The sequence below is a fragment of the Lissotriton helveticus genome, chromosome 5_1 (genome assembly GCF_964261635.1).
Source record: "Lissotriton helveticus chromosome 5_1, aLisHel1.1, whole genome shotgun sequence".
Lineage (NCBI taxonomy): Eukaryota > Metazoa > Chordata > Amphibia > Caudata > Salamandridae > Lissotriton > Lissotriton helveticus.
This window is the reverse complement of record NC_136065.1, coordinates 1,488,971,929-1,489,116,107: the sequence shown is the minus strand read 5'-3', so window position 1 is coordinate 1,489,116,107 and position 144,179 is coordinate 1,488,971,929. Positions and strand designations below refer to the sequence as shown.

General features: G+C 44.3%; 1 protein-coding gene across 1 annotated transcript; it reads left to right on the top strand.

Annotated features, from left to right (window-relative positions):
• The first annotated feature begins 50,504 nt into the window (after positions 1-50,504).
• Positions 50,505-114,881, top strand: LOC144752675 (adenosine receptor A3-like). The gene is made up of 2 exons (XM_078640544.1): positions 50,505-50,854; positions 114,209-114,881. The coding sequence occupies exons 1-2, from the start codon at positions 50,505-50,507 to the stop codon at positions 114,879-114,881; spliced, it is 1,023 nt and encodes a 340-aa protein (XP_078496670.1).
• Positions 114,882-144,179: the final 29,298 nt, after the last annotated feature.

Genomic DNA, 144,179 nt, shown 5'->3' with positions numbered 1-144,179 from the left:
TGAGATGTCAGATGAATTGGCCAACTTAATGGCCTTTTCAGGTTTTGCCTGCACAGCACTTGCGCTGTGCTTGTGAAATTTCTTGCATTAAACATATCTTATAAGGGGGCTGTTATCGGTTCCCACTACCGAAGTACTGTGTTCATTCCTTTTTGTTACTTCTACTGCCTGCACGCCTTTACTGCACTTCTACCAAAGCTGTTTACACTGTTTAAGCCCCAGTCAATGTAAAGATAAGATCTCTTCCCACGGAAAAGGCAGACAGCTTCTAACAGTATGCTGGCATGTGTGCTTTTTATTACTGATGCTTTAGCCTTAGAACTTTTGTGGTATTTCCTATTTATGCCCCAGTGCCTTTCTGTGCACTTTGTAGGCATTATTGGATTGATTTTTTCAACCTAATCTATTTAGTCACTATGATCAAATCCTAAATGTTGTTATAACCATTGTGCATTAAAAATAAAGTTAATATACAAGAGCTGTGCTATATTTTACTACTAAACAGGCAGCCACAAGTGCAGTTACCTTGCAGACAACAGGTTCATGATTTGAATAGTGCAGCAGGTGCTGTAGAACCTGGCACAAAAGATGTCAGAGGTCCTTTGAACAAATAATAATAATATATATTTGATCATTAAAGTTGGCAGTCGCAATTGCAGTTAACTTGTATTTAAAATGGACTTGATTTGAATGGTGGAGCAGGTGTAGTGACACCAGGGTCAAAAGCTCTAGGGTCCCCACTAAGCCCAGGTTATTGCTAACATTTAAAACTAAACAAGCAGTCACAAGTGCAGTTACCTTGCAGATAACAGGGTCATGATTTCAATGGTGCAGCAGGTGCAGTGACACCAGGACCAAACGCTCTAGGCACCACACTAAATACCTACAAAGCCTATATTTTACTACTAAACAGATAGTCAGTCACAAGTGCAGTGACTTTACAGATAACTGCGTCATGATTTGAATGGTACAGCAGTTGCAGTGGCATCGGCCCAAAAGTTGTCATAGCTAATATTGCTATATTTTACAAGTAAATAGGCAGTTGTAAGTGTAATTAGCTAGCAAGCACTAGGGTCATCGCTTCAATAGTGCATCAGGTGCAGTGGCGCTGAAACAAAAAGCTCCAGGCACCCCACTAAACACCTGATATTACTATATTTCAGCCCTGGACAAGCAACCACAAGTGCAGTTACCTTGCAGACAACATGGTCATGATTTAAATGGTGCAGCAGTTGCAGTATCACCGGGTCCATAGTTGTCAGACCTCCTCTAAACACGTAATATTGCTATATTTGACTACTAAACAGGAAGTCACAATTGCAGTTACTTTGTATTTAAAAGGGACTTTATTTGAATGGTGCAGTAGGTGCAGTAGCACTGGGGCCAAAATTTCCAGGACCACATTAAACACAGATTATTGCTATATTTTACAACTAAACAGGCAGACAACTGGGTCATGATTTGAATGGTGCAACAGCTGCTGTGGCACCGGGCCTAAAATTTGTCATGACCTCCTCGAAACACCTAATATTGCTATATTTTGCTATTATACAGGCAGAAAAATTGCAGTTATCTTGCATTTAAAAGGGGCTTGATGTAAATAGTGCAGCAGATGCAGTGGCACTGAGGCCAAAAGTTTTAAGGACCCCACTAAATCCATAATATTGCTAAACTTTACTGCTAAACAGGCAGTCACAAGTGCAGTTATCTAGCAGGCACGACAGACATGATTTCAATGGTGCTGAAGGTGCAGTGGCACTGGAGCCAAAAGTTGTCAGAACTCCTCTAAATGCTAAATATTGCTATATTTAACTGCTAAATAGGTAGTCAAAAGTGTATTACTTTGCAGGCACTATATTCATAATTTCAATGGTGCAGCAGGCCCAGTGCCACCGGGGCCTAACGCTCTAGGAACCCTTCTAAACCTCAAATATTGCAATATTTTGCTACTAAACAGGCAGACAGAAGTGCAGTTACCTAACAGGCAATAGGGCAATTATTTGCATTGTGCAGCAGGTGCAGTTGCACTGGAGCCAAAAGTTGTCATAACTCCTCTAAATACCTAATATTGCAATTTTTTTCTACTAAGCAGGCAGTCAAAAATCAAGTTATCTTGCAGGCACTAGGGTCATCATTTGAATGGTGCAACAGGTGCAATGGCACCAGGCCCAACAGTTGTCAGAACTCCTCTAAACAATTATTATGGCTATTATATCAATTAATTCCATTATTCCCTCTTTCATTTCATTTTTCAAAATGTTGCCATTACTTACTCACACTATACCACTAGTTACAGCACAATATGTTGCCTTTTTTGTACATAAACAAGCCATAACACTTTAACAGACTTTCTGTAACTTATATTTTACCAACTACTCAGCAAGCTAGAACTTATAACAAAAACAGCTTATAATTATTAACAACATAAGTGTAACCTGATGCATTTACCAATGCTTGTTCTCTTTGTTAATCAAGACATGCAGGTTTAGTAGAATCCGAGTAATCGTGGGGGACAAATATGAATCCAGCTGGCAAAGCTTGCGCCTCCTTCGCTTCAGCTTTGTGGTGAATCAGCTCTTCTGCCTCTGCTTCCCCTCGTAAAATATTTTACTAGGGGACAATTTTTGAGCCGTTCATTATATTGTCTTAATAGGACTTCGGGGGTACTTTCACAGTTTGACACATTGAGGCCAACAATAAATTGGACCTTAACTTATCACAATTAAGACTTGCGCCCAGGCTGATTTCAATCACAGATATCCTCTAGCTAGAAAGTATTTTGTGCAGGGTGAGTCTGAAGTACTGGCAAACTTCCATTCTTTTTAAATTAGTTGAGCAAGGATGTGGCAATTCTTGGCTACTTGTCCTCGATTGGTTCACAACCTGAAGGAACAGTTGTAGGCTTGAGGTTGCAGGGATACATTGGACCTACCAGGAGCATTGAAAAATTAACCATGAATTTCGTCAAAGAGAGAAATTGGTAATGAAATCTTGTCAAATCTCTCAAGGCTGGGCCTCGTTGAAAAGGTATTTTTCGAAAAAAGGATGATAGTGGGATTCACTTTTACCCCTAGCCCCATAAATTGCACACTTTACATGTAAAATGTAGGTTGGTCATATTGACTACTGGTCAGTTTACTGTTAATTGGCATGGTGCGAACACTATACTTCATTACATGGTGTCACCCACATATATAATATCACTGGAAACAAAATGGGGGGATTAAATTTGTTCTAATGAATAAATTCGCTTTTGTTTTGTCTGTAGTTAATTATATATGATTCTAAATATGTGAGTACCTTTACGAAGAGCACACATTGAAAAAAATATTTTTACCAGCTGAGTTATAGTGTTGTATTTTGATGCAAAGTCCAATGCTGACACACTAAACTGAAAAGAATGTGTTTTTTGGATTCTACTCCCTCTTTGGAAACTAAAAAGTGGAGTTATTCTGTTTCTAAGAGATGGGCCACTTTCATGTGGCCAGTGCTTAAAGAAATAATAGGAGACAAACGTACTGTCTTGGAGTAGCTTCACCTTTTGAAGTTCCCGCTAGGCTCCCTATCAATGGACCCCGTTGCTGCAGACCTGCGCAATGTGTCATCCTTGCAGATAAGAAGTGTGATGGGATGACATGTCCGTACGATGATATATCCTCAGGGCCTTATTTAGACTTTGACCGACACATGCCTTCATATTTAGAGCGCCATTGGCACCACTGCACTCGAAGTAGGGCAGATGAGGCATGTGGCACTTTTTGGCACATGTCCCGCATCTGGCAAACATTAAATAGCATCCCAAGGTTGTCATTACGAGTTGTGACATCTCAAATAAATCTGGATGACATTCTGTATCTCGCACTTTAGTTTCTCTATGTTCTGCAAACTCCCAGCCTTTCATTTAGAGCGCGCAGACAACATACCTGTCAGTGATACCACAGTGGCATTGGCTGTGGGCAGCATCATACAGCCCGGTCCCTGCCGTTCCCTGCAGCAATATGTGGGAAGCAGACAATGCTGCCCCTGACTGACACATATCTGCTCTACACCCTTTTTGGCTGCCCATCAATAGTCAAATCAGGTTCAGCGCTTTCCGATCCAACGTGTTGGCGTCACAGACACGCACCTGCAATGGCGCCTCCTCACCTCATCAGAATCCACTGTTACACTGTTGTCTCCATAATTCACACAGGCACAGATTAGCTGCCAGTTTCTAAACTCAAGTGGCATTTGTCATCAGAAAATACGGTCTGCAGAATTTCCCAGCCAGCGTTAGCGCTATGACTGTGGTAATGTGAATTCCTTTCCATCGGATTACTTAATGGTAAACATCATTACAGACCACAACGACAATTTAAGTTTTAGTCACTTGAACTCAAAGCTGGATACTAAGGGTGATCTAGAGCTAAATCATGAAATACATTGCGTTTGCAGAAGGAGGGGGATGTCCTCCAAAAAGCACTGCAAATCTTCCCAAAATCCCGATGATCTTTGCTGTTATACGGACTCGAAAATACATTTTCCTTTCATTTAATTGTCTTTATTTCGACAAAAATAATCATAAAAGACATTTCAGAAAATATTAAATTAGAGTACTTGAGATAAAAGCACATAACAACACAGAACAATCATTAAAGTATAACTGAACACAGTAACTAATATAAGAATTTGTACCGTATAGCAGGAGCTCAAAGGTGTTAAAAGACACAGTAAAAACCATAAGAATACAATGGTAAAGTATATAGTAATAAAATGGTACAACACCACAATAATTTCATTGGCGGAACTACACTAACAAGTCATAACGTCTAAATAATTATGACTAGGCTTGAGATTCTCTTAGTATTTTAGATCGGTTAACCCAAGCCCAACTCAGGAATTTCGCCATTTCAATGACGGATGGTCCATTAGTAGATGTCTGCAAAATCCTTAACGCCTCCACGGCAGATCGAGTACCCAGGTTCTTACTCTAAAACACTGCAGGCAAGGAATCCTTAACTCCAGCAGCCACGGGCAAGTATTGAACAGTGTGACTCTGACATGAGACCTCTGATTAAAAAGGATGCCTTCACCACCGTACCAGAGGCCCCAAAGACCCAAAAACCAGGACCTTCTCATCAATGTGAACGGAAATGCTGCAGTTCTTTTAACACCTGCCTCAGAAAAGAAAATGTGCTTTTCTATGTGTATTGAAGGTCTAACCTAGCACATACTCAAGTCGTGCAATGAGTGTCCCAAAGTGGTAAAACACACATTGGTTTCTTCGCATTAAGAAAGCAATAAGTGTATATTAAAAAAAAATACATAAATGTGCTACAGACTCTTTTCCCTTTACCCTGGTTCTGCATTTCTCTGATCTCTGCTTGGAAATTCTGCCAACTGTAAAATTGTGCAAACTGAAAATACACAAATCCTAGACATCCAACAATGAGTATGTCGTCCTTTGCATTTTTGTGAAACTACACCAAAGTGTATTCAAATGGTGGACATGTAATGAGTCGTTTCCATATTACACAGCCTCTTCATCACAGTCGTTGGGCTCTCTATAAGGGGCAGTGTATCATTTATTTTGTTGGATGGGTTTTAGACTTTGCTGTCTCTAAACGTATCCTGTCAACGGGGACACAGGAGTTCACTGCTAAGAAACCATAACTGCCTGAGTCATAGCTGCGGGAAGCTTCTACCCCACAGTAAGAGACAGGTCACCAAGCTTGAAGTTCTGCCCAAATGCAGGACAGGCAGTGTTTAATTTGTGGAAGAATAAGCACCATGGCCAAAGTTTTGCTAGGAGCCCACGGCTGGTGTTATCACATGTCGAGGGGCCGAATTCCCAAGCAATGTAGTCTAGATTCCACCTTACGCATATTTAATTTACCCACAGACACTATCTGCCCATTTATCTCACTCTTTTAGGTTACTTTTCATCCCCGTTTGCTTTCTTTGTCTGGTTTCCAGTCGTTCTTTTCCTCCTTCTTTCCCTCTTTTGTGTTTTTGTTCTCTCTCTTACTTTAGCTCAAAGTCTGAAGCAGAAAAACAAGTCCCCCGACCCAAATATGAATGCCAGTGGGTCCCACTTGCAACTACTGGCTCAAATTAAGCACTGACACTTATGTAACTACCATGGACTCCATCAGGGAGAACATCCCCAGAAGCTGAAAGAAGCAGTAATCTTCAGCCGACTGGCAGGTCCACGTTAATATGCTGAACTCTTCATGCTACTTTAGCTCCTCTTTGTATACAAAAGTTACAGAATAGGCACACTGAGGGCATGCACCATCCAAATGCTAATCAAAATGGTGATGTTGGTGGCAGATGGGAACGGTATATTGAGGTGTGTCACAGACACACAAAGTAATATAGGTATTTACCTCAGCACAGTGTCCGCCCTTTAGTAGGACACAAGAAAGGTAAGGCGACGCGACACAGCCAGCCTCTGCTGAGTCTTCACTAATTCTCCCCATGCTCATGTGGAGCACTAGTTAGGAATAGGCAGAAGGATGAGAAATCGGTCTATTCAGACGGTTTTCTAGTCCCCCCAGAAAGTGAGGGATTATTTTGTATAATGCCTTCCCCCCGGAGCTTTATCACCCAACAGAGGAAATCAACAACTTTTTAAGCGGGGTGATTTTTATATTTTAAATGTTTTCAGACAAAATGTGTTTACCTGACTAACATTTCTTTATTTATTGAAAGATTTGAATAACGCTAGCTCGACCAGAGGGTATCATAGTGCTTTACAGTACAAGGGAAAAGAGATCATAGCATTAATGCAACGATGCAAGGGAATAAAAAACAATGCAACATCATAAATGTATAATAAAAGGTATTAGAGTACAACATTATCCATCAATGGCATTAATGAATGATTAGACGCTCGGTCAGGAGGCCATGTCAGTGCTCATATTGGTGCGGTGGACTCCTGGGAGCTGGTTGTAGTATTTGTTCGGCAATAGTGAATTGAGATTCCCTTTTAAGAAAGTATAGGAGGGATAACAATGGAAATTTCTGTAAAGTGAGTTCCAAATATCTCAACATTACCCAAGGAGAGAGTTGGAACTTCTCAGGGCCCGATTTATTCTTGCTCTTGATAGTTTGTTTTCCAAATATTTAGTGTTTGCAGCATGAAGGTTTTTGTGTGTGAGAAACAGGCTATCTTGAAGATGCATCTTCCTTCTAAGGGGAGCCTATTGAGACTATTGAGAGCAGGTGAGATGTATTCAAATCTTTTGGTACCTGTGAGGAGTCTGGCAGTTGCATTGAGAGTTATTCTTAGAGACACAAGGTGGCTTTTCGAGGTCCCAGTAAATGTAAATGTCGATGGTGTTGCTGTAGTCCAGTTTCAAAAGGACTAGTGATTGTTCTACAGTCTTTAGGTCTTCAGGCGGGATAAATTGTTTGATTTTACTGGGTTGTTATAAGGTATAGAGGACCCCTCTGAATGAGTTATTGTTGTGTTCTTTCATTGACATGTTTTTGTCTAGGATGATTTCCAGGAACTTCACAGAGTTGCAGAGTGTGAGAGAGCAGTTAAGAGCATCCATGATCTCAAGCCATTTTTGGATTGGTAAAACTTGCCATTTGGGGGGTAAGAACATAAACCCTGTTTTATTGGGGCTTAGTTTTAGGTACGTAGTGCTCAGCCAGGTTCGTGTCTCACATAGGGGCCGATTATGATGGCGGACGGACCTGAGTCCGTCCGCCACCATAGAGAAGGAGGGACCGTCCGCAGGGGCAGCGGCGGTCCCTCCGTGCAAATTAGGATGTGACCGCCACCCTGGCGGTCACATCCTGTATTTTTATCATTGCGGCGGGTGCTGCTTGAAGCAGCACCCGCCGCAATGTTAAAAAAGTAAGTTGTGCATTTGCATGAACAAAGCGGCAGGCACCTCGCAGTGCCTGCCGCTTTGTGCAGGCAAATGCAGGGGGGTACCATAGGTACCCCCCATGTGCACCCCCCCCGCCCCCCCCCTTCACCCCTGGGGGCCCGCAACGGGCCCCCAAACACAAATCCGTATGCCTTTACACGGCGGAAATGCCACCGTGTAAAGGCATCTTTCCGCAGACATCCTAATATGGCTGGCGGTGTCTGATAGACACCGCCAGCCATGTTAATGCTTTTCCGCCGCGGGCGGAATCCGCCAGCGGCGGAAAAGCGGCGGACAGATAGTAAGACCCACCAGCCATCCTAATATGGCGGTGGGTCTTTCAAGGCTCCGCAGCGGATTTCCCGCATCCTCCGGGCCGGCGGTGGCTTCCGCCGGCCCGGTGAATGCGGGAAATCCGCAATCGTAATAGGCCCCTATGTGTGGAATTCAGATGGCAAATGTCACTGTAGGAAGATATTTTGTAGTAAAGTAGTATGTAATCAGCATATAAATGATATTTGACAGCTGCTTCGTTCAAGATAATTGTGAGGGGCTCCATGAGGAGGTTATAAATGGCTGGAGGGAGGATGGACTGCTTGTGAAACTGGTCTTGGTTGTGAGAGACAGCTGTTGATTTTTATTTTTTGAGAGCACTGTTGTAGATAGGATGTAAACCATCTCAGGGGTATGTAACCGTTACAACGCAACTTTTACAACGGACTACTTTTACAACGCAACTTTTACAACGCAGGATCCATTACAACGAATACCATTACAACGCATTTTTTTACAACGCAAATACCTTTACAACACATACCATTACAACGTAAGTATAGGTAAGTATATAATTATAGTAAAATTTTTATAGGATTGTGTTTTTGGGTAAAGGGGTATTTTTAGGGTTCAGGGCTAGGTTTGGGTTTTTGGGTAAAGGGGTATTTTTAGGGTTCAGGGCTAGGTATGGGTTTTTGGGTAAAGGGGTATTTTTAGGGTTCAGGGCTAGGTTTGGGTTTTTGGGTAAAGGGGTATTTTTAGGGTTCAGGGCTAGGTATGGGTTTTTGGGTAAAGGGGTATTTTTAGGGCTCAGGGCTAGGTATGGGTTTTTGGGTAAAGGGGTATTTTTAGGGTTCAGGGCTAGGTTTGGGTTTTTGGGTAAAGGGGTATTTTTAGGGTTCAGGGCTAGGTTTGGGTTTTTGGGTAAAGGGGTATTTTTAGGGTTCCGGGCTAGGTATGGGTTTTTGGGTAAAGGGGTATTTTTAGGGTTCAGGGCTAGGTTTGGGTTTTTGGGTAAAGGGGTATTTTTAGGGTTCAGGGCTAGGTTTGGGTTTTTGGGTAAAGGGGTATTTTTAGGGTTCAGGGCTAGGTTTGGGTTTTAAAAATAATTAAATTAAATTAAATTAAAATTAAATAAAATTAAATTATATTAAATTTAATAACTTACATTTTTTAAAATATTATATACTTACCTATACTTACGTTGTAATGGTATGCGTTGTAAAGGTATTTGCGTTGTAAAAAAATGCGTTGTAATGGTATTCGTTGTAATGGATCCTGCGTTGTAAAAGTTGCGTTGTGAAGGTATGCGTGCTAAAAGTATGCGTGGTAACATCATACATCCATCTCAGGACCATGCCATTGATGCTGGTGCAAATCTTATGGGTCTTGGTTGTTGACTGTGTTGAATACCGCTGATAGATCAAAGAGGATTAAGAGGCAAGAGTCGCCTTCATTTAGAGATCTGAGACTGTTGGCAGATATATTGATCATAGCAGTTTTTGGGCTACAGACATTTCTGAATATTGAGTGGAAGTTGTCATGACGGTTGAATTTGTCGATGTGTTGGTTGAGTTGGATCAAGACACATTTTTCCAAAGCCTTAGCTAGAAAAGGAAGGTTGGTGACCGCTCTAAAGTTGTTAATGTCATTAGGATCTGCTTCAGGTTTTTTGAGAATCGGTGTGACTTGGCCCAGTTGAAGGGATTCAGAAACACAGCTCAACAGCAAAGAAGCATTGATGATTTTGGTCCAGAATGGCGAGATGATGTGGTTAAGGTTCTGTACTAGGGAGAAGAAGGGGAGGGGATCAGTGGTTTGGAACATGGGTTTCAAGTTTTTAGTTATCTTCTCGACTGCTTCTTCTGTCAACAGTTTAAACTCTGATTAACTGACATTGCTTTTAAGTATGTAAAGATCTTTCTTGACTTTGGTTATTTGTCACCTTCATGGGACCGATGTAGTGCTTGTCGAGGGAGTTGCATCATCAGAGCAGGAAAACAGAGGTGTCTGACTAAAGACATGGGTAGGAGATTGTTCAATTTTCATTATTTACTCAGAAAAGAAGTTTGCTGGTTCTTCAGGGGGTTCATTAGTGTCTATTGTTTCCTGATGGGAAGTGAGTTTAGTTTGTTGCTTCATCATGTTGTAGAGATCCCTCAGTCTATTTTTCATCCGGTCAAGTTGAGTACAAAAGAAGACAGCCTTTTCTATAAAGAAGTGTTTTTTATAGGTGAGGCATTTAGACCTAAGGAGAGCAAGGTGAATTGGTGTAGGATTCTGTTTCCATAGTCTTTCAGTCATTCTTAGTTATCTCTCTCTGTGTTTGGATCTGTATTGAGCTACGATCTAGACTAGGTCTTTCTACATCTCTTGAGTTTCAACAGGGCTGTTTGATCAAGCAGGTTTGTCGTAATTGAGTTACGGTGGTCAGTGAGGTCATCTACCTTATGTAGATGAGGATGTGAATGAAGTTGGATATTGATCTTGGTTTCCAGAGTCGATATGGGAATATGTTGGATGTTGTGTGTCCAGTGTGCATGTTTATTAGATGTGGCTTGGTAAAGGCTATGGTGTCATCTGTGTCCTTCCAGTGAAGATTGAAGTCACCTTAGCCTTAGGGGGTAGAGCTCCAGTAAGTTGCCAAAGTTTGTCATTCCACACATGCTGCACTGAAACAAAAACACCCTAATTGTCGAAGTCATTCAATATTCCTACTGAGGTGTCAGTGTAGCTCTATTCCAGCTCTTTCAAATACCTGGAAACTCTGTCTATTTTCAGGCTGGAAATGTTCTGTCTTGGATCGGAATAACCTGTTTATTGAGCGTAGCATTGGCATGTCTAATTTCCAAATTGACTTTGTAATGCAGGTTGTGCCACGTGCTAAAGTATTACTTCATTGAAAGGATGCCTGTCCCACGAGATTAACCTTTAGGCATATCCTGTCCCATGGATTTCTTGCTTTCTTCGTTCCGGCAACTGACTGTGATGCCAGGAAATGTGTTTCATTGTACCAGGTTTTTTCAATAACATTGGAGTTTATCATCCTCGGTGTACAGCAATAGGTTTAGGAAGCTGGTATTGGGGAGAGGGTTCTGTGATAAGGTGCCATCCTTAACATGATAATAATGTTCCCACTTACTTCACAATTTTTCCAACAGTGAATTTGGGTTGAAACACATTTTTGCTTTATTAACTGCTTGGAATACCTTGTTTCTACTAAAGGATCAAAACTCTTCCGGTTTCATTTAAGTGGTATGCAACATTGATCCCAGGGGGCAAGTTCCATGCCACCACAAGTAAATATTTTCCATTTCCATTCATCATAAAAAATATCTCATATTGATACACCAATTATGTGGCATAGATCTAGCCTACCTCCATCATTACTGGACTTCCCTGCTTTAAACTGCCCATGTATATTTTGCTTAAGTCACAAAACACAGGGGTCTGAATAGGCATTCAAAAACAATGCCTAGCCTTTCATTTCTTATGTTAATAAGATGGCCGTCACGTTTCGCACTCTGAGAAGTTTTAAAATGTTCTTTCCTTTTCTCCTCCTTGATGGAAACTTCTTGCAGTTCAGGAAATGGCATTTACTCAGCTTGGGGATGGCAATATCACTTTGCCTAGAATGTTCATGTTTATTTATAAAAATGCATAGTTAATTAAAACCATTACACTAACGATAAAAACAAGGAAGACATTTTTTAGAAGTCTTTAACAGTGGCAGCCCCTCCATTAGAGCGAAGGAGCACCGGCCCCTGCTGCCAACGCCCCAAAGATGAAAAATTTAATTGTAATAAATTAAATTTATTACATTTTATATTTCCCTTTACCCAGCCTGAGCGTTTTTTGGGGATGGGGCAACTGCTGCTGACTGGCAACAGGGGAATGGTGCTCACCGGCTGTCTTGTGATGGCCAGCCTGACATTCACACTTTAAACCACTCCACCTGTCTAAGACAGCTGGGTGGAGAGCCTGGACAGGGCCCCACTGCCTGCAGGAGCATCGAAGCAGCCCACTCTAGCCAGCAATTTTGTCCGTCAGAAGGAAACAGGCTATGAGGGACTGTCTACAATAGCGTAAACCCTTGCTATTAAACATTGGTTTGTATGAAGATGAATTTACACAGCCAAATTATGTGGAGCATAGTTATGAGACCCTGTCTGCATAGCTCACACTGCTCCCTTCCCTCTGTGAGGTTCCATGGTGGCTGGTATAGAACAGAAGGAAGACACCGTAGTCGATATTTCAGAAATCACCTTTTGATGTTAGGGTAAAACCCAGAGTCAAGGTATGGTTGGGTTTTTAGTGCAGAGTAGCTGGCTATTGTCATCCAGGTATGGCGTTGCTAGGAGTAAGGTTCTTTGTCAGTCATTAGTGATACTAGTAAGGTTGCTTTGTTCACTATAGTTTTAAGCTGCAAATAGCTGGCGGGGTGGCCCAGAGAGAATTTAAACCAAGAGCTGCCAAAGAGGATGGGAGGTAGACTCTAGCTGGGGAGTGGGTTCTTGGGAACATTTCCAGCCATAGATGGTAGTTTAGAGTGTGAGTGTTGGCGCTTTTTTAGTTTAAAGCAACATTTGATGAACACCCTTTGCATAGCCAAGGTTTGTTTTGTTAAACCAAATTCCAGCCTCAGCTGGTGAGGTGAAGTTTGTTGAGGTGGATCGAATAGGGACCTTAAGATCTTGGTTGTGATCCCACTAGAAGGAGTCCATCTCTTACCCTTAGTGCCTCACTGCTGTATGCTAGAGTAAGCACCAGTTTTGTGTTGAGGATGTATAGGAATGGCACAAGCGAAGGTTCGGCAATCTTTGCTTTGAGTCAATGTAATGCAAACATACTTTGTGCTGCTTGAAGGACCCATGCCTATCGAAAAGCAGTCTGAGATATTTGTATTCCGTAGTTGACTCGAGTTTTCCTGTTTCCAGATGCCATGATATGGAGTTGGTGGCATAATTCCCTATACCATGGTTTTCGTTATTTTCAGGTTTATTTCCATTGTGTTTTTCATTGAATATTCTTGCGTGGGAGTCAGAGTCTTTGGAGGCTGATCTTTTTTGTGGCTAATCAAAACCAGGTCATCAGCATACATCAAACATAGCAGATAAATATTTCCTATTTTTGATGCATGTGCATTGACCTTGTCTAAGATTGGTGGTAGATCTGACAAAAACAAACTGAAAGGAATAAGAGCAAACACACACCCCTGCCTTAGACCTTGGTTTGTTTGGATCTTTCTGGACAGGTGAGTGCCACTTCCCAGTTTTATCCTGACCCATGTGACCATGTGTAGGGTTATAAGAGCTTGTATCAGGCCCCAGGGATGTTCTAGCTATTTAGCTTCCGGCAGAGCTTTCCTCGATCCACACAGTCAGAGGCTGGTTTATAATCGACGAAACAGAGGAAAAGAGGCTGAGAGTTGTGCTTGCTCTGGTCCTGAAGCAAAGATGGTGCTAGTATACATGTTGCTGTGCCACTTCCTGTAGAGAAACCTGTTTGATTGATGGGAATAATTTGCTAGTCTGCAGCCCATGATGTTAGTTCTTCTACTAAGCACCCTGCAAAGCACTTGGACTCAACACAGAGGAGGACTATCTGCCAAAAGTTACCAGGATCCGAGCTGTGCCTCTTTTACAGATGGGGAGATAAGTAAGCCCTTCTATGAGTCTGGTGTGCGGTTGTCTATTAAATACTATTGAAGACCCGCTCCAAGCTCTCTATCCAAAACTCCTTGTTCTCTTTGAAGATCACTGCTAGGATGCCATTGGGGCTGTGTGCTCCTTCTCTGTGACCCTTTGCGATCTGTTTTATGATAGTTCTGCATGCAGCTTCAGAGGACCGTTCTTGTTATGTCAATTGCACTCTCTCTAGGTTTGAGATGAGTCCTGCTTGTTTCACTGGGTGGGCCTTCTGAAAGGCCTTTGATGCAATTAGATTTGGACGCCCCATGAGGTAATCCACTTTTGTTGTTACTCATTGTTGCAGAGCAGTTAAAGTAGTTTGACAGAAACTCAGACCAGCACTCTTCCAATATATTTGGTGTTGTGGCAGATTTCATAGGCCGGTTGACTTATTGAAGGTCTTCCCCAATCGCTTGTGCCTATTGAATTTGATGCAGTGTAGCATCCTGGCCAATAATTTATCTTCAGCCTCTCTCCTTAATCCCTAGCTGTATATCCTGTAAATTGCTTTTGCTTTTCCTATTTGAGCTTCAAGGGATTTATTCCTGGATGCATTTTGATATGTCTTTGGCACTTGATTTGCATTGCGTTTTAAGCCTTTGACTTTGCAGGAGGCTGGGGTCTTTGTGTTTCCTAACCTTTGACTAGGACCCGATACTGGCACGGCGTGTTGTTTGACATGCCTCTTCGTGAACTGAGCCCAGTTTGTTGAAACATTCTCTCCTTCAGTTGTGCTTTTCTAGTATGTTATTTTTGCACACTCTGGGAAGTTATGAGCAGACCAATAGACCATTTTATTTTTGTGTTGTTAACTGTGTACACTACAACGTGTTACAGCAGCTAGCGTGTGGTAGACAGGGTTAATAAGTAGGCTCAATACTTTTAGCAGATGATCACTTTCCCCCCTTGCTGCTATTTCAAAGCTGTTTACGGGGTGGAACAAGAAGGTATATAGTATATAGTATATAGTCAAATAGGGAGCTGCTAGTGCAGTCGTGGAAAGAAGCCGCTGGTGAGCAATTTATTCAAAAAGCCGCCATTCACTATTCTAAGATTAAAATGTTCACGTTGTTAACAAGTTCTGAGCTCCTTTTATCTGGTTGGTAGGATGGTAATTTGCTTTGGGTTGGGTTTGCCAAGTATGCATTGTGGACTGCCAGAATATCATACTCTGGAGGCGAGCCTAGAATGTTCATATTGAAATCCCTTGAGAGAATTGATTTAATTGAAATTGGTCCATTAAAAAACTCTATGATCTCAGTTTTTAGATGATCTATTACCTTTCATTCCACCTTAGTTGATGGTGGGATATATATATTCCCTATAGGTAGAGCAGTCTGTGATGCTTCCCTGGTGCAGGAGGTGCAGAGAATTTGCAGGCCCAGACATATCCTAGATTTTGGTTCGCACTCTCCTTTGAGAGAGGCCCTGATGCATATTGCAAGAACTCCTCTGTGGCCATCATAGCGCAATTCCTTTGTTGCTGGCTCTGAGAGCGTAAAATAGCCTGGAATTGGTGGTAGTTCCTCTGCCCAGGTTTTCTGCTGCAAGATCACCTGGAATGAATTTAGGTATGCCAGCAAATCTTGATTGTCCAGTTTGTCATCAGGCCATTGATGTTCCAGGGGCAGAGACGAAGATAGACTGTTTGACTCTGGCTGGTTTTGTCCACTGGTGCGATTCTTTGCTGTGGTCTTGATCTGGGCAGTGCCCCCAACATGCAACTCCAGCCATTAGGCTTGTTGAGTAATTTAGGTCCTTCGTTTTTTTCTGGTGATGTACTTAGAGTACCCCTTATGACTGAGTTTTCTTGGTTTGGCCCACTGGGGTATTTCAGTATTTGATTTCCTGTTCTGCTAGTAGATGGGGGTACGACGGCTCTTCCTTAGGTGCCATTTATATCTTAGGTGCCATTTATAAAGCGCGCTGACGCCGAAGCTTCCTGGCGCTGATAGACAGAGTGGGAGAGGAGGGAGCGCAGGAGGAGGGATCCTAGCTAAGGGGGGGGGGGGAAGGTGGGTTTTTAATAGTTTTCTGAAGTTGAGGAGGGAGGAGGAGGATTTGATTGAAAGAGGGAGGAGATTCCAGAGCCCAGGAGCTAGGTAGGAGAAGCGGCGACCGCCGAATTTCTTAGTTTTGTTTTTTGGGGTGACTAGCAAATCACGGTGAGCTGATCGGAGGTTGCGTGTTGGGCAGTGAGGACGGATAAGAGATTTGAGGAACGCAGGGCCAGGGCAATGAAGGGCTTTAAAGGTGAGACATGCCACCTTGAAGGCAGCCCTTTGGTCTATTGGGAGCCAATGGAGGCTGTGCAGCAAAGGCTTGGCTGATTGCCATCTGGGGGTATCATGGATCAAGCGGGCCGCTTGATTCTGGACAATTTGGAGGCGATGTAGCAGAAATTGTGGGAGACCGTGATAAATGGAATTAGAAAAGTCCAATCGGAGAGCACCAGTGAGATGACAGTTTGAGTAAGTGCCGCGGGGGGGAGAAGGTGACGGACTTTGCGGATCCTCCGGAGTTGGTACATGCAAGATGAGACTACCACTCCAATTTGGGCTTTGAGGCAGAGTTCGGCGTCGATGATTACACCCAAACTCTTTACTGTTTCTGCTGGGATAGGGGGAGAGCCAAGCTCCGGAGGCCAGAACTGCGGGCCCCAGTGGACGTGACTGAGTCCAGGGAGGAGGAGCTCAGTTTTACCGGGGTTCAACTTCAACTGGTTCTGGTTCATCCAGTGTTGGATATGAATCATGGCTGCGTGGAACGTATTGATGGCATGTGATGAATTGAGTGAAAAGATGATTTGCAAGTCGTCGGCGTAATTATAGACGATGATGTCCCATTTCAGAAGAGATTGAATCAGTGGCCGGAGGTATAAATTGAATAAGAGTGGGGAGAGGGAGGAGCCCTGAGGGACTCCGCAGGACGTGGGGGATTTTTTGGCAGTGTAAGGACCCAGGCGGACCGCCTGTGTTCTTCCAGTGAGGAAGGACCTGACCCACTCAAGAGCAGTGCCCTGGATGCCCGCCTGCTCGACACGGTGGAGAAGGATGTTGTGATCCACCGCGTCGAACGCGGCCGACAAGTCCAGGAGGACGAGGGCTTGGGGGAGCCCCGCGTCCGCATTGCTCCTGAGTGTGTCAAGGACTGCCAGAATGACGGCATCTGTAAAGGAGGTTAATTGAATCCCCTATCCTTTTAAAACCTGTGAAGCTCTCAGTTCTTTTTTAGTTACTTCTGCTAAGGTCCATGTGACCCTGGTTGTTTTATTGCTTTGTCCATGTCTAGCTATGGTGAACTTCACTGAAAATATGTACGTTGATTTTATTCCTCTTGTTTCTGTTATTTCTTGGAGAAGTCGCAGAATGTTGTCTCTGTTCAATACGTCACAGATTACTCTAGACTGATATTCTGGGTACATAAATGTGAACAAGCTTTCGCCAATATCCAGTGGCGGGGACTGGTGAAGGGTGGTCACTTCCTCTTTTTCTGGAATCCGAGCCCAGTCGCATCTGTACTCTGTTGAACTTGTGTTGATGCAGATGTCAGCACTGTTAGTAGTGTGTAAACGCTGAAGTGATCTTGCTGTTTAATCCAGGTAAAGGTGTCCAGGTGGTCACTTGTTTAAGCCGTCTCACCTTCTCCGTTTGTGCTTCTAGTTGATTTAGGGGTTTTAGAGGAATATGGTTCTGCCTTCCACCTGGAGGTCTGGTAATGTTGCCTTGTGTATTTCATTGGTTATCGCCTTTGTGTTACCAGACTTGGGCTGCCAGGCTACACTTGCTGCCCATGACCGTTTGCTGTGGGCTGCAGGGTCTGTATATTTCATTTTGACTGAGTGTTATATCGCTCTGGCCAGCTCCTTCGAAGTTGTTGGCATTTTGCTTTGTTTGGTGCCTTGAGGTAACAGGCCGAGGCCTAATCTTCTTCTAGTTGAAGGCTTTTACTCAGGTGGCTGCATACATTCTTTAACTCATTGTGGGCTAGTGACAAGCTCAGCTCGTCATGAGGGACGGTTGAGATGCCCTCATGACGAGCTAGGCTCGTCACAGTCGTTGGAACATTCGCACGCGGGGATAATTTCCCCGCTATGCTGAACGTTCGAAAATGGGTGTGGCTCTGACGGGTGTGGCTCTGACGAGCTCAATTCGTCATGAGGGCAGCTCCGCTTTGCCTCATGACGAGCTGAGCTCGTCACCAGCACAGCGGTGACGCGCAGGGCCCCCCTCCCTCCCGCACAGCGAGGGGAAAACACCCCGCAGCTAAGGGGTTAAGATTGAGTATATGATACAGACGTCTGCTGGCTTCAGATTCTTATTTCTCGCCTTTGGGCGATTCTTCCTTCGAGAGCTATAGAATTTTTCGAGGCCATCAGGAGCTGTGTTCCATTTTGGGCTTTCGCCTTCATCCCTTCCCTTGACTGATGGAGTTGTTGTTCCTGGCGAGAGTGGATCCAGGAACGTGTGCTTAGTGCACTCATCTGCTGAGGGTGCCCTGTGTTTTAGAGGTTACGGCATTCCAGGCAGCGGTGACTGTAATCGCTGCCTCCCTGGCAGAGGTTCCTGGGTCAATTTGGGGTGTTCTCAATGGTTAGCAGTTGGATGTTGTGTAAAGAGGGCCAGATGTCCTCTGTGTTAACTTTGCTTGAGGGGACATCTGGAGAGGAGGTCTTTGTTGTTCGGGTAGTTGCCAGTGAGCCATCCAGTAGGATGCCACCATTTCCTCCCACTCCTTAGGAGTCAAATAGGGGTGTCTCATGCAGCTGACTGCCCTGATGGTCAGGTGGGTGTTCAGAGTGTTTTTGGTCAGGAATATCCACGGTGTCTTGCAGATTGGGATGCTGTTGACAGTCATTATTATTTTTCTGTATTGCTGCCTCATGCGATGTATTGGCTCTGGTGAGCTGCACGGTACCTCAGATATAATTTCTTGAGGTCAACCTCTTTGCAGGGGATTCTGCCATTGTCTCGTTATCCCTTCCAGTGCTTGATTGTCAATAGCCAGATGATTGATTTAAGGAATCCATGTTGCTTATCACTGCAGCTTCACCTTCATTCCCCTGGGGAAAGTTGTTTGGAGGAGATAGTTTATCATTGAGGCATTCTTTAGGCCCCGGGAATTGTTATTAGGACTGTTATTGGGTCTGAGTCGAACGATCCTGAAGATTCCTTCCTCTGTATTACTAGGTCCCATTGCAGAAGCCCAAGTGTTGGCAATGAAGCTTCTCTCTCTTACGTTGCTCATTTTTGGAAACTGAGTAAGCTCTGTCTTTGCAGGGTCCAAACCATGTGGGGCAATTGGCTGAATTACTGTTGGTTCAAGTGGAGTAGGCAATCCTGGAATGTTGGCATATGTTGTGTAGATTGCAGGGGCTGGATCCTTGAGATAGAAACGTTTGATAACATTTTGGATTGGAGTTTATCGGTAGCGGAGAAGAGGAGCTGGCCTTCAGATAGCTTCTTAGATAGTGATTGTTGTGAGGCTTTTTTACTGATTACTGCTGGTGCTGGTAGTGCCTGTGCCTCTGGTGCTGGTCTGGAGGATGGTTGTCACTTTTGTCGGCCTCCAATGGGAGCTGGACCTCTAGTTCTCCCGGATTGCATTGCTTCTCTTGATGACATTGAGGTTAAGATCTTTGAATTGCCTTTTTTCAGTATTGTCTGCTTCCACTCGATGATTTGGGGCGTATTCATTGAGGAATTGATGTTCCCTTTTCACTTTACTCTTGTAAGAGTCCTCAACAAGGAGATGGGCTGGAGGAAGGGTGAAACAGTAGGACTTGTAGGTCAGGGCGAGCCTGTGTGAGAGCAGAGCAGTGTTGGATGTCAGTGGCCTCTCTGTGGCCAAGCGGGATGCTGTTCAAAGCGTTAATCTGTGTACTTCTTGTCTTCAGCAGACAGTCATAGTGGAGGGAAGAGCAGAGAAGTGGAAAAGATGAAGCAGGTTGTGGAGGCTTACCACAACGCAAGCAGCATCAGATCCTGTTCCGGCCACTTCAGCTCCTAGCGGGACGTGACCCTATGCTACACAGACTAGTTCACACCGGTGCACCCTGGCCCACAGCTGTGGCCTGCACTTCCCGTTCTACGCTACATCCTTCTTTCCACTGGTCAAAAATGGTCAAGGATGGACCGCCATACACTCTCTGATGAGTGGTTGAAGATGACTGTGTATATGGGCCTTCAATTTAAAGTAGGCGCAGTATGTGGCTTTGTGTGCCAAAGTGGCTTTGTGTGCCAGCATGTTGAAATATCATAAATTCCAAAACAATTGACCGGTGCCATAAAAGAGGCAATCGCAAAACAGTTTTAGCTGAATTTCCGATAGATGAATAATGATGACGATAAAGGTTTGTTGGTGCTAATAGACAGCCAAATGAAAGTGCTTAGTGCTGCTCATATAACCACTTTTCTAACTGTTTACAGAAAATTCTAAACGTAGGAAAGCTATTGGTATCAACAGGAAGAGAATTTCAGTATCTTTATTCATGTCTATAGGTGGTATTACGATGGCGCAATCAGACAGCAAAAAGACAGCAGAGTGCTGTACAGGGTCAAAGACAAGCATTAAGTCAATTATTGATAGAAGTAGGTAGTTTGTCGATGGTCAGTGCATTATGTAGTGGCCCTTAAAGAGCTAAATCTTCAACGGTTTCCTAAATTGGAGAAGCCTTGGGGCGGTCCTGATGGGTATTGGACTATTGTTCCAGATCCTGGCTGCTTCGGATAAAAAGGCGTCATGCACATTTTTAAACAAATTTTTTTTGCACATCTTAGTCTGTCTTCTTAGGGTGTCCTGGATGCGGGTTTGCGTCGGCCATGATGTTCCAGAGATGGTGATCGTTTCTGCAGGATAATCAAAGGTGCTGGTCATGACATTGTAAATGATGCAGCTGGTTATGAAATCATGTGGGCCAGCAAGGGGAACCCATTATGTATTTCCCAGTCAAGTAGGAAAAGAAGTAACTTTATTGCCTATATTGTTTGACCTTTGGGATAGTAAGATTATTGATGATACTGGATGAATGTTTGCCATAGCTGTAGGTAGAGGGTGTGTGTTTTTAACTGCACACTTTTGTAAAGCATAGAGATTTGAAAATGATTAATGCGCAATGAACCGGTTGGCCGCGGGGGTAATTCCCCCACTGTGCTGGAGGGCGGGGGGGGGGCGCACGGCGCCCCGGTGATCGTGACAAGCTCAGCTCGTCATGAGCCACAGTGGCCTTGTGCTCATGACGAGCTAAGCTCGTCATGGCCACACCCGTTTCTTCAGAACGTTCAGCACAGCAGGGGAATTAGCCCCATGTGCGAGCGTTCTGACCGTTATGACGAGCTCAGCTCGTCATGAGCGTCCAACGGGTTAAACAACCACTGTAGGATTGCGAGATGAGAAACAATAGGCGCATGGGAAGGAAGATCCAAGAGTTGGCATGGAGCCAAGTTTGGACAATTCTCAATAACTATTGAGGTGCTGCAGGATAATAAAGGGACCAAGAAGAAGATCTTCTTTGGCATTCTTAATAGTTGAGAGTAAACAGCAGCTACCTGGTTGATTTGATTACCGAAGGGCAACTTTTTTACATATCTTTTGGTGGAACTGTATGCAACAAAAACTGTTTTATACATTGAAGTGTCATATTAGGAAAAAATATGTACCACTGGAGTTTTATTATTTCCCGATGTCATCTGTTGTGTGTCCCCTATTTTGTTTTGGAGCTGGCCATATCCAGGTATCAGGGATTAACAGGACTTCAGTGCGTTCACACCAAGGAGATGGGCCAGACTCCTGCTTTACACTATAATTCATAACTTTGTTTACCCAGCTATTTCATTAAATGAGGACAAGACATTCAGATATCTGCCACCCACCTCCTTTTTAGTGTGCGTATCTGCCCTTCTGACTCACTTAGAAACTCTTCACTGACTTCCCATCAGCAAATGCATTATATTCACTGTGTGTTGCTCAATAGAGGCTACCTGGCATTCGACCTACCTACCTAGGATCATACTTTCTGGCTAGTGCTTGATCCTATGTCTTCAATTCATTCTTTCGTTGAAATACTGCATTCATTCAGGATTTCTGCAGCCATGTACTAATATATTTCAAAACGAAAAGATATTCTTTCGACAAGCATTTCTCTAACCCATGAGAAACAGCTTCTCACAACCGCCAAAAACAAAAACATCGGGGAGTAGGAAATTGTTAGGAGTGGGTGCAATATCGGGTTGCCTTTCAATTTGCCACTTCAGCTCACCCCCAGTCTATTATCCGTATGTAATAGCCAAATGAATCCCTTTGTCCCCAATAGCTAAACATCAATAAACCCACAAAAGACCCAAATCATAAATGAGCTTGTGCTCCTATGTATAAAGCCATGTTGTAGCTGCAAAGCCTGTGAGTCACAACATTCATTGTCTTTGACACCAAAAAAGAAAGCTGCATTGCAAAAAGGAGATACTAGAGTCAGATATGAATTTCTGACTTGCATAATGACCCATTGAACCTGATTGCGATTTGGTGAGAAGGAAGCTCATGAAAGGGCACCCCCCCCCCCCCCCTCGTCCTACTAAATGACAGTGATACGGATCAGTTCTTTACCACTGCAAATGCGGATGCAAAACTTTGATCTGATACCAGTTCCATAGAGGGGAGGTATTGCACTCTAAAAGTGGAAGCCATTGGCAGCTACATCCTTCTGAATGCCTGTTTTGGCATCATCGAGAGCTCTCAGTGGGTCGGGGTACTATTAATCTGCACCTTTTCTTCCCCATTACATTTTGTCAGGTCTGACCTGCTGTAATGTGTCCTGGGTGTGGACTGTAAAAAAGTGCACATTTCACGGGCTGAATAATCTCCATACCGCTTGTAAATTAAACCCGTGAGCAAACGTGTTGGCCCCAGAATAGTAGCGTTCTGTGTTTCTCATAATAGATCCCTTTGTAGCACATATCTGAAGACATTCTGAATATGTTTGACAGTCGCAGAGGAGGTGATTGCAGGTATGAGCAGGTGAATAAGACGAAAATGTGATATTAAATCTGATGAAAAATACTGTACAAGAAAAGTTATGTCGATGCCATTCAATGATACTGCACTTGGAAGGGGAAGTGGTGTAGCAGTTGATGTGGGAGCTTAAAACTATGCATTAAGCAGTCAAGTAAATGATTCATCTCTGGTCATGCAGTCCTCATTTGCTTTGCCAGGAGGAAAAGAACATTATAAGTGCAAGATGGACATCTCAGGTCAGAATATGATAAATATAAACAGAATATGGCCGCACATTTTTGATAGGGTTATTAAAATGCATGATCTAGAACGGAATCAAGTCATTAATTCTCAAAAACAACAATTTGAAGGGATCTTCCTATTTGACCGTTTCAAAGTACCCAGGAACGATCGTGGTAGGATTATTGGATAGCCACTGTCTTCAAGCTTTTTTATTTAATTTTCTTTTTAAATCCATACATTTTTCCAATTCAGTTAATAGGATAATGAAGTTACTCATTAGCGTTGTATTTGTTTTTAGGCTGATTAATCACATAGTACAGATTAAATTCTAGTTTAAGTGAAAACATTTTCTTACATCTTAATTGCACAGACTCTGATTTGTGGAGGATTATGTTGCTTAATATTGGAAACATCCAAAAGTTAAATAGATTTTAACACTAGGGCAAGGTTCAGAAACATTGGTGTGTATAAGGAAGGGAAGGGAGGTCATCATTGAAAAGGAAGCAAACTTCCACACAATGGTATATTTACATGTTCTACGGTTCCATTATTCCTATTTTCACATTGACACATTGAAATTTACTCCACAATTGGCTAGTAAGTGTAAACTGGGTGAAAAAGTTCCCTAAACATACTTTCTTTTGGGAGGCATGGGTAAGTAGGTTTATCCACAGGTAAAACAGTTTTTCATTTTTTCAATAAAAAAAAATAATTGCGAGCTGGTAATTCAGCAGAAGCACGTAGGGCCTCATTAAAAGTTCGGCTGGCTGTACTAAATTCCGCATGGGCAGCAGCTACATCCAATTTACTGCTCTGGTGGAATACAGCTGGCCATATCTGGAGCTCTACACTTTACTGGTAGACATTTCAATGCATTCAAAAGAGCAGCTGACATGAAAGATTCTCTAATGACATTGTATGTCTGCTGATTGTCCACCACATCTCATGGGGATGCTCAGCAAACCTTTTTGTTTGTTTTTCAAAAACAAATTTCCAAAGCAGGAGTTTGTTTTTGAAAAATAAAGCATTAATGACTCTGACACCGTGGGAGTTTTTGCCAAAGGTGTGGTAGACATCTTTTATTTAGTCTGTTTTGGAGCTCCAGTTTTTTCCTTGAGGTACCAAACAGGAAAAAAAGGTATGTTGAACATTGTGCTCTAAATAGGCTGGAAAGTCAGAGGTAGAAAGACTAATAGCCTGAATTATGTTGGGCCATCAGCCTAATGTTCCTGCTGATGGGGGCACCACTCATGGAAACATGACAGTCGGCCCGACAATTAATAGAATGGATTGAACATCAAATCGGGGGACAGAGTGCTCCACCATGGTTGTGGTGGAATACCCTGTCCACCAAACTCTAAACAAGCCCTCAAAGTCTTGTGGATTACTTGTCCTGTGGACAAAGTTCCACAACAACTATCCATTTTGTGTATGTTATCAAGTTCACTCCTGTGGATTTTGTGAGTTTTCATGAAGTTGTAAATCTACCAGCACACAGAAGAAGCTCAAAAATAGTGAAAAATTAGACCCGCTTGTAGTGTCCAAGAAAAAGGTTGATATGTTTCAGCCATTATAACCCTCAATAGAGGTTTTGCAGCCTTTTTCATGACCTCTAAAGCAGTGCTGCTCATCAATGTGCTCAATCAAAAGAAATGTGTGTAAAAAACATAAGCATGCAAAACCATCCAGTAATCCTAAGATTCATCATAGAGCGAAGGATTCACTGGCACTACCTGTAGTACAAATTATATATGAAGAAAACACATAAACATCCCAGCTAGCTCTACAGTGAGACGAAAAGTGGTAAACCAATGTGTTGGGACAAACAAAAGCCAAATCACCAAAACTCATCAACATTTATGTGCTCAACATCCCTTGTGTTCTATGGTGGCGGAGACATACTTAAAAACCAGGTGAAACAATAGAAGAATATATATAAAGGCTTACCCGCTATTGTTAGGGAATATACTTCACCTCACGCTGGCATGGAGCTCACGGGGCTCTCTGTCCTGTACCAAGATCATTAGGGAAGGGCAAAGTGAACAAAAGTATGTGTACATTTGTAGGAAGACAAAAAAAAATGCAAACAAAGCATTCCAAAATAAAAAGTCTGGTATATGCAGGTGTGACCTTGTGCTTTCTGGGTGTGCTACTATATAATGTACATGCAAAAGAAACAATTGATGGACAGAATGCTGGACAATGCAAACATTCACCCCCAGTCACAAGGATCTAGGTTTAATCCATCCTTCCTTTGCTCACTACACCACCCCAGTTTGGACCCAGCCATATGCAAATCAGTCTTGACCCTGTTCTTTGTGGGAACAGTCCAGCCCAAACTGCCAAGCCGGGTACTACCTGGACCAGAAACAAGCATCCTGTGACCGGTTTCCGGGTATCACCCTTCATCAGCCAGGCTAGCTTGAATCCAGTGGTGTAGTGAGCAGAGGACCTATGTCTGAGCATACCCTTCCCAATTAGGCCGACATATGCAAAAGAAACAATTGATGGATGGAACACTGGACAATGCAAACATTTACCCCCCAGTCACAAGGATCTGGGATTAATCCATCTTTCTTTTGCTCACCACACCACCCCAGTTTGGACCCAGCCATATGCAAATCAGTCTTAACCCTGTTCCTTGTGGGAACAGTCCAGCCCAAACTGCCAAGCCAGGTCCTCCATGGACCGGAAACAAGCATCCTGGAACCTGTTTCAGGGCATCACCCTTCATCAGCCAGGATAGCTTGAATCCAGTGGTGTAGTGAACACGGGACCCACGTCTGGGCATACCCTTCCACTTAGGGCGACATATGCAAAAGAAACAATTGATGGGCGGAATGCTGGATAATGCAAACATTCGCCCCCAGTCACAAGGATCTGGGTTTAATCCATCATTCTTTTGCTCACCACACCACCACAGTTTGGACCCAGCCATATGCAAATCAGCTTTGACCCTGTTCCTTGTGGGAACAGTCCAGCCTGAACTGCCAAGCCAGGTCCTACCTGGACCAGAAGCAAGCATCCTGGGACCAGTTTCAGGGTATCACCCTTCATCAGCCAAGCTAGCTTGAATCCAGTGTTATAGTGAGCAAGGGATCCACGTCTGGGCATACCCTTCCCACTGAGGGCAACATATGCAAAAGAAACAATTAGAGCAAAAGAATTATGGATTAAACCCAGATCCTTGTGACTAGGGGTGAATGAGTGCATTGTCCAGCATTCCGTCCATCAATTGTTTCTTTTCCACTGTGTAATGTAGAGGCACCCACCAGGATATTGTTGATGCATGTCTAATACTACTGCGATCAATGTCAGGCGAGTGCTGTCTGATATAGTAGTATACCATATAGTGTAATGGCAACCACCCAAGCCTTGTTAGATGATCTTTATCGCTATTGATATCATTGGGGTGAAAATGAGCTACAGTAAGGAGTTTAAATTCTACACAGTTTAGATAACGCATACTATTCGAGCCGTTCAGTGCATGGACCCAGGGGTCCATACCTAATTCAGATATATAGGAAAGTGAACAGTGTTAGACTATAGGGTCACTCGGTACACAGACGGCTGCACTTCAGATGTGTAGTCGATGTTAGCCACCTAATGGTCAGAGATGCTCCTAAGCTGAGATAATGGTTTAGGAAGCAACATTCACATGTCCTTGTGTTACTGGGTAGAACACTGCAACCCAAAGGTTCCATTGATTTTACAATAAGTTTTTAAGGGGATATGGTGTTAAATCGCACAGTATCACCATGAGTAAAACTAGCTGTGCTCTAATTGTTATATTTGGTCTCCCTCGTGTGCATATGCAGTTCACAGAGGAAATCGGAGTGTCTGTTACTACGGCATTGTCAGATGATAGGCACGTTGCAGGTTTTGCACAGGAAAGTATAGTGGGTAAGAGAGGGCGGGATTGTGTGATCTGGAAAAGGACTTGTATCTATAAGCTGAAAACCGCCAGATGTTCCTCCAGACCAAGAGAGAGGATACTGTGTGCATGAGCGGCTGGCATTTATATGCAGCCGGGAAGTAGTTTGAGAGACAACAGCCGTGTCCGAGAGAACCGTAATCATGTTTTCAATTAGACCGGTCATGTGACTCAGTAGAGCTGGGAAATGTAGTCTCATGCTCCCTGGTTAACACACTCACGTTTGTCAGCAGTTAATATTGAAATGATTCAACATATAAGTATGTTTCTAGAGTTCATTGTATCTAATTTAAGGAGACAGATAGCAGTAATAGTTAGATGAGGCGTGTTTTTCCTGTTACATTGAATGGAAAAAAGGCACTCATACCATGTTATATTCTTGTGATGAAATTTGAAGGTGTAAGCCTGTCCCACCCACCACAAGCATTTGTGAAGTCCACAATGTGTTAGAATCACAGGTTCTGCATGGAAACAGTTGCAAGGGAGACTACAGGGACTATGAGTAGGCACAATGGGTAATTTACATATTCATGTGCAGCTGGGACAGGTGAAAGCACTTCATATGTGTAGTCAATGTTAATCGCCTAGTGCGCAGAGATGCTCCTAAAATGAGGTAATGGTTTAGGAAGCCTCCATTCCCATGTCCCTGTGGTACTGGGTAGAACACTGCAGCCCAAAGTGTCCATTGATTTTACTGTATGTTTTTAAGGGGATATGATGTTAAATTGCACACTACCACCATGAGTAAAATTAGCTGTGCTCTAATTGTAACACAACAGCAGAGAGAGAGGTCAAGGCAACAGAACCCTGCACCAGTCAATATGGTATCATGGCTATGAAGATGAATTCAGGCATGGTGCAATGACCCAGAGACGTGACCCTCGTACGCCCCCAATAATGTTGAAAAGTTCTACCCCAAAGCAAATTTAGACAAAAATGGCTCTGCACTCAACTAAACAAATAAATACTTGTCAATGGATATTAATGGATATTAATGTTCACCAGGACGTGTTTCATTTGGGAGATAACACTTTGGGGCATATTCTCAAGGAGTTAAAGCCGAGTTAACTGCACTTTATTGCAGCCAAAGTGGCGATAAATTTATCGCCCAATTCACAGGCTGGTGCTAACAGCCGATACCACCAGTTTACCAGCCATAGCAGCTGCAAAAAGAATTACTACAGATGACCCCAGCAACTATCGCCAATGAGATGCAGAGTAGGCGTTCCTGTGCCAAAAGCTGTGACAACACCACTCCGCAACATTCTCAATGACCAGCCAGAACGGCAAAAAGAACACGAAACATGCGATAAGGCGCATTAGCACTAGGAAACTAACACCTGCTCTGAACTGATGCAAAGTAGGACGACAGTTTGCACCACAAAAGGGAGGCCAGCCCAGAGCCACACCTGAAGAACAACAGATGCCCCAGAGCCACTAAACATGCAGGCTGGACCCCCATGAGGGCCACAACACCCACTGCCACCACCTCAAGGACCCCCCCAAGCCCCGGACTTCCACCCCCCCCCCCCCGGACCTACACTGAGGCAGCGCAGACAAAGACAGCGACCCTCAGAAATGCACCAACCTCACAGATCCAACACCAGAGAATATCATTGCCCACTACATGCTCAAAGGGACAACCCTCCTCCGCATCCTGACCACCATTGTCCACAGGCTGATGGTATCAACACAGCAGACAACCAACATCCCACCTCAGACCAAGCAGCTGGCCGTGCTGCATGTGTCTGCCTCTGGTACCCTCTAACCAACAACCACCTGAGATGGAGGAGTGACACAGCCAGGCCAATCCAAGTCCCTCACAACAGTCATGGATGACACCATCAGCTTGATACCCCACCATCTACACTTCCCACATACTGCGCAGGAACAGCCAGAGACCAAGCAAGGCGTCTATACCACAGTTGGCTTCCCGCACGTGTCAGGGGGCAATTGACTGCACACATGAAGCGTAGCCGTCTGTGTATAGAGGGACCCTATTGTCTAACACTGTTCACTCTCCTATATATCTGAATTAGGTATGGACCCCTGGGTCCATGCACTGAGCGGCTGGAATTGAATGCATTATCTAAGCTGTGTACATTTTAAACTCCTTACTGAAGCTCATTTGCACCCCAATTATATCAATGGCAATAAAGATAATCTAACAAGGCTTGGGTGGTTGCCATTACACTATATGGTATACTACTATATCAGACAGCGCTCGCATGATATTGATCGCAGTCGTAGTAGACATACATCAAAAATATCCTGGTGGGTGCCTCTACATTACAGAGTAACACACCAACATAGCACAATGTCACACCTGCATATTCCTGTCTTTTTATTTTGGAATGCTTTGAGTTTGCATTTTGTTTTCTTCCTACAAACGTACACATACTTTTGTTCACTTTGCTCTCCCCCTACTGATTCTGGTACAGGACAGAGAGCCCCCTGAGACCCATGCCAGGATGAGGGGAGGTACATTCCCTTACAATAATGGGTAACCTTTATCCATATTCTTCTATTGTTTTGCCTGGCTTTTAAGTATGTCTCCAGCACCATAGAACACAAGGGGTGTTGAGCACATGAATGTTGTTGAGTTTTGGTCATTTGTCTTTTGTTTGTCCCAACACATTAGTTTACCACTTTTCCTTTCTCTGTAGAGCTAGCTAAGATGTTTAAGTATTTTCTTCATATATGTTTTGTACCACAGGTACCGCCACTGAATCCTTCACTCTATGATGATTCATAGGATCACCGAATGGTTTTGTATGCTTATGTTTTGTTAAACACATTTCTATTGATTGAGCACATTGAGCACCAGCACTGCTTTAGAGGTCCTGAAGAAGGCTGCAACACCTCTATGGTGGGTTATAAGGCTGAAACATATCAACCTTTCTTCGACACTAGAAGCAGGTCTAATTTTACCCCGCAGTGTCTTGGTTTTAACTCTGGTGCAGGGATGCATGTTTAAAGGATTTTGCATACCATGTAGCTAGTTGTAATCTTCAGTTTTCACAATGCTCTGCTGCCCCACTACACCAAGCTCATCATCTTGTATTTAGTATACTCATCCTCTAACAACAAAACATCCCTGAGCTCCTCCCTCTCAGTGAGGGGATCGTAACCCGTACTGTGACTAGGTATCACATTAAGAGCAGCTTCCCAATGATGTTCCTCTGATCTGCGCTCTGACCGCCCACCTCTCTCCAAACGTTTTTTGGTTAACTCCTGAAATGAACTAGAAGAACGGGTGTCAGTATCCTGATATCTGTCAGGTGGTCTAGTATTCTCACTTTTAGGCAGGTTATAGTGTTTCTCAGGGGCCTCCTGTGGAGGAGACCCACCCCGTGATTTAGTTCTGTTTTGTTTTGTTTATTGTCCCACTTCTTCTATGTAGAAGACTCGGGTGCTTGCTTAGAGTTATCCTTTTCAGAATTACTCTTTAGTTGTGGTTGACCAGGTCTGGCTCCCAAATTATCTCTACGTAGTGCAGCATAGGTGTAGGTAAATAACACTGTTGTTGTGCCAGAATCAAATCCCACAGACACTTGCATTTAGCCACTGTTGCTGCTTCCCCTTTAATGCTACTCAACATAAGATGCTCCGGAAGTTCCTGCTTCTGCTCACAGAAGAGCATAGGAAGATCACGGTCCAAGCCTTAATTGGCTCGAGATTGGACTATGCCAACGTCCTTTATCTGGGTCTTCCGGAATATCTTTTACAGCGGCTGCAGGTGGTGCAGAACTCTGCAGCACGCGCGATTTTTGGCCTTCACAGGCGGGCCAGAGTGTCCGGCCTTGTGCAGTCGCTCCATTGGCTGCCGATCCGTAAGCGGATTATTTTCAAGGCGCTGACCCTGGCCCATAAGGCGCTTTTTTGTACTGGAGCTAAATATTTGCAGCGCAGGCTTGTCATCTACCGCCCGGCCCGATCTCTGCGCTCGGAATCTTCATTTCTGGCGACGGTTCCTCGAGTAAAGAGGGCCCGTATCGGGGGGCGCTCCTTCAGACTGAGGGCATCACAGCTCTGGAACACTCTGCCTTTGGCCTTACGCGGCACCTCCAATCTTCTGTCTTTCAGGAGGGGCCTTAAAACCTGGCTTTTTACCCTTTAGTGTGCTTCTTGTTTGCTGTCTCTTTTCTGTTGTCTTGAAAGTTTTTTATGGTGTTATGTTTTTTCTCTGCGCTGCCAAATAAAGCGCCGGGACACTCCACTCGAGTAGCCGTGCGCTATAGAAATTAAATGTAACATAACATAACATAACATAATGGTGGATACTGTGGCAAAATTTCCCATCAGTTTGATCCCCAAATCCAGAGCACGTGCTGACTCATACTCATTTTGGATCCGATTCAGCAATTCTGGCAAAACAGCTAATGAAGGCGTCTCAAGTCTCCTGGTATATACTGCAGAAAAGACTGTACCCCAACTGATGGGGACAGCCATCCCCATTGGCAAGCAAATTGTTAATATTATATGTTTTTCCTGGGGTCCCATTTGGGGAAAATTACTTCAAGCTGACTTGTCTTTTGTGCAATACAGCATGGGATATCTTCCTGTCTGGTCGGAATGTTATATCACTATCAAAGGAGAGATAGAGGAGTAGGTAGCTAGTCCGTATCCCCGGGGTTTTATATGTGAGATCAAAAAGGACTAGCCTATTTGTGAATTTACATAGACTCAAGACTGTAAGACAGGGTACAAACCCTTTTATTTGTTCTTGAAGCCCTCACCCACCAACCTGGTTGGTGGCATGCTTCATCATCGGGCCCACCCAGTGACACCGAGTGTGTCCCGGGTGTGCTTCGACACCTGAATACAGTGGAGTAGGTATGTTTCTGAGTGTGCAGTGTAGTGACGTGAAGGTGAAAATTTAAAAGCTATACAGGGGTCCCAGTACCCGAGGATACATTATATTTTAATAACTGGCTCACTGTTAGCATTGAAAAGGCTGTAGGATGTTATAGGAGTGTTAATTAGGGTCTCCTACATCCAGGTGTGGTCTACATGTTTCAGCCAGGCCTTTATGATTAAAACTGGCTTTCCTCAGGACCAAAGTGTGTAGGTGCAAATTACTTAATTTTAAGTGATTGTGTAATTTTGAAAAATGTGTAGCACTCGCTAAGGTGCATTACATGTGTGAGGGGGATTCCCTCTTAGAGCATTACTGGACATACAGCAAGTATGACAAAACACACATACAGGGGAGAGTCTTAGTATGGTAACATATTCACAAAACAGTTTGATTGCCGATATCTATTGTGCTGTGTATACGATGAATAAGCGACAAATGGTGTAGCCATATTGGTGGTATGGCTAGGGTGAAAGTTATCATATATACATGAAGTTTTGTGGTGGGCTAAGCATCGTAAGCGCATCAACACAAACAAAACGGTGGTAAGTGCATGAAAGGAAGAATATCCTCACGTTGGCTTGTTGCCAAATTTGACCCATGGAGTAGTGCGGCAGAGGAGTGAACCCTGGGAAGATAAAGGGGCCTCAGGGGGTTAGGGACCTGTGGAAAGACAGCATACCCGGATCGTAGCTGAATCGCTCGGTTTACTCACGAAGCTTTCGGTCATTGTCTGTGTTGAACCTCTTGTTGTCTCTGCGGCCTCCGCAAGACTGTCCTGGGCCGTGTTTGTGCCTTAAATGCACTCTGCATCATGCATCATTAGGATCACCTGTGCGGGGAAGGACAGAGAAAACAGACTGTGCGAGGACACGGTGAGTCATGGCTATGCTGCGCATGTGCGTGAGAGTAGTGTATCCTGCTGTGAGCATGCCCATGTGTGAGAGAGGAGTGTATCCTGCTGTGAGCATGCCCATGGGCGGGAGAGTAGTGTATTCTGCTATGAGCATGAGCGGTACCGATTGTCGGCGCCAAGCTTGAATAATCTACAACCAATACCCACTTCGCTGAGGAATATTGCCCCTACCATCACGGATATCTCCGGTGAAAGGAAGGTGTGTAGTGGCCCCTGGGTATGCATGAGAAAACTACTCAGGCGATCCATTAAATAAGAACAACCCAACTTACCAATGTTGGCGGTGCCATGTTGTACGGCTTCCACCTTCTCAGTAGGAACTGTTCATTTGTTGGACAACATAAATCTTGGGATTGTGCCAGACTGATTCTATACACACCCTAAGGATATGTTGGCCTATAGACCTGCTAGCTTACAGTGCTACTATATGTACCCCTAAACCTATTAAAATAGCAAATGCTTTAGGCGTCACGACAACCTTGACTCACCCAGGATTCGTGGTAACAGATCTAGAACCTTTTCACTCAGTAACTTGTGCTCACTCAGAAAGGTACACAAGAAATACACAAAGGGGCACTTTCAATATTTACTGAACCATTGTGATTCCTGTATAACATGCGCTACAATGATTCATAAACAGAAGCAGATAAAATTGATTAGGGAGATAAGAATGGTGAAAGGAATACATTATTCCACCATGATGCTAAAACAGTTTATATAAGCTGGCATATAAGTACTGGGTATAGTGTACTCCTACTATATGTTCCCTAACCTAGTTGTCTAGGGTGAGTGTTCTACCAAGAATCCCCTACTAGATGATCTAAATCCCAATTACCTGAAGGCATGGTTTGTAGGTCCCCGTATAGGTCACAATGTGGTAGCAAGCCCCAGCTAGGCTTACTAGTGCAAGGGATTCGCCCTTCTATGCTCAGAGTCCTTAGACCAATAGTAAGAATTTGGCACAGAAACTGGAATAGAAAAGACAGAGTTTATTAAACCTCATGAGGTGGAACTACATTAACACAACACCCTTCGGTATAGTATGAGGTAGCACACTGACTAAAAGGAGCTGGGTCCTTTTATACCCACACAGGCGCTCAAATGAAGGCGGTACAAGTACAAGCTGCTGTTCTTAGACACATACAAGGTCATACAGAAAATGCACAGTTGACAAGTGGGAGGAGCTAACAGTTAGCTAGTTGGAGTAAACACATCCTGACAGTTACATGCTAGGGACAGCTGTATGCTCTTCTGAGCATGTGCAAAGTAGAGGAGACTAAACATATCTTGTCTCTGAGAAGATTTCAAGAGCAGTTGACAGGAAGTAGGACAGAGCTCATGGCGAGCTCATGGCATACAAAATGGCCGATAGAAAGACAAAATGGATTCCGTAAAACGGGCAATATAGGTCGAAACACTGGATGTCTTCTGCAAATGCTTAACTTAATGATTTGCTAAACTACCACAACAAGTTGGACAACAGAAATCTGCTGGGTTGAGACTCCCACACAGCAATGACCTGGCAATGACAGCAGAATGTTCCTCTAATTTGAGCATGGAAATGCGTTGGTATTTATAACCATATCATCCATTCTTCCGTGCTGAGGCTTCAGCTGAGCTGAAATTGTTTATTGTCTCTATGATAGCTCTGTCGAGTTATGGATGAATAATAAACAACAACATTTGCACAATTTGTGTTAAGGCCTTGTACTGAATGTTCAAGGTGTCATGATAGCATACTTGCTAAATGGAATTGTAAGCAATGTTGTTTCAGAGAAACTAATCCTGCACTGTCACACAAGCACATTTGTGTAAAATGTTATTGTACTAAACAAAGGCACCTTAAGAAACATATACATGGAAAATGGCAGGCTCTCTTCCCAGGCCTATCCCACCCATGTGAGAACTACCTACGCTCTTCTTGATCTGATCTGCTCATTACCAAAGACCAGTGCCAAAGTCCCTTCCTCCACAGCTTTGACTTCAATGCTATGGGCCTACAACTCCATGGCATTTAAGGTTCCGTCACCTATTCAACAGGAAAATATGTCAGCAGATCACTATTTTTTCAGTTTGAGAACCTACAAATACCACCACTCACTATAGCAATTTTCACAGACACAAATACTTCACCTCTCCTCACAAAGAAACCTGTGCCCCTACATATGAACCATAAGAATGCCTTCTAATAGCATAGTGATAAAGCCCATCCCTGAGCAGACATCATCCTTGCAATTAGCCAGGATTCATTACATACAGCGATCTCATAAGCACAAGCTAAAGACCCACAAACTCCTTTCCAAAACTATCTGCAATGTAGTCAGTCCCACAAAGACAATTACTGGCAATTGCTCAATTTTCATTCTCAATTTTTTTCTCCCTCTAAGTTACAAGATTATTTTCAAAGTCAGAAAGGCTAAATGAGTACTAGGTGCTAGACATATTCAACCATCTTAAATCTAGCTGCAACTCCAGCATGGCCAGTCCCAAGCCCGCTGCGAAAGGGAGAGGGTTATGTGTGGGGCTAGCTACCTCACCATGTAAAAAATCCCTAGCTACAGAAACATCAACCAACAGACAAAAAAACATCCCGGAACTGAGGAGAGGGGAGTCTCCTTCACAGAGAGCTATGAAGCCTTGTGGTGAAAGACAGGGTTCCCTGGATCCCACAAAGCCAATAGACCTGCTTTCGACTAAGACCATCACCATCAGGATATGAAATGTGAGGACCATGTACAAGACAAGCAAGACAGCTCAAGTGGCAGGGGAGAAATCAGTGAGACCAGATGGACACAGTATGGACAGAAAAGACTGGCTCCAGGAGGAGTGCTGCTGTATGCAGGTTATGAGGAGGGAAGCCACACATTATTAAGAAGTAGCACTGATGCTAACACCAGCAGCCAACCGAACTCTGATTGAATGGGAAGCCGACGGACCCAGAATCATCACAGTGACCTTCCACACAAAGAAAATGAGGTTCAACATGAAAAGTATCCTGTGCTTTGCACTCAGAAATTACTACAAAGAAGAGGAAAAAGAACAGTTTTACAACAGACTCCTGTCTATCTTGGAAAAATGCCTTGAGAGAGGCATCACTATACTCTTTAGGTACCCAAGATGTCAAAAATGCCAAGATTGGAAGCAACAACACTAGATACGAAGAAGTCATGGGCAACCATGGTCTTGGAGACATGACTGAGAATGGTGAAAGGCGAGCAGATCTCTGTATCCTGAACAGTCTCATGATAGGCAGTAGCTTATTCCCACACAACAGAATACACAAAGCAATGTAGGGGCCACGAGACCATTCAAGAGAGAATCAGATCAACCATGTCTGGATTGCCAAGAAGTAAAAAAGGTCCCTGCAGGATGTAAGAGTGATGAGAGGCGCAAATGCAGTGGCAGTCTATTACCTTGTCATGGCTTTTACTAAAGCTAAAGCTGAAGAAAGCATGGATGGAAGCAACAAACCAATGCCAGCGATACACAAGTCCCTCCTCAAAGATGCACAGAAACTGAATAAATACTCATTCACCCTCAGTAATACGTTTCAAGTCTTACAACAACTGAAGGATGACAGAGAGTCAGTAGAAAAGCCATTGGTAGAAAATCAAAGAAACAGTGGCATCAACCTGCCAGGAGGTACTGGGTCCCAAGAAACACCAGCATAATGGATATACCTCCACTGAGATTCTCTGCAAAATCCAAACGAGAAAGGAAAAGAAAGCTGCAGTGAACACTAACCCTGGGTGTAGTTCAAGTAGAAGCGCTAAGCGTAGCTACGCAAAGTACACTTCGCACTACGCACGCTGTGCGTAGCTTTGTGAACCGCGTAGTGCGGTAGGGAAAATGCTGTTCGAAATGATTGCACAGTGCCGGATGCTTGTCCGCACTGTGCAATCATTGCAAACGGCATCATGCACTGTGCAAGCGGTTGTTTTCTGCCGCTCAAGCAGATTTGTACTCGAGCGGCTGCTTTCTCAACGCGTACTGATAGTTCCTCATTGCGAGCGGTCACGAGCATACGCGACCACTCGTAATGAGAAACCTCACCTCCCCACGTTGAGAATCTCGCCTGGAGGTTTATTTTCCATGCTCGTGATCGGCAACTTGATGTTGTCGATCGCGAATGAGGAAAAAGTCTCACCGGGATGTTGATTTTGCTCCCTCGAGGTCGCCAACTTGACGTTGAGGACGGCGAGCAAGCACAAAATGCGCGTTTTTGCACTGTGCTATGTGCAATTCGTGTTGTGCGTAGTTGTGAGAACTACGCACACTCCGCGAGCGTAGCGTAGTGTTCGACCCATGTTTAGTCAACACCAGCCAAACAAGAGCAGAAAAAAGAAAAAGCTCAAGGTGAATACATCAAAACAAACAAGGAATCATAGAAGCTTAGGAGCAGACAAGCGAATATTCATCAATGGTCTTGCCACAGAAGCCCGGGAAGCAGCAAACCATGGAAACTTGAAAAAACTCTACAACTGTAACAAGGAAACTCTCTGACAGATGTAGAAAGTCAAAAAGACCTGTTAAAGACAAAACTGGGAAGGCAATCATGGGTAACGAAGGCCAAGAATGAGTATCGATGGAGCAAGTTGAAGAACTGCTGAACAAGCCATGCCTCTGTCTTCACAAGACATACAGCCAGCTGAGAAGTATTTGCCAATTAATTGCAGAAGACCAACCAAGGAAGCAATGCAGCAAGTCATTAAGCACCAGGGAAATGGGTAGGCAGCAGGACCTGACAACATTCCTGCAGAGGCACTGAAGATAGAAATTGAAACATCAGTAGACATGCTCTACCCCATGTTTAGAAGGATCTGGGAAGAGAAAAAGTTGCCATAAGACTGGAAGGTGGGATATCTGGATAAGATCTCCAAGAAAAGTGATTTGAGTAACTGTGCAAACTACAGATGGCTACCTCTTCTATCAATCCCATGCAAAGTGTTCAACAGAGTCATCTTGAACAGAATGAAGGAACAAGTTGTCACTCAGTTTATAGACCAGCAAGCTGCCTTCTGAAGAGATAGATCCTGCATGGGTCAGATTGCAACACTGTGCATTATCATTGAGCAGTCGATGGAATGGAACTCCTCCTCAATGTGAATTTCATTGAGTATAAGAAGGCATTTGACAGATTGAAGAGAGCTCACTCCTTAGTAGCTTGGAACACAGCAGTCAGGCTTATCTATAGAGGAAATGTGTAAAGCATTTGTGCAACACTCACAAACTAAGTAACATGATGCAAACATGACACAAATACTCCACACAGGTTTACAACAATAGAGAATAATGTATGAATAAAACAAGACCAAAGTGACAAAAATACTCCACACTGGTTTAGAAAGATAGAGACTAATGTTATGACTAAAACAAGACCAATATGGCAAAAATCTAACAAACATAACCATAGTTATGAATGTTTAAATAATCAATTGAAAGGTAGCGTTTAGAGTCAAATAGCCCTTGGGGGTTACTTGACGTTGCGATGGACCAGGGTGGATCCAATGTTCAAGCCGACTGCAATGGAGGGCAGGCCAGCTACAGGAACCACGCAGGGTCCACTAAAAAAGTACCTTGGATGGAACAAGCATCAACATTGAAGACTTTATGTGTCGGTTCAGATTCACACAGTCGGGTAGAAGCGTTGTCGTCAAGCCTCGAATTCGGATCCTGCATCAGAGCCAAACCCCCTATGATGCAGTTAAAGCGTTGTCATTGGACCTCGCAGTTTGGTCCCACATTGTCATCAAGCAGCACAGGAATTTCCTGAGCATCAGCACTGCTTTGGCTTAGAAGGGCACTGCCTTAGTTTCAATCAGCGCAAAGTCGTCACTGTGCCAATTGTGATGATTCTGGACTGCGGAAAACACCTTCCAAGGGCTCAGGACTGGATTGGAAACATTTGGTAGGGTAGGAATCATAGATGGCAGAGTTCAGGTGCTGTTGCAGAGTTGCAGGAAATCTTTGATGGCCCTGAGACTTCAGAACAGGGGGCAAGCCAGCAAGCCCTTGGAGTCACTCTGGTTTCAAGCGAGATGGGACACGTCCTTGACGTGTAGGGCAGAGATCAGTAGTCAGCAGGGCAGTTCCATGAAGCAGAGAGCAGTTCCTTCAGAGCAGCAGTCAGGCAGAGTGGCAATCCTTGTAGCACAGCAATCTTTACTCCTGGCAGAGTTCTTCACTGGTCCAGTAGTGTATTGTCTTGGGAGGGTCAGAACCCCAGTACGTATACCCAGTTGTGCCTTTCAAGAGAGATGACTTCCAAGCAGGCCCTTGAAGTGCACAGGTCCCCTTTCATTCCAGTCGTGCCTGCCAGGCTATCTGTGGGGGTTACTTTGCCCTTTGCTAGGACGCACAACATTACCTATTTAGGTCTAAGTTTCGACTCCCCCTCCCTCTTCCTTCCCTGGAAAAGCTATAAGAATGTAGATGAAGGCAGATTAGGTTTGTCACACCCACCCTTACAGTTTTTGTGACAGTCTAGAGGAAATGCACAAAGTTTAGCTGTCACCCACCCCAGACGTGCATTGGAGGCAGGCTGTAAGGCCCACAGAGCAGTAGAGCAGAGAAATGTCCACTTTCTAAAAAGTTTTTACTTATGCATGAGGGTCATTTTACTCAATAATCATGACCTCAAATTTGTTTTAGTAATGATTGAACACAAATGTTTTAAACGTTCACATTTGGTGTGATAAAAGAAAGGACAATCCACATTCAACTTGATGGATATACAGTGACAAATATTTGAAAAATATGTGTGAAATATGGAAAGATAAATCAAATATACATTGTGATACTGCAAAATTGCATCTTCACCAATCCAAGATTTTACAAGACCAGAGCATTACATTCACAGAGATTGCTCTTGATACTGGAACTTATAAAGGGTCCAGAGGTACCTTGCAGCATGAAATTTGAAGCCAATTCAAGGCCACCACAAATGTGGTACATGCAGTGTCTGCAATCTGACACTAGAAGGAGGTTCCTTCTCAGGTGGAAAGATAACCTGGACCCACAAGGAATTCTCAAACTGTAAAACCAAAAATGTGGCTTACGCTATAGTTTGCCCATGTCAAAAGATCTACATTGGCAAAGCTAAACATGAAGTGAGACAGCGAATCATCCAGCATAAATCAAGCACCAAAACGAACATTCAGCACCAATGGTCAACCATTTCAATCAAATGGAACACACGGAGAAAGATTTCCACAGGACTGTTTTAAGTGTTATCCAAATAGACCCCAGAGGTGGAGATATTGACACCAGGCTAATGTGTAAAGAAGCATACTTGATTATGAAATTTAATTTGGTATCAAGAGGTCTGAATTAGATGTCTGAAACAAACCGATTGTAGAAAAACCAAAGGAAATGATGGACAGAGCGTTGACAATACAAGCACTCACCCCCAGTCAACTGATCTGGGTTTAATCCATCACCATTCTTTAGCCCACTCTGCCACCCCAGTTCAGACATGGCCATATGCAAATCAGTCTGACCCTGTGCCTCATGGGAACAGTCCAGCCCGAACTGCCAAGCCATGCCTTCCCTGGACCGGAAACAAGCTACCGAGGACCGGTTTCTGGCATTTCAGCCGTCTTCAGCCTGGCTTGCTTGATTCCAGTGGCAAAGTGAGCAAGGTACTCACGTCTGAGCATACCCTGCCAACTTATGGCGAACAAAGAAAAAACAAAGGAAATGATGGACGGAGCATTGACAATACAAGCACTCACCCCCAGTCAACTGATCTGGGTTTAATCCATCACCATTCTTTAGCCCACTCTGTCACCCCAGTTCAGACATGGCCATATGCAAATCAGTCTGACCCTGTGCCTCATGGGAACAGTCCAGCCCGAACTGCCAAGCCATGCCTTCCCTGGACCGGAAACAAGCTACCGAGGACCGGTTTCTGGCATTTCAGCCGTCTTCAGCCCGGCTTGCTTGAATCCAGTGGCAAAGTGAGCAAGGGACAAACCGATTGTAGCCGATACAATTGTGTAACCCTGCGTACATACTTGGTCTCTTGTAGCTGTTTCAACAATGAAAGTGTTAAGTTTTTCCATTCTAAAAACAAGGTAGACACCATTTTGGCCTGTGATCCATTTCAGGTTTAACATTATCTTGTTTATAACCTTTTTTTTTAAATCACCCATCTCATTTTTGCGTTGAATAATCGTAAACAGCGTTGGATTGTTTAACAACCATCACCCTGAGGCTTTTCTTTAGTAAAAAAGAACCATGAAGTATGCACCATTACAAAAGTTCAGTGACAATACACTACATCACCCAGAATCCTCGAGCAGGACCGGTTGCTGTGGGACACACCCAATTTACAAAAGAAAGGTCAGAGGAACACAACTCCATTATCCATGTGGCAGGAGGACAATGTGATGCAGAGAGAGCCCTAACAAGCTTTTGTGTAAGTGAAAACAAAGATCTGTTGTATCATGTTGCAAAAGAATTAAACATTTTGCACTCCCAAGCAAACATGGAATCTTAACAGCTGCGATGATATGCTGTGTACCATAAGCGCAGACTGTAAATACCATAAGACTTGGTCTTTCACGCTTGTTTTCTGTGAATATGCACACTGAAAAAACAGTTTATTCACATGCGGAAAGCACATGTAATTTAATTACAATAGCAGCAAGAGTGACCTTGATTTAATGCAGCACGAATGTTTTGGCAGCAAGATGCTTCTCAAGTTTTTCTGACATACTAGCGTTAAATCCAACTTTACAAGTAAAGATGATTTATCATTACCGTTCCAATGATATGAAAAATGATGCAGCTACTCCTTCCTAATCAGGAATTAAAGCTTTAAAGTGTTTTAAGGAATTCCCAATGCTAGCCTTTGAGGGGAGTAGGCCTCACAGTAGTGAAAAACAAATGTGGCTCTTTGTCACTACCAGGACATGTAAAACTTAAAAGTACATGTCCTATTTTTTACTCGTAGAGCACCCTGCCCTTAGAGCTACCTAGGACCTACCATTGGGGTGACATATGTGTAATTAAGGGGGAGTATACGGATTGGAATTTGGTTTTAGATGGCAAATTGAAGTGGCAGTAAACTGCACACACAGGCCTTGCAATGTCAGGAATGAGACAGGTTTGAAAGGTTACTTGTGTGGGTGGCATAACCAGTGCTGCAGGCCCACTAGTAGCATTTAGATTACAGGCCCTTGGTATGTGGTACATCACTTTACAAGGGACTTATATGTAAACTAAATACGCCAATCAAGTGTACACCAAAGTCACCATGTTTTAGGGGAGAAACACATGCACTTTAGTACTGGTTAGCAGTGGCAAAGTGTCAAGAGTCCTAAGGCCAACAAAAGATACAGCACAAAAAGGAGGTAAGCAGTAAGGGTGGGCGGTGAACTCCATTCCGCCAGTGGAGTTTGCGGAGTTTTTGCTGCTCCGCACTCCATTTAGAGCACGAAGTTCTGAAAAAATCGGCGAACCACAGCGGAACGGAGTTCAATGGCGTGCTCAGCCACAGTGCCGCTCACTCCTATCCAAAATATTCTAGCTGCTGCTCCGGATGCCCTTCTCCTTGCTGCTCTTACTCCCTCTCCGCTGTTTACGCTGCGGGATCCCATCCCTTGGAATTTGGATACAGTGTTTGCAGAATCAGCCAGTCCCTACTGACGGAGAGTACCTGATCTCCATGCGTGGCTGGGGCTGCCTGTCGGCAGTGGTCTTTGTCCTTCAGTCTCACCACGCTGACTATGTTTTGCCATCCTGCCTATAACTTGCCCCCCGTCTGCTGCTCTCTCTGCCTGTTTCACCTTACTACCTGTTTCTCTACTCTATTCCTGTCTTTGAACTCAAAGCCTGTGTTGCACCTCAATGCCTCTGTCTAATCTTTCCTATTATCCTCAATGCATATTTCCCACCTTCCTGCCCATGTCTCTCTTCCATGCCTTTGTCTCACTTCCATGCCTGTGTCTCACGTGTTTATACGCATCTCATCTTACCTCTTATTCTACCCTAATAGTCTTGCCTCTCTATCCGTGTTTCACCCGGCTCTGCTATAATCCACATTTTGTAAAGCGCAAACAATCACCCGTAAGGGTCTCTAGGCGCTGGGGGCCGTCGGGAAGATTAAGCAAGAGACTGCACTGGTGGCTGTAATTGAGGAAGCAAGAAGGATTGTAGATCAGGGCAGCTGTGCGGCCATACTATTATTAGATCTCAGCGCGGCCTTTGACACCGTTAATCACTCCATCCTGATTCAAAGGTTGGGTGATGTGGGTGTCACTGGGACCGCGCTGAAATGGTTACAATCCTTCCTCTCCGATCGGACTTTTTCTGTATTTGAGGATGACATCTGTTCTCCACCTGTGCATCTTCACTGTGGCGTTCCCCAGGGGTCATCCCTCAGCCCAACATTATTTAATATCTATATGAGGCCTCTGGCTGAGGTGGTGTTACCCTGGGGAGTGCAACTAGTGACGTATGCTGATGATACACAGCTTATCATCACCCTTTCTGATCGGATGTCTTCCTATGATAAACTCTCCTCTTGTCTCAGTAAGGTTCGTGAGTGGATGGATGCCTCCTTTTTGAAACTCAATGGAACAAAGACGGAGATCATGATGTTGGGACATGATGCTCCATCAACGGTGGACGGATGGTGGCCTACTATCTTAGGACACCCCCCTACCCCCAAAAAGGAAATTAAGAGCTTAGGGGTCTGGCTGGACCCAGCTCTTAACTTTTTGGCACAAGCTCAGAAGGTAGCAGCAACCTGTTTCGCCTTGATGCGAGCCCTTAGGAAAATTATTGAATTACTCCCGTTCGAAGCAAGGCGGATATTAGTCCAGGCCCTGATTCTAACACGCCTGGACTATGCCAATGCAGTATACTTAGGCGCACCACTGGGGACACTCAGGGTCCTCCAGACGGTACAGAACTGTGCGGCCCGGATGCTTCTAAAGACACCGCGCCGAACTTCCGCTAAACCAGCACTCCAACAACTCCATTGGTTGCCAATACAACAAAGGGTGGAATTCAAGGCGATGACCATTGTTCATAAAGCCCTCCTCAAGACAGGTCCTGCTCTAATCCAACCTCTGTTCTGCCCTTACCAAACCAATAGGTCCTTGAGATCCAGTAGTAAGAATCTTCTGACAGTCTCACGAATAAGGAGAATCCGTATGGGCGGCAGACGTTTTTCTGTCCAATCAGCCAAGCTCTGGAATAATCTGCCGGACTCTATTCGGATGGAACAGAACCACACTAGGTTTAGAAAAATGTTAAAAACCTTCCTATTTCTGTAATCTCTCGGATGATGAATTGATGCACCGCAGCGCTGGGATGCCTCCGGGTAACCACGCGCTATAGAAATGAGTATTCATTCATTCATTCATTGCCCAGAGTCACAAGGTGCTGAGCTAATCTGCCGCCGGTGCCGGGGATCGAACCATGATCGACAGATTCCAGGAGTCAGTCGCCCGAGCCGCGGCGCCACACCTATCCTCACACTTCACTGACTTGACTCACCTTCCTGTCTCTGTCACACCTCCCTCTTTGCTTCTGACTTTACTACCTGACCACATCCCTGTCTGTTTCTTGTCTTACTGTTGATCTCGACTCCTCGTTGTGTGTCTCACATTCCTATCTGTCTTTAACCCCAATAGCAGACCTCACCACCTTTACATCACTGCCATTGTCCCATTTCACTTCCTGATCTCTATGCCTCTGTCTGTGTGGCACCTTCCAGACAGTGTCTCCACTTCAGGATGCCACTCAGCCTCATTAAGATATTTATAGGTACGGCTCGGTCCACACATGTATATGATAGCTCATTATATTTATTTGCACTCCATTATGCCCCACTAATAGTTTATGATGATTCAGTGCCTCTTGCATTCTTTGTGGCCTAAAGGGCTTGGAAATATAACCTAATTGCTATCATCAAAGCACAAGAAGTGGCTTTGATTTCATTTAATTATTATCCATCAATGCACAGAGAACATAACAGCCTTCTGAAAAGTCCGGTTTGCAAGCTCAGCAGCTGAGAGGCTGGGCCACAGAGTCCGACCCCCTCCTTCCCTCACTAACATTTTGCAGTGTGGAAGTTTCGAGCTTGTGGTGAGGGACTGTTGGAAAAGGCCCTTTGTGCGGGATTATCCCCAAACTTTTTGCTTCTTCCTCCTATTTTTTTCCTGACCTGTTGTTGTTGGCTATAGGACTCTGAGCACTTTACCTCTGCTGATCAGTGCTAAAGTGCATATGCTCCCTGTGTAAATTGATATTGTGATTGGTTCTTCCTGATTGGCATATTTGTTTTACCAATAGGTCCCTAGTAAAGTGCACTGAGTGTGCCAGGGCTGGTAATTCAAATGCTACTAGTGTGCTTGCAGCACTGATTATGCCACCCACATGAGTAGCCCTGAAAAGATGTCTCAGGTCTGCCACCTCGGTGCCTGCATTCAGTTTGTTAACTGCCATGTCGACTTGGCAAGTGCACCCACTTGCCAGGCCCAAACCTTCCCTTTTCTTACATATGGGGCACCTCTACGGCAGGCCCAAGGTACTCCCCTGGGCAGTGTGCAGTGTATGTGAAAGGTAGGACATGTACTGTTGCGTGTAACATGTCCTGATAGGGAAATCCAGCAATTTAGTTTTTCACTGTTGAAAGGCTATCTTCCCCCCACAGGACAGAATGGGGAGTGCTTTGTAACATTTTACAAGCATACCTTCCCGTAGCGATAAGATAGAAAAATGGAGTTTAGTATCCCTGAACTCAAGATTTAATAACACATCTTTCAGTAAAGATGGTTTTTAAATTGTGTGTCTGAAAATACCACTTTTTAGAAAGTGGCTATTTTCTTGTTCAACCATGCTGTGTGCCTCTGCCTGGTTGTGGATTGACTGCCTGTCTTTGGAGTGACAGGGACTGGGGGGGTGCAGTGGCTCCAGGAGTCTGCAAGAGTCAGCACTAGGCTGAATAGGCCTAATCTGCATTTGGAGTGGTCGAAAGAGTAGCACCTGTACCTGAATAGGGCCGTGCCTGCCTTCCATAATGCTGTCTCCGTCCCCCTGTGGTGTGTCTGGAGCCAAGGCTCACACTGTCAATGGATGTTGTTGTGCACTTGCAGAGTGCCCCCCAAAACTGGTTTGAACTGTGCTCAGAGCCCCTTGCACAAAGAGAACAAATACATTTTGGGGTATAAGTATCAGACCCAAAACCCCAGACTTTTAGATCAATCCTGGAATTCAAGAGGAATCTTTGCCAAGGAGAAGAGCTGGAGAAACTGAGGAGAAGTACTACCCTTGCTGTGGGTCGGGGGTTGGCCTGCAGTTGCTGGTTCTGCCAAGGAAAGAAAAAGGACTTTCCTGTGTGCTGTGTTCCCTGCCTGAAGGAGATCTCCAATGCCCTGAAGTGAGCTGGCCTCCTGTTCAGAAGTCTCAGGGACACAAAGACTTCACCCCCAGTTCCCATGAACTCTGCTTTTGTGTGTTCTGACCTGCCTAGAGGTGACTTTGCCAGTAGTTTTGGGCCTCTGGAGGTTATTGCTGCTGTTTGGGAGCTGAGAAGAAGCTTGAAGAACTACAGAAATAGACGCATCACTTTTCTTGCAGGTGTTTTCTCTATGGCGCTTAAAGAATTTCCACGCATCGCTGTGCTGCTGCGAAAACCGTTGCAGCGCCTGTCACCGCTGCAAGAATTGATGCATTGAGGGAACGTGGCTGAAGAGGACCAGCGCACCGACGCTCGACGCCACCACATTGCATGCTGACGCATCCCGGATTTCCACTCATCGTACCTATGCGGCACGCTTTCCTGATGCATCACCTGCGAACCGGAACCGGCACGAAGAATCGATGCCCCACTACCCATACAGACCGGATTCGACACAATTCATCATCTGCGTGTCGCAGAACTGTCGCATTGTCTCCCCAAGGTCTCAGTATTGTTGCATCTCTTTGTTTTCTAACTCTGCTGCTGTTTGGCTTTGGAACTTTGACGCATCTACAGGTACTTTGATGAATAGTCACGCATCCATAGTTTTCTATGGTACAAGTTCTTGAAAGCTTTTGAAAGTCATTTTTTAACTGTGTATGTTGGATTTGTGTCATTTTAGTCTTGTTGAGTTTAGATAAAGATACTTTATTTTTAGAAACTTGTGTGTTGTCCTTTTGTGGTGTTTTCACTGTGTTACTGTGAGTTTTGGTACAAATATTTTACACATTGCCTTTGGGATAAGCCTGTCTGCCTGTGCCAAGCTACCAAGGGGGTGAGCATGGGTTATCTAAAGTGTTTATCCCCCTTACCCAGACTAGATGCAAGGGTCCCTATTTGAACAAAGGTACCTACCTCTGCCAACTAGAGACCTCCATTTCTAACAGCGACCTTCCAGACTTTGGTGGTGAGAGAGAAGGAGAGCTCTCTCAGCTTTTCCAAACCCCACCACCTTCCGCAAAGCGTCCTCCCCCATCTAGCCTATGGTAGCTTGCTTCTAAGTTCCCACACCTGCCCAAGCCTCGCACCCTCCATGCTCCAGCCAGCAGCAGCGGGATCCCACCAGAGAGAGGACTGGATGGAGATGGAGAATGGGCTCTCACACAGAAGTCCTGGAGCTGAATGACAGGCACGCGGGGACTTGGAACTGCCAGAGGAGGAAGAGGTACAGGGATTTAAGGAGCGGGAGCTACCCAGGATTGGTGAGATGGATGAGATCCTGTGTGTGGTGTGACAGGAGCCTCTGCCAAGGCATGGTAAAGCATGATAATTATTATACAGCTGATCACATTCAAATGTATCTTTACTGTGTACAAAAACTGTCCCTTTGTCAATGAGAGGCGAGCTCCAGCACTACACACATACTTGTAGATGGATATTGGGGTGTTAAGCAATGCTCCGCCTGCCCTCAGACATTTTTGGACACTCCATGGAATTGCGCAGAATGAAAGTCCGCAAGCTCCGCCCCGGGTTAGTAAGCAGGCAAAAGGTTTGGGGGAAGACCACCCTAATGACAGGTCTAACACTAGTTCATGGAGGGCAACTCACAGAAGCTTTCGAAATAAGGATCGGAGTCCGCCAGGGTTGCTTGCTCTCGCTTTTTCTCTTCCTGCTGTCCCTACACTTGATCATGAAGACATCCACAGTAAGGAAAATAAATGAAATCCAGTGGTCACCTTGGATGCAGCTCAGACAACCTGGCCCGTCTCTCCCATACCCTTCTGCAGATGCAAGAGAAGACTGTCAAAGTGGCAGCCACATCAGCACAACTTGGCCTCAACATTCACAGGAGAAATACCTACGGGCATATTTACGAGGAAGAAGAGGAGCATGGCGTTAGCTTCCTTGGCCTAATGCTGCGCTCCACCACTTCTGAAACAAAGGTCTGCACCATATACAAGGATGCGGTGCAGCCCACCCGGTTCCCCTTGCACTGGTGTTAATTTAGCCGCCTAGCACCAATGAAGACACCCTTTCACCATAGTGCAAGGGTGCCTGCGATGCAGGGGAAGATTGTTTATATGCAGGAAGGTGTCCCTTCCTGCACATAAACAATATGAAATAGCATTTTGTAACTTCTATGTGTGCTGCTTATTGCAGCACACATAGAAGTTGCAAAACAATTTTTTACGATTGTTTATGTGCGCTGCCCCATATTTACGCCACGCTTGTAAATATGGAGCTGTGTCAAACTGAATGGGTGTTTTGATGGAACGCCCACCACAACACCCATTGTCTGCCCCTTTCACGCTAAGTATAGAGTGAAAGGGTGCTTTATGTACAAGCCAGCCTTTAGCCATGTTAAGTCGATTAATGCTGCCTTGTAAATAGGGCGAAACCCGTATTCTCACCACAACGTCTGACAAAGGGATGTTGTGGTGGCAATAGGGGCTTGTAAATATGCCCTCAAGAACCTGAAGATTACCATGGTCAGCACAACTGCAGTCACTCTTCCAGTGAGTGACTGCACCCGCCTGCAATGGGATCTCCAATTGCCCTATAAAGTACAGGCATGTTGCCACCTGCACAGTGAAACACAAAGTGTCAGTAAAGCAGCTGCTCTGTTTTTAACCTGCGTACGCTGCCCCCTGGGCGCATTTTCCTGGTTAGTGCTGGGGGAAACTTTTGAAAGGTGAGCCCCGCACTAACAAGAAAAATGCGCCCCATACATAATAAGGCCCCTGATGTTGAGGCCTTGAGGCTGACTGCAAGGACATGGGTGCATTTCCTGGTTAGTGCTGGGGGCACCTTTTGAAAGGTGAGCCCAGCACTAACAAGAAAAATGCGCCCCATACGTAATAGGGCCCCTGATGTCGAGGCCTTGAGGCTGACTGCAAGGACATGGGTTACACCTGGAGTCAGATTGAAAGAAAAGCCCAGGACAGAGATGGCTGGAGAGTCCTGGTTGATGGGCTATCCCCCAGGAGGGGTAGTAGGCTTAAATAAGTAAGTGAACCTAACTGCACAGAGCTACCTAATACAGCATAATCTGAATGTATGTACTTCGTCACCCTATGCGTATTCAATCCTAACATTTCATTATCAGCAGCAGTGGCCTTTCACGGCCCACTATATCATGTATTTGAATACTCATTGGCTAATTCCGGCCAACAACATGTTGATAGCAGGAAACATTAACGCCTGGGTTGATATGCTTAGTTCAATGGGGATTCCTGACTACACTCTGACTTTACTGAGACCATGTTGGCCCATGCCGTCAGGTAGTGAACAGCCCAAGGCACATAGCTTGGCATACACAGGGAGTAATATTTACTCAAACAGTAATACCTTTAACTTTTATGAGGAACCAAAGATCTGGTCCGCTTACTCCTTCTTTTTCTCTCTCATGTCTCATGTTGACGGAGCCCTGCACCAATCTGCAAAGTGCATTAAAAGGAATCACAGTGACTGCAGTTCTTGCTAATGCTTTAGAAATTTGTGCCAATTTGGCAGTCATTTCTAAATTCGGCGGGCGGCATTTGTGATAAAGCGATGGAGTAATTTACTCCGTCACCCTGTCAAAGAAATGGTCTGTCCACCGATATATAAATCAGCCCCTTTGTCACCTATGCATTTTTTATTATTTGAATGAAAAGATACATGCCTCTGTACTAATTGATTTGGGCAGAAAACAGATAAAATTAAAACAAGTAACATGCAACTAAAAAGTGTTTATACTGTTTTTAGTTTTGGCGTTTTGTTCATGCAACAATGTTATTCAGCTGGACCATCAAGAAATCCTGAAGGAGCTATGGCAAAAGTGTGAAGGCTAGAGGACAGAAAAGGCCATGAGGCACCAAAAAGGTAAACTCACGACTTTGGGAGGAGAGAGTAAAATAGAAATAAGAAAAATAGATATACTGAAAAAAACAATTTGATAGGGAGAGGCAAGGAGCCTCAGAGATGATCTTACCTCTAAAACACAATAAGCGCTCTGTGAGGAGACAAAAAGCTCATCAGAACCCTCAAATAATAGTAAAATAGGTATAATAAATATTTCAATATTTTGTACAGCTGTTTGTTAATTGTTGTATATCATTTTAAACTATGAATTTCACTGTATTTATCGCGTATCATTTATTAACAGTTTTCTAACGTAAGCGTGTGTTTATTTTGTCTTTACAGTAAACGCCATCTGAAGACCATAATTGGATTCCATATGTATTCGTTTAGCTTCGTTGTTCGTATTTATGGTTTTGTTGTCTCCTTCAAGACATTCTTTTATTTCTTAAGACTAAGTAGAGTATTTTAGTTATTTCAAAAATGGTCAATGACACAGTCTCTTTGACCAATCTGCAAGCAGTTTACATCATGATTGAATCGCTCATTGCAGTATTTGCTGTTATCGGAAATGTTCTGGTGATCTGGGCAGTAATGCTGACTCCCGGCTTTCAAAATACAACATTTTACTTCATTGTGTCCCTGTCCATAGCCGACGTGGCAGTGGGATTCCTGGTTACCCCTCTGGCCATCGTTGTTAGCCTTCAAGTGCGGATTCACTTCTACGGCTGTCTTTTCATGTGCTGCCTTTTAATTATATTCACACACGTGTCTATCCTTTCTCTTCTGGCTATAGCGATTGACAGGTATCTGAGGATAAAAATCCCCACAAGGTAAGATACAGGAGTTTTTTATAAGCTTCTATAGAATATAAATTGCAATTTGTCTCTTTTTGATTTGATCTCGTCAGTGCTAGCTGTGCATGAAGAGCACACTGCACAATTCCGAGTGCACAAGTGCTCCTGCTGATCATGTCTGATGGTAATGTTTGAAGTGTGTGAAAAATGTGAATTATTACTTCAATAAGATGTTGGACTAGTAAGTAAGTAAGTAAAGTTTATTAACAATTCAATTAGTTAAAATCATTTCATTAAAATATGCATAAATAATCACCCCCCCACACCCGACGCACCAAGGACTAAAGCACCTTGGTCCCACAGTTCATTTAGCTTCTAGATTCATTGTTCAATCAATCAGGGAATTATAAGCACGCTACTCACCCTTGAGGATTTCAAGGTGCTGGGGGTTACACCGCTCCGTTCATCCGAAGAGGTCTTGAGGGTCTTCCTGAAGGTGTTCAGGGAGGGGGCATGTCTGATGTCTGCCGGTAGCTTGTTCCAGGTCGTAACTGCAATGTGAGAGAACTATCTTCCGCCTGCTCTGGCTCTGTGCATGCATGGTGTTTCAGCCAGTGCGAAGTTGGACGATCGCAGGTTTCCTTTGAGTACGTGAAAGTTTATTCTGTCGTTGAGGTATTTAAGTCTGTTGTTGTGTAGGCATTTGTAGGCGTGGGTGAGGATTTTGTAGGTGACTCTCTTCTCCACAGAGAGCCAGAAGAGTCTCCGCAGGTGTTGGCTGATGTGCTCATGCTGGGGGATGCCGAGGACGAGTCTGGCCTCAGTGTTCTATATAGTTTGGAGTTTGCGGAGTAGGGACTTGTTGATACCGGCGTAGTGTGTTGCCATACTCCAGTCTGCTGGTGATGAGTGTGTGGGTGACTGTCTTCCTCGACTCGGGGGGATCCATTGAAGGCCTTGTGGAGGATGAGGATGGTGTTGAAGCAGCTGGAGATGACGGCATTTACCTGGCGGTTCATGGCGAGTGAAGAATCAAGTATAATGGCAAGTGTTTTAGCGTGGTCTGAGGGGGTGGGGGGTTCTTAGGGTGGTGGGCCACCAGGTGTTGAACCATGCTGAATAAGTGGTTCCAAGGACGAGGACTTCTATGTTCTCGGCGTTGAGTTTTAGGCAGCTGTTGGTCATCCAGACTGCGACTTCTTGCATTCCTCTCTGGAAGTTGAGTTTTATGGTGGTGGGGTCTTTGGTTAGGGAGAGGATGAGCTGGGTGTTGTCGCAGGGATTCCGTTCTCATACCGAACTGTGCATAGAGACTTGGAACCTCAGTGAATTAGGGTGTGCCAAAACTCACCTTAGTACCCAAAATCCCTTACCAGACTAGCTACAGTGTCTCATTGGTTATTACAAACTCCCAATGTTTAGACAAACCAGAACATGGACTTAGTACACCTCAGGTAACATGGAACACATGAACACTCTTTCATTATACAATCATTTCAATCCAGAACAAGGAGTAAATGAGGACGCGTGCACATTTGAAATGTTTATTTTCTAATGCAGTGTTCTCAAACGCAGTATCTTAGCTAATACAAGCAAACATATTATAAGAAACAAAGTAATCAGCATAGTTACTAGTCCATAGACTACAAAAGGTGAAAGCATGTTAAAATGCTAAAATGAATAGGGTTAAACAACACCTAATTCTCACCCTCCCTAGCTAGTATATTATATTATATCTAAGAAGGTCTCTTTGGGTTTTTAGCAGGGCGGGCCCATACCTCAGATCCTAGTGGTAAGGGATCATATCATCTTCCACCAGCTCTCTGCATGCGAAGCAGCATCAAGTGTGTGTGTATGCTCTGTGCAAAGCAATATAAAACGTGCCTAAAGCCAGAATTTGGCAGCAGCTGCATGTATGTTATGTCTAGGAAGGTGCGAAGATCAGACCTCACAACAACCACTGTGTCGAGTTATCCTTGAAGGCTTCAGCACTCACTGTACAGACACAGCTCACTAAGCAAAGCTGATATCAGAGTAACAACATATTATTCTCGTGTGAATCAAAACACTCCACTAGGCTCAAAGCTAAAACAACAGTTATGTGTCGTGTGCAGAAGCAGCAGAAAGGTAAAATGGCGTTTAAACTCCTAATAAGCTCATGCTAACTTAACACAGCATATAGGCAAAGCATATCTATATGACACCCTCCCATGATCCGAGCACTGATAAGGTAAGATAAGACAAGATGAGGGACTCATTTCTGAAATGCAGAGTTCAAGAACGATGATCAGTTCAAATTTGAGTAAGTGAGAAAAATATTTTCGTCTCCCAAAAAAACAAAATCTCAAAATCATGACAATTTATTGTTCACTTTAATGAAAGCCAATAGCTCCGGGACTTTAAAAGTTTTACATAATTTAAAAAAAAATTTAACGAAAATGTTCAATGTCAATAAAAGGCCTCGATTGGTCTCAGCCTAGGACTGAATATGCAAAATAAGCAGCAACAGCTTCCAAAAGGAAGTCACTGTTATCATCCAAAAACAATTCAGCCATCCAATTCAATAGCGGGAAAGAACATACGTGCTCTTCAATTACCGGAGCCTCTAGCACCATCAGAGGACAACTCGGTGTGTTCTCAATGAAGCTGTGTGCCAAGAAATCTTGCGCCGCTGCGAATATATTCCAACGACCCAGTACTCCATGCATCGCTGCCAAGGCCATAATCCCTTCGTCAGAACAAAGCAACTCATGAGCAACTAAGAGGCTCATGAGTTGATTAAAATCCATGTCAGGAGACACCATATTGCAGAGACACAAATCCAGGGCCTAGTCAAAATCGCAGCTCAGGCAATGAAAGACAGACTGGACACATGTGAAATAGGAAAATCAAAATGATAATCTATAAGCAGCACTTAAGGTGGTGAGCGGCAACGCACCATAGTATTGAAGCATCCTGTTGCGAAACAGTGCAAGCCGCGACAGCTCGTCTTGGAACACAGGATGTGCATCCATTTTTAATGAAACAAAACAGCACCAGAACGCCTGCAGCCAGCGCCAGTAAAATGGGAAATCCACCAAATAGGCTGGAAAAGATTGAATGGAAGAAAGCAGGAATGACTCTAAATATTTTTTTTAAGGAAGTAACAAGACCACTGCTAACTACTTTAAAAAAATGCACCAGCCCCGATGTGGAGGATGCGTTAAAGATTGTATGAATCAGTTCACTGAAATGCAATGGTAGGTCAGTATTTAATAAAGCTTGCACCTCTGTGCGGGTGTTTGCTACGTGAAGGACAAATGTTTCACAAGCAGATGTCAGGGCAACTTCTTTTTGTGACAATAGGGCTCTTATTCGACTCATCCCATTGAACTCTGCTTTCAAGGTCGGAATCCTCGGCCAGATGGAAGTTCCCATGCGTGGGTGGGTACAAAACATTTTTACAGCAAACCACACGTTCACTGACTGTAACGACATAAGCAATGCCTTTTATTAACCCACAGCAATCTTCATTATTTAAAAGTAAATAACTGCCATTTGCCAGTAATGTATATGTGGGGACGATAGCGGGCACGGGGGTACCTTTCAAAACACAGGCTAAATTAGGCTGTTCTTGATTGCAAGAGCCGTGTAATTGAATATGTCTACACATTAATGAGTGATCTGGTGTTTCGGTGCACTCTTGACCTTTCAGATAAACTTCCTTTCCCTCCCTAAGGCATCTGTATGTAAAAGGAAGCGACCAGGCTTCATGGAGGTAGGAACTACCAAGAGTCTCAATATTTCATACAATTCGTAAATTTGAAAACAGCAAATGGTAATGTTATTAACCCATGGATAAGCCACGTTGGAGCAGTGGCCTCTGCCACAAAGAATGGTACAGACTCCAATCGTTCAATGTGTAACATGGAAAAGGATGCATCTCTCATTGAAAGCAACCGCTGCTTGTCAGTCAAATTAAATGGGGCAAATAGAGATGAGACATTCATGTAATTCCAAGGCACTCTCCCCGACTTGAGTGTCTGCAGGGTCCACGCAAACTGCATAATAGAATGCAATTGATTTTGACCATGGTATAACACAGACACTTCATCTTGTACAATATCAACAACAGATGACAAAATATTATCCAATGTATAAATGCGGGAAGAAAGTGTGTTAATGCTATTATCCACTACTGCAAGCACCTTTTCTAAATTAGCTTGATCAATAGCCCTAAAGCGGGTAGCCGCCTCAATCTGTGATGTTTTCCAGATTTCATTATAAACCACATATATCCATCTTTTAGATCTACCTCTAGCCGGGCCTTTTATGAAATCATTCAAATCAACATCGTCATTCAGTTTAGATAAATGCAGTTTAACAGACGCCAAGGTAGAATGTTTTAGCCAATTCTGACATAATTTGCCCACGGAATAAGTGGTGACGGAATGGTCATTCCCAAAACGGGGATTGACCCTCACCTGTGTAAAGCCATCAGCTAAACCCAGAAAACGATGTTGGCACGAGTCTGCACTTCTGTGCCACAGCAGCCAACCTTTGGGATCCAAACTGGATATGTTAAAGGACGAATTTAGTAATAGAGTTTGCAACTCCCTAATCGAAAATTTTGTAGTATTACCCCAACCTGAATATTATTCTAAATCAGGGAAGGAAGGAGTATTTAATTTTTTAGAAGTAGCCAATCCAAATCATGTTGTCTGTGAAATGGTAGAATTCAAAAACAACATATGATTTGGGATGAGACATGCACGGTGGAAAACCTCAGTGCCTTGTACCTGCCAACTTTTAGAACCCCAAACTGATTTAAGGTCAACTGTTTCCTTCCATAACTCGTAGCCTCCAACAGCTAACTGGTGTAGCAAGGACAGCGAGTACAATAACTTAGTATCGGTAAGTCTAACCTTGGACGTTGACTTTTATGTCATTTTAAAATAAAATGAAGCGGGATTGGACTGATTAAAGTCAGTAAAATAAGTGTACTTTTTCAAAAAGGTACTCGAACTGCCTTGCAAAGGAGCAGGGCAATGTTCCCACTGTGTATAATTTACAGTACTCCTCCTGAAGTTAGTTTTATGTAAGTAGCAGTTACCAAAATGTTGGAAACAAAATAAATCACCATAATTAGCAGATTCTAAATATAAATCTTCAGCATCAAAGGCAGCATAATATTTCAAATCAGAAAACAACGCCTCTACGGCCTGAACATCCCAATCATCACAACCTATGTTTCGTTTAACTACATCCCCCATGTTGACTCTAAGTACATTAGGAACATTTATAACCTCAGTGGAGCCATGGATTTGAAGTTTAACAGCATCCCATACTATCCCATCCAGGACAGGCCAAGCAGTGATGTTAACAAAAGCCAAGTCTCTCTTCAATCTGTGTGCAGTATGCGATGAAGAATGGGGTGCCAATGTTCCATTTAGATGTCGAATGCATGTTCTCTCTTCGACATAGTGTCCATTGACGGATCGGAAAAAATAAAACACAAAACCATTTGACATAAAAAGGTGAATCGAAAAAAGCACCATCCAAATATATGTCCAAGGGGGAATCAAAAAATGTTTTTTAAATAAACTTGTATAGACTGCAATCCCTGAGGGCTTTCCTGATGTGTGTGAAACAGTGTCAAAAGAAAATCTGGATTCTGTGGCCAAACGAGTTAGTAAATCAGGCATCGATAAGTCAGTTGGGTAAGAGTAGTCAGTTTCATCAAGTTGAGTACCAGGCAATGTACTCAATAAAGGACTAGAAATTGTAGGCATCTCGATGGCCATCTCCGGCTCTGGACTAGAAGCAGTAACCATTACAGAATTTCCCACCATTGAAAGAAAAGAGACTGCCGGTGTCATACTTAGAAGAATCGGCCACTCTGTGTATCTTGACATTGTCAATGGAGATATACCTGTTTTCCTTACGACCTGGAAGTGGTGGTAAAATGACTGTTCTTGTGCCCTTCACACCAAGCACAGGAACTGGAGCACGGTAAGAGGGACCAAACTCTTTCTTGCAAGACTGTCTCTTGTCTTTTGTAGAGTCTGTAAAACATTGCAATGTTCATCTACGTCAAAGGAGGCAGCAACAGCCACCGAGTCTAGACCGACAAGGTCCGGTACATACATCTTGATACCAAAGAGCATTTCGTATGGGGTCCGCCCACCCAGAGACCTTCTAGGGAGATTATTAAGAGCACACTGCACGCCATTGAGATGGGCCAGCCAGTTCCTGCCAGTGCCTATAACTCGATCTGTCAATGATTGCTTTAAGTCACGGTTCATTAGTTCCACTACACTATTGCCCTCAGGCCTGTATGGAGATGAAAACTTGACTTGGACCCCCGACGAAGGGATGTATGATGTTACAATGCATACTTTTACAACGCATACCTTTACAAAGCATTTTTTACAACACAACATCCGTTACAACGCATTCCATTACAACGCATGCCATTACAACGAATATTTTTAAACTACCTTTACAACGCATTCCATTACAACGCACACTACCTTTACAACGCATACCATTACAACGCATAACATTACATTGCATGTTTGGTAAGTATTGGATAGTGTAGGGGTAAAAATTACTATTCTAACACCAGGGGCTGCAACAGTCGGGTAAGTGTTGGATAGTGTATGGGTAAAAATTACTATTCTAACTCCAGCGGGTGCAACAGTAGGGTAAGTGTTGGATAGTGTATGGGTATAAATTACTATTCTAACTCCAGGGGGTGCAACAGTAGGGTAAGTGTTGGATGGTAATGTTATGCGTTGTAATGGTATGCGTTGTAATGACTGCGTTGTAATGACATGCGTTGTAGTGGTATGCGTTGTAGTGTCATGCGTTGTAATGGTTGCGTTGTAAAGACATGGTTGTAATGGATGTTGCGTTGTAAAAGTTTCGTTGTAATGGTAGTGCGTTGTAAAAGTTGCGTTGTAAAGGTTGTTTCCCCCAACGAAGCCATGGCATCCTTATACGCCTTAGAGGCGAAAGCAGGACCCTGATCCGAATTGAAAGTACCACAGGCAAAAATCCCTACAAAGACACGCAAATCCCTTATGAGAGTCCGTGAATCAGCGCTGTGGTGAGGCCAGACCCATACAAAGCGTGTGCATGAATCAACTGCGACTAAGACGTACTTATATGCAGTATCAGAAGAAAAAGGACCGCAGTGATCTAAATAAACACAACCTAGTGGTTTATTAGAAATGAAAAACTGTGTTTGGGGCGGACGCGTAGCAGTTGAAGGCTTAATCTGCTGGCAAATGTCACATTGAAGGACATAATTGCGCGTCTGTTTGTACAGTCCCTGCCACCAAAAATGCTGTTGTAATTGAGACACAGTGGCCACAGTGGCAGAAACGCCCGCATGCGCAGACGCAACACCTGCATGTGCCACTGTGATCAATGTATTTCTGCTATCCGAGTTGGGAATCAATCTCTCCCCAACGTCAGGTATTTTCACATAAGGAACCTTATCGGGACTTAAGTGATATGAGTACTTCGAAGGGAACCCCTTAGGATATTTACCTCCCTTCTCAGTGGCAGCAACAGCTGCCAAGATATCATCATCAATCTTACTTTTGGACCGTGTAACTGCTGCAACTAAATATGTCGATACCGCTGATTTCGCTGCCTCATCAGCCAGCGAGTTGCCAACAGCGTGGACTCCTACGCGCTGATGACCGAGAGTATGAATTACAAACACGAGTGGCAACTGCTCTTCAAGCTCAGCCACTCGGACCCAGATCATTTTATGTTTTATTGTGCTACCCATGGAATCACGAAAATCATTCTGAATCCAAAAGAACAAGTTCTCATTGTAAGACTGGACACAGTAGTAAGAATCACTTACTATAAGAGTCGTCACACTAGGATCAGCGTACTCCAATGCAAGCATCAGAGCACGAAGCTCTGCCAATTGTGCGGTGCAGTCCCCTAGAGTCTGCATATGCACAACTCTGGACTTGAACTCATTGTTCACCATGGCACCTACCACAATGGCGCATGCGGAAACTTAGAAGTGTTTAGAACCATGCACAACCTGCGCTGAACCATCAGTGTATATGATGCAATGGAAATCCTCCAAAGGCCGCATAGCCAAAGGTGCAGGATGAACGAATTCATATTGCAAAAACTCCTGCAACCGTAAGGAGGCATCAAAAATAAATGTGACATCCGGAGACGTCAATGAAGCAGCCCATTGTATCCACCGAGGGTGCAAAGCTTTAGAATTTGGTACAATGATTACATAACTGCCTCCAAAGCAGGACACGGGGTAACAACCAACATGCGTTTTCCCTGTGACAGAGCACGTTCCTTAAGAATCGTCATCTGAACAGCTGTTAAAACTTTCTCCACAGTGGAAAATCGCATTTCAGCCGAAGTGTAAAAGTGTGACTTGTAGGCAATAGGTACTGTGTCTCCTTCGTTAAAATTAAGTTAAGTGAAACCCACCGCCCCGGGACGATTCTTATCACCAGGTTAGTGTGGTTATCACGAGTCAGTAAGTATTTAGAAGCGAGCAGATCAGCCTGCAAAGATTGCAGAATAGCTTAGTGTTCTGGCAGCCAGCAAGATTTGGTAAAAGTAGGTTGTATCAAAGCATACAAAGGCTTGACACGCTGGGCATATTCAGGAATGTAAGTCCTCCCGACATTCAAAAATCCCAGCAAAGACTGTAATTTTCTCAGAGTTGTCGGAGCGCGCAGCTGGGCGCATTTCTCCAAGAAGTGAGGAGCTAATCCTCTACCTTCATTGTTGAGCTCATAGCCCAGGAACAACACTCTGCAATGTGCGACTTTGCAAAGTTGAATTTGTAACCGAAGTCCGCAAAGCTACAAATTATGCGGTCTACTCAACACAGATGCTCCCAAAGTTCATCGTCTGTGAGATAAATGTCATCCACATACGAGCATGCATCAGGATCGATTCTCTCCAAGAGAGAGACTATGCGGGAAGCAAATACGCCTGGACTATTCTTATAGCCCATTGATAAACATCGAAATTGTTTTTGTATGCCGCCGCATGTAAAACTGTTCCATTGGGAACTTAGACCATCCAAATGGTGGGCATAAAAACCATTGGAAATGTCAAGCGTGGGTTTAGACCGCTTACACACAAGACTATCCACTAAGGGAGAGCCGTGAGTATTCTGTACTGCACAGGTACGGAAATGCGAGTTTAAATGCCGGTAATCCGATACCAAACGATATGATCTGTCAGGCTTGGTCACAGTAAAAAGAGGGTTATTCATCAGTGACACACATGTTTCAATCACTCCTTGATATTCCAATTGTTGAAGGATTTCCGCCACGGAAGCCTTAGCTTCACGTCTTATGGGATATTGAGGTTGAGGCTGTGGCTGTGACCGTAAAAGGTATTTCGTGTTGTGGGGAAAATGTATCCCAACCACAGTGTGTACGGTACAGAGCCTGCGCAAGGGTTCTAGCCCACTCTTCTGCAAAATTCAGTGCATGCTCCTTTGAGACCGTGTGCGCGAAACTAGGGAGGATTACCTCCTCCCCTCTTGGAGCACCGAGTACAAAAGGTGGGGGCCAGTCAGCCTCCGCTAACAAAATGTCATAGGTAGTTGTAAGATTTTCTCAAAATCCCCTTTTATGGTACGCTGTATGTCACCTTCAATGAACAGGACTATTTCATAAAGTCTCTCAGGGGGAGCAACTTGAGTGTCAGCTGTTTCCACAACAACATAACGGTCAGTCGCTGTCACCTTCAGTAGTGGACACAGGGACTCCCGCACAATGGTGATCTCCGTCGCGCTGTCCAGCAAGGTCAGAGCCCATGTCTGATTCCAAAGCTGCGTTCTCACTATCTGTGGCATATCTAGCTGATAAAGCGGCGACTTTCTTCTTTTGAAACTGGGGTCTCTTCGGTGTAGAATCGTCCTGCTTGCCTTTACCGTCTTTTGGGCGGGGCTAGTCGCGTCCCTGCTGGCCACCCCGACCCCTGCTGCCTCCTCCACCACTGGTCAAGGCCGATGAGTCCTGAAAAGAACGAGGAGAGCATTGGTCAGAAACCTGATATCGATCAGGTGATTTTATTGTCGCGCGGTCGCACAAGTCATAAACACGTTCTGTGAGCGCAGGCAAAGGAGTCGGAGGACGAGACTCCTGTCTCTGTTGTTGTTGTTTTCCCTGTTTTTGCTTTTTTGGGCAATTTTTTTTTTTGGTCTTGGGCTGTTCATCAGTTTCTGACTTCTGCCCTTGGGGGTTTTTCTTCTCTTTATTAGAAAAAGGCTTGAGACCCCTACTATTGCGGCCCACGGTTTTATAAGCCGCCACAATAATCCTTGCTAACTGCCGGGGTTTCTCAACTTCGGGAATCGCCTGCAAAGCATTGGCCACCTGAAAGTTCACCGCATCTCCCTTGACATTTGCAAGAATGAGATCGTAAACCACATCAAAGGAGCCACACAGGCGCATACCAAATTCAACAGCAGCCTCAGGTCCGTGCTCATCCTGAACATGCTTAAGGACCGTTGACAAAACAGTCATAGACGGAGTACCGTAACACCTCGCATAGACTGCCGCAAATCTTCTACCCCATGTCTCACAGTCACCAATTTCAATGGGTCAAGTCTTTCGGCATGCTAATTGTCAGAATCCTGTGTTTCTCACCAGGAGTCGTGTTAGGAAATACTGCTTCCAGCTGGTCAAACTTTTCAGCAAGCCAGAAACAAAATTTATCCCTATCCTGGGGGCGCTTGCCCATCACAGCGTTGACCATCACGGGACTGAGCTTCATGCCGCCCTGTCCAGCAGGAAGCGCCGCACCACCTGGGGCCCCGCCCGGGAGATTACGGGTTATGTACTGCACTAACGACCTAATCACGCTAATTGCGACTACATGAAGTCGTCTTAACTCAACCACGGTACATGCCCCGTGTTGAGGATGAGGTGTAAATCCAGCCAAAACAGGCCAATTTGTGCCGGGAATGGACAAAGGACCTAACCTCGGAGCAGTCAAAAGGTGGGGTAGGGTGCCATCAAACCATACACGGTGCTGCCAAGCATCAATAGGAACTTCCTGTGCCCTATATGGAGTATATTCCTGTGGCACAGCAGTGGGAGTGTATGTGTCGAACACAGTAGTATTTGCGTTCACAGCTGGGAAGGTCACCCACGAGTAAAAGATTTCGTAAGGGTAAGCCACCTCTGCACTCACCACCATTATCACGCCCATGCCATCCACGGGAACATTATAGGTCTGCAAATGATTGCGCACCGCAATGCGACTATGTTGCGGAATTTTCAGCGCGGCCATAGCGACACAGAAAGAAAGAGGTACAAAGTAAACTTTGTAGCACAACTGGGTAGTAATTCAAAGAAACCGTTTTATAGAAAGATTCAAGCTTGAAAAGACCTATGTAAATAAAGGTAGGTTTGTCCGACACCACCGTTAACCGGAAACAATAGTGAAGGGGTTAAGGACTGAATATTGCACTACTCAAGTGTCATGTAATAAGACCACCAACGATTGGGCGCCATGTCGCAGGGATTCCGTTCTCATACAGAACTGTGCATAGAGATTTGGAACCTCAGTGAATTAGGGTGTGCCAAAACTCACCTTAGTACCCAAAATCCCCTACCAGACTAGCTACAGTGTCTCATTGGTTATTACAAACTCCCAATGTTTGGACAAAGTAGAACATGGACTTAGTACACCTCAGGTAACGTGGAACACATGAACACTCTTTCGTTATACAATCATTTCAATCCAGAACAAGGAGTAAATGAGGACGCGTGCACATTTGAAATGTTTATTTTCTAATGCAGTGTTCTCAAACGCAGTATCTTAGCTAATACAAGCAAACATATTATAAGAAACAAAGTAATCAGCATATTTACTAGTCCATAGAATACAAAAGGTGAAAGCATGTTAAAATGCTAAAATGAATAGGGTTAAACAACACCTAATTCTCACCCTCCCTAGCTAGTATATTATATTATATCTAAGAAGGTCTCTTTGGGTTTTTAGCAGGGCGGGCCCATACCTGAGATCCTAGTGGTAAGGGATCACATCATCTTCCACTAGCTCTCTCCATGCGAAGCACTATCAAGTGTGTGTGTATGCTCTGTGCAAAGCAATATAAAACGCGCCTAAAGCCAGAATTTGGCAGCAGCTGCATGTATGTTATGTCTAGGAAGGTGCGAAGATCAGACCTCACAACAACCACTGTGTCGAGTTATCGTTGAAGGTTTCAGCACTCACTGTACAGACACAGCTCACTAAGCAAAGCTGATATCAGAGTAACAACATATTATTGTCGTGTGAATCAAAACACTCTACCAGGCTCAAAGCTAAATCAACAGTTATGTGTCGTGTGCAGAAGCAGCAGAAAGGTAAAATGGCGTTTAAACTCCTAATAAGCTCATGCTACCTTAACACGACATATAGGCAAAGCATATCTATATGACAGTGTCATCGGTGTAGGATATGATGTTGAGGCTGTTTGTCGGACGATGGCTGCGAGGGGGGCCATGTAGATGTTGAAGAGGGTCGGGCTTAGAGATGACCCCTGTGGCACTCCGCAGGTGATTTCCGTGTGGACGGAGAGGAAGGGCAGCAGGCTGATCCCTTGGCTTCTTCCAGTGAGGAACGAGCGGATCCAGTCTAGTGCAGTTCCTTGTATGTCAATGTGTAGTCTTGCGACTAGTGTGCGGTGAGACACAGTGTCGAAGGCTGCAGACAGATTGAGTTGGATGAGGGCTTTGGAGTGTCCTTCATCCAGGAGGGTGGGGATGTCATCCGTGGTGGAGAGTAGGGCAGTCTTGGTGATGTGGTTGCTGGGGAGTCCGGATTGGGAGGGGTTGGGGATGGCGTTGTCTTCAATGTTGACTGTTTTCTCTGCAACTTTTGCTGCGAAAGGGAGGAGCAAGATGGGTCGGTAGTTCTTGAGGTCGGTGGGGTCTGCCGTGGGCTTCGTGAGTAGAGCCCTGACTTCTGTACGTTTCCAGTCATCTGGGAAGGTGCCTGTTTTTTAGGTGGTGTTCATGATATGTTGTAGTTTGGGTGCAATGGCGGTGGTGGCTTTGTGGTAGATGTGATGGGGCAGGGGTCCGTGTGAGCCCCTGAGGGGATGCCTTTCATGATCGAGGTGTTGTATTCGGCCATGATCGGAGTTCAGGTGGAGATGGTGGGCTGGCTTGTGTGTCTTGGGGACGGGCCGACAGTGGCGTGTGATGGGTGGTTGGTGAAGTTGTCGTAGAGGTTTTTGATCTTGAGGTAGAAGAAGGTTCCAAGTTTGTTGTAGAGGTCTTGGGACGGGGTGATGTCTGTGGCTCCGCTGCGTGGGTTGGAGAATTCCTAAATGATGGTGAAGAGTTCCTTGGAGTTGGTGGAGTTTGTGAGGATGTTGTTGTTGCTGAATTCCTTTTGGTGGTTCTGATTTGGTTGTGGTAGTCCGTCAGAGCGTCCTTGTAGGTGGTGTAGTTTTCTGGTGTCTTGGCATTTCTCCAGTTCTTCTCCGAGCATCTGCAGGCGTGTCTGGCTTCTTGGAGAACGTTGGTGAACCAGGCCTCTTTCCTGGGGTGCTGTTTGTCGGTGTTCCATTGAGGGGGGAGTGTGTCTGCACAGTTTGTGATCGAGGTATGGAGTTCTCTGGCCAAGGCATTAGCATTGGATGCCGGGGTGTGTTTGTCTCGGGTGAGGGTGGAGTTCCTTCGTGGTGGGGGTTGGGCAGGTTTGGGTGCCTTGGGTTTGTCGACAGTGTCGTGCACTCAGTGGTGGTCGGTCCATGGGGGTTGCGTTGTGTGGCAGAAGTGGACGCTGTTTCCTGTTGCGAAGATGGTGTCGAGGGTGTCACCTGCCCTGTTTGTTGGGGTGGTGACGAGCTGGTTAAGTCTGATGTTGGTGAGGTTGTCCTGAAGGGTGGTGGAGTTGGGGTCATTAGGGTTGTCGAGGTGGAAGTTCAGGTCACCGATGAGAATGTAGTTCATTGAGGCTAAGGCGTGGGGTGCGATGCAGTCAGTGTTGGTGGTGGTGAGGAGGGCCATGGTGAAGAGGGCCCAGTGGCTGGGGGGGGTCTGTAGAAAAGGGTTTAATACAGCGTGGAGTTGGGGCTGCCATGAATCTGGAAGTGCAGGTGTTCAGCGGTGGGGAAGGTTTCGCTGGAGGTGATGAGGCAGAGGGAGTTCTTGTCGACAATGGCGAGGCAACCACCCGGGGGGATGGGGCGGTCCTTCCTCTGGATCTTGTATTCAGCCGAGGTGGCGGGGCTGGAGGAGGCATTGGTCTGGGTCTCCGTGAAGAAGTTGATGTCTGGCGAGAGGGAGTCGAGTAGGTTCCAGATCTCTACGGCGTGTTTGTGTACCGAGCGCGCACTGAGGAGTATGCATCTGAGGGCATCGCTGGTGTTGGTTTTGAAGGTGTAGGCGGTGGGGCTAGTGACGGTGAGGGTCTGGCGGCAGTGGAGGCAGGAGAACTGGCCTTGAGTCCTGTTGGGCATGGCCTGTTGGCAGGCTCTGGGTCTTCTGGGGTTGAGTACGTGGAGGTTGGTTGAGTTGTAGCAGCGGGTTGTCCGAGATGCAGGGTCCCCTGTCGCTGGTCGCAGTTGGGTCGCAGATGGGCTTGCCTTTGGGGCACCAGCTGCTTGAGGCCACGCAGCGGCCTCCATTAAGTAGGGGAGGGGGAAGGCGGGAAACGGAGATCGGGAGGTGGCAGGGGTCTAGCGGGCACCAAAAAAACCAAAGGGAGAACTATAGCAAAGCAAGCACTAGGACTGGAAGTAGGAATAAAATAGAATTAGAAATAAAAAGAAACAGGTAACAGAGCAGGGACAATCAGCAGGGCAAGCAGTGGGGCTGAAGTAAAGTAAAATAAAGCAGGACCGAATTCAGGCAGGCAGGTACAGAGAGCGGTCTTGAACCCTGCTCTTCTAGGTCTCCTGGGTCAGCGGCAGTGACCGCTTGGCGGTGCTGCATGGAGGGAGAGCGGTCCCCCAGGCCAGGAGGTCAGGGCATTCGCCTCTTGGCGAGGTTAATTTGTGCTTGCAGAAAAACGAGTGTATAGATATTTTATATTATGTATCATTTTCCTAAAAGGTCACAAAAAAAAATTTTTAAAACCCTGATTTGATCAAATATTAAAGACTGAAATAAACGTATTTATGATTACAATTAGCAGTACTGTCCCCCTGTCCGAGTTAGAGGCCTGCTTCTTAGCCGCTTAATATGCTACAGTGCAAGGTGCAGTTTTATGGTGCAATGTCCTATCTCCTCGGGCCAGATGTAGTACATTAGCAGCAAGCAGTGCTCACCATTAAGATTATTGATTTGAGATCTGATCTGCTTTTCTTGTGCTACTTAGTGGGTATCCCTTACTGTGCACTTCTTCTATGCATAATGGAAGTTTATGCTGCTGCCGCCTAGGAATAATAAAAAGTGCCTCATGCTGATTGGTTTTGCATAATTTATTCTCTCGATGGCCTGAGTCCGGCAGCTCATTATTAAATTCAGGTTAAGAAACGCCATGCCGGTTTTGCTGTTTTATGTCTTGACCTGTCGAGGGACTATGCAATCTGTACCGAATCGAGTTCTAATTGGATTAAATGTGTAAACTTCGCCATTGTTGCAAAATTGCAGACCTTGATTTCGGTAAACCACAAGTCCTCACAAACATGGCCCTGAAGATGGGGGAAGCAAACAGTGGCGATATTCGGCCAATTTGGGACAGCAACACAACAAGTACATCTAAGATTCCTTGTGGTATGAGCATAACCTGCAAGACGCTGCTTCCCCCAGTGATTCTTAATGTGATGACCTCATGTAGAGTATTTTCCTGCAGGCCTGAGCTGACAGTGCCTCATGTAGAAATTGCAAAGCTTTGCCTGGGTTCTATAACGTTTCCAGTGCTGCTGAGATGGAATTGGGGTGGAATGTTGTCAGGTCCTTTTCAAACGCGATGACCTATCAAGCTGGTTGATGTACCGCCACAGTCTGGAATGGTTCTTTTCTTTTAGCAAGGAAAATGCTTTGAGGCATTTCCTTTTGATGTGTTTCCTTTTGCACTCCCATACTTTCTTTTTATATGCTGCCCTCAAAGTGGCTATTGAGCGCCTATAAGATGATTTTCTGCCTCTTTTCTTGACCTTGAGTACCCTTTGGAAGACGTGTTTGCACTCAATTAAGCCCTTTGGGTTACGTGGTGCCAGAGCTGACCTTTCTAAACTCATTCTCTCGGTGTTGCATTGAACCTTCCCCAAGCTCTGTTGATATTCTGCATTGAGGGCTTCCCAGCCTCTTATTACGGTAATTGGGGCGGTTGGCTCTGGACATTTTTTTCTCTTCTCGACCCACTCCGTCAGGTTATCCCCAAAACTGGGTGTCCATTTAATCAGGGTTGGTGCCAGTATGAGGGTACTGGGGCCGAGTCTTGCTCGTCTTGGAGGAAGAGGTAGGAGACTGTAACACTGTTCTGAGGCACTCATACTTCCCAGTCTTTAAACAGCAGTGCACCACAGCAGTATACAAACACACACTGTGCATTTGAGGTGAACGACTTCAAGATTGCCCAAATCCTGCATGCGCAATGTGTGTTTGTGAGGCAGAGGCGAGGGCTGTCAGGCACTGCGTAAAGCAGCAATATTTCCAGGACTTCAGTCGAGTAATCAGCTCACCCGGATCTGCTACGTAGGTTATGTCCTTCCAGGATCCTGCCTCCTCTTCTGGCTGGCTGACCCTTGATACTGTTAGCCTATGAGAATAGGAGGCGGGATTATGGTGGGACAAAGTATTTCATTCGTCCCTTCTTGACCGTTGCTGAAGCTTTTTGCCTCTTGGTCACCCTTCAGCCTCTGCAGCCCTCAGTCTTCCAACTTGGGCCAGCCCATCGACTTCTGACTCACCTGCATCGAAGCTGGAAGCATTTGATGACATGTATATTTTCCTCTTTCCTTCACCAGCTACAGCTGAGAGACACCTCTCTGAGGAATGCTTGCTTACCAATATTCTTTGCCTCCTCTGTCAAGCTGCCCAGAGAACTGAACTTCTTTCAGGGTTTGCCATTGCTCCTTATTCCCCCCCTCCAGCCTCTAACATCTCCCTTTGGAACCCTTATCAGCTCTTATTTCACAATTCCCCTCCCCGTCACAGCCGTTCTTATTCACTCTGCTAGGTGAGGACTAGCGCTGTGTGGCCCCTTGGCCTGCGCTACACCCGCAGCTGGAAGCTGCTCTTGGCAACCCTAAGCCACAAACTGTAATTAACAAATACCTGCCTGCACTTTGGGAGAGGTAAGGAGTTTGGGTGTTAAATGTGTCAAGTGAATGTATCATTAAATACGCGCGTGTCAAGAGTGCAATGCAAGTGTGAATTTTAGCTTTTGTGTACAGGCCTTTTGAATTGATTATCTGATGGGAGCTATTGGTTTTTTCACACCATTTTTTTAAGTCAGCTGGCAGAACAAATAAGATAATGAGAGGCAAACAGTTATCAATTTAGTGGTTGATTTGTACAAAGTGAAACCATAAAACTGTATTCATTGTGGTTACCCCACTCCAAAGTGTGTGATTTTAGCACATAGGTTATTTTGCCGATGTTCATTTTTCTTCATTATCGCACATAAAAGCAGCGCAAATACCTCATTTAGAATGCAATCTGTACATAAACATATTGTGTTTTATTTACAAGACTATAATGTTGCTCTATTAGAATATGGGCCACATACATGTTTCAGATGCCTACTGTCTTGGCTCTTAGTTAACCAAGCACTGTCACCCCAAGCCTGTCTCTGGTTTGCTTCACTTGCTCACAAGAATTCATTTATTGCTCTTACGCCCTGCCATTTTCAAATGCCACCAGCCGCCTCTGTATTTACTTTTTTGCAGAACTTTATAGCACTCTTCTCTGGTAGGTCCACCTATCACTTGGAGTGGCGCTGCTGCTGCACGCACTGCTAATTCTAGGATGGCTTGCAGTGGCCCATGCTTGCTTTCCCCTCTGTCATCAACTTCAAAGTCTTATGGACTGTCAGCCAGGTTTTAACTAAGAAAAATGTAATCAATTGTGGATGCATTCTTAAATGTTGGTTTAGGGTGCCACGAAGGAGAGCATGTTTCTTTTAATGAGTGGGTTCAACGTGACTTATGATTTTGAAGGCAAGTGAGGAAGGGCGCAGCCTTGCCCATGTACCTGTGCAATTCAGGTATCTTGTTCAAGCCCTTCATGTGACTATGATCTCCTGGTGGGATTCGTATTTGATTGATAGCTCTATCAGTGTGCTTATTAGAGATTCCATGAAGACTTTCTTTAGACTTTGCACAGGGTTAATATAACAGTTTATTAGCATCAGTCGAAAGGGTGGATGATTAAGCCTTGGGCCTTTGATTAGTAAAGCTTGGATCTAAGGGTGATTTAGCAGGTATTTCAATAATTACAAATTTGCAAGCATGCTTTAGGTTGACCGAGAGTCCTCCTGACGTGTGGCCAAAGATGTTCCTTTTTCGTAGCTGATACTTGGAATTCTTATTGGAATTGAAGTATGTGAAAAATATGACTTGTTGCTTCAATAAGATGTTGGACTACCCACGTCAATGTTTGTGTTGCGTATTTCAATAAAAAAGAGAGTTAAAAGTGTGGTTATTAGCTGTGTTTTCTTCCTTGGTTTGTTCTGTTCCGAGGCAAAGTATGATGCTGAACAAGCCGAGGCTGAATCACCAACGAAAGCTATGAAGAATTGGCATGTTACACATCACAAAAGATTCATAATCTTCACTAATGGGAAATAAAATAACCAGCAAGAATACAGCCTAGGAACCATAGAATACTCCACCATCACCGAGACTAACTAAAGGCAAAAGCCTAAGATAAAATGGTAATTGAGAAATTTTGCATTAGGCACTTAGGGGCTGGCCAATGTTGCAGATTTACGGCCTCTAGTGGCTGTACGGCTGTAAGACAGGAAAGAATAAAACAGTAAACTTGGCAGACAACACTTTATGGGTAGGAAAGACCTTTAGACAAGTGTCCCATCATTATCAATACAAAAATAAAACACGCAACTGGGGATACTCACATGGGACAACAAGCAATGTACTCCACATACCATCAAACAGCAGTCCCCACCAGCCACGGCCCGTGGAGGGAGTTGCGGTGGGGCAGAAAGGCGGGGTGGGGGTGCTAAAAACCGGAATATGGATAATTGGAGGTAAGTAAACAATTTAATAAATAAAACAAATTTCGTAGCGCACCCTGCATCGCAAAATTAATAGCAAATGAACACTTTTTGCCCCATTCTTCATCCATGATCTCCTTGATAGGTCTGTATGAAATTGATTATGTAAGTAATAAGTTAAACATGGCAAGTGTCTGCCAAATTTTTGCAGGCCTATAGAATGGCACCAACCATACTGGCAAACTAATGATTATTAGCCCCACTTTAACTTTGGCTCCCCTTCTAAGATCTGATTGAAACCTGTAATCCCTGCACTGGCCCTATCTTGCTATTAGCCTGTAAAATTCCATGTACAGTCATTAAAAAGTTCTCAGCGAATGAAAAATCTTCTGATTACCCCCTTTAACCATGTTTCCCTTAATTTATTTCCACGCATCTCAGAATATGAGTAATAAGCTAAACATGCCTGCCAAGTGCCAATCTGTTCAATAAAAATGTGCCATAGTTATTAGAAAATCAATTTTTTTAGCCTTCCCCCTTTAAATTTCCCATACGCCTGCTGGTCAATTTCAGTGCTTCCTAAGTTTTGTTTAGAAACTGCAATTGCACTTTAACTGTGCTTTATTTAGTGAATTTCTGATATATTTATTAAACATTAGTTACCATTTGATAAACAAAACTAACTATAACTTTGCATTACCATTTGTTTTTATATAGAGAATGTGTAGTTATTTTTGATCATATGTCATATTCTTTGGCCAAGCATAGCACGGATTTGTCAAGGCCTCATCCACTAGAGAAAATTCTAGTGGTGAATGCCCTCCCCGTTATGACAGGGAGTACTTTTAAGGAGGAATATTGTTGGAACTAGGATCTAGAGGCCTCTCTAGATCCTATTTCCATCAATACCTACTTAAATAATTGTGAAAATAATTAAAAAGATGCTACTCTAATCTTTGAGCTCGGGACTGTTTTTGGTTCCACATGGACTCAATTAGAAACCCCCTGTTTTGAGACTAAAAGTTTAGCAGCCATTCTTTCCATTGAAGGCTAGTAACAGCTTTCATACACCAGAAAAAGCAAAAAGGATTGGTAAGGTTACATACATCGTGATGTCAAAAGTGAACACCCATGACAAAGAAAAGTGGCTTATTGAATGGAAATAGGATATAGATTGCTGAAAATCTTTACCATCTCCTGAGGCGGAAGCCGGGAGACCTCTTGCCACATCTTTTTAAAACTGTTAAAATTTGTATAACTTACTGTGTTTTTATTGGCACGTTCTCCCCCTGAGCATATTACTTTGAAACTCAGACTCACTCGAGCTCCCCTAACAGCGGATTTTAGCGCTGTCACGGGCTCCGTGAAAAGATTGCCGCCATTGCCGAGCATACCGGGACACGGCCACTACCTGAGGCCACGCACCCCGCCAGCAGTACAAATAAAGGGCGCTGATTACAAGCGCAACTTTGAAAATCTTTACCATCTCCTGAGGCGGAAGCCGGGAGACCTCTTGCCACATCTTTTTAAAACTGTTAAAATTTGTACAACTTACTGTGTTTTTATTGGCACGTTCTCCCCCATAGCATATTACTTTGAAACTCAGACTCACTCGAGCTCCCCTAACAGCGGATTTTAGCTCTGTCACGGGCTCCGTGAAAAGATTGCCGCCATTGCCGAGCATACCGGGACACGCCCACTACCTGAGGCCACGCCCCCCGCCAGCAGTATAAATAAAGGGCGCTGATTACAAGTGCATTTTGAAAATCTTTACCATCTCCTGAGGCGGAAGCCGGGAGACCTCTTGCCACATCTTTTTAAAATTGTTAAAATTTGTATAACTTACTGTGTTTTTATTGGCACGTTCTCCCCCTGAGCATATTACTTTGAAACTCAGACTCACTCGAGCTCCCCTAACAGCGGATTTTAGCGCTGTCACGGGCTCCGTGAAAAGATTGCCGCCATTGCCGAGCATACCGGGACACGCCCACTACCTGAGGCCACGCCCCCCGCCAGCAGTTCCCACTTACATAACATGTGCATTCCCAGGACGCGCAGCGGACGAGCGCAGCGGGCGCGACTACGGCGCGCCAAAGGCGCGGCTAAGGCAAGCCGGTCTGCGCCCGTCCGCGCCAGAACGAGCCAGGAGCCAGACACAGGGACTGGTTTAAGGATTTCATACTCTAGGGATGCCTTATGCCACCTCAATCAGCCTGTTCTGAGGAAAATCAGAAAAATGGTCAGGCGATTTAGTCGATGTTTCTTAAGTAATTTTTCCCGGCGTTAAACGCCTCTAATACCATACGAAGTTTATCAAATAAAGAGGCAGGCGCTGGAGACAGGAAGACAGGAAACAAGTTTTATTCCGACGGAGCAGAACACATCAGATCAGACAACAAGGTATCGTCTCGAGGTGCTCTCTAACAGCCTCTCTGAGGCCTGGCCTTTTATACACTGGTTTACGACATGTGACCGCTCTTTATTACAATAAAGACATTGTGAAGTAAGGAAAAAGACATTCCCGGTACCCCCCCAGTTCCGGCTCATTCCAACACGTGGCTACAGTAGAGGTCCTCACCCCCCATTCAATAGGAGGGGGCTATCACGCAGCTGAGTGTTCCGCCGATTCCTTTGGAATGTGTGCGCCTGATCGAATCTCAGGGGGTGGGGAGGTCATGATCAATAGTAGCTCCTTTGAAGAGGGGCGGGTGCATACAGTAGTGGGCAATAAACTGTATCCTCAGGCTAAGGGATGACCAGCGGTCCGTGCAGACAATCGGGCTCAGAGGAAGGGGTCATCAAAGGAGAGATATTCATGAATGGAAGGATCGGTGTGGACAATCGAGTGTAGAGGAAGGGTTTATCAAAAGAGGGGTATTCATGGAAGGAAAGGAGGTGTTGGTCAGGCGCGGGGTGTGATTCCCAGAGACAGAGTCATGCGGAAGGGGAGGGTTCATGACTTGTGCATGTGAGAGCGGGGGCAGCCAGGGTGCATGGGGGATGCTTGCAGGGTCAGGGAAGTGCGTTGACGAGCGATCGTGAACAGGGAAACCATGGTACCTAAAATGGCTGTCGTGTATGTTCATACGTGAGTCTGAGGAATGGGCAAGATGGCGCAGATGATGTTCAGTTCACAAACTAAAATTCCACAGTCCTCCCTTTTAACATGTCTCGCCAGCTTGTCAATTCGGATCTATCCCCATAAGACCACGTATTTCTATCTCATAGAGGGGACTCATGTGCTCAGTTCTAAAGTCCAAAGTCTTAGGGCACATACAGTTGGAAATGAGTGAACACAAAGGTGGCAAACATTGAATACCTAAGCAACACCCACACAGTACCACGACTGGTATCAGTATAAATGTAAACAACCTCCATCCCCAGTCCTTCAAAGTGTCCCAAAACCAGCTTCCAAGCGACCATCCTTCTTGCTCCTGGTGAACCTCTGAGGATAGTCTGTGGAGGTGTTTGATTGCTTTGTAGACTGAAGGCGAGTTATCTGGCACGTAGGTGCAACAGCTGGAGCCGATGATGCGGCATGCTCCTCCACGGTCGGCCAAAACCACATCTAGAACAAGGCGGTTTTGAAGAGCCACCAGGCGGACTGCCTGAAGCTCAGCCGTGTTGTTAGCGAGGATGCCAGCCGTGATGTTAATGGTTGTCTCTACTGCCTGAGTCAGGTGCCGGATAGCGCGGCTATTTGCTATTGGGCCCCACAGAGGAACAAGTCCCTTCACCGCATCCAGGAACTGTGCTCCGGTGGAGTCGGCTTGTCCAATGTCTCCGGCGCGCTTTTGCCGGTGATGGTTGGCTGGGGCCACATACGTGGGGGGAAGAATGAAGGCGATGTAGCACGTACCCCTCCAACCATTCGGGAGCCAAGTGTAAGCTTTGGTGCCACAAACAAAGTACATATTCGGAGAAGCAACAAAGGAGGGGGGATCGACTGAGACCAATATTCTGGTGATGTGGCAGGAACTGTGACCCACCAGCTGTGTTCCCTGGCCTTCGAGGCACACGAGACCTGTGACATTGATGACAGACAGGGCCACAGTCAGAGTGGCAGCCGTTCGCTTCCGCAGGTAGGAGAAGGTGGGTCTAGCTGGATTGTGGAGCACTTGCATTTCAACTCCTTCTTTGGCAGGGATGTTCATATGGAAGGCGGAACCTGAGGTCACAGGACAAAAGGGGGCAGACGTCCTTCCTGTTTTGTTCAGCCAGAACCCATAGTAGAAGTGTGACACTGTTTGACCAGAAGCGGCGTTGTCCTTGTGGCTTTCCTGCAAGAGGATCAACCAGGCGAGGCAGGAGCCGTGAACTGAGAAAGGAGAAGGGATGAAGGGGATGGAGTGTCCAGTGGCATGCGGGAGCAACCCGCAGATCCAGCAGTTCGTGGCATTTGCAGCAAGGTTGTGCTGGTGCAATAGTTGCACGAAGGAATTGTTCCAGAACTCCTTACGCCTTTCTCGGAGCTGAGGCGAAAGGGAGATCAGGTGGTGCTCTTTCATGGTGGTTGGCTGTGCAGTGGTCGGCAATATCTGATGAGCGGGTGTGCTTTCCTCCAAGATCCAGAAGGAAGTCATGAGGAGGAGGCAAAGGAGGAAGACAATGAAGAAGGCGATTGTCTTTGATTTCCTGTAGTGGGTATTTCCGGTTGCTTCCATCATCTTCTTATCTGGCGCTTCCATCATCTTCAAGGTGCTCGGTAGTGGACAGAACCACAGACTTTGTTTAGCTTCTCTCCGGGTAACCCTTGGTTGTTTTAGGCCACCGTTCTGAGAATTTAACTTAGTCCGTGGTCTACTTAGCCGAAGCTCCCTCCTTTTTGATGCAGGAAATACCCTTCCCGGGATGGCACAGTGGGATCAGAGAATTTTGCAAGTTCAAGTGCCTCGGTATCAGGATAGCAGTTCAGTGATGGCCGGTCTTTGTTCAGGAGCTCTTCTTGGGTGTCGACGTTTTCTGTCGTGGCCAGGGTCGAGGAGACCTTCTTGCAGTGGTGTGCGTGCAGCCAGTGCCTTTTTCCCTCAACTCGAAGAGCCGTCCGAGTGGTGATCAGTACTTGCCAGGGGCCCGTCCACCGGGGTTCCAGACTCTTTGCCCGTTGAAAATTCCGGACTAAAACATAGTCTCCCGGTTGGATATCGTGACCGGCACCCCTGGAAGCATCGGGGATGGCCTGCTGCACCTGTTGATGAATGACAGACAACGTTTTAGTTAATTTGTATAAATAATCTGACAGCAGGACGTCGGGGACGTCGTGAATGGAGGTCGGTTTGGGGGCAGTCCAGAGGTTCATTGGTCGCCCAAACACAACCTCGTAGGGGGTCAAGTGGTGCTTAGTGGGAGTGGAGCGCATCGATAGCAATGCCAGTGGGAGGGCATCTGGCCACTTAAGTCCTGTGGTGGCCACTATTTTTGACAGTTTCAGTTTCAGTGTAGCATTGTGTCGCTCAACTAGGCCAGCGGATTGGGGGTGGAAGACCGCATGAAACCTCTGCTTTACCCCCAGCCCCTTCAAGATTAGTTGGATAACTTCAGCTATGAAGTGGGGGCCATTGTCGCTCCATAAAATTCGTAAAGTTAGTGGACAAGTGCACAGCTATAATTCAAATCTATTCAGCGTTGCTGTTCAAAAGATAAGGTAGGTGCTCTCAGAGTGTCGTCCTCTGCCCTATGGACGAGTAGAGTTCACAGCAAAATGTGCTATCAATTGAAAACTAATAGCATCCCCTGGGGCACACTAGCTCCATAAAATTCGACAAAGGCCGTAGCGAGGGAAAAACTCTTTCAGTAGTACTTTGGCAGTAGTCATGGCAGTGTTATCACGGGTTGGATAGGCTTCCACCCATTTGCTGAAGGCACATACAATGACTAATGCGTACTTCAAGCCTTGGCATCTCTCTAGCTGGATGTAATCCATCTGGAGGACCTCAAAGGGGTGGTCGGGCATCCCAAACCCTCCCCGGGGTACCACAGTTCCTTTCCCGGGGTTGTGTTGTAGACAGATAAGGCACTGCTGGACCAGGCGTTTGGCTGAGTCGGGGGTTTTGTTGTTGTGCCAGACTTTAGAAATGAGTTCAATCATGGGGGCAGAACCTATGTGTGCAGGGGAGTGTGCCATAGTCAGTATGGTAATCAAGTATGAGTCAGGCAGCAACCATTTGTTTGTGTCTTTTGTCCGCCAGCAGCCTTCATCGTCCTTTAGACCCACCCGTGCCCACTCAGTCAGTTCTTGAGGTGTGCTGGCCGACTGGATGTCCCTAATCGTTTCCCTAGCGTCAGTCCATTTTTCTGCTTGTGACCTGGTCACATACATGCGTGTCGTCGTCCTATTCTCAGCTGTGGTTCGGGCAGTGATGTCGGCCAGTGCATTTCCCTGTCCAACTAAATCCGTCACCTTCTTGTGTGCCTGGCATTTGATCACTGCTAATCGTTTGGGGAGGAGAACTGCTTCAATCAGGGCGGAGACTAGATCTCCGTGAAGGATGGGCGTGCCGTGGGATGTCAGGAATCCCCTTTCCCTCCACAAGAGCCCAAAATGATGAACCACCCCGAAGGCATACTGGCTGTCCGTGTAAATGTTCGCCGTGGTTCCTGCTGCTATGATACATGCTCGTGTGAGGGCAATTAGCTCTGCCGCCTGTGCGGATCGTTGCGTGATGCGGGCTGTTTCAACTACTGTTCGGGCTGTCGTCACCGCATAGGCAGCTGAAGTGGTGCCGTCTGGGAGTTTGATACAAGAGCCGTCTACCCATAGTTCTCCATCAGGGTCTGTTAAAGCAATGTCTCGGAGGTCAATTCTACTCCTGGTCTGTTCGTCCGTGAGGGTCACACAGTCGTGTATAGGGGGCACATCGGGGTCATTTTCAGGCAAGGGCAACAGTGTAGCGGGATTCAAAGTCGTGCATCTCTTCAGAGTGATGTGGGGTGCAAGTAGAGTCAATTCGTACCCCGTCAGTCATGCACTAGTCAGGTGTTGAGTCTTGGTCTGGTTCCAAAGGGTGTCAACTGCGTGGGGTACTAACACCGTGAGAGAGTTCTAAAGTACAATTCCCTCACTCTGACGGATAGAGACAGCAGCGGCGGCTACTGCTCGAAGGCAGGCAGGTAAAGCTCTGGCGACTGGGTCAAGAGTGGCAGAGAAGTAGGCACAAAGGCGTTGTTTGGAGCCGATGGGCTGAGTTAGAACAGACAATGCGCATCCCTCCCTTTCGTGAGTGAAGAGGGAGAAGGGCTTGGAGTAATCTAGTGTTCCTAGGATGGGTGCCGAGCAAAGGGCATCCCGCAACTCCTTAAAGGACGCTTGGCATTCGGGGGTCCAAGGGAGTGGGAAGGGAACATCTTTGGCCAACAGGGAAAGTAGGGGTTTTATAATGAGACTGATATGTGGTAACCATTGTCGGCAAAAAGAGGTAAGGCCCACCAATGAACGGACTTGCCTCTGTGTTTTTGGGATGGGGGTGTCTAGGATGGTTTGGATTCGGTCGGGCGTAAGTTTCCTCCCTTCTTTGGACAGGAGATGGCCTAGGTATGTCACTTGAGGCTGGCAGAACTGCAGTTTCTTTTTGGAGACTTTGTGGCCATTCTCCGCAAGAAAGTGCAAGAGTTGGATAGTGGCCGTGATTGCAAGTGGAGTGGTGTCGGCCGCCAAAAGGATATCATCGACATATTGGATCAACACCACTCCATCTGGTAGCTGGACGGCATCCAGCTGTCTTTTGAGGGCCTGGCTGTAAATGCTGGGACTTTCAGTGTAGCCCTGGGGAGCTCTACAAAATCGGTATGAACGGTTTTTTAAGGTGAAGCCGAAGAGATAACGGCTGTCTGGATGGATGGGGATAGAGAAAAATGCATTCTTGAGATCAATAACGGTGAAGGTGGTGGCAGTGGACGGGATAAGGGTCAGAATGGTGGTGATGTCTGAGACTACGGGGTACTGTGGCACCACCACTTTGTTGACTTCTCGCAGGTCGATGATGAAGCGGTACGCTTTCTCATCTCCCTCACCTTGCTTCTTAACAATGGGTAGGATAGGGCTGTTGCAGACATTACTAACCACTTCCTCTACCACTCCTGCATCTACCAGGGACTGAATAATCGCTACCAATGCCTTCTCGCCTTCGGGCGATATCCGGTACTGTGGGAGTTTCGGGAGTATTGCGTCTGGTCGAACAGTTATGTGCACAGGGTCGATCATCATTCGTCCTACATCCGAGTCGTTTCTGGCCCATAGGTACAGGGGTAGGGTGTCGAGCAAGGATAGGTCAGCATCAGTTATAGAGTACATATGTCGTGCGGGGAGGGATCTGGACATGCTCGGGTTGTCGTACAGGATGACTCGGACTCCATCTGGGGAACACCTAATAGTAGCTCGGAAATGTTTTAGTAAATCAATACCCATAATGGCGTCAGGGGAGTTGGAGGAGAGCAGAAATGTTGTGTCAGTGGGGTTGTTTCCTAGGTCAAAGGAGATAGGTACAGACAGGGGATTAGTGGAGGGCGTTCCATCGAAACCTATCGATGTAATGTGTGAGCCAGACAAGGGTGCCCTTGGAATCAGTCGCTTTGATAATACACTACGTGTCGCTCCAGTGTCTACCAAGAATGGAGACTTTGTACCCAGGACCTTAGCGGTGACGTAAGGACCTTGCTGGTCAACACAGAGCTCGACTGGATCCCTCCCTTGCCCCTGGCAGTCCTATGCAAAGTCTGGAGTGTTCTCACTGTCAGATAGTTGGTACTGGTTCTGTCGGGGACGGTCAAATGTGTTAGATCTTCCTGGTCTGTCGCTGTTGGTGTCGTTTGTGTACCCCCGCCCCTGCCCTCTAGTCCTGGGGCCATTCGTCATGTCCCTCGTTTCTTTAGTTTTAATTAGTTCCAGAAGAACCGGACATTGAGACTTCCAATGCCCGAATCCTTTGCAAAATGCACACTGATTATCTTCTATGTCCCTACGTCCAGAGTAGGGAGTGGGTGTGCGGTCCTTTGGGGGTGGATTTCTAGGGTCGATTGATTGGTAGCTCCCCCTGTGTAGTTCTTTCCCGACTGCCACCCCTTGTATCTGGGCTATCATCACCCTTTCTTTCAAATCTTTCTTCTTTCTCTCGGTTGCCCTATCATTCTCATTCTTTTGGTGTTCGTAGTACTGAGCCATTTGGAGGATAGCGGCGGGTTTGGAGGCCCCCCAACTACTCTCGCTCGTTTGTAACTTTTGGGAAACCTCTTGTGACAGACCCTTTACGTAGTTTTGCACAAATAGGTGTTGTCCGGTTGCGGTGGTCATGTCTTGGCCACTGTAGTCGGAGAACACTGTTTCAAATCGGGAGAAGTATTCTGATACGTCTTCCTGGGGTTTCTGACGGCAAGCTGTGACTATTGACCAATCTACCTTTTTCTCTGGGATCAAGGTTTTTAGCTTCTGGACTATTTTGTCCGGAAGTTCCAGTATGTCTTTTATCGGTTTCCTTCCGGGCTCTCGTCGTCTATCTAGCTCACTGAGTTGAGTCCAGGTATGTCCGAACAGATCTGTGTGATCGGCTTTCCGGATTTGCTTCCACACATCAGCCGGCAGACATAACCCGAAAAACAAATCAATGTCTGCTAGAGTCATTATCGTTGAGCCCAAGGCTGTGCCTAATTCGGTGTAAAATGCTGTCGGGTTCTTCCTTAAATCAGGCAGGGTTTGCCTAAAGGTTAAAATATCTTGTCGATCCCATGGTTGGTAAACCCAATTGTACACAACCCTCCCTTTTGCATCTGCGTGGTTGATATCGTCGTTTGTTCCCTGACCTCCTGGGGGAACCCAGTAGGGGGTGGCTTCTCTGATAGGCATCATAGTGTTGGCTACTTCTAATGGGGACTCAGCTGTTTCAGGGACTGTGATCTTAACCTCCGGTTTCTGTTCCGTGAGGTGGCGGAAGACTTCAAGCGTTTGCATGAAGAGGTCCGTCACATCGCGCTCAGTCCCATCTCCAACATCGACCTTTCTATATAGAGCCGTCAGCTTAGCAGGACCCTTATTTTGATACCTATCCTCATATGCGTTCAGGGTGTGGTAGCTGAACCGTAAAATGAAATGCCGCCTGTGGCTACCGGCATGTGAATTGTGCATATCCATCGTATATTCTTCGCTCTCCTTCCGTTCTACCAGTGTCTTTGCTATCTTGTCAATCCCATCCCGCTCGTCTTTGCTCAACCTATTTGGTCTGGCTGTTGGCTGCTTGCTAGTCTCGAGTTCATCTGATGTTGTTACCAATGTGGCCGGTGCGAAGGCCGTAAGAGCCGGGGCACTAGCGCTAGGGTCACCCTCGCCCGCACTCAGAGCTGGTAGGTGCTGTGCTAGAGGCTGGCAGGGGGCATAAGGAGGGGGCATGTAGATAATCGGAGGACCTAGCAGTAACTCGTCGTTTGCCCGTTGTTTGGAGGGCATCTCCGGGTAGAGCGTAGAGGGGGTCCTAACAGGGCATTGGCCTGCCGACCGTGATTCTTGCGTTTGTCTAACTTCCTCTCTCCTTCTTATTTCTTCATCTAGTTCCTTAGCGGCCAGGTGGGCTGCCTTTCGTAACTCTTTCCCTATTTTTGCTTCTTCTCTTTTCCTTCGTTGCTCTGCTTCTTTGCGCCACATGCCGATACTATCGAGCATGGTGGGCGTTGCCTTATTTGTTCTAACAGCTGCTTCTAACGTTTTTATTTTATGATCATCAAAGGAACCTATCAGTGGCCACTGACTTTCGGGGTCCTTTTTTGTATATTTATACCATAACTTACTATAAGCTATAGCGACTAGTCCTTGCTTAGTGAACATGTCCTTATTAGGGGTGCCTTCCAATGGAGCTGGATGGTTCATCTCTAATAAGCGGTCCGGGTTGTACCAACTACCAATCAGTGGGGAGAAGACAGGCATGACAGATTACAACGGGGGACAAAGGTCCGCACTACCTTTCTTTCACTATTTGCAAAGACTAGACAGAATATTGCTATTCTACGTTATTTGCAATCAGAGAACCTCAAAAGAACTATACTCCAAACAATCTATGTTCGGACAATCAATCAGTGGGGAGAAAAATAGGTACGGCAGATTACAATGGGGGACAAAAGTCCGCGTTACCTACCCTTCACTATCCGCAAAGGGAGATAGAATATTCCTATTCCTCCCCGTTTGCAGGCAGCGAATATCTCAAAGAGCGACAAAGCAAATACTAGTATTTCAATCAATCAAACAATTAATCAATTCGCAATTCGTCGTGTGTCACGACCTTACCCGGACCGCATGGACAGTTTCTCGTCTTCCGCTTCCAGCGCCCGATCGTCCTCTACTCTCTGTTGCTACAGCGGCACTCCTGATGGTTCCCAGTCAGGACCGTAGATCACTCGGGAGAGGTCTGCTCGGAATCAGTGAAGTTCAGATGATCGGCTGTCAGACGAGGGTCTATCGGACAGGAGCTCTCCCGATCGTTGCAGTCGTTCACTCTGTCTCCCACTGGATCCACGTGTCGCTGATGGGCCCCACGCTTGGGACGCCAATTGAGGAAAATCAGAAAAATGGTCAGGCGTTTTAGTCGATGTTTCTTAAGTAATTTTTCCCAGCGTTAAACGCCTCTAATACCATACGAAGTTTATCAAATAAAGAGGCAGGCGCTGGAGACAGGAAGACAGGAAACAAGTTTTATTCCGACGGAGCAGAACACATCAGATCAGACAACAAGGTATCGTCTCGAGGTGCTCTCTAACAGCCTCTCTGAGGCCTGGCCTTTTATACACTGGTTTACGACATGTGACCGCTCTTTATTACAATAAAGACATTGTGAAGTAAGGAAAAAGACATCCCCGGTACCCCCCCAGTTCCGGCTCATTCCAACACGTGGCTACAGTAGAGGTCCTCACCCCCCATACAATAGGAGGGGGCTATCACGCAGCTGAGTGTTCCGCCGATTCCTTTGGAATGTGTGCGCCTGATCAAATCTCAGGGGGTGGGGAGGTCATGATCAATAGTAGCTCCTTTGAAGAGGGGCGGGTGCATACAGTAGTGGGCAATAAACTGTATCCTCAGGCTAAGGGATGACCAGCGGTCCGTGCAGACAATCGGGCTCAGAGGAAGGGGTCATCAAAGGAGAGATATTCATGAAAGGAAGGATCGGTGTGGACAATCGAGTGTAGCGGAAGGGTTTATCAAAAGAGGGGTATTCATGGAAGGAAAGGAGGTGTTGGTCAGGCGCAGGGTGTGATTCCCAGAGACAGAGTCATGCGGAAGGGGAGGGTTCATGACTTGTGCATGTGAGAGCGGGGGCAGCCAGGGTGCATGGGGATGCTTGCAGTGTCAGGGAAGTGCGTTGACGAGCGATCGTGAACAGGGAGACCATGGTACCTAAAATGGCTGTCGTGTATGTTCATACGTGAGTCTGAGGAATGGGCAAGATGGCGTAGATGATGTTCAGTTCACGAACTAAAATTCCACAGTTCTACCGCCATGCTTCCATTTACTGAGAGGAGACTCATGCTTTACTCATTGTCCTCACTGTTCTTTTAAACGCACTCCCTCTACAAACAAGGACTCTCCTCAGATGATTATCAATATGGCCTTGATCAACTGCAGGTCTCTGCCCAAACATGCCCTTGAAATACACCTACTTATCGAGGAACACCAACTAGAGATCCTGTTTCTTACAGAAACATGGCTTACGCCTGATTCAGACGCCGACTTAGTACAGGCATTACCCCACGGATTCCTTATTCAACATCTGAATCGTCCCAAGGGCAGGGGAGGAGGAATCACCGTTAACTTCAGGGAATCTTTCCCGTGTAGATTCTTTGACAGCCCTCTGTTGGACTGCAAAAATATACATTTCACTATCCAAATGTCCCCTTGCACCTCCCTCTCAGGACTCCTCATTTACCGTCCACCAGGAGCCATGGGGCAATTCCACAATTCACTTCTGGAATGCTCCTTGGCCATGGCCAGTTCACGTCCCAACCTTCTTATTTTAGGGGACCTTAATGTCCACTTGGACAATAGTAAAGACGAATCAGCCACAGAACTGATTTTAGATCTGGCAGCCCATCAACTCCACCTACAGAACAACCTCCCCACACATAATCGTGGTCACCTGCTCGACCCCATCTTTTGCAACTTCCCTGAGCTTGTGGTGGGAACACCTATTCCTGTACCCTGGTCCGACCATCTGCTCATTCCTTTTAGTTGGCAATTTCAGTCCACTCTTCCTCCTGTCCAAGCATCTGGTAGACCATCCCGTCCGTGGGCGAAACTTGACTATGATAACTGAAAACAAGTTTTAGAGGACACCAGACCTCATCCCTTATCGAACCCTTATTTAGCAGACAGGGAGTTCACATCCTGGATAACTGATTCCTTAGACACAGTCCTTCCCAAAAAACCCCATCGGAAACCTAGGAAAATAGCCACATTCCCGTGGTTTACCCAGGAGGTTCGCCTCTTAAAGAAAACCTGTAAGAGAGCGGAAAGAGTATGGAGGAAAGATTTTGATCCCAATAGCAAGAATGACTACAAGCGGACTATCCTCAACTATAAAAAGGCTTTAAAAAATGCTCAAATATCCTTTTTTAATAAAAAAATTAACGAGGCAGCCTGCTCGTCCAGAGAAACGTTCTTGATTGCGAAAAATCTTTTAAAGACTCCAGTACCTGCAGTCTCGCACAATTTCTCGGACAATCACTGCAACGAGTTAGCCACATTCTTCGACTCGAAAATACAAAACATTCTTCAACACCTCCCCCCTCTTCTCCCTGCGGATCTCCCTCCTTCTCAACTGCCGCAGAGTCAGAACAGGGATACAGAACTAACCAGGTTTTCCTCTATCAGTGAGGCAACCTTAGGGCCCATTCTTCAATCCCTCAAAAGCGGGTCTCCAAATGACCCAGCACCAGTCAGACATTTAAAACAGGTCGCCCCTACTATCCTAGCACCTATGGTGAACCTAATAAATTCTTCTATAGAAAGTGGTTCGGTTCCCGCAAGCTGGAAGAAGGCGGTGGTGAAACCTTTAATCAAAAAACCCAACCTTGATCCTGGCAATCTGGCCAACTTCAGGCCGATCTCCCTTCTCCCTAGGATCAGCAAGATGGCAGAAAAATTTATCAACTGTCAGCTTTCATACTATTTGGAGTCTAATGATTTGCTTAAAACATCACAGACTGGTTTCTGCCCGGGCCAGGGCACGGAAACAGCGATGGTGGCGGTTGTCGAAGAGGCTAGGAAGATCATTGATGCAGGAGGATCAGTGGCAGTGATCCTCCTGGATCTCAGCGCGGCTTTCGACACCGTCAACCACAGCATCACTGGCAGAATGGGAGGATGGAGCTGGTGCCAGCCCTACTTACACTTGACTAGGATGTTTTCTGCTTCCCCCACAAACTGCATTAACCCTGTACTTAGTTTGGAGCCAGGACAGGGAAAGCAGGATGCCTGGGAACTTTAAAGGGAAACCTCTAGAACTTCTCCGCCACTTCAAAGGCACAACTAGGCATAAGTACTAATTCTTAGACACCAACACTTCAGTACACTTCTGGACCTGTGGATACTCTGCCAGGAAGAAGGACTGCTGTGCTGATGAAGGACTGCCACTCTGCTGCAATGCTACCCTGTGGACTTCTGCCTTGTTGTGTGCTGGCCTGCTGCTTTCTTGCCTGGGTGAGAAGGATTGGACCTGCATCTATGACCATCGACACTGGAGACTGCCCGCCTGTTAAACATAAGATTTACAAGCTATCAGATAAGGTGAGGGCCAGTATAAAGGAGGAGGCCTCCAAGTTGCTGGTGTTAGGGGTGATGGAGACCTCCAACAATCCATGGTTCAGCAACCGAGGCTGCTCCACCAGGTGCAACTCCAGAACGTAGGTTCTGTGTGGACTACAGGGGACTCAATGCCATCATGAAGACTGCAACACAGTTAATCCTCCAAGCTGATGAGCTCATTGAAAGGTTGGGTAATGCCAAGTTCTTCAGTACCCTTGATTTGACCTTAGAGTACTGGCAGATCACTTTGAATGAAGGGGCAAAGTAGACATCTGCATTCTCAACTCCAGAGGGCCACTTCTAATTTAGGGTAACGCCCATGGCTTGATGAACTCCCCTGCAGCCTTTCAGAGGTTGGTCAATGGGGTCCTGGAGGGGTAAGAGGCCTTCTGTGCCACCTACCTAGACAACATAGCTGTCTTCAGCTCCAGCTGAGAGGAACACCTGTACCTTCTCCAGGAAGTAATGCAGGCCATCCAGCAGCAAGCCTGATTATCAAGGGAAGTAAGTGCCAGGTAGGGAAGTGTTGCATGGTGTACCTGGGCTGCATGGTGGGTGGTGGCAAAGTGCAGCTTCTCCAGGCCAAGATTGACACTATCCTGGCCTGGCCTGGCAACCCCCTAAAACACAGACTGAGGAGAGGGCCTTCCTGGACCTCACCAGATACTACACGAGGTTTGTTAAGGGATATGGCATCATTGTTGCCCCCTTAATAGAGCTGACTTAAAAAAGGCAGCCCACAAACGTTATCTGGACAGAGGCCTGCCGGAAAGTCTTTGAAACCCTCAAGGAGGCCATGTGTGCAGCACCTATCCTCAAGGCTCTTGACTTTTCTAATTAGTTCATAGTATAATCAGATGTTTCAGAGCATAGCATAGGGGCTGTCTTAGCACAGCTAAAAGAGGAGGGCCTAGACCAACTAGTAGTCTTCATTATCAGGGGCTAACTACCACGGGAACAGAGGTGGAGTGCGATTGAAAGAAGGCCTTTGCCCTGGTTTGGGCATTGAAGAAGCTGAGACCATGAACCTCATAAAAAAAGAGAAGGACTAGTGTGGCCCCCCTGAGGATGGCACACCAAGAAGGGTTAATGGAACCTTAAGGACACCCCTCAGGGTCGTTAAGATTGCCCTCACCCACTATTAGTTGCATGCTGCTTCATGATTAGCTTATTTAACATGAAGAAGAATGCTTAGTATGAAGGGCCTTGTAGTTTAAAATTCAACTTTTTCTTAAAAGAGGATATTCTCAATGACTCTTAGAGTTTCCCGCTGGTGAATACTGGTGTTCAGGGATTCGATATCAAGTCCAATAGGAAGCTCACTATTGGTATCAAACCCCCTTGTGTCCTTCAGGTATGCTGGCATTTTTCCTAGTAAAGGCCATTGAAAAAAATCACAAAATTGTGATAAAGGTTCCAAGATGGAATCTATACCAGAGACTATGGGTCTCCCTGGCGGGGACCTCGTGATCATATGTACTTTTGGCACTGTATTAAATACAGAATTTTTGATTTTTCTTTTCAGAGAAAAGCAGCTTCTCTTCTCTTTGGCTAATATAGCCATTCACTAAGGCTTCTTCCACAATGCTAGTGATTTCCTTTTGTAGTTCTATCGTGGGATCCCTTGCCAATATCTCATAGTTTCTCCTATCCCCAAGGAGACGTAACCGTTCAGCATTATTGGCCTCCACTGTTTGTATGACTATTGCACAATCCTTCTCTGCAGGTTTTTTGATGATTGTTGAATCTTCTTCCAGTTTTAGCATTGCTTCTTGTTACAATTTAGTTAAATTAAAGATTGTTTTCTTCTGTGTCTCATGCAACTGTTCAATTTCCCGATACACTGCCTGTTCAAATACCCCACTCTCTGGTGGTATCTGTGCTAGAGATGGTACAAATGTGGAGTCCTGTGTCCTCTGATAATCCACTCTCCAGTATTTTTCCTTTAAAAAAGACACTAAGGCATATTTTTTCTGAAAAACTCTGCCAATTTACACCAGAGTTTTAAATAGTCTACTTGGTTAGAAGGGATGTAACCCAACCCTTTATTCATGAAATGTTCCTGTTCTTGGGTAAGAGTTATGTCTGTCAAGTTGTTTCTTTGCTGGTTCCTGGTAAAAATGTATGAGTCATGCCCCAAGTGGCTCGGGTGAGTTTCTCCCACTGCACTCTCTACTCTTCTGTCTGCCTCTCCCCCTGCCTCTTCCTAAAAAAGGATTGGGGTAATATTGGGAGGGTTGCATCGGGAGATACATTGGTGGCCAACTAAAACCAGGACCCTGTTGCACTTGCTGTAAAGGATGTGGCGGGCCCCAGTAGTAGCCTCTCCCTCGTGTTCTAGGTCTATAATCACTGTCACTGATCTCACTTCCTGAACTTGAATTATCTATATTCCTTTACCTGTTATGTTTCTCCTTGTGTTTAAGGCTTCCTTTTGTTTAGCATTTTTAGCATGTTCCTCAGAGACACTCTCTGTCATGAAAACTTCTTAAGATCCTTCTGGAGTTTATTAGTCTTCGAACTTGCCAGATAGTCTTTGTGTTTATTGATTTCTCTATTAGTATCTTTCAGTTTCTTTTTAAAGATAGTCAGTTGTATCTGTTTTTTTTAATTATTCCCACTAGTTTGAATCTGTATCAAAAACGTATCAGAGATCTTTTTTGCTGTGTTAATAATTAGGATTAACCAATCCCTGGTACACTTCCAGATAATTAGCGACCAATCCTTTTTGAAGGAAGCATCCTCCAGGAAGATTATTGGTTCATTCGTGACTAAAAGCCCTCACGGTGCAGCATTGGCCCTGAGCCCATATTAAAACCGCTGTTGCAAAGAGGGGCACACCCTTTTTTAATATGGATGGCAGTCTGATCGGTAGAAGACATCAGTATCATACAGAAATAGAGAGAGCGTTACTTTGAGTATGCAATAGACTCAAGAATATGATATGCATGCTGGTGGATGGTAAGATAGCTCATTTAGAATTTTGCTATATATCCCATACTGAAAATGAATATGATTTAGAGGGTTGCTCTGTATTTATAAGAGAAGACAATACACAAGACATGGCAGGACTCACTGGCTAAAAATAGTTCAGCTTAAATGATTCTATGTTCTGACTGCGCACTACATGTCTATCAAAACCTTTAGGATAAGTTTATTCGTGCTCCTCAGGTGTACTCCCTGCACTGGAGTATGAACTTAAATAGATGAAAGTAGCACCCACACAGTCGGTATGGGTGTCTCCTGGGGCACAGAAATGTGCGAGAATTCTGCTAACAAATTAAATCAGAAGGAATATGCGTTTAAGTCTTCAAAGTATTTCACTCATACTTCATTTAATATTCACATAATCTTTTTCAGTTCTATAATTCGACATATATGTTGATAGTCAAATGCAAATTAGGTAAATATCATTCCATGGTTTGACTGCATAAACTTTAGTATTCCAATGCATTTCGGCATTACATGCCTTCATCAGGGAAATCTACAAGAGAGAAATAAACATACATTCTAATGTTCCACCTCTAGAATTCATGCTATCATGTATATACATTCATTTTCGTAAATAATAAGCCAGTGGAAAATACGTGCATATTTATGCTATCGGTCTCTATACCGTAGTATTCTAAAATATAAACTGAACAACCTAGGATCCGTGAGTCATAATGAAAAACATGCGTGAAGGGTGAACTGAATAAGAGTTAAAGCTTAAACACAGCGGTGAGAATGGTTGTCTGGTTTAGGAAAACAACATCACATTGTAAGAACGTGATCGCTGATAGCGTGAACTTTCAACTCATAGGGTCGCTTCTCAAACACAAGGTGCGGTATAATCTAGTGCTTAACACGTGAACTAAAAAACGGTATGGAGCGCGATACCTTACTGCTGTCTAAACGCGGCCGCTCAGTGTGAGTTAACGCTGACCGCATGTGGGAATGATCTCTCCTCTAAGGAATCGTGTAAACCGACAAGGAAGCCCTCGTAGTTTGAAGTTGGCGTGTGACGTGTGTGGGGGGGTGGCTAAGTGTATGGAGACTCTGATGCTCCCGGTTTAATTAAAGGGGAAGTGTAAGCAGAACGGGATAAGTGTACTAAATAGACAACTAGTAACCTAAAATCATAGCTGCAGCGGCTCAGTATATGTTTGATAGGGGAAGATACTTCACTTATGTATCCTCCATGTTTACTAATGAGTTAACAAAAAAACACTCATGGCAGAGTGATCAACAACTGCGCAGAATATCAAAGGTTGGCTAGCATAATGTAAGATACATGCAGTCATAATTACAAGTAACAATTAAATTCAGTCCGTTAATTCAACCCTATGGGTTTCAGAGTTTGTAAATTGTATATCCAGGAGTTTTCTCTTTTTAGCAAAGTTTTTTTTTTGTCTCTATCAGTTCGTTTCTCCACTGTTTCCAAAACGCAGGTCTTGATTTGGCTAATTTGATGATTGGCTTCAATAAAATGGGTTGCCACAACTGATTTCAATGCCTTTGTTCTGATATTACTCTTATGTTCGTTCAAACGTATTTTACATTTGCGTTCCGTTTGGCCAATATAAGCCTTACCACACGGGCATTTTATCATGTAAATAATGTTTGTGGTGTCGCATGTAGCATTTACTTTTAAGCTGATTTTGTTACCCCTCATGGGATGGGTGATGGTGTTGCCTTGTAAGATGTTGTTGCAATTCCCACAATTCCTGCATGGGATAGTACCTTTATATTTTTTTGCTCCAGTAGGCATCACTGTTCGTTTAATTATTTCACCCAAATTTCTTCCCCTGTTGAAAGCGAAGATGGGCATCTCATCAAAAATTTCTTTGAAGTCTGGTTCAACTTGTAGCATCGGCCAGTGTCTTTTGATGATGCTTTTATATTGTGGAGAAATGGTAGAGAATTTGCTCACACATGTTATTTTTGGATCTTTGGTAGTTTTATTCGAAGACAATAACTTCTGTCTGTCTTGGCTATTGACTCTATGTATGGCTTGTTTCAGTATTTCATCCGGGTAACCTCTCTGTTTGAAACGTAGTATCATTTTCTCTGATTGTTTGTTGAATTCCTCGGGGTCAGAAACAATCCTTTTTACTCGTAACAATTGCGAGTAAGGTAAGTGTTGTCTGAGAGCTTATGGGTGAAAGCTCTTGTAAGCCAAAAGGTTATTCCGATCAGTTTTTTTTATGAACAAGGTGGTTTGAAACTTGTTGGAATTTTTCATTACGGTGACATCCAAGTAGTTAATGGTGTTTTCATGAATCTCAAATGTGAACTGTATCCTCGGGTCATGGGTATTAAGTTCCTTGATGTTATTTATCAACCCTTCTTTTGAACCTTTCCACAATATGAAAATATCGACAATGTATCTCAGGTACAAACGTAATTGATCTTGCCATTTGATATTTTGTAGAATGTACTCGTTTTCATATTGATACATAAAGATATTGGCGTACGCCGGTGCCGCCGAATTGCCCATGGATGTACCACTCTTTTGGAGGAACCAACGGTTTCCCATGTAAAGTAACTGTGCATCAACGTGAAATTCAACAATTCCAATATGAATACCTTCATGGATTCCTCATAGTTCATTGTTAGTAGGGCTTTCTCTACTGCTTCAATACCAGCCTGATGGGGTATTGAAGTGTACAGTGCTTGTACATCGATGCTACACAAGATGATATCTTCTTCATCAGACAATTTAATGGCATCCAATTTGTTCAAAAAATCTGTTGTGTCTTTCACAAATGAGCTCATAGTGATCACAAATGGCTGCAGATATTTATCGATTAGTTTACCAACGGGTTCATGTAAACTCCCACACGTAGACACAATGGGCCGACAGGGTGGTTTCATCAGATCTTTATGAATTTTGGGTGTCATATATCAGAACAAAGGCATTGAAATCAGTTGTGGCAACCCATTTTATTGAAGCCAATCATCAAATTAGCCAAATCAACACCTGCGTTTTGGAAACAGTGGAGAAACGAACTGATAGAGACAACAAAAAAACTTTGCTAAAAAGAGAAAACTACTGGATATACAATTTACAAACTCTGAAACCCATAGGGTTGAATGAACGGACTGAATTTAATTGTTACTTATAATTATGACTGTATGTATCTTACATTATGCTAACCAACCTTTGATATTCTGCGCAGTTGTTGATCACTCTGCCATGAGTGTTTTTTTGTTAACTCATTAGTAAACATGGAGGATACATAAGTGAAGTATCTTCCCCTATAAAACATATACTGAGCCGCTGCAGCTATGATTTTAGGTTACTAGTTGTCTATTTAGTACACTTATCCCGTTCTGCTTACACTTCCCCTTTAATTAAACCCAGAGCATCAGAGTCTCCATACACTTAGCCACCCCCCCCCACACACGTCACACGCCAACTTCAAACTACGAGGGCTTCCTTGTCAGTTTACACGATTCCTTAGAGGAGAGATCATTCCCACATGCGGTAAGCGTTAACTCACACTGAGCGGCCGCGTTTAGACAGCAGTAAGGTATCACGCTCCATACCGTTTTTTAGTTCACGTGTTAAGCACTAGATTATACCGCACCTTGTGTTTGAGAAGCGACCCTATGAGTTGAAAGTTCACGCTATCAGCGATCACGTTCTTACAATGTGATGTTGTTTTCCTAAACCAGAAAACCATTCTCACCGCTGTGTTCAAGCTTTAACTCTTATTCAGTTGACCCTTCACGCATGTTTTTCATTATGACTCACAGATCCTAGGTTGTTCAGTTTATATTTTAGAATACTACGGTATAGAGACCGATAGCATAAATATGCACGTATTTTCCACTGGCTTATTATTAACGAAAATGAATGTATATACATGATAGCATGAATTCTAGAGGTGGAACATTAGAATGTATGTTTATTTCTCTCTTGTAGATTTCCCTGATGAAGGCATGTAATGCCGAAATGCATTGGAATACTAAAGTTTATGCAGTCAAACCATGGAATGATATTTACCTAATTTGCATTTGACTATCAACATATATGTCGAATTATGGAACTGAAAACGATTATGTGAATATTAAATGAAGTATGATTGAAATACTTTGAAGACTTAAACGCATATTCCTTCTGATTTAATTTGTTAGCAGAATTCTCGCACATTTCTGTGCCCCAGGAGACACCCATACCGACTGTGTGGGTGCTACTTTCATCTAAAAATAGTTCAGGTCATGATTTTAGATATAACATATGACATACATTTCTATGGGCCCAATTCACAAAAGTAATCTGAGACCAAACCCTAACTTTACGACTTTCAGTATTCGCAAAAGGCATTTAGGAGTAGTAAAGATAGGAATCCTAACTTTACTACTCCTAAACTGAGAACAATCCTAACTTAATGACTTTCGGTATTCACAAAAGGCATTTAGGAGTAGTAAAGGTAGGATTCCTAACTTTACTACTCCTAAACTGAGAAACATCTTAACTTTATGACTTATTCACGAAAGGCATTTAGGAGTAGTAAAGTTAGGAATCCTAACTTTACTACTCCTAAATGGAATCCTAAATGTACTACTCCTATATTCTGCCATCAGAATACATTTGTGTCCTGGATTTTCCATTTCCTTAGAGTTTGACTACAGGGTGACAGACCCATTGTGGCCCTGGTTTTGGAGAATTATTTTCGAAACTCGGGTAAGGAGAAGAACTGTTTTACTATTATTGTGAGTGTATTACCTTTTTACCATGTGTGGGATGTTTTGGGGTAAAAGAGTTGCAATGTGATTTATGATGATATCTATGAGGGGATATTTCTGAAGGATGTATGATAAAATCATTATTAATAGGATATGTTTTAAAGTTGTAGATATGCCTCTGAGTGTGTCTTCTATGGGCAAGTATTGCAGCATCCCTACCTTGGAACTACTTATTAGGAGGGACAGTATTTGAAGGGATCTATATCCTGAGGAAGGCAGTTGACCCAGTTGGGCAGGTGAAATTGTGAAATTGGCTGAAACATGATGATATAAGCAGATGATACAAACAAATAGGGTAAGTGTGACATAACTGCTCTAATAAACCCAAATATATTTTTTTATCCCTTTCAAGGGGGACCCAGAATAAAGACATAGAGGGTTACCCACTTAGAAAGCTTGGATTATATTTTCTTTCTGTACTAAGAGATTCCTAACGAGAATAATAAATCCTTTTTCAAGCTGGCAAAACAAACCTTTTGGCAGGCCCAAACCTTCCTTTTCAATACATATAAGCCACCACTAGTGTAAGCCCTGGAGAGCCAAGAGGGCAAGTTGCAGTGCAATTAGAAAGTTGGACATGTACTTTAAACTTTTAAATGTCCCGTGTTAGACTTGGCACAATTGGCGTGGGTCTCCCTTCCATTTTTGCTGTTGCCTCATGTTTTTGTTGGTGTTAGATGCATTTGGGCACTGTGCCACTGCTATTCAGTGCCACAGTGCAAGTGCTCCTTATGGAAAATTGATGTATGGATTAGTGCCCTTGTTTGTTTTGCTTGTCAGATCCTAGTACAGTGCACTGCGTGTGCCCAGGGCTTGTAAATCAAATCCTGCTGGTGGGTTTGCAGCACTGATTGTGCCACCCACCGGAGCAGGTTGTAAAGTGTGTCTCAGGCCTGCCATTGCAGAGCCTGTGTGCAGTCTGGTACTGCCATGTTGACTTGGCAAGTGCACCCACTTGTCAGTCTCTAAACCTTCCCTTTTCTACATATTAGTCACCCCTAAGGTAGGCCCAAGAGCAGGGTCATTATAGGTAAAAGGTAGGACAAGCCCTGATGTGTGTGGCATGTCTTGATAGTGAACTACAGCCATTTTCATTTTTCAGGATTGCAAGGCTACCTGTTTCCCATAGGCCAGAATGGGCCAGAATGGGCAGTTTGATTATAACATCTGATAATCCTAACTGACTCAGGTAACATGGTAGAAAAACAAATTTAGTATGAATGAACTCAGAATGATAAAATACATCTTTTAGTGAAGTTGGTTTTAACATTCTTTGTTTGAAAATACCACTTTTAGAAAGTAGGTATTTTCTTGCCTAACTATCCAAGCCTGCCTCTGCTAGGTTGTGTATTCCTTGTCCCGCTTCTGAGTGACATTGGCTGGGGGGCTCCAGGAGACAGGGTGAGTCAGCACAGGGCTGAATAGACCTAACTGCATGTAGGGTGGTGGAAGGAGTTGCACCTGGGACTGAATAGGACTGTGCCTGCCTTCCACAATGCTGGCTCCACCTCCTGTGGTGTGTCTGATGACCCTGGCCCACACTGTCAAAGGAAAGACGGAGTCCTGTAAAAAAGTGCTCCAGGACTGCACAGCACTGGTTTGGACTAGGCACAGACACTGTCTGCCTTCAGAGACAAAGTATTTGGTGTATAAAAGGGGGGACCCAGACCCCAGAACTCTAGATCACTTCTGGGCATCAAGACAAACCTTTGCTGAGAAGAAGAACCAGGAAGCTGAAGGAGGAGAATACCCCTGTGCTGTGTGTTTGGGGGTTGGCCTGCAGGGGTTGATTCATTGCCAAAGAAAAGTGAAGAGGACTGAGTGTGCTTTTCATCAACTTGAAGAAGAATCTCCAAGGGCTTGAACTTGAGCTTGCCTCGTGCCTGAAGTCTCAGGGATACAATACTTCACCAACCTGCTCCCCCCTGAATTCCCTTGCTGGGAATTGAAGTACCTGCTGTTGTGCTGGGCCTTCTGAGAGACTGTGTGTCGCTGGGAGCTGAAAGCGCGACTCAACAACGAGAAGCATGTCATCACCGCAGCAGTTGCTGTCGCATCGCCAAGGAAGTGTGCCGCCGCAGTCGCCATCGAATCTGCAAAGCGCGTTGCATCACAGGAGAAGCGTGCTGCCATTGCAAAGGTCACTGTCACATCACCGGAGAAGCATGTTGCAGGGCCTGTTGCGGCTCAGAAGATCATCGAGTCACCGCACGACCGTCGGGCGTGCACGCATCACATCAAAGTTGTCGCATCGTAACCAAGACACCATTTTATCGCATCACAGCGGAGAAGTGTGTCACATTGAGGTGCCATCCTGTCGCATCGTACCGGAGAGCAGTAAGAAACCGACGGATCACCTTCCCACACAGTAGGGAAGCGAGCATCAACTCCTCTGCGCAGCAGTAAGGAACCGACGCATCCACTCCCCTGAGTGTAAGGAACCGACCTATCCCTGAGACCCTTTTGTTTATTCTGCATTACGCATCCAAGGTAAATTGAGTGTAAAGTGTTGCATTTACAATTCGAGAGAATTGAGCTATTTCCTACCATTTTAAAGTCTATTTTTGAGTACAGTATGGTGGATTTTTGTCGTTTGGTCTTGTGTTAAGTCTATATAAAAATACTTATTTTTATAATTCAACCTGTGTGGTGTACATCCGTAGTGTTGTCACTGTATTACTATATGTGTTAACAAATGCCTTACACACCGCCTCTGAGATAAGCCTGCCTGCTCATGCCAAACTACGAAGTGGGTGAGCAAGGGTTATTTTAGGAGTGTAGCCCCTTACCCTGACTCGACGCAAGGGTCCCTATTTGGTCAAATGTACCAACCTCTGCCAATTAGAGACGCCCAAATGTAACATCCCGATAGTGCAAAAGTCTCACATTGGTATATCATTCCTGCAAGGTGTATCTCTTCCACAGGATAACACTGGAGTTACCTTATTACAGTTAATAAGCTGGAATATCCAAATGAGCAGATTATCAGTTCATGTTTGATGTCTTTGCAATTGAAATGAAAAATCATAACTTATGGTGTATTTCAAATTACAATTTTGAAAATGCCATTTTTAGATAATTTTCCTGCCATAGCCATTTAGTGCCACAGCCATTTAGTGCCTGTATCCTGTCTCTGGGTCACGTGAAAGCATGTAGTTGACAGTTGCCCTTACTGTACTCCTAGAAAGCCACACAGAGCTTAGGTGTGCCTGAATGGGCCATCACTTGCAGGATGGGAGAGCGGACTTGGGCCTAGTCCTACTTACACCTGAATAGGCTGTGTCCTGCCTCTATACAAATGGCTACATATCCCATTAAGTAAGTCAGGATAGGAAATGCAGAAATCAACCTCTAGAATTGACTCCCCTACTTCAAATGCACAACTGAGTTTAAATACTAGGCCTCGGACACCAACTTTTCAGTACACTGCCAGGAAGAAGGACAGCTGCGCTGCTGAAAAACTGCCACTCTGCTGGACTGCTGCAATGCTGTGCTGACCCACTGCCGTCTTGCTTGGTAAGAAGGACTTAACCTGGATCTCTTCAACTCAGAATCCCAGAGTGACTCCAAGGGCCAATTGGCCAACCTCCTGACTAGAGCCTCTGTGATAGAAGGCTCCAAAAACCTTGAAACAAGTACCTGGACTTTGCCATCTGTGAGTCTTCCCTGCCAAGTTGTGTCACTCCAGACCTCAACCGTCAGAATTGGCCCTAAAGTGCTCCACCAGTCTCTGTGGATCTAGCTGAACTGATGCATCTCCTCTGCTGTGTAGTGCAACCTAGAGCAGACCCGCCTTGCCCGAGTCACTGCATTCAAATTACTGCTGCCCAACGCATCCTCAGTGAAGCACTCGTATCCCTCATAGATGGCAGCGACGACGACAGACTTTGCATCGCAGCCTTGCAGCTCATCGGAACCGACTCATCACCCCCAGCTGCACGCTGCATCCTCAACAATGGAATTCTTATGGCAAACCCTCAATTGGAACATCGATGATGATGCAGGACCTTGCATTCACAGCCTCGCCACAGCTCAGAACTGACGCTTCGCTTTGGCTGCTTGACACGGATCCTCGCAACGCTCTGCAAACCAGGATTGAAGGGACATTGTTTAGCGGGTCTAACAGGGTTCCTGTAGCTGGCCTGTACTCCATCGCATTCTACCTGAACCTGTTACTTTGTACCAGTCTGGCACGACCATATATGCACAGAGATTTAGCTTTGTGCTTTTTGTAGCTATTTTCAATAAAGTTCTTGAAAACTGCACATGTCCAGTTCTACTGATTGGGTTTTTATCATTTTTTTCTTGTTTTGTATTTTTTAATTATTTCTTTTTTTTATAAACTGGTGTGGTAAAATGTCAAGGCTAAAGTGGAACAGTAATCCTCGTCCTAGCAGAGTTTAGTTTGCAGGAAATTAACAGGTTCAATGGCCACCCTTCTACGTGCAATATTGATTGAGGATGTTAATCCTCAGGAGACTGAACCAATAGAAGCTCTCCTCAACACAATTGAATTAATGAGGCTTAGACCAATACCATACAAACTGGAAAACCAGTGTGGCAGAAACAATTCCTGCTAAATTGCAGTTTGCTGAGTTAGAAAATACTTCCTTTCACGTCACAATGGTTTCTGTTTAGATATGCCTATATACTTTGCAAGAAGAAGGTTGTTAATTTCTTTCATTTACCAAAACTCCATATCATCCAGGTAGAACACAAGACAGGGCATGACACTGCACAATCATGTGTTTCTTCTCAAGACTACTTGATAAAATATGTTTTAGTCATACAGCGAAAACAAATATCCCCCCCCCTGATATCAATTGAAAGGTGTTATCATATTCCCTAGTCTGCAGCTAAAAAGTCTCCAACTATCAATAGCACCTAGTAAAATACATTTGTGACTTGATTTCACTTGAATAACAGTTATATTTTTTTGCATGAAGGAATACATAGAGTACATGTATACCTCTTGCATTGTGTTATGCAAAGTGTACAATGATCAGTCATGCATTTTGAGACCTGAAGTCATGCACCTATATTGGAAGAATAAAGATTCTAAAGCTTAGTATGCAAAGTGATAAAACGTAATATTCCAGGGAAAATTGAGCATCTTGCTCCTGACTTGGGACAGCGTAATTGCCTGTTAGAGCATTGTACTCTTATGAACCTCTATTCATCCTGCATTACGTGTTCCACTAGTCATATTTTATATCAGCAGTATCCTCAGATTAAAGCTGTTTCTTCAGTGGTAATGTGTTTTTTGCAAATAAAGTTAGAATTTCAAGCAGATACTTAAACATCATTGCCTAAACTCTCTCACCAACAGTATTGCATAATAACTTATTTCAGAAGAATGACATATTAGGGAAAGTCCCAGCTTGAATTGAATCTCTTAAATGTACCTTTTTGGATTATAGTTATTAATTTGCCAAAATGGTACTCTACCAATTCAATAAACCCCCTCTGGTTTAATCAAATCACTGTTCTGAGAGAATCCCTGCCCAACCCTTAGAAACTATAGCACAGGAAAAAGCAATCCCCAGGCAAGTGTGTGTTAAGTTTAAGTAGTACCAACAGTTTTATAGAAAAGATCACAACTACGTGAAAAAAAAACCCAACCAAATGACGAAAAATGGAAAATTGTGATGGGTAAAAATACACCAAGACCATTAAAGGTAAGGAGATATGAATTTTTTAGGTTTTAAGGAAAGAAAAACCAACAATAAAAAGTAAAACGCCAATCAAATGTCAAGGTTTGGACTTACCCAGGACCTATGCATTATTTTAGGCTGACCAGGTTGGAGCAAAGGTAGGATGCACCAAGTGGGTCACCCTGATCAAAGTTTATACCTTTGGACATTGTCTCTGAAATGGATGGTAAAATCCTCTAGGGGAAAAAACCCTAGGCAGTGTCCGGCGGAGGTCATGGGAAGGCAAATGTTGCAGAGGTTACATGCAAATATGCCACTTTCCCTTGTCCAAAGTATTACCATCAGTCTTAGTCATTTTTTGGGAAGTCAAAATCATTCAGTGGGAAAAGGCTGGAAGCTGTAGCCCGACAGGGCTCCGTGAGGCCAGATGCAGGCCACGTTTTCAGTGTGGCAAAAGGCTACAAGTGAAACAAACTTGATTTTCATGCCTATTTTGGGTACAACCTTCCTTGCCAAGCTTCAGGACATTATTTCAGTCCTCCAGTGCTGGAACAATGATGGTTAGAAATTGGGTCTCAAGTTGGTAGAGGTTTGTGTCCTGTCTGAGTAGGGGACACAATCCTAGTCAGGGTAAGCTAGATAAACACTTTAAATTAACTGGTGCTCACCCTCTAATAGCTTGGCACAGAGCAGGCAGGATTTATTTTATTTTTATTTCAAAAGAATGTTATTGTTATAAAGAAGCAACTGAAGGTACAGATTATAAGTAAAAGTGATACAATTGATAACAGATAGGTAGCAATCAGAAGCTGACATTCAAAAATGAGTCGTAGCAAATACATCCAAAGATAGAAGCAGTCTGCCAAAAACAAAAAAATGAATTAATTAATAGAAATTAAATATCTTAGGCAGAGTCCACAACCAAGAGTATCACTATCAGCTGGTATAATCAGGGGAAGAGAGGACAGGAAAGAAGAAAGAAGAAAGAATGAGAAAGAAGAGGGAAAGAGTGGAAAAAGAGATAGAAGACAGATAAGGAGGAGAAGAAAGAAAGAGAGAAGGATTTCCAACGAACAAACCCGACAAACAAGACGCCATTCATACAGACAAATCGAAGGGATACTGGTCAACCAACCCCTTGGATGACAACTCCATATAGTTATCCAGAGCATTCCAAACCCCACTAGCAATAGATGGAGACAGGTGAGCATGATCAACCGAGGTATGAGCACTTCGCAAAAAGGAAACCCAAGCCCACCAAGTATGATAAGAAACAGAGGAAAAGGATTTCCAGTCCATAAGAATTACTTTCACTGCAATAGTCAATAGGAGATCCAACAGCTGTATTTCCATTGGTTCCAAGGGGAGAGGGGTTGGAGCAGCTAATGGACCTAATAGAATTAATGGGAAAGAGAGTGGGAACCTAATACCAAAGATGAGCATGAGGTGTTTGTGAATGAGGTCCCAATAGGGTTGGAGGAGGGAGCATTCAAAAAACATATGCGGAAAGTCATCTGCCAATAAACCGCAGCTCCAACATAGGTTATCGTCTTTGAGATTAAGCGAATGTAAACGAACAGGAGTCCAATGAAGAAGGTTGACAGAGAAAAATTTAGATTGCATTAACGATGGGGCGATTTTATTGCGAAGAGAAAGTTTACCAATCAACTTCCAAGTATCTGAAGAAATATGGTCAGTAAGACCATGCTCAAAATGGTGCAACCATTTTGTTTGAGCAACTGTCTGCGTAGGTAGTGAAACAGTTGATAAAAATTTATAGATTTTAGAGGCTACATGACCAGATTTAGTCCATATGTGAAAGAGAGTAATCGTAGGAGAAGTAGGATGAAGACGCACCTTAGCAAGTGCTACCTTGATTTTGAGAAAAGTATAAAAATCTAAATTAGTTAAAGAATATTGTTGAGCTAAGGAGGAAAAAGGTAATGGCTCATTGTTAGAGCCATAAAGATGTTTAACAAGCGAGATCCCTTTAGCAGCCCAATAAGATATAAGAGAGGGATCAATATTAATTTTAATTTTAGAATTCCGCCAAATAGACGACCACCTAGATTTGTGAAGTGGAATCGCCACTTTCTTGTCTACCTTCCGAACCGCAGCAAGAGTATCCAGAATAATAGAGCGGGAAAATGGGATGGACAAGGTAGACGCAGTGCAAAAGGAAGCAGTCGGTAATGGAGAAGCCAACTCCTGTTCTATTAACAGCCAGGAAGGAACATGAATAGGGGGAGAAGAGAACCATAGAGCACCTTGAGACGCCAAAAAGGCAGTTTGGTACTCCCAATCAGGAAGATTGCATCCTCCCATATCATAAGGCTTCCGCAAGAATTTATAGGCAATTCTAGCTCGTTTATCATTCCATAAAAATTTAGGTCAGAACATCAATTTCATGAAAGAAGGAATCCGATAACTTTACCGGGAGCATAGAGGATACAAAGTTAATAATAGGTGTAATCATCATTTTGAGGGTCTGCAGGCGACCCCACCAGAAGATGTGTTTCGGGGACCAAGTGTCCAAAAGACGACGTACTTTAAGAATAGTCTGGGTTTCATTATAGGCAATTGTAGCATATAAGATCGAGCAAAAATAGATACCCAAGTATTTTAATTGCTTAGACTGCCATTTAAAACCAGCAGAACCCATATGCGTAGAGAAACAGTAGGCATTTAAGGGGAACATCTCAGTCTTATCCCTATTTAAGGTGTACCCTGAAACCTTCGAAAAAAGGGAAATCGTATCCGAGATAGCAGGGATAGCCAAGGCAATATCATCTGAAAAAATAAGGACATAATCCGCGTAGGCAGCAGTTTTAATACGATGAGGACGAAAAGAAAAACCTTTAATATCTGGGTGTAGCTCAATCAGTCGAAGAAGGGGGTCAATAGATAATAAAAACAAAAGTGGAGATAAGGGAAAACCCTGTCTGGTGCCTTGGCGAAGATTAAGAAAGGACGACGTAGCACCATTGACTCTTATGTTAGCTCTAGGTTGAGAGTATAGGGACATGACCATATTAATAAAGGGATCACCAAGATTATGTGCACACAAGACAGCACGAAGAAAAGGCCAAGAGACCTTGTCAAAGGCCTTTTCAGCATCAAGAGCCAAGGCCGCGGCTGGGAGATGAGAACGTTTAGCTGATCCGAGAATATGGCAAAATGTACGTATATTATCACGCGCAAGACGGCCCTTTACGAAACCCGTTTGAGAGGGATGTACCAGTTTAGGAATGAAGGATTCTAATCTCTTGGCTGAGATTTTAGCAAAAATCTTAGCCTCCATGTTAAGAAGGGAAATAGGACCGAAGTTTTTTGGATCTAAATGATCCTTTCCCTCTTTTGGAATTACTACAATGGTAGCATCAGCCGCCGTGCCAGAAACAGACCCATCCTTAATAAAAGCGTCAAAGACCGATTGAAGCTTGGGAACAATCACAGGAAGAAAAGTCTTATAAAACAGAATAGGGTAACCATCAGGCCCTGGAGCTTTGCCGAGTGGCTTTAATTGCGGCAATAATTTCTTCAGGAGTAATCGGACCATTTAAAACATTGCTATCTTCCACGGATACCGACTGCACCGGGACAGATTTCAAGAAGTCCTGACACTGCTCAAAAGAGGCCTGATTAGAAGGGGTATATAAATTATAGTAGAAATCACGAAAGACTTCAAGAATTTCCCCAGTCTGAAATTTTTTAGAACCAAAGTGATCGTTAATAGAAGAGATTTGAGAAGATTTAAAGGAAGAATCCTGAAATTTTAATGTAGCCGCGAGAATTTTCCCAGCTCGATTTTTTAACAATAGCCTTTTGGATTTCTGAGCCTGAACCCCAATATGGGCTCTTTTGGTAACTATAGTGTTATATGTGTACTTTAATTGCTTGATTGACTGTAGGCAAGATTTATCCTTAGACTGTCTAAAGGTAGATTCCAGCTTTTTTATTTCAGTTGCCAGATCTGTAAGTTCTTTTTTAATAGCAGCTTTCCTCCTTGACATACATTTAATAACCTGGCCACGGAAAGTACATTTAAACGAATCCCAAAGGACAATTGGGGAAGAAACTGAGCCTTCATTCTCAAGGAAAAAGGTTTCGATTGCACTAGAGAACTCATCAATCTGGGCATTATCATGCAAAATTTCTGTATTTAATATCCAGGAGCGAGCTCTTAATTTAGGGGCAAAGGACAACAATGTAAAAGTAACCGCGGCATGATCAGAAATCAGAATAGGATGAATAAGCGGAGAGGAGGAAGACGAAACAAGAGAGGAGTGAACCAATAAATAATCAATACGAGAAAAGGTAGAATGAGGTGAAGAAAAAAAGGAAAAATCACTACCAGTGGGGTTGTGAAGACCCCACACATCCTGAAGATGAGTGATGGAACACATGTTAAGCATTTGTTTATGGGATTTCGGAGGGCGAAATTGAAAAGCTGAATTTCTATCTAGAATGGGATCCATTGGTAAATTAAAATCCCCACCAACAATAAGATTCCCAGAATGAGGTGTGTCATTTAATTTTTTGGTAACCGTTTTCCAAAAGGACGGATCATCCTTGTTAGGGGCGTAAATATTCATAACATAAAGATCAGCATTACCATCAGACAACTTAGTTAATAACCAACGACCCTCAGTATCGTGATCAGAAGAGACTATGGATAAACCTGAATTTTTTTAAATTAAAGTAATGACTCCATTTCTTTTGCCACAAGCATCGGAACAGACAACATCTGAAACCCATTCCTTCTTCAGGAATAGCGCCTCTCTGGTAGAAATCTTTGTTTCCTGAAAAAGGACTAGATCTGAGGAGCGAGGTTTGCAATAATCTAAGATTTTTGACCTTTTCACTGGATGATTTAAACACTTAACATTAAGGGACAACACATTCAAGCCCGGCATAAACAGAAATTGAAAAAAATAACCTAATCTATAGATGGCAAACACAAAACAAGCAGCACGAATACAAGCATCCAGACTTCAAACATTAACGTCGCAGAGGGAGAGTCCATGAGGGAAATCCGAAAGAAGAAAAGAGACAAGAGAGGAGAAGAAAGAAGAGAGAGAAGAACCAGCAGGGGAGGTCTGAAAAAGACCAAATTCATACTAGGGGGAACGTGGGAAGGCGAGCAAGGGCCCAGCAATACCTGCCTGACCTGCCTTCAGCCCCGAACAGCCTTCGGTAGAGCAACTTCCGAGGGGTGGGCCGTGCTTTGGGGGACCCTGGCCCTCGTGCCCCGCAACGCCAGTGACTACTACTGTTTGGCACAGGTCTCCTGATCAGATCCACTACCCCTGTCGGGCGGCTGCTGCCCAGGGTTGAGTCTGATCACCGATACACTGCGAAGACAGTGCCTCTGGATTGCTTTGGTTTTTACTGGAACTTGTTTCTGTCCCACCGGCTGCCGTCGCAGCGCCCCACGGCCAACGCGTGACCACACCAACACCTTCACCACCTTGCGCACTCTCACGCCCACCGAGCCGGATGACCGCAAGCTCTCCAAGATGGCGACGCACCTGCGGCTGGCCTCCAACTTCATCTCCCACCTGAACTCCCACCTTCTCTCCTGGACTTCTTGTCTTTTGTTCTGTACTGACCGACACGTTGCTGCTGTTTTCGGACAGTTTTCTCTGGACTCTAGCCCTCCTCCCATTCCCTCGTCCTTTAACCCTTTTCCCCGTGGATGATCCTCAAATGTTTCCTCCCTTTTCTGCCTCCCCTTCTCTCCATACCCTTGCATCCCTCCCACCCTCCCTTTGTGCTGTGACTGCACCCACACTTATGGAACTCTGCTCTTTGACTTATTGTAATAACTCTAATCAATGGTATTTGCTTTAGACCTTGCACCATATACCATTCCTATGCGACTCTTAGAGTATATCCAGTCATATCCCCTCCCTATGTATATAGAGATAACTCTAATCACTAGTGTATGCAGTAGACCTTTGTGCTCTCTACCATTCCTATGTGACCCTTAGAGTATATCCAGTCATATTCCTTCCTATGTATATAGAGATAACTCTAATGACTAGTCTCCTATGTGACTTTTAGAGTATATCCATGTATATCCCTTCCCTTTGTATATAGAGATAACTCTAATCACTAGAACATGCCGTAGTCCGCATTGCTCTCTACCATTCCTATGTGACTTTTAGAGTATATCCAGTCTTACCCCTTCCCTATGTATATAGAGATAACTCTAATCACTAGTTTATGCAGGAGTCCGCTGTGCTCTCTACCATTCCTATGTGACTCTTAGAGTATATCCATGTGTATCCCCTCCCTAAGTAGATAGAGATATCACTAGTATATGCCTAGAATTTATCCATTTGTATCTCCTCCTTGTGTGACTTTATCTCTTGTACATTTGCAATTTTTTCCGTTTGTACCTTTTTATAACGTATGTAATCCTAAGTCCGTATGTTTTCAACTGGTTCTTATGTAAGTCAAAAATGTGCACATTTTTTGTCCGCTTGTAACCTTCAGTCCTTATGTTTGAAACTGGGTCCTATGTAAAGCGCTCTGACACCTTCGGGTAAAGTTCGCGCTATATAAAATCGCACAAATAAATAAATAAATAAAATAAGGGGACCGTCACGAGGAATGATTACAATTGATATGAACAACCCCAAAACAGTATATAACTGAGTACACATAATTAGGAGATAGGAACATCTGCAATATGAACTAATATCAGTAGAGTATTACAAAAACAATTCATCCCATAAGTCTATAAAGGCAATACGCATATACCAAGTTAATTCACAAGTAACATATAAAGTAATCAAAAAAGTGAAATAGGTGGAAGAGAGAGAGAAATCTAGTAAAATAAATGCAATAGCAAGTCTCAATTATAGTTATACCTTATCATAAAGAGAGAAAACAGTAAGGAAACATCATAAAAGTAAACGAAGAGTAGATAAAATGAAGGCAAGGCAGGCAGCAAAAAAAAACAGGAAAGAATAAATAGAAGAAAAACATAATTCTTAAGAAGACTACAGGGTGTAGCATAAAGAAAAGAGATGAAAGACAATAGAGCAAGGCACTGAAAAGGGTCAATCTATCAAATAAGGATGCACTACACTAGATACATATAAGGAGCTATATCATAATGAGGATGAATATGAAAAACGCAAGATAAGCAAACAATCAACTGTCCTTAAATATAGAGAACTTGTTATAATATTTTGATACAAAAATGCAGAAACATGTCAGATATATATTAATAGAAAGTAGGATAAAGAAGAGACTAAAAAGTGTAATATAAATAGAATAGCTTATTATAAAGTATAAGAGAAGTACACAGATTGCAATAGCCTAGCACCGATATAGGAAGATATTAAATAGTTGAGAAGCAGAACAATCAATGAAACAACAATGTAAATATATATCAAACCTAAATATACAATAAATATCCAAAGATACTTGTAAGCAATGAATTATCATGCATAAGGTATATAAACCTCGTTATAATTAGCTAAAGAGAACAGGAAGGAACAGCAAAAGATAAGAAAGTCATATATGATATTTAGACAAACTGATATTAAAATATAAAAGCGATCCAATATCCGAGACCTAATAGAAAAAAGCATATAATAGTGGTAAAGCAGTCTAAGCATTAAAACAATAACCAAGTAAGCATATAAATAAATGCAAGGTACAATAATTATAGCATGGTGAGCGCAGCTAAACGCAACTATAGCAAATATATAATAATAAGCCTATGACCAACGCTTGTATCATAATACGAAACAGTACCAGACAAATTGAAGTCAATAAGACGAAAGACATACAAGAAGAATGATCACACACGATCGAATATCCGAGTACAAATCAAGTGAGAAACTAGACTACTCCAAAAACGATAAAGAAAGAAAAAAACCTAAATACGGGGATAGAGGAAAGAAGACATATGAATACACATTGTAGCAACAGAACCAAAAATAGATAGACGCAAAAATGCTAACCGGAAAAAAGATCATACAGAAGCAGACTACTACTACAAAACGGAACAAGGAAACAGATATGAGATATGTCCAATATAACAATGAGGAATGAGAGAACGAAGACAAACAGAACAAACCATAAGGAGGAAGAAAAAACACTACCAAAGCGAAAAGACAAAAGCAATGAGAAGGAAAACCGACAAGAAAAGAAAAGGCACTACTACAATATTGAGAAAGAGAGAACAAATAGAAAAACCTAACATGCCAAATGACAACATCATAAAGACGGAAAAGAGACCACACCGAATACAAGGAAAAAACATCATCGAAAAAGTTGACTGACAACAACAGTCACAAAAGAAAGCCATATACGCACATCAACCATGGAGCACGCAGGTCTAAAAAGATAAACTCAATAGACCCGGAAAAGCAGAGAAAAACAAGGAAGGCAAAGAATCACATCAAGTGCCAGAAGCACCAGGAACAAGCGAAGCCTCCTATTGAAGTTCCATCTGTAGCTCCATCTGATTGTCTAAAAAAGAGGCCAAGTCAGCAGGTTCATCGAAGATTCTGGAGCGACCTTTGAAGGTAATGCGAAATTTGGAAGGGCCAGAGAAGGAAAAAGGGATATTCATCTCTGATAGACGCTTCCGAAGATTAAGAAAACCTTTCCTCCTTATCACAGTGTCTCTTGCAAAGTCTTGAGAAATCGAAATACGGTGTCCTTCCCAAGAAAGAACTTTAATCTTCCGCATATGAGCCAAAATTTGTTCCGTGTGCTGATGACGCAACGGCTTAAAAATGACAGCCCTTGGTTGCGTAGCAGATTTAGAACGAAAAGTGGGGACACGATGTGCCCGTTCCAGCTCAAAGTCTCTTTGAAAAGAAATTTGCAGAGTAGAAGGCAACCATTGGTATAAGAAGTCAATCATAGACGGAGCACCTTTCTCGGCTTCTTCAGGAAGGCCAAACATGCGCAGGTTGGATCTACGGTTACGGTCCTCCTGTTCAGTTAGATCCCTCCGCAAAGCCGCCATTGAGCGCTCCAATTGTAAAAGAGATCTAGATTGCTTCTGCATATTATCCTCTGCGCCACTAATGCGTGTCTCCGTGGCAGAGACACGAATGGAGAGAGCCTTAAGATCATTTCTGATGGCTGATACCTCCACCTGTAGTAAATCTGTATTAGTTTTGGTAGACTGCGCAATGTCATGCACGTCATTGAGACGTGTCAGAATAGCCTCCAGAGTGGAATTAGTATCTTTTTGAGATGATTCAGGTGTAGGAGATATTTGTTTGAGTCTCTTAAGAGAAGCTTTCGACTCCTTTGTATCTTTAGCAGTCGGCGACAAGCCCATATTTGCCGCCATAGAGCCTCCCAAACAAAGGTAGAAGAAACAACCACTTCAGAGAGCTGAGGAAAATCCCAAAGCCCGAGGATATTGGTGTACTCAGGAGGCAAGGATACAAAAAGGAAAGTAGCAAAAATATGCAAGCACACCTCCAGCAGGTATCGCAAAGCAATAAATAGCGGTGGGATTACATGCAAAAAAGAAAAGTCTCATCACCGTAATGCCAGGACCCTGTCAAAAACTAAGAAGCCAAAAAGCAGGGTATCAAAGAGCAGGTAATAGCAGTGGAAGGCAATGAAGGCGCTCAGAAGAAAATCAAAGTAGAATAAAATGCAAAAAGATTACATTTTAAAGCACCACAGCATGGAAAACGGAAAAAGAAGCCTTTATAAGCTGGTAGGGGTTAATAGTAGTCACCAACACCTGTTTGCGCTCATTCCGGAGAAAGTCGTATCCATGGTACCTCCATTTGTGAGGAGACTCGGAACTGCGTGTGGAGGCGACACAAAATGGCGGCCGTTCATAGAAACACCGAGCGTCACCTTATAGTGTGAAAATATCAGTCACCAGCAGCTCCAGTGCACAGGAAGGACGTTCAGCCGGCACACGGCACATTCCGAAACATGAGGCTCCGTTTCTGCGTGTGTGGGGTCACTGGAAGCGGAGACGAACCTCCGACGGCCCTCGCTTGTCTCGGCGCTCAAGCACAAACCGCCATTCCAAAGCGGCGCGCAAGCCACGCCCCCCAGAGCAGGCAGGATTAACTTAAGAGGAAATGTGTACAGTATTTGTTCAACGCATGTATACACACACAATGAAAACACCGCAAAAAGACTCCACACATATACAAAATCACGGAGAATATTCATGCAAGTAAAGCAAGACAAAAATAACAAACATCCAATCAGTAGAAGTCAAGATATGAATTCTTACAGAATATGTGCAATAACAGTGTTTTAAAGTCAAAAGCACAAAAAGGTTACTTGAGGTAGCGTGGGACAGGGGTAAATCCAAAGTTCAGGCTGGCCACATTGAAGGGCAGGCCGGCTTAGAGACCAATGCAGGTCCGGCTGAAGGTACCTTGGTTGGAGCAAAGCATCGATGCTGAGGACACAAGGCGCAGATCATTTCCAAGCAGTCGGGTTGCTGCGTCGTCGTCAAGCTCAATTGAGACTGAGGCAATGCTTCATCATCGAGCCATGCAGAATGCCATCTTTGGGCAACACAGACGGTTGAACTGCTGTCATGTCAGGCTCCACTGGAAGGGTCATCATCAGGGCAGGGGCAGGCAAAGTATGCAGGGCAAGGGAGCAGCTTTGATAATGTGAGTACAGCATAGCCGAGACCGCTTGACAACAAGCATTTCTTCCCTTTTTGGTCTTCCATTCGGCAGTCTCTTTAAAAATACTGAACGTGGAAGTTTTGCTTTACTTTTTACTAATTCCAGTGTGTGACTGAAAGTGTCCCTTCCCCTCTTAAGCTCATGGGGCCAGTTTTCAGCTATTAAAATGTAAGTTTTTGAGACCTTATCAAAAACTTTCTTGCATACCGATCACATTCTATAGACAACGAACAATCGTATTTTCACCACAATCACAGAACATAGTGACAAAGTCATGTTAACAGTTATGGATACAGGACCACGGGTTTGTCGAAACGGTACCTGGTTTCCATAGCAGCATACATAAAACAACTATAGAGTGTGTAATTAATGTTACATGTTTTGTAGTGTCTTGTTTGTAGCTTTTAAAGGGCTACACAGCACAATCAGCGATAATGTTAGGATTATTTGGGCACAATAGCAGATAATTAAAAATATATCACACGTTTTTTCCACAATATGGTGGTGTGTTTTCTAGTTAAGCTTTAATTATCTTTATTGATATTCAAGCAATAACGCTATGTCCTATCTTTCCAGATCTTCACAGAAAAAATACTGATTGGGTATTGTACTGCACTTATATTTCCCTTAAAATGTATTAAGAAGACCTAGGTAGTGTCACTATTAGGAGTGTTAAAAGGGAGCATTGTCTTGGTCCTGAAGAAAAGCCTTGGGGTATTGGCTTGAATCATGTCAACCGTGAGACACACACACATAGACGTGTGTTTCTACTTTCCCCACTTTTAACAATACCATGTATAGGATTAAATAAATATTTAGTTCCCATTCAGCCAGGTATTTTTTAACCACTAATGGACCCTCCCACTCTTATACAATCATTTACCTTATAGTTTACATCTCACAAAGTGCTCCCTCATCTTCGTCGGTCACAGCACACCCCGTCGCGCAGCAGGGCGGGAAGAACCCTTTGATGAACCATGCCAACGTTGGACATTTTGGTGGGGGAGGGTTATTTTGAGAAAATGTTTTGTTTTCCTTAAACTATAAAGGATACTGGAAAGATAGCCAATTCCAATGCAGTGGGACTCTTCTTGGTTATTCACTAGAATAAAGGAGGCCTAGTCCTCTGCAACCTGGCCTCTTCCTCCCCCTTTTTTTGATTCATGAACTGCTGCCATGAACAGCCTCTGCGTCAGCATCCAAGGGTGATGCATTGGTTACGATTGGCGCAAAGGTGACAATGTGTCAGTTTTGTATCAAAACAGCTGCAGAATCCACTTTTGAGGACCAAGACTGGAGTGGCCACCATAGTGGAGGGTAGGACTCACAGATGGCAGAGTCCAGAAACACCAGCAGATTTGCAGGACGTATTTTGTGTCCCTGAGACTTTAGAAAACAGGAGCAAGCCAGCAAGCCCTTGGAGTCACTCTGGTTTCAAGTGAGATGGGTCCAGTCCTTGTCCACAGCAGGTCAGAGATCAGCAGGCAGCAGGGCAGCAGTGCAGTTCAGCATGGTAGAGAAGCAGCTCCTCAGAACAGTCAGTCAAGACAGAGTGGCAATCCTTAGAGCAGATTTTTACTGTCTCGTAGTGTATTGATGTGGTAGGGTCAGAGCACCAGTTCTTATACCAAAATGTGCATTTGAAAAGGGGTTGACTTGTGCTCCCAGCAAATTAGGCAAAGCTGGCTCAGAGAAGCCTGTTTTCAGTCTTCACATATTAATTTTGTTACACCTTCACTTAATTCTATAAGGCATTATTAACCATATCACTCCATATATGTGTATAACTGATGAACCATCAAAATATAATAAATCAAATATTTGGGGAGTATATAAACAGAAAATACAAAGATTATGTCAAAAGAGCAGCCCAGCTGGAGCGCATTGGTGTTCCTGGTAGGAAGATGCTTTTGTCAACTATGTAGATGGCATATTTATTTTATTTTATTGTATTCCATGATTTGTATAGCGCAAACTTGACCCCGTAGGGTATCAGAACACTTTACAGATCATGATATGTTACCTTTTACGTTTACAGCAAAGTTCTGTATAGCATTTAATAAATAAAGTTCAGTACAATGTTGTCCCTGTTCCTTTTTTGAAAATTACTTTAGCACATTCGCAGAATGTAAGACTAGAGGAACTCAGTTTTCCCGGGAAGCGAGAACTTATAAATACCAAAATATATCAATCTTTAGCAAAAATCGCTTGTGCCTTTAAGTGAGAGTACTTAGGCGAGAAATGTGTGGGTGCTCTGCAATGATTACAGTAGGAATTTGCTCATTTGGAAAATCTGGGTTTCTTTCTTGAATCTTGCGTGGTTGGGTATCCTTCTGATGTCTGGAGGTAGCAAGTTCAATATTATCGGTGCAGCACCTGAGAACGCTCTGTTGTATGTTTTATTCGCAGAAAATCGGTGGCTTCAACACTAGGTCTTTGGCACTCCTTGAGTGCCTGCTTCCCCCTGAAAATCACCAATTTATGCGCTAGATATCTTGGTGTCTTGAAGTGTAGAGCCTTTTGTGTTATACATGCCAGTTTGAGCTGAATTCTGGCTTCATAAGGTAGCCAGTTCAGGGCTTTCAGATGAGGAGGGAAGTGGTCTTTGAATCTGTTATGAGCCTTGTTGCTGCATTGAGGCAGGTTTTTAGAGGTGCTGTTGCAATTTTTGGAAGCCCAGAAAGTGTTGTGCATCCGTATTCAATCCTCGAGATTACTAGTGCCTGAACTGCCATTTTGAGGTCTGCCGTTTCGATGAAAGATTTCAATTTCTTAATGTAACTCAGGTGAAATCTTGCACTTTTGGCTAGCGTGTTGATGTGAGCTTGCATGTTTAGGCTTTGGTCTAGAATGATTCCTAGAGATTTGGTTGAATCTCTGATGCTCGGGCTGCAATTGAGTGCGGTAATCATATTGGTCCATTCTTTCATATTGGGCGTGCTTTTGGAGGGGGAAATTAGGAGAAATTCTGGGATTTGTTTTCGGTAAGTTTGAGGTGATTGCCCGTTAGCCATTGCATCGTCTCCCTCAGAGCCATGTTCATTGTTCTAACCTCTTCCAAGGAGGAAATCTTAATGTAAATATGTGTGTCATCAGCGTACATGTGGAAAAGGATGTTGGCACGATGGAGTATATCCGTTAGTAGTTCCACATATAAGTTGAATAGTCACGGTGAGAGGGTTGATCCTTGTGGAACCTCTATCTGAATGGGGGAAGGTTTTGACAGGTTCTTATTCACCAGAAATCTTTGTGATCTGCTCCTCAAGTAGGACTTGAACCATTCTAGAATCTTCCCGGAAAAGCCCATCCTGTTCGCTAGTCGTTCTAGCAACATTTTGTGGTTAACTGTGTCGAACGCGGATGATAAATCAAGAAGGATTAACAGACATGCTTTGTTTTGTAAAGCATTGTCTACTACGTGCAGAATTGCAGTTTCCGTGGTCTCAATCCTGATTGGCAATTGTCTAGTAGACGGAATTTAGATATGTGCTGGCTTAGTTGTTGCTGAACACATTAGCTAGTAGGGTAATGTTGGATACTGACTGAAAGTTGCTAGGTTCCGCTGGGTTCTCCGTCATTTTTTTATGATGGGAATGACCTGTCTCATTTTCAGACAGTCAGGGAAAGATCCCTGAGACAGGAAAGCATTGACTATCGCTGTCCAGCTGGGGATGATCTCCAGGTCTATGTACGGCACAAATTTTGTAGGGAGTGGATCGCTGAAGTGATTGTTGGGCTTAATGGCGAATAAGGTTTTCAGGATGTCCTTCTGGTCATATAGTTTAAAAGTGGACCACTAAACTTCGTTTTTGGGTATTGGGTCAATTGCTATTGATGACTTACTTGGTTGCGTGGCCTCCTGTGATGCTGCTGTTATCTTAAGCTCGCATTTCAAGGGCGTGGCCTTGGATGTAAAGAAATTAGCGAATTCCTCACAACTTATTTGAGATGTTGCTGATTCTAGTGCGGACTTGTATGTTTTGTTTGATTGCTGTTTAACCAATTCAAAGAGTTTCCAAGGTCTGGTTTTCACATTCTCCAATTCTGTTCTGAAGAATTCTTTTTTCGACTTCAGAATAATTTTATTGTAGACGCTGCTGTTTTTTTCTAAGCAGTTTTAGATGAGGGGATGATCGTAGCTGCCTCCATTTCAGCTCCCAGCGATGAATGACTGCAATATCCTCTCCTGTTGTTCTTGCTGTTCTTAGCTGCTGTTTCCCTTGCTGTTCTTACAGCTATGGTTATGTCCTCTGTCTCTGCGATGGTGACAGCTTTGGTCACCTCAGTCTGACCTGCTGTTATTATTCATCTGTTCACTGATGTATTTGAAGCTATTGCTACCACTGTGAAACCTGATGCCCTGGTGGTTTCTGTTGTAGCAGCTGGTGTAATTGCTTTAGAGAAGACTGTTGTTGCTGTTGTGTCAAGCTGTTGTTGGCTTTGTGTGTGCTTGCACCTGATGTTCCTGCTTTAGTCTCTGTATTGTGGGGGCTGTTGTTGCTCCTGTTGCCCCGGCAATATGTGAGGGACTGGACATTTAAAGGTCTGCGTACTTACCTTTATGATTTCTGTAGGAAACTGTTAGTGAATCCCCCAGTAATCACTGTGCCACCCTGCACAGAAAAGTACACTTGAAATCAATCAATCAATCAGCATACTTGTAAAGCGCGCTACTTACCCGTAAGGGTCCCAAGGCGCTGAAGGGAGGGGCTGGGGATGCTGCTACTGCTCGAAGAGCCAGGTCTTGAGGAGCCTTCTGAAGTCGAGAAGGTCTTGGGTCTGCCGTATGTGGGTAGGGAGGGTGTCTCAGGTCTTGGTGGTGAGGTAGGAGAAGGATCTGCCGCCGGAGGTCGTTTGTTGGATGCGGGGGACATATGCGAGGGCGAGGCTGGTGGAGCTCAGCTGGCGGGTGGGGGTGTGGAAGCTGATTCTGCTTTTCAGGTAAGCTGGTCCGGCTTTGTGGAGTGCTTTGTGTGCGTGAGTGAGGAGCTTGAAGGTGATTCTCTTGTTGACTGGGAGCCACTGTAAGAGGGTCATAATTAGGAGGGGAAGCCCACAAAGGGGCAAGAAACTTCCTATGCAATTTCATAGCTCATGTACGAAAATTTAAATTAAATTAAAAAATACCAGCAAAGCATGACACTCCTCCAAGCTCCAGGAAGGAGATAAGAGCCATGCTAACCTCTTGGAAAAGACCTCCAGGATTATCACAGAAAACTAGGAACGTATGGGGCAAACAGTCATTTCAGACTATGCCCCTATAGGCATTATTTTATCTATGGAATTTTGTTACGTTCAGTACAAACATAGCAATAAGTTGTGTGGCGTACATTTGCAGAATGCTAATTATGATTTTGACAATGTTTGCATTCTGTGAAGCCTGTGCTGAGTTCATCTTCTCTGTTGCTAACTGTATCAAATCCTTTGTTGACAGGTACAGGTTTGTAGTGACCCAGAGAAGAATTTGGATGGCGGTCATTGTCTGCTGGTTGGTCTCATCCCTTATGGGGCTTTTGCCAATGTTTGGCTGGAACCAAGAAAGAAATCTGGCTGCTGGAGGGAGTGACACCAGTTACCTGCCGTGCGCTTTCACCTCAGTTGTGAGCATGGATTTCATGGTGTATTTCAGCTCTTTCGGGTGGATTATGGTCCCATTAATACTCATGTTTATTCTGTACACAGAGATATTTTACAGGATTCGTCAGCTCCTGAATCAAAATGTCTCCAACAGCAAAGACACGAGTAAATATTACAATAAGGAGAAGAAGACAGCCCAGTCTTTGGCCCTGGTTCTGCTCCTGTTTGCCTTATGCTGGCTGCCACTGTGCATTATGAACTGTATGTTGTTCTTTTGCCCCAGGTGTGAAATTTCAGAAGCCTTTGCCTACATTGCCATCTTGCTGTCGCATTCGAATTCAGTCATGAATCCCATTGTTTACGCTTTCAAAATAGAGACGTTCAAAGTGACATATGTGCACATTGTGAAAACCTACATCCTACGAGAGGCTGCTGTATCTAAGGGGGGCCGAGAATCAAATGAACAGTCTCAGAGCACAATCACGATGTCTGAAGATGGTAACTTTCCAGTGGAACAGGGGATGGATTGAGCCATAGGCTAATGAGGCAAAGGGGGCGGTGCAGCAGGAGCAAACAACTTTAAGAATGAAAAGCTACCTAATATTGAGTAGGCTTCAGATATTCACAATAGGAGGCAGTTGGATCCGGCAGCTGTTTGGAAAGAAACGGTTGCAGATGAAACTCCGCTAGAGATTGTTAGGGATCCAGATAATGAAGTTCTTTTTAAGCTAGAGACGTCTCTGCAAACTCTGTCTTACATGCTAGCACCTGTGTCATTGAATGTGGTGTCTTCGTGAGGGGTGGCCTCATTTTCAGTCCCTGTAGGAGGAGGATGCTCCCAGGGATGTGAAATGTAGAGAAAGTGAACTGCTACATATGGCATCTAGAGGGTCTTACAAATGTATCATTGTGGCGTGCTATTGATCTATCTGTGGTAACTTTATTTTTTATGTGATCATCCAGCGGCACAGCATGTGTTGCGTTTGTTCACACCCTGAAGGCAGGGGTGCCCAACAGCCCTACTGCCTTTGTGTTGTCCATGTGGACATTTTCCTCTTATTTATTGACACACCCAGGCCATGACCATACACCTAGTTGGATCGGCGGCAGAAGGACAATCCAAGAGCACAAGAACGGACTCAGGCAGTTCAGTTACATACAAATACTCTCGTCCGGCACTAACCTCGGAAACAAGGGACATCACTTACAAACATTTGGTGTGGGGCAGGGCCACAAGCCTTCTTGCTGCGGTGCCATACATCAAAAGAAAAGGGCAGGAATGTGCTGTATTTATGAGATATGGAGCCTTTCTATCCTTTACCTCAGTGCTGCAGCGCACTTGGCTGCATGCACCAACACAGGCACCCTTGCACCAACTGTGCAACGGTGTCTGTGTTGTGAGAATGATTATTTTTGTGCAGAATGGGATACCTCCCTGCACAAAAACAATCAATTGAGGCTATTTCCTCCTTCTATGTGTGCTGCTGAATGCAGCACACTTAGAAAGAGGGACAAATGAGGAGAAATAAAGGGGCAGGCTTTTAAACCATTCCCAGGTTTACAGAACGATATCATTCTGGGAATGTGTCAAATGTCATGGGTGGTACATGGGAATACCAACATTTATTCCCATGGCACGCCTCCTCATCACAGTGTGAGTCAATACAGCGATTAGCACTGTGTTGCCTCACACCATATCTACAAAGCCATGAAAAGCTACGCAGGGTGGCTTTATGTCACCTTGTAGATATGGCACAGCCTTGTGTGCTGAAGGATCATCAATAAAAGTGACATTCTGGTGGTTCACAGGGCTTGTAAATCATCCCCTGGGTTTACAAAAAATGCATTAATCGCCCAATCTTGAGCATAGCAGAGTTAGGCAGATTTAAAAGGATTCTCTCCTAGCAGAGGCGTCGCCAGGCAAGCTCAATAAAATTCATCATTTACTGTGGGATCCTGGATGGGGGGAGCTTTATCGCCTGATTCGTGCCTCTCAGAGAACGTGGTTTAATGATGTTCCAGTGAATCCATTCACTAATGAGAAATTAGGATGGACCCATAGTTACTGCTTTCATAATGGATTGCGTTAAAAGTAACCACGAGGAAATATTACATTGATGCCCGTAAGAATCTATGGAGTAATGAGAGACTGAGAGAATATCTTTAGTGATAAAACCTTGGTCATAGGAACTGTTTTAATTCCAAGGAGTAGGAGGGCAATGTGACCATTTAAAGGAAAGGGGAAACACCTTTACAACGCAACTTTTACCATGCAGTGCTTTTACATCGCAACTTTTACAACGCAAACCATTACAACGCATTGCGCTGGGGGGCGCTCTAGGATAGGCAATAGATTTAATTTACTATCCAACACCTTCCCTACTATCCACGGGGACTGGAGTTGGAATAGTAAATTAAACTATTCACTATCCAGCACCCCTCAACACTATGCGTTGTAAAGGCATGCGTTGTAAAACTTGCGATGTAAATGCATTCGTGGTAAAAGCATGCGTTGTAATGTCATACATCCAAAGGAAAGTGTTAAAAAAATTATTTGTGTAAACCTCCCCTTAGCTGTTGACCAAAACTATGAGGTATAATGAAAGAGTACCTTTAGTTAAGGACCCATGTAGCAGCCGGATCAGAGTCCACCCGTAAGAACCATTTACAATAGTGTTATTTGTGGCGTTGCAGCGAGACAATGAGGCGGGTGGAAGAACAGTGTGCAATTTATCACAGGGAACTATTTAAATCCCCTGCAAGCTTTCATGAAATGCAATGGTTTAAAGAACAGCCAACTCCGCCAAGGCAGCTTTTGAGGAAGCCGGATCCACTTTTTCAGATTTACTCAGGAACCTCTTCTGGCCGATGGTCTCTTTTTGCCTGCTATAAAAGTGTGAAGGAGAGAAATACATATTAGCCGATTATACTTTGACTTTGCCGGTGACCTCCAAAGGAACACAGACAACTAATCGAAATGATTATTATTTTATTATAAAGCTGGAAACAGGTTGGCATACATACACCTAATGACGAGAGTGTAAAGATAAAAGGGCACTAATACAAAGTCAAACTTGAGAACAACATTTAGTCTGTGCAACATGCACAGAGTAACCAATTCCAAAATTAAGACGCAAATATTCATGGAAACCACATCCAGAGTATTCTTCATTAGTGGGTAATAAACAAAAGTATTATCTGTCTCTACACAACCAGGATTGTGACATCCCTACTTAACATTTCCCAGGCAAACCCCCAGAAAGGTGTCAGCACGTGAAGACTTCCTAAGAAGCACACTCATGTAGAACGGGTCGCAAAGTATAAAGCTTCAGCGCTCGTTCTAAGATGCTCTTTCCTCTCCTGGTAAAGCAGAAGCCCTCCGGGCTCTGTCCCTAGCCTCAATTCAAAAGTCGAAAATCACACCCAAAAACACATCACATGACAATTTCATCCCGTTGAACACTTTCTTGTAGGTACTTTTCAGTGAAACAATAATACGTCCAGGCTCTTGCACGATGACCTTGGTTCCCAGGGCTTTCCAGACATGGAAAACATCGTCCTATATTATCAGCTCCGCTTATTCAAAGACATCCTCTCCTCCCTACGTCTGGCTAACTCCTAAAACAAAGATGATATTCTAATTAACGAGGACAAATTCTGGAACCTGCAACACAAACGTGAAAACAAAACTTTTCCGTGGACACATGAGCAGACAGGGAGAAACAAAGTCAGGCCTTCCGAGTTCAGCTAACAAAGGTACAAACTCCATTTAATATGTATGAAAATATGAACCATTAATGCATACATTAAATGGGAAAATTCTAATATAATTCATCTAAATACAAGCATTTACTAAGTTAGTCCTTTGATTACATGAATAAACTTTCTAACTGTCTCATTAACATTATTACAATTCCCGTTCTAATACTCTAATTTTTAACACGAGAAAGATTATACATGGATGAGAACTAACCACGATTATAATGCATCCCTTCAAATGAAAGTGCAAAAAATGCAGACATTTTCACTTCGCTCTATCACTTTTAATACATTTCAACAGTCAATAGCAGAAGTAGTCCACTCTTCTCTTCTGTATGTATGGTAATATATTTGCATATTTATTTATATTAGTAACATGAGGTCTCCAACATTTTTAACAACTGGCAGGCATTTTGCTAGATCTAAAACTGGTGAAATCTGCACGGGGAAGACTGGTTGAAAGAGGGAAAGCCTGTAATCAGAACCTGTAATATAAGTGTTTGGACTAGAATGTCTCCTGCATGGTGCACAGTAAGGGTCCCTACCCTGCATGCTTGAACTGTGAGTAACTATTATCCTAGTTTGGAGATTTTGGCATGGATTGCATGGAGGCCTAGGTCTGCACTTGACTCACAAGAGGTTCTGCACTTGTTGTGAACCCAGAGGAGAACACCAAGCAAACCCCTCATTATGACAGACGGACAACTGTCCCTGCCACTGGTTTCACATGGTCGTGGCAGCAAACAGTGTTTTATAGTGATTATAATCTCACCAGGCCATTTCACTTGTGTAATGTGAGTGGGAGCTTACTTGCCAAGCCAAACAAGGTTCTGCTGCTCAGGGTGAACCTGGGATCCTAGCACCAAGATCCAGTGCACTTGGCATGTATGTGCATGCAAGTGGAATATGTACAGTAAATGGAGTTTATGAGTGAACCAGAGTGGTACAGGCCTGTGGGCTCCTTTTTAGAATTCCTTGGTCTGATAAGGCACATATTAGGTGGGCGGGTGCTTTCCTAGAAATTGGAAGTGTATTGTTGGCATTACTGAGACTGGAGGTAGGAAACCCATACACTGATGAGGGGAAAGAATTAGGGCTTTCCTGATACAGACGGCTGCTGATTAGTCTTCGAGGATCTGCCATTTGGTAGATGTCAGAAGTGAAGGATTGGAGTGCAGAATCTGTTGTCAAAATATGAAGTGCTGTTATAAAGGCAGCAGCCCTTTGTCTCTGTTTCAGATCGCTGTCAGATGCAGCTGTTGATAGACGAGGTGCAGACTGCTCAAAACTCTTTGTGTCACTATTGTGAGTGCTCCGGTCTAGAAACAACCCCGCTGGGAGAAACAGCACTTGAGATGAAAGCTAAGTCTAATGGAGACAGGAAAAATGAACCTACCCAAGTAGGTGCTGAAAAGGCAGATTGGGAAGCCACATATTCTAACTGCCATCTCTGTATAAAAGTGGGAGTCACAGACCCACTTGTAGTTTTAGCACTAAGTTCTCTTCAATCAAGGAGGGGGTTAATTTGCAAAAAGACCACTGCACAACAAAGGTGTCTACCTGAAAGCCAGCTTTCCAGAGGTGAGGGCCCATCACTGACCTTACCTGAAGGCAGATTCACTGATGTGTCCCTGGACCCAGGAACCCTGCTTAAGCAAGAAAGAAGAAAGGCACAATCATGCTTGAAGAGTGATCTTTCCATTAGTGACTCACAGCTTCATTAATGGACAGTCAAGAGCTCCGATTGATTTGAGCAGCTTCGTCGGAGGAACTGCTGAAGTGTGTTGTGCAGTTTCTATGTACTATCCCCATCTTCACCACCAAGGCACTGGAGTTTGTGTGCCCAAGTGTCTGGTCTGATTGTAGAAGGCATAGCTACCTGCTTGTGTAGCCTGCTGTGTGCCAGGGAATATGGGCAGTGTGATGCTTGTCTTGCCACTTCTTGCAGTCCAGCCCCACCTGCCCTTAGTAAGACTGCATTGAAGAAGAGCCCAGTCAGGGTAGCCCTCTGCGAGTTGAGAGCACAACACTGTCCAAACATGACTGGGTGTAAGCCCTACTCTATAGATCCAAGGCTGTCGCCTTGTGGCACTGTGGGCTTCAGATAGCACATAGCAACGCGATGCCAAAGGTATCAGGGCCTGATCAGTGTACTGCTGCTGTGACCCAGGACATTGCCTGGATGTATATCACTGGAGCACGGCATCTTGAGAAGGGGACTGTCAGCAGCCTTCCCTTAGAAAACCCACACAGCAGTACTGACCTGCTGAATCCTTGCAATCTGCTTGCAACAATCAATCATCAGAGCCCAGGAGAGGGCCTGCGCCAGAAGAACTTGCTCCTGCCTCAGCCTCTCCAAGACTCGGAGGGGCAGATTTACAAGCCCCTTGTGCCACTTTTGCGTCATTTTTAACATGGGAAAAGTGACACAAAAGTGGCGCAAGGGGCTAGTAAATGTGCCCCAGGGTGAGGCCAGCAGCTGCTCCCCCCAAGCAGGACATCTACATGCCACACAGAAAGGCCCCACTCACCACAGGTGAGCTCGCTCCATGGGAAGTTTCAGCATGGCCCCTCAGCCGCATCACTACAAATCAGAGAGAGACTAAGGCCTAGAGCCCTTGCGACTATATGCTGAGAGAAGTGGAGAACTGAGCTAGACATATATTAGAGACTATGCCTCCTTAGACCTATGAACCCTGATACTAAGAAAAAGGGAAGAAGGTGGTGGCTAATGTGCCTAAAGGGTGGAGACCCAGCTTAAAACATAAGAGACTCACAAGCCCCACTGCTGTGGCCTCAAAGTCCCTGCCTAACCCGTTGCCTTCCAAACGGGGTCTGATGATGAACATGTTCTGTGTTTGTGTGTAGTTTTAGAACAGAACTGTATACCTGTTTGTTTTTTTTCAACAAAGTTGCATTTTTGTAGAATAGTTCAAATATGAAACATGGAGCTGCTGTTGCTTCACCATGTTTCTGAGCGCTGTCTGCAGCTCATTCATGTATGCGCTGTAAATAGCGGTGATTTCCTAAATATGATCTGTGACTAAGTTCAGATCCAAAACCTGTTTCTGACCTGCAAAAACTATAAATGAGAAGGCAGTTCTGCATCACAGAAAAACTGCACTATGGGGCATCGGTATTTCGTCTGGAAGTAGTAACACAACCATTTACCTAGTCTTTCATAATGCGGTCCTTGTTTCTGGAATTCATGGCAACTCTGTTTGAGTGCCATGCCCCTCTTCTGTGGTAACTTCTTTTATAAGTTAATAATGAAATGTTCAAGTCAGGTGGTATCACACCACCATCGAAAGACATCATCTGTTTATGATGCACATGTAAAGAATAGAAATATCAGCAAAGTTCCCCATGCTTGTAATGAGAATAGAACGATTCACAAGTCCACATTTGCTGTCAAAGAGAAACACAGTAGCAAAATACAGGATAGTAAAGGAACAGTTCATGGTCCTACCATTTCCATGGGAATAGTTTTAGCGGAGAGTAAAGAATGCACACTTTGCAATATGCAAATGGCACTTATTCATATTTATTGAGCCATTGTTTGAAATTCTAGAGCAAAGGTTAACGTTTAACATAAAGCCTTTAGCTTGACTTCACATTTTTTTATCTAAAATGTTTGCAAACATTATTAATGAGATACATTCATAATAACTTTCAAAAATCAGTATTAATGTCCATTTTCTATTATCTAAACACATTACTCATGCCTAGGTATGTTTGATTACTGCAAATTGAATACATCCTATAAAACTTCACGTTTTTCTACTTTCAAGATATAAAAATCGTTTTGACATTTTCATAAACTATATCGCTTCTAATATTGTGTAAAATGTCAAGTTTCTAAATCCTCATTTAGTGGCAATACTACCACATTTTCTACTTTATGTTATTTCTTCATAGCACTCTACATTTGCATAAATACTTCTCTCTTATTTTTTTAAGTACTCTTTTATGATGCTTTTAATACTCTCTGTTCTCTTTTTAATGACGTTCTGTAGTGTTTGTAACATGTAATTTCCAACTTCTTGCTTTTATTTTGTTTCCTGTATATGTTTTTTTTTTAATTCATGCTCAATAAGGTTGAAATGCTTTTAGCTGGCCGTAGGTAAAAATCTCTTTTGGACCATATCAAAATTTACAGTGGGCTATGAGGCTGCCTATTGTGCACCGTTGGGTGGCTTTATTGTCACACTCATTTGCTTACATTTTATTCCATGATTTGTCTTCTTAGTGTGTTTGTCCTCCTGAAGCATGTCCTCTTTACCATCCTCGATTGGCTGACTTGTAACCTTCCACTGCTCACATTTCATGAATTCCTGTTCCCTTTTTTTCATGAAGCCCTTCATGACATACATATGTTTCTTTTCTCTCTCTTGTTTGCTACTCCAACCCCTCGAAAATGCCCCCATGCATCCTCTTCAGCTGCTCGTCCACTGCTCCCATACTCATTGTGATCGAAGCAAATACTTTCATTTTCATTTTCTTTATGGAGGCCCTGTTATCTGCCATTTACTACCAGTTGCTCTGCGTTCAATAGAGCACTTTCACGCACCTCAGTTGCTCCCGTGTCCAACCAATCATTTGCTGCCATTTGCTGCAAGTCTGCTTTGCATTTCAAAACATGCTTTTGCACTTTTCTTTTTAATTCACTCATTTAAGTGGTGTCAAGCATCTTTGGTATTTTATTTAAAAAAAAAAGAAAATGGCATCAACATCATTCCGCTGGCAAACGCATGCATGGCAATGTCTGTTTGCGCTTTATTCATCATGTGTGCAATTGTGGTTTCGCAGCTAGATTCATGAAAGCCAAATTGCGATCGCAATAGCTGCGAATTCGTAATTGCGATCGCAATTCGACAGAAAGGAATTCAAGAAACAGAAAATACCAAAATTGCGTATTCGCTAAATAAAAATTGCGAGTTCGCAAATAAATTCGCAGAATCCTGGAGGATGGGCATTTGCGAATCTGAAATAGCGAAAATCCATGGAATCTGTGAAATCAATTGCGAATTCGCTAATCAGTAGCAATCGCCATTCATGAAAAATCGCTAAACGTGAAAAACGAGAAAATCGCAAATAGCGACGCGCAAATTAAGAAGAACTCAAATCAGGTGGTAACCAGTACCGAAAAAAAAATATTTTTGAAAAACAATTAAGTTACTCCCAACAGGTGCAGGGCTGACCAAACACATTTAAGGACATGCAGCTGGAGCCTGGGGATTCCCACAATGCCTAGACTCTACATGCTGGTGAGGCGGCGTAGGCTGCAGGGAGCTGCACGCAACAGATGGAGGATAAAGGAGCGGATATTCCGCCAGCGGGTCACACTTCTGGGCCAAGCCAGGGAGCAAATCTATGCTTAGTACCGCCTAAGTGGGGCAATGATAATCAAGCTCATCCGGGACCTAGACCCCCTGATGCAGCACCCTACAAGGAGGACCAATGCCGTGCCCACACATGTGCAGGTATTGTGCTGCCTGCACCTCCTGGCCTCCGGAAGCTACCATGGGATGGTCGCTGTTGCAGGGGGGATATCCCAGCCCACCATGTCCCGCTGCCTAAGGAGTTTCCTGGAGGATATGCTGACCCGGCTACACCACTATATATCATTCCCCACCAGCCAACAGGACCTCAATGAGACCAAGCTGCAATTTTACAATGTAGCTCAATTCCCACATGTCATTGGATGTATTGACTGTACGCACATCCACATTTGCCCACCTGCTGAAACGGAGTACATGTACCGCAACCAGAAAAGCTACCACTCCCTCAACATCCAGATGGTGTGCAATGCAAAAACATACACACGGACATTGTGGCACAGTACCCGGGGAGCACACATGACTCCTTCATCTTCAGGCACAGCGGCATCCACACACGACTGGCCAGGGGCGACTTTGAGGAAGGACACCTACTAGGTAAGTACACATGCCCAAAAAATGTACACTGTGACCATGTAGCTGCGCAGAATAGGCACTCACCCTCTGCTCCTTTCATTCAGGTGACAGCGGCTATGCTCTCCGTGAGTACCTCCTCACCCCATACCTCAACCCTGCCACACCACAGAAACGGCGATTTAATGCATCACACATACGCACAAGGAATTGTATTGAGAGGACATTTGCCTGTTGAAAAGCAGGTTCCGCATACTGCACAAGGCAGGTGGGGCCATCAAATACGATCCTGAGGTCTGCTGCCGCATCATGGCCGTGTGTGCTATCCTTCACAACATTGCTACCAAGCGCAGGATCCCTGTTGACATCTCTGGCAGTGAGTCGGAAGGGGACAACCAACCACCTGCTCATATGCGTTACGCACGCTGGGAGAATCCTGCAGAAGGACACAGGCGCCGTAACGAAATCTGCATGAACCATTTCTAATGCACCCACGGCCCACAACCATTACTTGACTCATGCATGAGAACATTAATAATGAAATGAGTCAGATTAAGGTAGTCAGAACATTTGTATTGTTACAGCACAATAAACTTTGCATTCTGCTAACTTGTACATGAATGACATATTCCGTCATATGTCTGTTCTTCAGGAGGGGATGCTTGTAGCAGCAGCATGGCCCCTCTTTTAAATGTTTGATTGTTCAATGCCGCTTCCGGGCAGATGCTCCCAGCCTCCCTTCCCCATCGTCCTCGTTAATAGGCCGTGAGGGAGCAGAGGGCCTGCTGCTGCGGCGGGGTGCTACCACCGGAGGTATTGACTGGCTGCTATGGCTGGATGTAGCCTCACTTGTGTCGTCAGCCACCCCCCCTGGCCATGGTCGCCAGCCTCCATGCCCTGGACTGCAGTAGCCACATCCTCCAGAGCTCTCGCGACGTCCTGGCAGCACTGGACCATTTGGACCTGCATTGCCAAGGAGCGTTGCGAGAGCTAGGAGGTAGCGTTACCTATAATGTAGTTCGACCGCGTGCACGCCGACAGGCGGGTCAGCAGTTGGCGGTGTCTGCGGCGATTGAGATCCCGCTGCCTGTTAATGGCCTGTGTATTGGCCTCCATGGCAGCTGTCATCCGCTCAGACATCACTGCAACATTTCGGGCGGTCTTGTCCAGTTGCAGGTGGATGGCCCCGAGATGACGTGCCTGTGTCTGATGCACATGGAGCATCCTGCGCTCGATGGATAGCCCACCTGCCTGCACATTTCGTCCCCTACCAGCACGGGAATTATTTGTGCGCTGACCCCTCACCAGTCCGCTGGACTGGCTCCTCACAGCCGCAGGGCGGCGGGCTTGTTGGCGTACTGGAGCTGGTGTTGCATGTCCCACTGGGGACTGTGTGACGGGCAGTGCTACTGCAGCGCGTGCTGGCACAGGGGTGGCACTGGCCACAGGGGCAGGTGGTGTGATGAGCGCTGGTGCGGCAGCTTGCACAGATGGTCCGGGCTGTGGGGAGAGATTTGTGTCTCCCTCTGTGTCCTCCGTGATGTCCATGACCAGGCCATCGCTGTCTGTGCTTGGGACTTCGACGCCACCTGTGATGTAAAGTGGACGTTGATTAGTGACATGTTTCTTTCACATTTAGGCTTCCTACATGCATGCAGACTACCATTCCCTGAGTCGATGCAGGATTGACTCTCACTACACATGTCTGGCTTAATGGGGCAAGATGGTAATTGTGGTCAGACTACATGTCCCACAATGCAATAGCGCTTTAGTGGTGTGCTTTGGCTGCATGACTGGGGTTTGATAAGGGAGGCTCTGGAGTCATGGACATTGTTAGGGGACAGGGGGTCGCAGTCGCATTGGCACTTACCTGGTGTGTCTTGTGTGGGTCGGGGGGAGTCAAGCTGTGTCACACCTACGCATGCCTGTGGATTTATTGTGTCCTCCACTCGGTCCTCCAGTGGTGTATTCGGTGGGACAGTGGGCTCCCCTCCACCTGTCGCCACACGCTCCCCCAGCCTCTCCGCTATCTTCTCCTTTGACCTCCCTCTGAGGTCATACCAGCGTTTTTTAAGTTCGTCCACGGAGCGCTGGGTCAGCCCCACAGAGTTAACTTTTGCGCGGATGCGCAACCATAGCCGCCTCTTATCGTCCTTGGGCACCCTCCTAGAATCTTTCCCAAACAGCCGATTGTAGTCCTTGCAGACTCCTTCTATCAAGAATTCTAGCTCTTGCTCTGAAAATTAGATTTTTCTTTTCCGCCCACTAGCAGATCCAGCTGCAGCTTCCTCAGTCATGCTTGCCACTGGGGTGTATCCTGCACAACTCCTGTAGGCACACTGGAGGGGACCTCTGAATGTGATGCTTCCTGTTCAGGCTCTCACTGCTGAATGAGGGTGGAACCTGCCTACTTCCTGGTTGTGATGTCATCACTGTGCTCAAAATGCGACCTCCCGTTTTTGCGATCTCGCACTTAGCGAGATCGCAATTTGCGATCTCGCTATTTGCGATATCGCTATTTGCGAAATCGCAATTTATAAACAGGTATCGGCCGATTCTGCGAATATTTACCGATTTTCGGGAACTCGCAATCGGCGATTGCGGCCGACTGCGAATCGCTTTTTTTCCCCGCAATTATTCATGAATGCCAATCTGCGATTCCTTAATTGCGATTCGCTTTTTATCGCAATTTAGGATTCGCAGATTGGCACATTGAGCAAAAGCAAAATATACACGAAACGAAAAACAGTAAGTTCGGCGATGGGGTTTGGTTGTTTTGGGCAGATAGATGGCATTATTTTGATATTCTTGAGTTTGTGGTAACCCACAATAGTAGCAAAGAAGTTATTTGTAAAACACTGTTTAGCAAATTTGTAAAGACACACAGAGCAGAGCTGAAACCTCCTCTTCCACTCTCCTTGTGGCTAATTAATCTCTAATTATGATTCCAAGAAGTTCCCACTCACATATATAACAAGCAGCAGGACACATGACAAGAAGCAGAACTTTAAGGCTCAGGCAGTCCTGTGATACAGAAGGTAGTGTGTTATCTCATATACAGTGGGGGCAGATTTACTGAAATACATTGCTGTGTACCAAAGTTGCTGGGCTGCACTGTGCAAGAGGGAGAGGGCAGTACAAAGAAATAATTACTAAATAGGGCACTGCTGATGCTTTTGTCACTTGCTTTGGCCTAGAGGTTAATTTACAGCGGTGGTGAGAAAAAGTGAGATAGTGGTAGAGAGGAGGGAAAAGGGGCAGGATTAATGAGATGCAACAGTGGCAACAAAGAGGAATGGGGGAGCATTGAAGAGCCCACAAACACAAAACAGAAAGAAGAAGTAAGAGGGAGGGAGCATACAGATGTGAGCACACCGGAGACAAAAGGAAGGTACATACACACTCACAGCTAAAAGTTCTGTAAAACAAATAGGCCTGATGTTAGAAGTGAAAGGCTGCAATTCAACCAGTCAGAACACTGTGACACTGAAATGCTCTCAGGTGGGACAAATAGAAGAATAAGGGGCTGCACCCCCTTTCCTTTTATTGTTTCCCGCAAAAAAGCTATTTAAACACTTTTAAAATGAAGGTTACGTTACTAGGTATTTTTGCAGGGCATGCCCCTTCATGAGGATGTGCCTGACTCAACACCAGCAGGGATTATACATGCACAGCCCCGGTCTTTCCTCAAAGGTCTGTGACGTTGCTTTAGTTTATTCAGACAACAATATTCTGGTACCAAAACTAACTTTATCAAACACAGATGAGAGGTATAGAAATATTATCAGGTAGACATGTCCCTTGTCCATGACTTGGTGTCATCATCAATAATGAATATTAAAGCTGTAAGGCTGTGCCTGGGTCTAAATGTAGAATGTGTGTGGTCCCTTCTACGTAACATATTTGTTTAGGGCTTTGGTGACATTTTTACCAAGACTTTGTTGTTTAGCCTTTGTTTTCTTAGAATGCACTTTAGGATGCCTTTTGTTAATTTGCAAGCAGTTTCTTTGTCGATTTTTCCTATCTTGTTTGTAAAGATTTTGTGGTTCTTTACAGTTTTTATCAGGTATACATGTAGCTGCAGCAGTATCAGTGGTCAGACTTTTCTTATGTTGAATAACTCCATGGATCAGAATTTGTACTGAGTAGGTACGTTTTGTAATAATCTTTGATTTTTGAGGTACTTATGAAGAGGGCAGTGATGGGCACTTCTTTCATCTGTGTTCAAGAGAGTAACATTTTTGTCACTGTGCTTTTAAGGAAGGTGTAAACAATTCTTTGTTGACCCTGTTTTTATTGCGCTTTGCGGATAAGGTAGCTAAAGTATCAATGATTTTCAGAACTTATGATGAGTACTGTCGAACTAGAGGAAAGTCTTTATCTTGGGTATGGACTGGGGAAGTTACAGCAATTTCCTTATCTTGGTGGCTGGGAATAAATATATATTTGCAGATTTTAAGGCTTTGATTAAGGTATTTTTGTAAAAAAATGTTATTTAATTTTGCACACTAAGATTAACAATCTCCATTATTATTTGGTGTACCACATATATCATACATCACGGCATCCACATGAGTTTTTCATTTTATCTTTACACTTTGCAGTAGATCATTATACGTTAGCCTTTACCCTCTCCCCCACACACAGTACCATTTATGGATGCCATCTTTTAAGCCCAACCCCTACGATGCTTTGTTCATGGGCTGTTGTACGGGCTTGAGTCTACTCGCGGAGGCTCTCATAGATTCCCTCTGAATTCGTTCCACTTTTCCCAGATTCTGGACCATTTCTTAGGGCAGCCCCTGTGGGTGTATACCACCTTTTCAGCCACCATTGTGACATTCATATAATTTCTCCATTGCTGGAATGTGGGGAGCACTCCGGAACCCCAGTTCCTAGCTATGTTTCTCTTTGCTATTGTCATCCCAAGCGTGGCCCAGTTTTGCATTGCAAAGTTTATGTCAGTGGGCTCCCAAGCGTTCAGGAGGCATCTATTGGGATCCGGCTGAACGTCCGCCCCCCACCTGCGAGATCACATTTATTACTCGTTCCCAGTAGGATTGTATTTGTGGGTATTCCCATATTATGTGGTAGAATGTTCCAGTGAGTCCACAGTTTCGCAGACATAATGAGTCAGGCGGGTGCCCCAGCTTATGTAGTGTAGTGCGTGAGTAGTAAAGCGGGTGAAGCACCTTGAGCTGTACTAATTTGAGCCTAGACGGGATTGCTCCGTCCCGGGGCAAAGCCAGAGCGTCCTGCCAGTCTGAGTACTCCATGTCTCCTAGTTCTGTCTGCCACCTTTCCCTTAGTGTCGTCGTGGGGTCTGGTTGATTGTTCACTAACTTACGATACGTCTGGGAGATGGTCTTTTTTTCCATAGAGTTCAGTCTCTGCCGTTCCGTACATTTCTCGCAGTTTTGCGAAGGACAGAAACCCCCCTTTTACCCATAGATCTCCTATTTTGGTAATACCAATGAGGTCCCATTTCTTGAACCCCTTGGTGTTGGCTAAGGTGCCTAAACGTCGGGTATCTCAGAGGGGGTGGCCTGTGTCAATACTGCCTCCCATCCCAACGCTCTTTGCGCTGTATGCCATATTTTGATTGTGTGAGCAGTCGGACCTGTGGAGGGGATCCCTATTACACCCAATCTACAAAAAAGGGCCAAGCACGGACCCAAAGAACTACCGTATGATTGTGTTACTGGACGTGGAGGGCAAGGCCTATGCAAGCACTCTTCTGATGGAACTAGTGGATTGGGTCAGTAACGAGAATCTGCTTCCTTTTTATCAGACAGGGTTCCGCCCGGGAGGCTCTACCCTAGATAATATCATAGCCCTATCATATTTAGTACAATAAACAATGGCTCGGGAGAATCAGCCACTTTTTGCCTGCTTTTTTGATTATACAGCAGCTTTTGATGGGGTAGACCGAAACATTCTGTGGAAGAAATTGGCCTGCTGGAATATCTGCCCAAAACTACTACAAGCCATCAGATCACTGTGTACTCAAACGTGGGTAAGAGTTAAACTCAATTGTGAAACAGCCACAGAAAAAATAGTACAGACCTCGGGTTAAAGCAGGGCTGCGTCCTCGCCCCGCTGCTTTTCAATTTATATACAGCTGATCTGGGTAACGCATTGCATGGAGCAACTCTGGCGACTCCCAGGATCTGGGAAACCAGAATCCAGTTGATACAGTATGCAGATGACCTGGTCCTCTTGGACCATACCAAAGTTGGCCTTCAAAAAGGCCTAACAGCATTAGCAGAGTATAACACCAAAAACAAGCTTGTGGCAAATCCAACAAAATCTAAGATAGTGATCTTTGTCCGCTAACCGAAAAAGAAGCTAATAAAATGGAGACTGGGACCACTAACCACAATGGTATATTTATCTCAGTGTATGGCTCAGTGAAACAGGTCAGCCACAGGTTCATCACCTCAAGCTCCAGCAGAAAGGCAAAATGGTTATTTATGCCATTTGTAAACTCAAAGCCACCTTGGAAAATCCTACAACTACGGCTATCCAACGAGTCCTGAGGGCAAAATTACTACCTTCCTTCAACTATGCTGCACAGGCGTTCCCAGGCAAATTGGTGCAAGATCTTGAAAAAATCAACTGTGCAGCTTACAAAAAGCTATTCCGTCACCCGTCATGCCTAAGGAACACTCTAATTCACTTGGAATTTAACCTTAACCGGTAATCTTTGGAAGAACTGGCAAGTCTGGCAAAATATTTCTATCTAACCACTTTCACACCAGAGAACTCAATGAAGTTTGTTATAAACAAAACATTTAAAAACTCGGACAACCCGTGGTCAGCTGGTCTTGCCTCAGCCAAAGACCTCTTGAATCTAGCCATAGAGAACTGGGACCCCAACATAATTAAATATACAACTATCAAAACATCAATAAAAAATCAAGTAAAATCATGTTCTCGAAAACTGGACATTGAAGCTTTGACAGCCAGAGGCTTCCACGAGGCACAAAGTTCTCTCTACACTCTATATGGCCACAAACCACACCTCGTACAGCCGGTGAAGAGGCAAGCCCTACAAAGGATTCTTGCAGCCAGACTGCATGTGCTTCCCCTAAAACACCTGTATCCTTCAGTGAAAGTAAGACCAGCGATTACGGAGTGTCGTCTCTGCCATTATAAGCGTGAAACACTGACTCACGTCTTACTATGCTGTCCCACCCTGCTGTCAATCCGCCGAATCCATTTAAGGCCCATTCTTCTCCAACTGGGAATGCGGATGGCAAAGGAGGCAGTCCTTCAGCTATACTTTCTGGACACGGTGAAGCATATGGCCAACTTCGCTAAATTCATCTACCATGCCTGACAAGCCCCAATGGACAGGTCAACTATGACATAACATGGCATTTACCAGGAGGAAGGCCTCATGTAGTCTGGCCCATACCAAAAACCAGCACAGAATAGCCAAAGGAATAATACTGACTGCATTTTAAAAAAATAAAACGTAAAAAAAAACACCAAATGGTGGTTTTAGGTTTATTTCCCATATATACATTATTTTATCCAATTTTAACATCCTTTTTATATTGATAGCTCTCTTTTTGTATTGGTTTTTATTAATCACACAAATAAAGTAGTGTCATTGTCATTGTCATTGTCAGTCGGACCTGTGAGTGCGTTCTTTCTCTCATTGGTATAAATGGCTTTCATCAGGTGATCAGTGGGCAGGACGTATCTATCCAGTCTAAATGCTGGTTCTTCCTGCGGGGCATGTAACCATTGGTTTATCACCACAAGCTGCGAAGCCCAATAGTACAATTTCATGTTAGGTAGTGCAATTCCCCCATCATACCAGCTGCGGACCAGTTTATGTTGCGCTATATGTGCCGGCTTTCCATACCACAGTAAAGTGGAGACTTCAGCTTCGATTGCTTTAAAATAAGAGGGGGGATTGGGAAAGGAGTATTTTGTAGGGCATATAAAAACTGGGCAGGGCCATCATCTTAAAGAGTTCTGCCCTCCCCTGTAGCGATAATGGAAGTGACCTCCAATGTTTAACATCAGTACAAAACTTTATGAGTGGCAGCATTGGGGTTTCTTCAACGCAAAGTGTCACCTGTGGTGTAGCATAGATTCCCAGATACTTAAACCCTCTTGTCTTAATTTGTAGCTCACATCCCCGTGGGAGCTAGGGTGTGGGACCATGTAAAGCATAAAGGAGCGATTTTTACCAGTTCATAGTGTACCCTGACACCCTCCCGTATGCGGTACAGATATCAAGTAGGCACACCAATGACCGCGCCGGGGACGTTAAGTATATTAACACATCATCCGCATATAGCGAAATTCGGGCTTCCCAGTCTGCCTCCCATCTAAATCCCCGTATCATCACGTCCTGTCTTATCCAGGCCGCAAGCGATTCCAGTATGAGCGCGAAGAGGAGTGGTGACAGCAGGCAGCCCTGTCTTGTGCCCCTTCCCAATGTAAACTCTCTTGAGATACGGCCCTTTGCTACTACCTGTGCTAGGGGTGCTGTGTATAGTAATTTAATCCATGCACAGTATTCTGGGCCAAACCCCATCTTTTGGAGCATTGCGAACAGAAACGGCCATTCCATGAGGTCAAACGCCATCGTGGTGTCTAATGAGAGGATAGCCGTGTCTTCCTGGATGGTTGTTATCCAAGCCAATGCAGACGTCTCAAGTTGAGGGAGTTATTGCATCCCGGCAAAAAACCCTAATTGGTCTGGATGAATTAGTGTCTTAAGGTGAGGCTGCAGACGGAGCGCTAATGCTTTGGCTAGTCTCTTGGCTTCTGCATTTATCAGGGATATTGGGCGGTAGGATGAGCTATTTAGTGAAGGCTTACCTGTCTTATATATTGGTATGATTGTGGCTAAGCGTTGATCCCTTTGTAATGTCACCTTTTCAAGACTCTTGTTATACATATTAAGTAAGTGGGGCATGATTGATCCTGCTACCTTTTTATATAGTTCAAACGATAGACCATTAGGCCCCGTTGTCTTCCCTGTGAGAAGTGACGATAGTGCCATCCCCAATTCCTCAATCGTAAATGCTGCTTCCAATTCCAACATTTCTTCCTGTGCTAGTGTAGGCATTTTGATGTCTCGGAGAAACTGTATGTTCTCTTCTATGGTGGCTGTGGCTCGCGGCGTATAAATCTTTTCGTAATGTGTGGCTAGCCCTTCCACTATAAGTTGTGGGTCTCTCGTGGTGATATCGTCCTCTAGCATCAGTTGGGCAATCCATCTGTTCCCCCTTTCTTTCCTCTCCAGCCATGCCAGCAATCTGCCTGTCTTATCTCCTAATTCGTACAGCCTACACTGGGTGGCAGTGTGTCTAGCTTTCGTGTCTTCCCATGCATACGTTCTATATTCCTGACATGCCAATGTTAGGGTTTGCGCTGTGGTGTCATTAAGTTCTGCAATGATAAAGTCTAAAGTTGCTTCCTTTCAGTGAATGGGGCTCAACTTTTAAGTCGGTGAATGGGGCTCAACTTTTAAGTTCTTTAGGTTCGGTTTCCAAATGATAGGAGGTAAATGTATTTATCGAGTTGTTGTCTTTCTCTTCCCGTCAACGTTAAATGAGGAGATCATTTGCAGATAGTATTTTCTTTTTTTACTAACGTTTTACTGGATGTCAGTTTTGATTGTGATGTACTTCAGAGATGCCAGTGAGTCATGTGTCTATGTTGGTACCCATGTCTTGTGTCTTTATGCAACTAAAGATGCAGTGGGGGGTTGTTTGTCTGTTTTATCTATGAATTTGCGATTAATGTCAGGTTTTGGTGGTGGTGCCAGGGATTCGGATCAGACTGATTGAATTTGACTAGTTAACTTATTAGCATGTACAGTTTTAATGGCCAGCAAATATTTGATTCAATGGTTTTAGGGGTTTTATTGGTAGTTTTTTTAATCAGAAATTATGTTGAGAGTTTCTAGTGGATTAAACATCTGGAAGGGTAAAGGTTGAATATGTCATATCAACCTGGAAGTTCTGATCAGGGATGTAGTCCATTATGTGGCCGTCTAGGCAGGGATGGAATCAATAAATGTGCTCAGCTATTTTAAGGACCTTGTCATTGCAAGTTTTAATTGAGTAGGTACATTCTAGTGTATTTAAGATATTTGAGAAAATACAAAAGCTAATTTCGGTAAATGTAACTCCTATTTTTAGAGATGTTTATGTTGAGTTAACAATGTCGATCTTTACATCCAGAGATGTAGAATATATTGAACAGGGTTTCTGTAATGACTTTGAAGAAGTTCTGAGACAGGTTTGAATTTGGCTGAAATATTTTTCAACTATAATTGTTTTTTAATAATGAATAAGGCAATTGCCTTTGATGGTTTTGTCTCTATATTTAAAGGCTCCGTTAGGGAGCTGACTTTGGATGTGTTACAGTCTATGGTTCATTGTTAATGGAATAGCGTAAACAGTTTCTTTTAGAAAATCGGACTGCTATTATTTGAGTAGCCGTAATGGTTTTGAAAGGGTATCATAGATTGTCTGGTCGTTTATTTAGCATTCTGTGCACCAGAATCTCCATAAAGCACCATAAAGGATTAAGAAGCCATTAAAGCTCCGGGAGCTGTCCATCCAGGTGCTTGGGAGGTGAAGGCCAAGACTCAATTCAGAATTACAGAGTCACACATGTTGCTATATTGCTTTTTTATAGAAAGTGCTTTTGCTGATATGGTGGGGCATTTAGGGTTAAAATGCAGGAACAACCAGACAGATTAAACATCTGGAAGGGTAAAGGTTGAATATGTCATATCAACCTGGAAGTTCTGATCAGGGATGTAGTCCATTATGTGGCCGTCTAGGCAGGGATGGAATCAATAAATGTGCTCAGCTATTTTAAGGACCTTGTCATTGCAAGTTTTAATTGAGTAGGTACATTCTAGTGTATTTAAGATATTTGAGAAAATACAAAAGCTAATTTCGGTAAATGTAACTCCTATTTTTAGAGATGTTTATGTTGAGTTAACAATGTCGATCTTTACATCCAGAGATGTAGAATATATTGAACAGGGTTTCTGTAATGACTTTGAAGAAGTTCTGAGACAGGTTTGAATTTGGCTGAAATATTTTTCAACTATAATTGTTTTTTAATAATGAATAAGGCAATTGCCTTTGATGGTTTTGTCTCTATATTTAAAGGCTCCGTTAGGGAGCTGACTTTGGATGTGTTACAGTCTATGGTTCATTGTTAATGGAATAGCGTAAACAGTTTCTTTTAGAAAATCGGACTGCTATTATTTGAGTAGCCGTAATGGTTTTGAAAGGGTATCATAGATTGTCTGGTCGTTTATTTAGCATTCTGTGCACCAGAATCTCCATAAAGCACCATAAAGGATTAAGAAGCCATTAAAGCTCCGGGAGCTGTCCATCCAGGTGCTTGGGAGGTGAAGGCCAAGTCTCAATTCAGAATTACAGAGTCACACATGTTGCTATATTGCTTTTTTATAGAAAGTGCTTTTGCTGATATGGTGGGGCATTTAGGGTTAAAATGCAGGAACAACCAGACAGAATGGGCAGATTTTTTTTCATAAACAAATCCCCAAAGGAGAGTTTTCTTCTGAAAAATAAAACTTCAGGACCACTGACACGCTCCCAATGTATAACTGTGCTTGCACATGAATACCATGCCTTCATAGCAGTAGCAATTTGAAAGAATCCAGGTAGGGAGGCCCACCCTACTTAGGATGGTACTTCCCTAACCACAGTCATGGTGGACCTGCTAGGCTGGCATGCCTGCAGGTTTCTTTCAACAGGTTGCCAGTTGAGGTGCAGTCATTTGCAATGAGGCTGGTTGTCTGCTTCTTAACGGCGTGGGGAAACCGTGGGTCAGGTAGATGGGAAACTAGAAATGGGGTTGGTGAGAGTAATTGAGACTGTAAAATCTCTCACCACAGAATAATGTCACTGCTCTCAAGGCTATATATTCACTAACAGAAACTACATAGGGGAACTGGAAATAGCCACCCTTTAAGTTTCAGTGGTGTAGCAAAGGTATCACATATCCTAATGGCCCTGACAGAGCACAAATTTGCTCTTTATTTGTAGGGGTGCGTTATAATCATGGTTAGTCCGCATTCAAATGTAATCTGATGTGTTAACGTGAATTGTAATATTGTGAAAGGGAAATGTTTGAGATTTATTTGTGCATCAAAGAATTAACGTGTCAAATGTACGAGTTTAGTTAAACTACACATGTGTTAAGTATATTTCTGACTGATGAACAGATCTTTTATAATGTCTTTTATAATGTGTGTATATTAAAAGTTCAAAAATGCATGTGTTTTACATGTGTGCAATGTTCTTATGTTAGCTGAAGACTTGGTAGGTCTAACTTTTTTCCTCCCTGTTTGCTCTCAGGTTGAAGGTCGCTACTTAGAATGTATGTGCTTGTGAAATTCTTTCTTTTCTTGTCTCCAATGCAAATGCAGGGGTTTGCCCTCATTAGTATGAATAACGTATTTCTTTTAGGAGTTGGACAGATTTATTGAGGAGAGGATGTCTTTGAATCAGTAGGACCGGTAAAGTAGGAGGGTGTCATTCCTGTCTGGAAAGGCCTGGTAACCAAGGCCAGTGAACAAGAAACTGGATGTCCATTTCCTCATGGAACATTACCTAACAAGAAGTGTTTCATTGGATGAGGTGGTCTTGTGATGTATTTGGGGGTGTGATAAACGACTTTTGTATTGGGGATACGGTCAGAGTCCTATCTCACTCCTACCTAACTTGAAGAGAGGAGAGCTTCTTAGAACGAGCGCTGTAATTTACGCTACTCGACCCAATTGACATTTGTGTGCTTCTTAGGAAGTCTTCTCGTGCTGACACCTTTCAGGGAGCTTGCCTGGGAAATGCTAAGTAGGGGTGGAATGTTAGAATAGTGTGGGGACAGACCAATGCTTTTTGCTTATGGACCACCAAAGAAGACATATCTTGATGTAGTTTCGATAATCATTTGTGTCCTGATTCTTGAATTGGTGATAATGTGCATGTTGCACCGCCTAAATTAAATTAGTAGATTTAGATTTGTATTAGTGCGTATGTACCTTTACGCTCTTGTAATGAGATGTTTGAATGCTCAACTTTCCTTGGCATTGTAATAAATATACTAAACTCAGTTAAGGAGTCTGTATTCCTTCGGTGTCACAACCATTGGTAACGTATAATTGATAGATGAGTTTTCTCTCCTCCACACTTACAAGAAGGTAATAAAGAGCCAGAGTAAGCCTAGAACGCGGAACCTGGCTCCTTCAGCCCCATCTAGACAACATTTAGCATTTTACTCACTTTAACTGCTCATAAATATACGTAAAATGTTTCTTTGAAACACAATCTGCCATCTCAAAGCTGATGAAAAATAAATGTGCCCTTTCCGGAAAAGTGTAGAGTTTCTGCAGCCATAAATTGACCTGGACCAAACTATGTTTGGAGAAACTATAGATCATAGAACTATTATGTGGCCGCACATTGGTGCAGACAGGTGCATGAACCTCGGCAAAGCCCTTTAGTATTTTCATGAGGTTGATAATGTAAAAACTGAACATGTAGCATGTAAACATCCACGCAATATGATTTTACAGTTGTTGGTTACCAAGAACTGAAACTTATAACCAATTTACAATATTAAAAAGGACAGTAATTGTATGTGACTAATAACCAAGAGCATCCATAGCCTGTTATGAGTTCCTCTAATTAGGCAGATCTCTTAGCGCCAAAGAAAGACTAGTGTTCTTAATTAATTGTATCCCTCAACAGACTTTCATGAACTTTAAAATTGGAGACTGAGCAATAAGTTGTCCATTAAGACTTTGCAACTGCGGGATATGCACATAAATACAGTGTGCCCAGGTTGCATTTTTTCACCTCTCAGCGAACAGGAACGGTAGTGCTGGCTGGGTGTCTTATAGCTGGACGTTAGAGTAAGCACATTCTTATGAATGGATGGTGAATTTTTTTCATATGCATTTCTGTTTCTAAATGTGTGTCACATGAGAAAACTACAAACAACTTGTGTGCACTGTATTCTTGAAAGCATGTACGATATATTTTTATAGACTGCACCTGTGGGGATTTAGCCATGTAAAACTATTGTTTGGACCTTCCTTTATCAGTGAATAATGGTTACACTCTGCAAGAAGTCCGTATTTTTCAAACTTTTTGTGTGTATTGTGAACAGTCAAGTATAATAATCAGAGAAGAAGGCTCTGTGAAAGGTTATATATATCCTTTGCTTTTTGGTCTTTCACAAAAATACGTTGCACCCTTTTAGGTAAACACAGCTTAGCTGCATGTCAATTTATAAATTAATAAATAAAAATCTATAAACGAGGTTAGGGTCAGCCCCTTCAAGTATTGCTCTCTTGATGTGTCATTCCTATTCAGGAACGCTTACACCAGTGATACTCAAAGTACAGCCTGGCGCCGCTTGCTGCCCTCTTGAACTTTACACGTGACCCCCCTGATTAACACCAGCACGAGCTACTGTTTAATTGCAGAACACTAATATTCAGATTTTTTTTTAAAATAAACGGGCATTCTTGTATTAACTTTTAATTTTTTGACCTCCTTATAATCCCTCACCCACCTAGACACCCTACCGCCACCCTGCTGGCATCAGTGCGTCCTACAGTCACACCGCAGACTGTACTTTGTGGGCCCCTGGCAAACATTTGTGAGTACCCATGGCCTACACTAATCAGACATAAAGTGGGCAAAGGATCTCCACCCGTAAGCATTTGTCTTTGTTTGCCAGTGGCATCCAGATTTCAAATAAACCCACATGAAGACCAGCTGATGTTTGAGCTGTCAAGCAATATGAATGATGCCACACTGTCCGTTTAAAACCACTTAGTTTTTGATTGTGTGTACCCATGGGAGCTATCCTATTGAAGGGGGATCTCTTTCTTGATCCAATTTTTCCAGCAAAAAGTTGAGGGGCGAAATACTTTCGAAGCTTCATGTTCAGTAAGAGGTGTGAATTGTCTGCCCGCTTTCAGTTCCAGAACTGGGAAGTCTTGTCCTTTATTTATAGCAGGCATCCATCCAGATTGACGCTTTTACTCCTTGTGTGCGCCCCTCGTTCCCGGTTTTATTTGGCTTGTACCATTGCTTGCAAGACTTCATCAGTGATCTAGAAAGCAGATTTCCGTGTTGGTTTCTAGCTTGTAAGCGCGTTTACAGATTGTGCCTTTCAGATCTAATGGTTTTCGAGATTGTGGTTCGTACTGGCTTTTGCTTTAAACTTTTTAAACTTTCATTTTTCATTTCAAATACTTTATTCGGTTTTTGAAAAATAAAAAACCATAAAAGTTCACAATAAATACAATTTACAATCCAAATATAAAATACATTTTTAAGAGACCAAGGTACAATAAAAATAGGGTCCCAGACATAAAAATTCTTTTCCAGTCCTGGGTTAAGGCAATATCAGAAGAGTTCATAATTTAACGTTCGAATACATAGTAGGTCATTGTTACATGTCCAGATATTCAAGGAGGGAAACACGGGTTTATGGGGTAGAAATCATGTAGATCCCATAATGAGATTGGGCCGTCTCTTAGTTGAGGCGGCCAAGTTTTCAAGTAAGGGACAATATTTCGATCTTTAAATCGCACAAGTACCAGGTCCCCAGCAACATCTTTGGGAAGATAGCCCAACCAACCCACCCTTCTGACGCTCCTTATTGCTCCGTATAAGGTACGGGGCAATGGCCTGTTTTTTGACAGCCAGAATTTAGTTTTATTAAGTAAGTCGTGTTGTCTCTCTATTTTACCAAATGGAATGGCGGGTACACCCGCAAGGATGCACACGTATGGGGCCGCTTCCGGGGGTAAATGGATAGAATTAGCTTTATTTGGACCTACTCTATGTGCGGTCGGATGGGGAAGAGAAACTTTTGCGGGGTATATAACTGTTTTTGCCCTGGAGCGCTAGGATCTGCAAGTTGTATTTGTCGGATTTTTTCCTGCACAGGTGGTTTTAAACCTAAGTGGGTAGGAGGTGTCTTAGGGGATTAGATGCGTCACTGCATTTATCAACCAGGGAATTTGACTTAATGGCTTTCTCTATCCCAGAAAGCCTATCCCCTAACATGGTAATTTTTTCTAACAGTGGGACTATCATAGCGCTAACCATTTGTTCGATGAGGGGTAGCATGTGCAAAAGGGGAGGAGGTGTTATGGCTTCGGGAAAGTCAGCAATCAGTGGGATCGGTGGGGAATTAACAGAGGATGGGGTACGGCACCGTTTTTGAGTTATGGGGTTATTTCCACCTTGGTTAACATCGTTATGTTTCCTTTTCGCAGATGGGACCTGAGGGAGTTCCATACTTTGTGTGTTCGGGCTGCGGGATTTGTTTGATAACACAAGGGGATCTAAGATAGTATCCAATTCTGAATGTGTACTAGCACTTTTGATCAAGGGTGGAGTTTCCAGTGTGGCATATTTGGTTTTGCATAGAAGGTTTAACTCATCTAGCAGGGTATATGTTTGCCCAGTGCCAGCTTCACCGGTTGTATGGACCCCCTTGGAAGTCATAGTGGGAATGGGCTATAGGACCGTGGAGTATACAAAAATCCACAAATACGGTAACGGAACAATTAGAGGGGGTCTTTACCTTCTAGCTAGTATACCTTTCTTATGTCAGCCTGAAGGGGGGTGGCCCGTCCCGGCCTTTGAGGGCCCGCCCTTAGCCCGGGCTTCGCCCCGGGCTATGTCCCGCGCGCGTCCCGCGTCGCGGGATTAGGAGCGGGATTTAAACACTATAGGCGTGGGGGGCGGGAACGCCGAGGGAAGAGGCAGCAGCTGAGAAGCAGAGAGACTGCTGGTCCTCGCAGTCCCTCGGCGTGGTGCAGCCTCTGTCCTTTCCCCTTCCAAAAAGTCCCACACAGAGTCACAAGCGCTTGGAAAGCGCACAGATCCCACGTCGTTCCTCCCAGCAGAAAAGACACCGTGAGCGGCACCCGCGGAGCGGGGGCCGCGATAGGTTAATAAGATGACCAGGCGGGGGGGCGGGAACGCCGAGGGAAGAGGCAGCAGCTGAGAAGCAGAGAGACTGCTGGTCCTCGCAGTCCCTCGGCGTGGTGCAGCGTCTGTCCTTTCCCCTTCCAAAAAGTCCCACACAGAGTCACAAGCGCTTGGAAAACGCACAGATCCCACGTCGTTCCTCCCAGCAGAAAAGACACTGTGAGCGGCACCCGCGGAGCGGGGGCCGCGATAGGTTAATAAGATGACCAGGCGGGGGGGGCGGGAACGCCGAGGGAAGAGGCAGCAGCTGAGAAGCAGAGAGACTGCTGGTCCTCGCAGTCCCTCGGCGTGGTGCAGCCTCTGTCCTTTCCCCTTCCAAAAAGTCCCACACAGAGTCACAAGCGCTTGGAAAGCGCACAGATCCCACGTCGTTCCTCCCAGCAGAAAAGACACCGTGAGCGGCACCCGCGGAGCGGGGGCCGCGATAGGTTAATAAGATGACCAGGCGGGGGGGCGGGAACGCCGAGGGAAGAGGCAGCAGCTGAGAAGCAGAGAGACTGCTGGTCCTCGCAGTCCCTCGGCGTGGTGCAGCCTCTGTCCTTTCCCCTTCCAAAAAGTCCCACACAGAGTCACAAGCGCTTGGAAAGCGCACAGATCCCACGTCGTTCCTCCCAGCAGAAAAGACACCGTGAGCGGCACCCTTTTTAAACAAAAACACAATAAAAGCAGTGGCAAAGTCAATAGGGCTGGTTTGCATTTTGAATCCTGAACAACATATTTTAAAAAGCTTGCTACAGTGTACATTAAAAAAAAGAAGGTGTGATGATTCAGAGTACTTTTGGGATGATACAATAGTCCCTCAGCCGTTGCAACACTAGCACTCAATAGGAGACGGAATGATACAACAAATAAACAGTAGCTTGTTGTGAGCTAAATACTCCTCTCTGTGGAATGAAAGCCTGCTCTATGTGTAGTTTAAAGACATGGAAAGACATGGAAATGTAGGGTACTGCATAAAGCTGTGCTGTGAAGTCAGACAAAAAAGAGGAGTAGGCATCTGGTTCAGATATTTGATTGTGGTGTTGTCATGGAAACCGTCAATTCTACAACCAAGGAGGGTAATGCTGCCATTATAGTAGTTCTGCTATGGCAAGCCTGCTGTCAGGGACGTACTTTCGCTTCCTCTTTGCAGGTTGCAATCCAGTTAAAAATATAGGTTCCAAATGCTGCACTAAAATGCCAATATAATACAATTCTGCAACATTCAATAACCAAACAAGAGTCAAACGAGTAAGGTCATAGTTTCTCCGTAATAAAATTCACCACTACCTCTGTCTCATAAACACACAAGTGCTTCTGGTTTGTATCGATACTAGAGCTTTCCAGGACTCTAGGAAATTCCACACACAATGAAAGGGTGTCTTAGGAGACATTTATGTAGGGTTTCAGAATCCTGGAACCACTTAGCCGTGCACACCAGAGAATAGTGTGGAATGGTGACTGTGGTGTTGTTTGCAGAATTTCGACAAAGTCGATGGATTTGCCCTTTTTCCAAAGCTCGTTCGTTTACAGAAATTTTACTTTTTTTGTGCACTCCTAATTGGATTGTCTGTTATAGACATAAATAGTGTCATACTCTGAAAATCATACGACTCTATTTGGATAATCACGTGTCTGATGTGCAATAGGTAATATTAATTATTGTCCAAACCAAAATGAAGGTCAGGTCAGAATAATTGACAAAAAAGTGGCAAAACAATATGTTTTTGTTTTGCTGCAATGACAAAGAAGCACAGCAAAGACTAACAATGTGTAGTTCATTAATGATTGGATGCACACTAGTGTTTGTGTGCATGCATAAACATTACTGCACTGTTTTTCTGTGACAGACCCAATCAAACATTGACTTTGGGGCTCCAGTGCTAAAAATTGATACTGCTGTTTCTACCACTAGCTTAGTGCGAATTCCCTTTTTAGGTCGAGCCTAAAATCAGCGTGCAGTTGCTGCTCTAGGGAAGATATGTGGTAGTTCACTACATGAGGGAAGCCCCGCCCACTGCCCCACCCATTTTTTCATTGATTTGTGTCAAACCCCCAGATGCATCAAGCCTTGATTCTGCGAATTCTAATTTGCGAAAAATACCGAATCGCAAATTAGAATTTGCGGAATGGGATGCATCAATAAAAGCTAACCAAAAAAGTGATTCGCAGTCGGCCACAATCGCCGATTGCGAATTCCGCTAAATCCTACAAAAATCGCAGAATCGCCTGTTGCCCATGTTGAAATTGCGATTTCGCAATTACCGAAATCGCAAATTGCGATCTCGCTAACTGCGAGATCGCAAAAACGGGACGTCGCATTTCGAGCCCAATGATTACATCACAACCAGGAAGTAGGCAGTTCCCTCACTCATTCTGAACACAGAGCTTGAGAGTGGAAGAAGCACAGCACAGAGCTCCATCAGACACACCCTGCAGCCCCACAATAGGACACACATCCAAAACCAGAATGTCCCAGGAAGCAGCAGGAAGCAGTGCACATGGCAGAAAAAGAAAAAATAAATTTTCTGAACAGGAGCTGGAGTTCCTCATCGAGGGTGTAAGCAGGGACCATGATAGGCTCTTTGAGAAGCATCTCGGAAGGTGCCTGAAGCAGACAAGAGGCGCATTTGGCAGCACATCAGGGCTAAGGTCAGCTCTGTAGGAGTGACCCAGCGCTCTATTGATGAGCTAAAGAAGAGGTGGTATGACCTCAGAGGGCGTGCCAAAGAGCGCATTGCAGAGAGGCTGGGGGAGCAACATGCCACGGGAGGAGGAGACCACACAGTTGTGCCCAACACACCACTTGAAGACCTGGTGGAGGAGACCATCAACCCTGCAGCCTGCGTGGGGTCACCCAGCTGGACAACTCCCGACACACCCAACAATCCAAAGGTAAGAGCCATGCAACTGCGACCCCATCCCCTAACAATGACCATGCCCCCAGAGCTAGCCATCTTATAACCCCAGGAATGCAGGGCATGCACATCAGAAACGCCATATTGCATTGTGGGACCTGTAGTGTGATAATAGTTTCCTGATAGCCACACACAGCCAGACCTGTCAAGTGAAACATGTTCCTAAAGCCAGTCAGGGAATGCAAGCCTGCATGCATGTCGCAACAACCCATGTGCAAGAT

Excerpts from the sequence above, each read along its gene's own strand:
- LOC144752675 (XM_078640544.1), top strand. The coding sequence starts at position 50,505 with ATGGTCAATGACACAGTCTCTTTGACCAATCTGCAAGCAGTTTACATC. Across the intron at positions 50,855-114,208 it reads AGGATAAAAATCCCCACAAG|GTACAGGTTTGTAGTGACCC; the intron begins GTAAGATACAGG and ends CTTTGTTGACAG.